Here is a 144179-nt window from a genome sequence, read left to right as displayed (position 1 = left end):
GAATGGAATGGAATAGAATATAATGGAATGGAATAGAATATAATGGAATAGAATAGAATAGAATAGAATGGAATATAATGGAATGGAATGGAATAGAATGGAATAGAATATAATGGAATGGAATATAATGGAATATAATGGAATATAATGGAATGGAATAGAATAGAATGGAATGGAATGGAATGGAATAGAATGGAATGGAATGGAATGGAATATAATATAATGTAATTGAATAGAATATAATGGAATGGAATATAATAGAATGGAATATAATAGAATGGAAAGGAATGGAATTGAATGGAATGGAATATAATGGAATGGAATGGAATGGAATAGAATAGAATGGAATGGAATGGAATGGAATATAATAGAATGGAATAGAATCAACAACAAGTGGGACACAATCATGAAGTGGAACAACATTTTTTGGATATTTTAAACTTTTTTAACAAAATCAAAAACGGAAAAATTGGGCGTGCAAAATTATTCAGCCCCTTTACTTTCAGTGCAGCAAACTCTCTCCAGAAGTTCAGTGAGGATCTCTGAATGATCCAATGTTGACCTAAATGACTAATGATGATAAATACAATCCACCTGTGTGTAATCAAGTCTCCGTATAAATGCACCTGCACTGTGATAGTCTCAGAGGTCCGTTAAAAGCGCAGAGAGCATCATGAAGAACAAGGAACACACCAGGCAGGTCTGAGATACTGTTGTGAAAAAGTTTAAAGTCGGATTTGGATACAAAAAGATTTCCCAAGCTTTAAACATCCCAAGGGGCACTGTGCAAGCGATAATATTGAAATGGAAGGAGTATCAGACCACTGCAAATCTACCAAGACCTGGCCGTCCCTCTAAACTTTCAGCTCATACAAGGAGAAGACTGATCAGAGATGCAGCCAAGAGGCCCATGATCACTCTGGATGAACTGCAGTGATCTACAGCTGAGGTGGGACACTCTGTCCATAGGACAACAATCAGTCGTATATTGCACAAATCTGGCCTTTATGGAAGAGTGGCAAGAAGAAAGCCATTTCTTAAAGATATCCATAAAAAGTGTTGTTTAAAGTTTGCCACAAGCCACCTGGGAGACACATCAAACATGTGGAAGAAGGTGCTCTGGTCAGATGAAACCAAAATTGAACTTTTTGGCAACAATGCAAAATGCTATGTTTGGCGTAAAAGCAACACTGCGCATCACCCTGAACACACCATCCCCACTGTCAAACATGGTGGTGGCAGCATCATGGTTTTGGCCTGCTTTTCTTCAGCAGGGACAGGGAAGATGGTTAAAATTGATGGGAAGATGGATGGAGCCAAATACAGGACCATTCTGGAAGAAAACATGATGGAGTCTGCAAAAGACCTGAGACTGGGACGGAGATTTGTCTTCCAACAAGACAATGATCCAAAACATAAAGCAAAATCTACAATGGAATGGTTCAAAAATAAACATATCCAGGTGTTAGAATGGCCAAGTCAAAGTCCAGACCTGAATCGAATGGAGAATCTGTGGAAAGAACTGAAAACTGCTGTTCACAAATGCTCTACATCCAACCTCACTGAGCTCGAGCTGTTTTGCAAGGAGGAATGGGAAAAAATGTCAGTCTCTCGATGTGCAAAACTGATAGAGACATACCCCAAGCGACTTACAGCTGTAATCGCAGCAAAAGGTGGCGCTACAAAGTATTAACTTAAGGGGCTGAATCATTTTGCACGCCCAATTTTTCAGTTTTTGATTTGTTAAAAAAGTTTGAAATATCCAATAAATGTCGTTCCACTTCATGATTGTGTCCCACTTGTTGTCGATTCTTCACAAAAAAATACAGTTTTATATAGGTCTACTTCCACCCAACCTATAGGTCTACTTCCACCCAACCTATAGGTCTACTTCTACCCAACCTATAGGTCTACTTCTGACTCAACCTATAGGTCTACTTCCACCCAACCTATAGGTCTACTTCTCCCCAACCTATAGGTCTACTTCCACCCAACATATAGGTCTACTTCTACCCAACCTATAGGTCTCTACCCAACCTATAGGTCTACTTCCACCCAACCTATAGGGTACCCAACCTACTTCCACCCAACCTATAGGTCTACTTCTACCCAACCTATAGGTCTACTTCTACCCAACCTATAGGTCTACTTCCACCCAACCTATAGGTCTACTTCTACCTATAGGTCTACTTCCACCCAACCTATAGGTCTATAGGTCTACTTCCACCCAACCTATAGGTCTACTTCCACCCAACCTATAGGTCTACTTCTACCCAACCAGGTCTACTTCTACCCAACCTATAGGTCTCTACCCAACCTATAGGTCTACTTCCACCCAACCTATAGGTCTACTTCTACCTATAGGTCTACTTCCACCCAACCAAAAGGTCTACTTCCACCCAACCTATAGGTCTACTTCTGACCCCCAGTAATAAAACATTGGGGATTACCTGTACTCGAAGTAGCAGTCACTTTCAATAAACAAGGGTAGTCTTTCTTTTAGGATCCACTCCACTCCCTGTTCTCTGTCCAAGCACTGTTCAGACAATGATTATTATTCTCATTTAGATGATGTCACACACACAGGTGTCTGATTTCATAAAACTCCATAGCATTAAATCAACCAACTAATCTGATGAGAAACTTGAAAATACTTTATTTTTTCAAAGCAATCCTCTTTAGTTTGATGAGAACTTATGAGTGCAATGTAGTGGTTGGCAAATCAAAGTTGATTTGTCAATTGAACAATATACAATAGGTGTTAAAACAGTACAGTGAAATACTCACCTGAAAGCCCCCCACCCCCCAACCCCCACAATGCAGTATTCTATATCAAGATGACATTCTATAAAGGAACAGGAGAATGTGGACTGACCAGAACAGTGTAGTGGTTGTCCACCACTGGTCTAGCAGTCAGCTCTGTTGGGTCAGTGAGAGGTTGTGATTTAAAGTACTGCAGGGCTGACCTGATCCTCCTAGACAGAGCCACCGCTGCATCACTGACCACCTCAAACACACCAGTCTCCTGGTTGTACTGTACACACTCAGGGAACGACTGGGTCGGAAGGAAACCAGGACATTTGGGACATTATTTTCTCAGAATCTGACAGAATAGATGCAGAGAAAGAGTAGCTCATGTAACTAGTAAAGTATCTTAAAATCTGATCAACCGTTTGAGGAAAGCTGAAATCAAGCAAATCCACATTTATAACCATTTCCAACCACGTTGTGCTTGACAAAAGTTCTGGCATTCATCCCACAGTGAAAATAACACTTTTTGTTACTGAATAAATTAAATAATATGGCAAAAGTAGAAATGTGACCGGATGTTTACAGGCAGACTGAGGAAGTCGTTAAAGAAGTGCACCAGAACATCATCAGAAGACAGACAGTCCTCCTGTGGACATCGAACAGAAGACATGGGTTAATTAGTTTTCAATGTGTTGATATGGGGGGGGGCTACAGCGTTCACTTTAAATCCCTTACCAGAATCATAAAGTCATATTAAAAGTTGTTCAACTAACAGTACAGTAGTCTATAATGTGACATGTTGAAACGATTTGAAAAAGGTATTCGTTTTTTAAAATATATATTTTTATAAATTGGTTACTCACGAAATTATCGATGGTAAGGTAAGGTGGATCTATGGAAGAATTTTTTAAATTAAATTTAAGACAACTGATGCCACCTTCAGATAAACTGGGAACTCGGAAATCCCCGAATTCCAAAGCGTCTAAGACAACCGAAAACTCAGGAAACGAGCTCAAATCATGACGTCGGGGATCTTGAACTCGGCGCTCTAGAAAGAGACCCGACTTGAAAGACCGTTCAAAACGATTTTCCCCAGTCGCCAAAGCGTTCACCCCAGTTCTTAGTTGTCTTGAACGCATTGAAAGTTCCTAGTTGTTTTTAACGTTGAAAGTTCTCTCACCGCAGAGTTTTAATTCAGTTTTTTCTAGAATTCCCGGAACTCACCTGTTGTAATCTTCCCCAACATACTTCAGTTGTCCTTAGTTATAATTCACCCCAGAAACCTCAGCCAGGGGTCTCTATATCTAACCCTGAACACCTCTGACCCGCCGTCACCAGACCGTTCAGTGTGTAATTACCGACAGAGGGGTTGCTATGGAAGTGAACTCAATCACATTGCAGAAGAGGGGAGCAGTAGTCGTGACGCTGAGGAAACAATAACTGGAGTGCCAGCTTTTAAAACTACTAATTATATTGCATTTTATTCAGTCGTCTCATTGTAAAGTATAGATGATTAAACATAGCACGCTACTATGCACACCGACATGTATTCTATTTCAGAGAGGAAATAGACCGTAGTACTTTCCCAGTGAGTGCGACAGTCAAGTGAACGACAACCAGTAGAGGGCGGCATAACCGCAAAAATAAATATTTCGACACAGCGGTGTTGTACAAAACACATTGTCAAATCAAATCAAAGTTTATTTGCCGAATACAACAGGTGTTACTCACAGGCTCTAACCAATAGTGCAAAAAGGTATTAGGTGAACAATAGATAAAGAAATAAAACTATAGTAAAAAGACAGGCTTTATACAGTAGAGAGGCTACATACAGTAGAGGGGCTACATACGGTAGAGAGGCTACATACGGTAGAGAGGCTACGGTAGAGGGGCTAGAGAGGGGCTACAAACGGTAGAGGGGCTACATACGGTAGAGGGCTACATACGGTAGAGGGCTACATACGGTAGAGGGGCTACATACAGTAGAGGGCTACATACAGTAGAGAGGCTACATACAGTAGAGAGGCTACATACATACAGTAGAGGGCTACACAGTAGAGAGGCAGTAGAGGGGCTATATACAGTAGAGGGCTACATACCGTAGAGGGGCTACATACAGTAGAGGGGCTACATACAGTAGAGGGGCTACATACAGTAGAGGGGCTACATACAGTAGAGGGGGCATACAGTAGAGAGGCTACATACAGTAGAGGGCTACATACAGTAGAGAGGCTACATACAGTAGAGGCTACATACAGTAGAGGCTACATAAAGACACCGGTTAGTCGGGCTGATTGAGGTAGTATGTAGATATGGTTAAAGTGACAGTGCGTATATAATGAACAGAGAGTAGCAGCAGCATCAGAATGGTTGGTGGCACACAGTGCAGATAGCCCGGTTAGCCAATGTGTGGGAGCACCGGGTGGTCGGGACAATTGAGGTAGTATGTACATGAATGTATAGTTAAAGTGACTATGCATATATGATAAACAGAGAGTAGCGACGTTGGGGGGGGCACACAATGCAAATAGTCCAGGTAGCCATTTGATTACCCATTGAGGAGTCTTATGTCTTGGGGGTAAAAACTGTTGAGAAGCCTTTTTGTCCTAGACTTGGCACTTTGGAAACCGCTTGCCATGCGGTAGTATAAAGAAACGTTCTATGACTGGGGTGGCTGGGCTCTATGACAATTTGAGGGGCCTTCCTCCGACACCTCCTGGTATAGAGGTCCTGGATGGCAGGAAGCTTTGCCCCAGTGATGTACTGGGCCGTACACACTACCCTCTGTAGCGCCTTGCGGTTGGAGGCCGAGCAGTTGCCATACCAGGTAGTGATGCAACCGGTCACGATGCTCTCGATGGTGCAGCTGTAGAACCTTTTGAGGATCTCAGGACCCATGTCAAATCTTTTCAGTCTCCTGAGGGGAAATAGGTTTTGTCGTGCCCTCTTCACGACTGTCTTCGTGTGTTTGGACCATTCTAGTTTGTTGGTGATGTGGACACCAAGGAACTTGAAGCTCTCAACCTGCTCCACTACAGCCCTGTCGATGAGAATGGGGACGTGCTCGGTGCTCCTTTTCCTGTAGTCCAGTACAGGAGGGGGCTGAGAACACACCCCTGAGGGGCCCCAGTGTTGAGGATCAGCGTGGCGGATGTGTTGTTTACCTACCCTTACGACCTAGGGGCGGCCCGTCAGGAAGTCCAGGATCCAGTTGCAGAGGGAGGTGTTTAGTCCCAGGATCCTTAGCTTATTAATGAGCTTTGAGGGCACTATGGTGTTGAATGCTGAGCTGTAGTCAATGAGCAGCATTCTCACATAGGTGTTCCTTTTGTTCAGGTGGGAAAGGGCAGTGTGGAGTGATATAGAGATTGCATCATCTGTGGATCTGCTTGGGCGGTAGCAAATTGGAGTAGGTCTAGAGTTTCTGGGAGGATGCTGTTGATGTGAGCCAAGACCAGCCTTTCAAAGCACTTCATGGCTACAGATGTGAGTGCTTACGGGTCTGTAGTCATCTAGGCAGGTTACATTAGTGTTCTTGGGCACAGGGACTATAGTGGTCTGCTTGAAGCGTGTTGGTATTACAGACTCAATCAGGGACATGTTGAAAATGTCAGCGAAGACACCTGCCAGTTGGTCAGCACACGTCCTGGTAATCCGTCTGGCCCAGCAGCCTTGTGAATGTTGACCTGTTTAAAAGGTCTTACTCACGTCGGCTACGGAGAGCGTGATCACACAGTCGTCCGGAACAGCTGGTGCTCTCATGCATGCCTCAGTGTTGCTTGCCTCGAAGCAGAGCATAGAAGTGATTTAGCTCGCCTGGTTTAGGCTCGTGTCACTGGGCAGCTCGCGGCTGGGTTTCCCTTTGTGGTCCGCAAGCCCTGCCACACAAGACGAGCGTCGGAGCCGGTGTAGTACGATTTGTCCCTGTTCAAAGAGCTCATGCGAGGATCAAACTGGGATCCATTCTGCAGGGTGATGGAGGCCTTCAGTGCATTCGGGAAAGTATTCAGACCCCTAGACGTTTTCCACATTCTGTTACATTACAGCGTCAAGTAAAATATGTAAAAAAGTACAACTTTATTAAAAATAAATGTGCAAATGTAGACAATGTACAGAAACATTCATATAAAACCAATTCAGTCGAGACGAGAAAACAACATTCAGTCAATGGAGGAGCCCAGCATTCAGCAGCCATTTCATCTCTGATTGGTTCTCCTATCTCGGCTCCTCTCCGACCCATAATTAAAAACATATCCGAGCTAAACAAATGTTTTAAAAGAGGGGACAGGAAGTACAAAGAATTGCAAAACAACATAATAAATGTTTTTCTTTTAAAACCACACATTCACAGTCTCCTGACATTGCGTTTGCTCCGAGCGCTCCCGGGAAGAACGTCCGTCCTGCTCCGTCTCTTGGCCGACAGGCTAGCGCATTCTCTGGATCCGTGGAAGGCACAAAGGCAGCCGGTACAGAACCGGAATCCACAGTCAACGCTGCTACACACGGCCTCCATCTTCACCGAGTGACACCGAGCAGGGTGCCGGCACCGAGGGCAGGGCTTCAGACATTCGTCAGTGAAGAGGGTTTTGGCCACCTAGGAGGACAGAAAACACAATATAAAACAGAGATTAGAGCTAGTGTCCTTGTCTACAGGGAGGGATCCACTACCTAACAGAGCTAGTGTCCTTGTCTACAGGGAAGGATCCACTACAACAGAGCTAGTGTCCTTGTCTACAGGGAGGGATCCACTACAACAGAGCTAGTGTCCTTGTCTACAGGGAAGGATCCACTACCTAACAGAGCTAGTGTCCTTGTCTACAGGGAGGGATCCACAACCTAACAGAGCTAGTGTCCTTGTCTACAGGGAGGGATCCACTACAACAGAGCTAGTGTCCTTGTCTACAGGGAAGGATCCATTACAACAGAGCTAGTGTCCTTGTCTACAGGGAGGGATCCACAACCTAACAGAGCTAGTGTCCTTGTCTACAGGGAGGGATCCACTACCTAACAGAGCTAGTGTCCTTGTCTACAGGGAAGGATCCACATTTGGCTGATTTGATAAACTTACAGCAACGAGACATCATTAAAATAGCAACGTTAGTTGGATGTGCGTTTTAATTAATAACGGCCATAAACTAATGTCTTATTTTTTATGAAATATACCTGAAACTTAGGGCCACATAACATGACACAGGGGACTCACCTGTATGAACAGGTCCTGCTTGCTGGCTGAGTTGTGCTGGACGGGGGTTGAAGTGCCCGTTCCTGACTGGGGGGTACCACGGATGCTGGTACTGGGGGTCCTGGACTGGGCCTGGACTGACTTCAGGACAGACCGGCTCGGCAGGGTCAACCTGGTCTCTGCATCAGGGACATGGACTGCACTGCCAAGCTGCACACACACACACACACACACACACACACACACACACACACACACACACACACACACGGAATGAACAGTGTTGGTGAAAGTAACCCTGTATTCATAAAGAGAATCAGTAGGAGTGAATGAACAGTGTTTGTCCTTTAACCCCTACTGAAAGACAATCAGTAGGACCTGATCCTAGGATCAGTTTGTCCTTTGATCCTAGACCTACTGACAACACGGACCTGATCCTAGACCCGACACGGACCCCTAGACCCTACTGGCAACACGGACCTGATCCTAGACCCTACTGGCAACACGGACCTGATCCTAGACCCTACTGGCAACACGGACCTGATCCTAGACCCTACTGGCAACACGGACCTGATCCTAGACCCTACTGGCAACACGGACCTGATCCTAGACCCTACTGGCAACACGGACCTGATCCTAGACCCTACTGGCAACACGGACCTGATCCTAGACCCTACTGGCAACACGGACCTGATCCTAGACCCTACTGGCAACACGGACCTGATCCTACTGGCAACCCTGACTGGCAACACGGACCTGATCCTAGACCCTACTGGCAACACGGACCTGATCCTAGACCCTACTGGCAACACGGACCTGATCCTAGACCCTACTGGCAACACGGACCGCAACACGGACCTGATCCTAGACCCCTGGCAACACGGACCTGATCCTAGACCCTACTGGCAACACGGGATCCAACACGGACACGGACCTGATCCTAGACCCTACTGGCAACACGGACCTGATCCTAGACCCTGGCAACACGGACCTGATCCTAGACCCTACTGGCAACACGGACCTGATCCTAGACCCTACTGGCAACACGGACCTGATCCTAGACCCTACTGGCAACACGGACCTGATCCTAGACCCTACTGGCAACACGGACCTGATCCTAGACCCTACTGGCAACACGGACCTAATCCTAGACCCTACTGGCAACACGGACCTGATCCTAGACCCTACTGGCAACACGGACCTGATCCCAGAACCTACTGGCAACACGGACCTGATCCCAGAACCTACGCGGACCTGATCCATAAGACTATATGGACAGATGGGACCTGATCCTAGATCCTAATGAATAAGACTACATGGACCTGATCCTAGATCCTAATGAATACGACTACATGGACCTGATCCTAGATCCTAATGAATAAGACTATATGGACAGATGGGACCTGATCCTAGATCCTAATGAATAAGACTACATAGACAGATGGGACCTGATCCTAGATTCTAATGAATAAGACTACATAGACAGATGGGACCTGATCCTAGATCCTAATGAATAAGACTACATGGGCAGATGGGACCTGATCCTAGATCAGCACTCCTACTGAGACGCTAATAATAGTGGCCCCAGACAAAGTGCTTTTCTAGATCGATGCTGACACACGGTTACAGGAGACAACCTCACCTCCAGAGAGGCCTTGACGTCCGTCAGGTAGCGTCTCCTCCTGCGGCTGGACATCTTGTTCTGAACTATGATCTCATCCCAGCTCCGGGACACCTGACCGACCCTGTAGACCAGGAGAACACACGCAACAATGTGATGACAATGACGTGGTAATAGAATGTTCTAGCAAGCGTTTTTGACACACACACACACACACACACACACACACACACACCTTTCAGAGAGTATTCATATAGCCCTGGTCTTATTCCACATGTTTTGATTACACACACACACACACACACACACACACACACACACACACACACACACACACACACACAGCCCTGGTCACACACACACACACACACACACACACACACACACACACACACACACACACACACACCTTTCAGAGAGTATTCATATAGCCCTGGTCTTATTCCACATGTTTTGTTGTGGTCACAGCGCTGAATTCCAAAATGGTTTTGTTTCTCACCCATTTGCACACAAAACACCCCTCAACAAAATGACAAAGTTGAAAACATGTTTTGAATCCGTCCACACATTTTATCAAAATGAAATACAGAAATCTTATTTAGTTAAATATTTCAGAGCCCTTTTGTTATGACACTGGTGCATCCCCGACCTTCTTCGATCATCCGCGAGACGTCGCTACAACCCGATTGGTGTCCACCTGTATTCAATTCAATAGTTTGGACATTGATTTAGAGAGAAACACACCCGTCTATATGAGGGTCCCAGAGTTGACAGGTTGTATCTGAACTACCCAGACTCTGTCTAGAGCTGGCCGTCCCGACCAAACTGAGCTACCCAGACTGTCTAGAGCTGGCCTTCCCGACCAAACTGAGCTACCCAGACTCTGTCTAGAGCTGGCCGTCCCGACCAAACTGAGCTACCCAGACTGTCTAGAGCTGCTACCCAGACTCTGTCTAGAGCTGGCCCTGACCAAACTGAGCTACCCAGACTGTCTAGAGCTGGCCGTCCCGACCAAACTGAGCTACCCAGACTGTCTAGAGCTGGCCTTCCCGACCAAACTGAGCTACCCAGACTCTGTCTAGAGCTGGCCTAGGACCAAACTGAGCTACCCAGACTGTCTAGAGCTGGCCTTCCCGACCAAACTGAGCTACCCAGACTGTCTAGAGCTGGCCGTCTGACCAAACTGAGCTACCCAGACTGTCTAGAGCTGGCCGTCTGACCAAACTGAGCTACCCAGACTGTCTAGAGCTGGCCGTCTGACCAAACTGAGCTACCCAGACTGTCTAGAGCTGGCCGTCTGACCAAACTGAGCTACCCAGACTGTCTAGAGCTGGCCGTCTGACCAAACTGAGCTACCCAGACTGTCTAGAGCTGGCCGTCCGACCAAAATTCTCAATAAATTTGCTACAATTTCTATAAAAAAAAACATCATTATGGTGTATTGTAAGGGAACAAAAACATACATTTAATCCATTTTTTAATTCAGGCTGTAACAAGAACAAAATGTGGAATAAGTGAAGGGGTATGAGGACTTTCTGGAGGTACTGTATTAAAATCCTCACCTATAGACATCTTCAGAGGACAGCTGATTGAGGATCTTAGCCAGGATGTGTCTGAGATTCTTCTTCTTCAGCTCGGTAAGGATGTCTACCTTCCCCAGGCCCATCTTCCTGCCGATCAGCCCAGCCAGGGGCATGGTGGTCCTGGAGGCCTCCTTCTCAGAGACCCTCAGCAGTTCCTCCAGACTGGTGCGCTCCAACAACATCCTGGATGACAGGGCCCGGACCATCTGCAGGGCCGGTGTGAAGGACAGGTCCTCTAGCTTAGCGGCGGCGGTTGTTGTTGTTGTTGTTTTCGGCGGCGTCACATCCGGGAAGACGTCACTGTCGTCGTCCTCCTTGAAGAAGCTGAGCTCCAGATGGTCCTGGGATACGAGGTTCTTCTTCTCTCTGCGATGAGTTCTGTGGGCTGCCAGGTTCCTCACGTCCCGGTCCCCCTCAGACTGGGAACCCCCCTCTCGGAGAGTGGAGAGGCGACGCTGGCGCTCCAGTCTGGACCTGATGATCATAATTTTTGATGATCATAAATAACTTCACAAAAAAAACCAAACAGAAGCAAACAAACTGAATTACACCAAGTACAACTAAAATTATTAAATATTACAATTATTAGCTACAAAAACACCATAAACATACAACACTGAAACGTTCTACAGCAATGTTTCACAACGCAACCTTCTCAACATTTGTATATACTGTTGAGGGTACTCAAGGATTGGTGATGAGAAACACTGTTCTAGGGCGTTCAATGAAAGTCAAAAAGCTATCTAGCCTACCTCCTCTTCATCATCATCATCTCAGTCAGTCTGCTGGGGGTCTCCTTGCACCTGGAGCTACCCGACGACAACAGCAGCAGCTCCTGGAAAGAACCATCATTGTCTACCTCCTGGGATTTATCCAGAGCCAAGGAGCTGAAGCCACTGTCCTCAGACATAGAGCGGTCGTAGAGTTTACGAGTAGGGGTGGAGGAAGGGGTGTCAAAGTGATATTTAGGAGTAGGGGTGCTCAGGACACTCAGGCTGTCCGAGAGGTTAGCCGCTACGTCGTTGTTGACCGGAGTCTGGAAGTTGTCTTTGGCCGAGGGCGTTAATCTGCTATAGCGTGGGGTCTCCAGCATCTCCGTGGTAAGGTCTGAGGGACCGACGCTCTCTTCCAGGTCTACATCTGAGAGCGACGTAGCAGACGCCTTTCTCTCAAAGACGTTGGTCATGTTGCATTCACCATCTTCGAGCGTCGACGTTTTTACAAGAGAGAAGAGGAGGCGCAGTTTCCTGCCGGACAGAAGCGCGTCTTCTGGTTTTAAAGCGCTCGAAGCCAAAGCTCCGATAGTAAAGGCATCCGGCGAGTCAAAGACCACATTTGAGCCGTGTTCGGTTCTCCCGTTGGATGACCAGTCAGTCCTTTTAGTGCGTGGCGTTTCTGTATCGTCTGCGGTTTTGGACACGAGGAGACGTCTTCTCAGCAACGGCTCTCTCCTGGATACTTTGGGAGTTTCGCACCAGCCGTTCCTCAGCGGCTGCTCCTTCAGGATGTCTCTCTGCGGACTTCTGACGCCCGCTTGTCGTCTGTTCTTTCTGGGTGACAGAGGTTCGCCCGTCCGTGAAACGTTCTCTTTAGGCGTTTCGTGAAAACCGTCGGAAGATAAAAAACACTTTGAGAGGTCAAAGGTCTCTCCACTCTCAATCTTAGAGCTGTAGCCGCTGTCCAGGTATCCGCTGTCATGACAAGCTCCATATTGCAGGTCTTTGAGGTTGTGGAAAGTGCCATCTGGTCTGAGACAGTGCTCCATACTGCCTTTCAGATGTAGAAACACAAATATTTCACCGGGTGACTGACGGGTCTGGTGTTTCAAACTGATCTGTGAGAAGACATTGGAAAAACAGTGCAGTTAGACAAAAAAAGGTCACTTTTGTTGTAAACAAGCTAACTAGCTAACGTTAGCTCTAAGTCAATTAATGTAGCTAGCTAGTTAGCTCAAATTAAACAAACATGTAAACTGTACTCAATTTTGGTAAATACAAATATATCTAGCTGACTTCAGCTATCATTTATTTTTAAATCAAATTAAAAAGTGGTCAATAGTTAACAGGTTATGAGAGTAGTTACTTTTAACTTTCCAAGTGGATAAAAACAAACAACCAGAAGCTAACTAGCAGTCGACGACTGTGACAACAACTCCGTAGTTGTTATGTTGTTGTTGATAAACGGCATTTAAATCCCGTTTTGGGGGTTTTAAACTGTTCCGGGTCGATATCTCCATGGCTCCCAGTCGCCCGCTCAAAACTGAACTGCGACCGCCAAAAACACCCTCTACTGAGGCTGGGGACACTGGCTCCTTCCCTCCCTCTTCCCTCTCCTTCCCCCTCCTTCCCTCTCCTTCCCTCTCCTTCCCCTCCTTCCCCTCCTTCCCTCTCCTTCCCCTCCTTCCCTCTCCTTCCCCTCCTTCCCCTCCTTCCCTCTCCTTCCCCTCCTTCCCTCTTCCTTCCCTCTCCTTCCCCTCCTTCCCCTCCTTCCCCTCCTTCCCCTCCTTCCCCCTCTCCTTCCCTCTCCTTCCCTCTCCTTCCCTCTCCTTCCCTCTCCTTCCCCTCCTTCCCCCTCCTTCCCTCCCTCCTTCCCTCTCCTTCCCCTCCTTCCCTCTCCTTCCCTCTCCCTAGAGACCCATTAACTGACTGGCTGACTGGCTGGCTGGCTGGCTAGCTAAAAAAGACTGGTTGGCTGACTGGCTGGCTGGCTGGCTGGCTGGCTAGCTAAAAGACTGACTTGGCTGACTGGCTGGCTGGCGTCAAAAACAAAAATGTTAAAAAGCAGTTGCAATTTCAGAATGTCATTGCAATGTAGAGTCCATTGTTTGTTCTATTATTACTAGTTAGCTTTGCTTGTTAAACAATTGGATTACTAGCTTAAAGTTAATATGCTAAATGTTAGCAACTCACATACTAAAATGTAATATATATATATATATACATACACAAGCCTGAGACAGACGTTAACGTTGCGTAGACAACTAGTTAACGTTACTTACCTAGTTATTGTTTCAGAAAGAAAGTTAATCCTTTTTGTCGAAGTGTTGTTTACTAAACTTCTAGCCAAAAGGCAAAATGTCGGACATTGCAACGAGCTATATCGTGTTGTACCCGTTTACAGACGACAGTCTCCTCCTATAATGAACTGTGTGTTCAGAGGACTGAGATGTTTTCAAATCTGGTGCGTCTCTCACTCCACATCTCGCTCCACTTCTCGCGATACTTTGCATTCCCAAACACACGCACTGTCGTCTGGGAGGAAATTCTCCTTCCTTCATTCAACTACCGGGACAAGTGTAGATTGCTTTTGCGTTTAGCGAAACTCTCCGGTTGATGTCAAACACAAGATTGTAATCACTCGTTCTTGCATGTGATACCCTCGTTTAGGTTGGCTAGTAACATCTAAACTGCAGACATGGTGGCCACTAAGAAAACTGTGAGTTTGAGATTGGAAAAATCGTTCATTTATTATAGAAATGTTTGCGCGCATCCTTTAAACTTAATCGGTGATGGGGGTAAATGTTATTTTCAAATCATTTATCCCAGTGTTGAGTGACCAAGCAGGGTCCGCTTTCGGGTTAGCGAAGGAACTTTAGGCTTACGAGTGTCTACGATGCATCTTTCCTAGGTCGGTAGATGTAACATGCGTTTCCCGAAACACCGCGACAACGTTTGGTATGTGCGTCTTTGCGGCATGTGTAATAAAGGCAGCGTTCATCTCGGGTAAGCTTTCTCCGTTCAAATACATTTGACCAAGTAGTAAAATGAAACCCCATTGAAATGAACATTAAATTGATTTCAGGGAAATATGTAGGCCTGTGTAGCATATACCGTATTCACTTTAATGCAGTCATCGCGGTTTTCATGTTAAGCATATTTTCTAACCTTGCTTGTAACAATTATTAAGACATTGGCAACTGTGTATTTGTAGTCAACTTCGTTGTGAATTTATCGGTGGTCACACAAGAGACAGATCCACATCTGGATTCTATGTTTAGCGACATCTTCTGTGTATAAAGTGACGCAGTAGGGGGAAAAAACGCAGGCAACGACGCACTTAGCTTTTTCTACGAGTGGTCTGCGGCAGTCGATAAATAACTCGCGTTTAAGTACAACGTTAGTAGTGCTGGTTTTAGGGAAACGGCTCGGAGGTTTTAACATTGCTCATACGAAGGTTCTAACGATGAAGTTAGTCGTAAGATGCTTTTGTGAAACCGGGCCCTCGCCTGGTCTACATTGACATGCCATGATGGATGTGAAATGGCTAGCAAGTTAGTGGTGGTGCGCGCTAATAGCGTTTCAATCAGTGACGTCACTCGCTTTGAAGTAGTTGTAGCTCAAGGGAAACAAGAGCTGCAGCTTTTGTGGCGCGATGGGTAACGATGCTTCGAGAGTGACTGTGGTTGATGTGTGCAGAGGATCTCTGGTTGGTGCGAGGAGAGGGACGGAAGCTATACTGTTACACATGGACTGCCTTGTGTTCTGACGCCTTTATGCATTCCTGGGCTAAAAGCAGCCCGACTGTCAGAAGGCCGACTTCCCCGACTGTCAGAAGGCCGACTTCCCCGACCGTCAGAAGGCCCACTTCCCCGACCGTCAGAAGGCCCACTTCCCCGACCGTCAGAAGGCCCACTTCCCGACCGTCAGAAGGCCCACTTCCCCGACCGTCAGAAGGCCCACTTCCCCGACCGTCAGAAGGCCCACTTCCCCGACCGTCAGAAGGCCCACTTCCCGACCGTCAGAAGGCCCACTTCCCCGACCGTCAGAAGGCCCACTTCCGACCGTCAGAAGGCCCACTTCCCCGACCGTCAGAAGGCCCACTTCCCCGACCGTCAGAAGGCCCACTTCCCCGACCGTCAGAAGGCCCACTTCCCCGACCGTCAGAAGGCCCACTTCCCCGACCGTCAGAAGGCCCACTTCCCCGACCGTCAGAAGGCCCACTTCCCCGACCGTCAGAAGGCCCACTTCCCCGACCGTCAGAAGGCCCACTTCCCGACCGTCAGAAGGCCCACTTCCCCGACCGTCAGAAGGCCCACTTCCCGACCGTCAGAAGGCCCACTTCCCCCGACCGTCAGAAGGCCCACTTCCCCGACCGTCAGAAGGCCCACTTCCCGACCGTCCAGAAGGCCCACTTCCCGACCGTCAGAAGGCCGACTTCCCCGACCGTCAGAAGGCCGACTTCCCCGACCGTCAGAAGGCCGACTGTCAGAAGGCCGACTTCCCCGACCGTCAGAAGGCCGACTTCCCCGACCGTCAGAAGGCCGACTGTCAGAAGGCCGACTTCCCCGACCGTCAGAAGGCCCACTTCCCCGTCAGAAGGCCCACAGAAAAGCCGACTTGGGCCCGACCGTCAGGGCAAAGCCAAGCTGGTCATCCGACCGTCAGGACAGGGGCCCTGGTCACTTCCCCGACCGTCAGAAGGCCCACTTCCCCGACCGTCAGAAGGCCCACTTGGCCCCGACCGTCAGAAGGCCCACTTCCCGACCGTCAGAAGGCCCACTTCCCCAACACCGTCAGGAAGGCCCACCGTCAAAGGCCCACTTCCCCGACCGTCAAAGCCAAGCTGGCCACTGGCCAACAACCCCGACCGTCAGAAGGCCGACTGGCCCCGACCGTCAGAAGGCCCACTTCCCGACCGTCAGGTAAGGCCGACTTCCAAAACCGTCAGAAGGCCGACTTCACCGTCAGAAGGCCGACTTCCCGACCGTCATCAAGCCGACTTCCCGACCGTCAGAAGGCCCACGACCGACCACTGAAGGCCAAAACCGACGTCAGAAGGATGACTTCCCCACCGGCACGTGTAAAGCCAAGCTGGACCCTTCCCAACAACGTCAGACCAGGTAACTTCCCCGACCGTCAGAAGGCCGACGACCACCCAGGCCCAACAACCGACCAGGTCAGAACGTGTGACCAGGCCACTGTCAGAAGGCCGACACTTCCCGACCTGTCACCAGGTAACTCCCCGACTGTCAGAAGGCCAACTGGTCGAAGGCCGTCACCAGGCTGCCCACCCCCGACCGTCAGGAAGGCCCACTGGTCAGGCCCAACCGTCAGAAGGCCCACTTCCCCGACCGTGAAGGCCCAACTTCCCCCGTGGACCAGGCCCACTTCCCGACCGTCAGAAGGCCCACTTCCCCACCGTCAGGTCACCAGGAAGGCCCACTGTCCCAGGACCGTCAGAAGGCCCACTTCCCGACCTGGTCAGAAGGCCCACTTCCCCGTGACCAGGTCAAGAAGGCCCACTTCCCCGACCGTCAGAAGGCCAACTGTCAGAAGGCCAACTGTCAGAAGGCCAACTGTCACGTGCTCCAGGCCAACTGTCAGGAGGCCAACTGTCAGAAGGCCAACTTCCCTGACAGTTGGTCTCTAAATCAGTTTCTCTCCCCAGAAAAAGTCCCTGGAGTCCATCAACCTCGCTTCAGCTGGTGATGAAGAGTGGGAAATACGTACTGGGCTACAAACAGACTCAGAGGATGATCCGCCAGGGCAAAGCCAAGCTGGTCATCCTGGCCAACAACACACCTGCTCTCAGGTAACTACAGGGCAAAGCCAAGCTGGTCATTCTGGCCAACAACACACCTGCTCTCAGGTAACTACAGGGCAAAGCCAAGCTGGTCATTCTGGCCAACAACACACCTGCTCTCAGGTAACTACAGGGCAAAGCCAAGCTGGTCATTCTGGCCAACAACACACCTGCTCTCAGGTAACTACAGGGCAAAGCCAAGCTGGTCACCTGGCCAACAACACACCTGCTCTCAGGTAACTACAGGGCAAAGCCAAGCTGGTCATCCTGGCCAACAACACACCTGCTCTCAGGTAACTACAGGGCAAAGCCAAGCTGGTCATCCTGGCCAACAACACACCTGTAACCAGGTAACTACCACGTGTAACCAGGCCCAACGACCAGGGCAAAGCCAAGCTGGTCATCCTGGCCAACAACACACCTGCTGTAACCAGGTAACTACAGGGCAAAGCCAAGCTGGTCATCCAGGCCCAACCGAACACACCTGCTCTGACCAGGTAACGACCAGGGTGACCAGGCCCAACAACCACGTGCTCTCAGGTAACCGACACGGGCAAAGCCAAGACCACGGTCATTCAGGCCCAACCACCACTGTGACCAGGTAACTACAGGTAACCAACCAACCGACCACGTGGCCACCACGTGTAACCACCGCCCAGGTAACCAGGCCCAAACCACGTAACCTGGTCAACCAGGCCAACCACACCTGCCAACCGACCAGGTAACCAGGCCCAACCGACCAAGTGACCTGGTCAACCAGGCCAACGACCACGTGTGACCAGGCCTGACCACGTGTAACCAGGTAACGACCACGGGACCAGGCCAAGCTGGTAACCAGGCCCAACGACCACACCAGGCCTCAGGTAACAACCGACCACGGGCAACCAGCCCAACCGACCACTGGTAACCAGGCCAACCAACAACCTGCTCCCAGGTAACTGACCAGGGCAACCAGCCAACCGACCACTGGTCATAACCAGGCCCAACAACACACCTGCAACCGACCCAGGTAACCAGGCCCAACCGACCACGTGTGACCAGGCCATGAACTAAAAGACTGACCAGGCCCAATTTTCCGCCCAAAAATACGTGTAACCAGGCCCAACCGACCACGTGTAACCAGGCCCAACCGACCACGTGTAACCAGGCCCAACCGACCACGTGTAACCAGGCCCAACCGACCACGTGTAACCAGGCCCAACCGACCACGTGACCAGGCCCAACCGACCACGCCCAACCGACCACGTGTGACCACGCCCAGCCGACCACGTGTAACCACGCCCAACCGACCACGTGTAACCAGGCCCAACCGACCACGTGTAACCACGCCCAACCGACCACGTGTGACCAGGCCCAACCAGGCCCAACCGACCACGTGTAACCAGGCCCAACCGACCACGTGTAACCAGGCCCAGCCGACCACGTGTGACCAGGCCCAACCGACCACGTGTAACCAGGCCCAACCGACCACGTGTAACCACGCCCAACCGACCACGTGTAACCAGGCCCAACCGACCACGTGTAACCACGCCCAACCGACCACGTGTAACCACGCCCAACCGACCACGTGTAACCACGCCCAACCGACCACGTGTAACCAGGCCCAACCGACCACGTGTAACCAGGTCCAACCGACCACGTGTAACCAGGCCCAACCGACCACGTGTAACCAGGTCCAACCGACCACGTGTAACCAGGCCCAACCGACCACGTGTAACCAGGTCCAACCGACCACGTGTAACCACGCCCAACCGACCACGTGTAACCACGCCCAACCGACCACGTGTAACCACGCCCAACCGACCACGTGTAACCACGCCCAACCGACCACGTGTAACCACGCGGTCCCATTGTAACCAGGCCAACCCCAACCGACGATGAATGGCGGCCCCATGTCGCAAGAAATCTGTACACACGTGTTCCCGGAAGGCTGGAAATGTCCGTTCTTCTTCCATGGCCTGCATACGGTCCTCCACTCTGGTTCTTCTTCTCTGGTTCTTCTTCCATGGCCTGCGTACGGTCCTCCACTCTGGTTCTTCTTCCATGGCCTGCGTACGGTCCTCCACTCTGGTTCTTCTTCTCTGGTTCTTCTTCCATGGCCTGCGAATACGCTCCTCCGCTGTACCTCCACTCTGGTTCTTCTTCCATGGCCTGCATACGCTCCTCCTCCACTCTGGTTCTTCCATGGCCTTCCTCCACTCTGGTTCTTCTTCCATGGCCTGCGTACGGTCCTCCACTCTGGTTCTGGTTCTTCCATGGCCTGCGTACGTCCTCCTCCACTCTGGTTCTTTCTTCTCTGGTTCTTCTTCCATGGCCTGCGTACAGGCCTCCGCTCCTCCACTCTGGTTCTTCTTCTCTGGTTCTTCTTCCATGGCCTGCATACGCTCCTCCACTCTGGTTCTTCTTCTCTGGTTCTTCCATGGCCTGCGTACGCTCCTCCACTCTGGTTCTTCTTCTCTGGTTCTTCTTCCATGGCCTGCATACGGTCCTCCACTCTGGATCGACTGTGTCCCAGTTCCCGACAAAATATCGAGCAACTTCAACACAGCCATTTGAATTAAGAGTGGGGACAAAATTCCACAGGCCACAATCAACAGCCTGATTAACTCTTATGTGAAGGAGATATGTCACACGGCATGAGGTAAATGGTTTGTCACATCAGATACGGACTGGTTTTCTGATCCATGCCCTTACCTTTTTGTTGATAAGGTGTCTGTGACCAACCGATTCATATCTCTGTATTCACAGTTGTGTGAAATCTATAGATTAGGGCTTGATGAATTTATTTAAATTGACTGATTATTTGAAATCGGGTGTGCTACTACTTGGCTGGCGCAGAAACCTCTTTCCCTCAGGGAAGATTAAAGTGAACCCACCCTAAAAGTCCTGCTCAGCACTGATATTGAACTAAAGTGAACCCACCCTAAAAGTGACTGTGCTCAGCACTGATATTGAACTAAAGTGAACCCACCCTAAAAGTGACTGGGCTCAGCACTGATATTGAACTCCAGTGAACCCACCCTAAAAGTGACTGGGCTCAGCACTGATATTGAACTCCAGTGAACCCACCCTAAAAGTGACTGGGCTCAGCACTGATATTGAACTAAAGTGAACCCACCCTAAACGTGATTTGAACTCTTCTCCCGGTTAGGAAATCAGAGATTGAGTACTATGCGATGCTGGCTAAGACTGGGGTCCACCACTACAGTGGGAACAACATAGAGCTTGGCACGGCCTGTGGGAAGTACTTCAGAGTCTGTACCCTGGCCATCATTGACCCTGGTGAGTTTGTTTTAAATCTTCCATGAAAATGGGACAAATGTAATTTTTAAACGTCAACGTGCTGTCACGTGTGTGTGTGTGTGTGTGTGTGTGTGTGTGTGTGTGTGTGTGTGTGTGTGTGTGTGTGTGTGTGTGTGTGTGTGTGTGTGTGTGTGTGTGTGTGTGTGAACTGTTATTCTCTCGCGACTGGTTTCTTGAACGCAACTTGTAATTATTTTCTAATCATCCACAGGGGATTCTGACATCATCAGGAGTATGCCTGACCAGCCACAGGGGGAGAAGTAGTCTAGTCACTTCCGTTTCTCTATAGATGTATTTTGGTATAAATAAATCGACTTCAAGATGACCCAGTTGTTGTTGTCATATGTTTAGTCATTGACATGTGATTGTATTACAATGGAAGACATCGTGGAAGAGACTAAGAAATGTGGGCACTTGTGTTTTTTGTTTTTTTCTACATCAAGCTTGTATTGTAATGAAGAGGGTCGCCCCCCTGGCGTTGGGTCGCCCCCCTGGCGTTGGGTCGCCCCCCTGGCGTTGGGTCGCCCCCCTGGCGTTGGGTCGCCCCCTGGCGTTGGGTCGCCCTGGCGTTGGGTCGCCCCCCCCTGGCGTTGGGCTGGAGTTGGGTCGCCCCCCTGGAGTTGGCGTTGTCGTCGCCCCCTGGCCCCTGGCGTTGGGTCGCCCTGGCCCCTGGAGTTGGGCGCCTGGCGTTGGGTGGCGTTGGGTCGCCCCTGAGTTGGGTCGCCCCCTGGCCCCCGTTGGGTCGCCCCTGGCGTTGGGTCGCCCCCTGTCCCCCTGGCGTTGGGTCGCGGAGTTGGGTCGCCCCCTGGGTCGTCGCCCCTGGCGTTGGGTCGCCCCCTGGCGTTGGGTCGCCTGGCGTTGGGTCGCCCCCCGGCGTTGGTCGCCCCCCCTGGCGTTGGGTCGCCCCCGGCGTTGGGTCGTCCCCCTGGCGTTGGGTGGCGTTAGACCCACAAGGTCCCTGGCGTTGGGTCGCTCCCCCCCCTGGCGTTGGGTCGCCATCACCACAACCCCTGGCGTTGGGTCACCCCGGTGTTAATGGACTGTAGTAGAGCCACAAAGGTCAAAAGGCACAATACCATCACCACAACTACTGTATCAGACTCTCCATATAATTGTCCCCTTTTAAAAGGACATGGGCCCATATAATTGTCCCCTTTTAAAAGGACATGGGCCCATATAATTGTCCCCTTTTAAAAGGACATGGGCCCATATAATTGTCCCCTTTTAAAAGGACATGGGCCCATATAATTGTCCCAACAGTCGACAACAATTCCTTCACTGAAATAATTGATTGTTAGTGGTCACTCACAACACAGCAATATAAATCTGTCATTGGGTCAAACTCCCAGAGCACAGTCCAGGGATATATTCATTCTGTCTAATGGGTTCAAAACATTTCCCAACTAAAACTATTGTACAAGTAGGATTCGTTTGCTTTTGTTTTTAAGAAGAATTGTCAGAATGAATACACTAGTTCAGTGTGTTCTGGTTGAGTTCAGACCCTCCTACAGCCCATCCTCGTGTTCCAGTTCAGTCTCAGTGTGGGTTGGTTCACGACTTCCACTCCAGACGTTCTAGGTTTCTCCAGAACATTAGGACGAGACTACAATGTAATCGCAAGATTAGTTAATTCACTTGTGTTTGGCCTTAGTGGCCAGAGCCTGTAGGTTAGCCGGTCCTCCCCACACTGTCCCGAACACGTCCCTCTCAGTCCTCAGGGCCACCTCCAGGGGGAGCTCTCTCCCAGACACCACCACGCTCTTTATGGCTCTGATGACCGGGGCTGGACCCGTGGTGTAGCATTCCAACCACTGCTCTGCCTCCAGGAGGGCGTTGGCTCCAGACCCAGCCAGGGAACCTTCCAGGACCCCGTCCGCAAGCCCAATCTGAAGCCCCATCTCTGGGTCTATTTTCAAAGCGCCACCCAGCATCTTCAGGGCGTTCTGGCCGCCTACGATGCGTACCAATCTAGCTGCACCGCCCCAACCAGGGACCAGACCCATGTGTTTATGGACAAACTGGATCACACTGCCCGGCGCCATCAACCTAGCAGGGAGAGACCGGGACGTTGGTTTTTTAGAGATTGGAAACTTGGTGGATTAGTTTTTAAAAATATTTCTAGAAAAGGCCTTTTATTGTGAACTCTACTTTTCTCCACTATCTGGATGTAGGTCAAAGGTTAATAAACACAATGGTGATATCTATGGACAATGAGTCACGTTACTGTACCTAAAGTCACAGGCAGTAGTGAGTTCAGCTCCTCCCCCAGTGCGTTCCCTCCACCAGAGCTACAGACAACAGGGTAGCCTTCAACAGAGAACACGTGGGTTAGTGTGGCACAGAGCATCTGGAGTGACACGCCGATCTTAGAACCATCTACCACAGAGGCTAGTGAGTAACTACCTCAGTAGTCTGGTCAGGGCATTCTGCATGAACGTACACATCTTCATCCCATCCTGAAAGACAAGACGCATCGTTAGTAGACCAGGAGGTCCAACTCATCCCATGGAGGGCCTGGAAGTGTCTGCTGGTTTTGGGGGAGTTTTCTCTTTCAATTAAGACCTAGACAACCAGGTGAGGGGACTTCCTGACTAATTAGTGACCTTAATTCATCAACCAAGGAAGGAAAGAAGCACACTCAGACACTCGGCCCTCCGTGGAATGAGTTTGACACGTGGTTTAGGAAGGGTTGGATATATCTCTGACAACATTGAGGACTGACCTGAGGGTTGGATATACCTCTGACAACATTGAGGACTGACCTGAGGGTTGGATATATCTCTGACAACATTGAGGACTGACCTGAGGGTTGGATATATCTCTGATATCTCTGATAACATTGAGGACTGACCTGAGGGTTGGATATATCTCTGATAACATTGAGGACTGACCTGAGGGTTGGATATATCTCTGATAACATTGAGGACTGACCTGAGGGTTGGATATATCTCTGACAACATTGAGGACTGACCTGATTGGGTTGAGGGGATATATCTCTGACAACATTGAGGACTGACCTGAGGGTTGGATATATCTCTGACAACATTGAGGACTGACCTGAGGTTGGATATATCTCTGACAACATTGAGGACTGACCTGAGGGTTGGATATATCTCTGATAACATTGAGGACTGACCTGAGGGTTGGATATATCTCTGACAACATTGAGGACTGACCTGAGGGTTGGATATAGCCCTGACTGCGTTGAGGTCTGACCCAGAGCAGAATGTCCCAGCAGCCCCCTGGATGATGAGACCTTTGCCCTCCGTCCACTCCTCTAGCTGGGACACCCTCTCCTCCAGCTCCACCATCATAGAACCTGGAGAAAACAACAGGGTAGTGTTCAGTAGGGATAAAACGTTTTGAACCTGAGTGAAACACGGAGGTACAACCTGAACATGTTCAATATGACCTTTATTTTATTTTTAAACAGATGAAACAACATCTCATGGAAAGACGGCGACTGTTTTGTTTTATTGTTAAATGGTTTGTTAAAGTCCTTGTCCATCAGTGTATCAGTGTTCTGTTACTTGTCATGTTTTGTCTTTTTCTTTTGCTGCTAATGGAGATCCAAAATAAACACGTTTTTTTATTGGTCATCTGTTGCTAAACGTTTTGCTACAGTGTGCCCTACTCAACACAACCCAGTTCATCTGTTGCTAAACGTTTTGCTACAGTGTGCCCTACTCAACACAACCCAGTTCATCTGTTGCTAAACGTTTTGCTACAGTGTGCCCTACTCAACACAACCCAGTTCATCTGTTGCTAAACGTTTTGCTACAGTGTGCCCTACTCAACACAACCCAGTTCATCTGTTGCTAAACGTTTTGCTACAGTGTGCCCTACTCAACACAACCCAGTTCATCGATGCTAAACGTTTTGCTACAGTGTGCCCTACTCAACACAACCCAGTTCATCTGTTGCTAAACGTTTTGCTACAGTGTGCCCTACTCAACACAACCCAGTTCATCGATGCTAAACGTTTTGCTACAGTGTGCCCTACTCAACACAACCCAGTTCATCTGTTGCTAAACGTTTGCTACAGTGTGCCCTACTCAACACAACCCAGTTCATCGATGCTAAACGTTTTGCTACAGTGTGCCCTACTCAACACAACCCAGTTCATCGATGCTAAACGTTTTGCTACAGTGTGCCCTACTCAACACAACCCAGTTCATCTGTTGCTAAACGTTTTGCTACAGTGTGCCCTACTCAACACAACCCAGTTCATCGATGCTAAACGTTTTGCTACAGTGTGCCCTACTCAACACAACCCAGTTCATCTGTTGCTAAACGTTTTGCTACAGTGTGCCCTACTCAACACAACCCAGTTCATCTGTTGCTAAACGTTTTGCTACAGTGTGCCCTACTCAACACAACCCAGTTCATCGCTAATGCCCTACTCAACACAAAACGTTGCTTTGCTACAGTGTGCCCTACTCAACACAACCCAGTTCATCTGTTGCTAAACGTTTTGCTACAGTGTGCCCTACTCAACACAACCCAGTTCATCTGTTGCTAAAACAGTGTTTCAACACAACCCAGTTCATCTGTTGCTAAACGTTTTGCTACAGTGTGCCCTACTCAACACAACCCAGTTCATCTGTTGCTAAACGTTTTGCTACAGTGTGCCCTACTCAACACAACCCAGTTCATCTGTTGCTAAACGTTTTGCTACAGTGTGCCCTACTCAACACAACCCAGTTCATCTGTTGCTAAACGTTTTGCTACAGTGTGCCCTACTCAACACAACCCAGTTCATCTGTTGCTAAACGTTTTGCTACAGTGTGCCCTACTCAACACAACCCAGTTCATCTGTTGCTAAACGTTTTGCTACAGTGTGCCCTACTCAACACAACCCAGTTCATCTGTTGCTAAACGTTTTGCTACAGTGTGCCCTACTCAACACAACCCAGTTCATCTGTTGCTAAACGTTTTGCTACAGTGTGCCCTACTCAACACAACCCAGTTCATCTGTTGCTAAACGTTTTGCTACAGTGTGCCCTACTCAACACAACCCAGTTCATCTGTTGCTAAACGTTTTGCTACAGTGTGCCCTACTCAACACAACCCAGTTCATCTGTTGCTAAACGTTTTGCTACAGTGTGCCCTACTCAACACAACCCAGTTCATCTGTTGCTAAACGTTTTGCTACAGTGTGCCCTACTCAACACAACCCAGTTCATCTGTTGCTAAACGTTTTGCTACAGTGTGCCCTACTCAACACAACCCAGTTCATCTGTTGCTAACGTTTTGCTACAGTGTGCCCTACTCAACACAACCCAGTTCATCTGTTGCTAAACGTTTTGCTACAGTGTGCCCTACTCAACACAGTGTGCCCTACTCAACACAACCCAGTTCATCTGTTGCTAAACGTTTTTTTCATACAGTGTGCCCTACTCAACACAACCCAGTTCATCTGTTGCTAAACGTTTTGCTACAGTGTGCCCTACTCAACACAACCCAGTTCATCTGTTGCTAAACGTTTTGCTACAGTGTGCCCTACTCAACACAACCCAGTTCATCTGTTGCTAAACGTTTTGCTACAGTGTGCCCTACTCAACACAACCCAGTTCATCTGTTGCTAAACGTTTTGCTACAGTGTGCCCTACTCAACACAACCCAGTTCATCTGTTGCTAAACGTTTTGCTACAGTGTGCCCTACTCAACACAACCCAGTTCATCTGTTGCTAAACGTTTTGCTACAGTGTGCCCTACTCAACACAACCCAGTTCATCTGTTGCTAAACGTTTTGCTACAGTGTGCCCTACTCAACACAACCCAGTTCATCTGTTGCTAAACGTTTTGCTACAGTGTGCCCTACTCAACACAACCCAGTTCATCTGATGCTAAACGTTTTGCTACAGTGTGCCCTACTCAACACAACCCAGTTCATCGATGCTAAACGTTTTGCTACAGTGTGCCCTACTCAACACAACCCAGTTCATCTGTTGCTAAACGTTTTGCTACAGTGTGCCCTACTCAACACAACCCAGTTCATCTGTTGCTAAACGTTTTGCTACAGTGTGCCCTACTCAACACAACCCAGTTCATCTGTTGCTAAACGTTTTGCTACAGTGTGCCCTACTCAACACAACCCAGTTCATCTGTTGCTAAACGTTTTGCTACAGTGTGCCCTACTCAACACAACCCAGTTCATCTGTTGCTAAACGTTTTGCTACAGTGTGCCCTACTCAACACAACCCAGTTCATCTGTTGCTAAACGTTTTGCTACAGTGTGCCCTACTCAACACAACCCAGTTCATCTGTTGCTAAACGTTTTGCTACAGTGTGCCCTACTCAACACAACCCAGTTCATCTGTTGCTAAACGTTTTTGCTACAGTGTGCCCTACTCAACACAACCCAGTTCATCGATGCTAAACGTTTTGCTACAGTGTGCCCTACTCAACACAACCCAGTTCATCGATGCTAAACGTTTTGCTACAGTGTGCCCTACTCAACACAACCCAGTTCATCTGTTGCTAAATTCATCTTTGCTACAGTGTGCCCTACTCAACACAACCCAGTTCATCTGTTGCTAAACGTTTTGCTACAGTGTGCCCTACTCAACACAACACAGTTCATCTGTTGCTAAACGTTTTGCTACAGTGTGCCCTACTCAACACAACCCAGTTCATCTGTTGCTAAACGTTTTGCTACAGTGTGCCCTTCTCAACACAACCCAGTTCATCTGTTGCTAAACGTTTTGCTACAGTGTGCCCTACTCAACACAACCCAGTTCATCTGTTGCTAAATGTTTTGCTACAGTGTGCCCTACTCAACACAACCCAGTTCATCTGTTGCTAAACGTTTTGCTACAGTGTGCCCTACTCAACACAACCCAGTTCATCTGTTGCTAAACGTTTTGCTACAGTGTGCCCTACTCAACACAACCCAGTTCATCTGTTGCTAAACGTTTTGCTACAGTGTGCCCTACTCAACACAACCCAGTTCATCTGTTGCTAAACGTTTTGCTACAGTGTGCCCTACTCAACACAACCCAGTTCATCTGTTGCTAAACGTTTTGCTACAGTGTGCCCTACTCAACACAACACAGTTCATCTGTTGCTAAACGTTTTGCTACAGTGTGCCCTACTCAACACAACCCAGTTCATCGAGCACCAGCCCCCTTAGTTCCACTGTCATTCTCAGGAGAAACAAAGAGTCCGAAATAGGGGTTCTGTAGCTCAGTTGGTAGAGCATGGCGCTTGAAACGCCAGGGTAGTGGGTTCGATCCCCGGGACCACCCATACGTAGAATGTATGCACACATGACTGTAAGTCGCTTTGGATAAAAGCGTCTGCTAAATGGCATATATTATTATTATATATTAAATATCAACTGAAATATATTTCGCTCCGTTTGGTGAAGAGAAAACCAAAGAGAACCGGAGTGATATTTAGTCTGAATTGCAGGTTAGCAAAGAGCAACACTCGGATCAATTAATAAAATATAACATTAGGCAGTGCTTCCATACCAGAGAAAGCGTTCATGCGGGCAGGGTTGTTGACGGTCAGTACCGCGATGCCCGACTCCTGTTTGACAAGGTCTATAGATCCCCCAGGGAAAGCTTGGAGTTTCTCTCTGATCTCCTTCTCCTGGAACCCCTCGGCATCGGTGTGAACTGATCCACTGCCCCTGAGGAGGTGCTGCCCCCAGGCACCAGGCCGACTGCCCCTGAGGAGGTGCTGCCCCCAGGCACCAAGCCGAATGCCCCTGAGGAGGTGCTGCCCCCAGGCACCAAGCCGACTTCCCCCGAGGAGGTGCTGCCTGGCTGCAGACAGAACCATGCTGCTACCAGGGAAAGGTAGGAGAGAAGGATGGAGGGATAGAAACAGACAGGAGAGGGACTGAGGAAGAGGAGGAGAGAGAAAAACAAAAAGGAGAGGAAGAGCAAGAGAGGGTAACAGAGAGGAATCAGCACTGTTATTGAACTGTAAAACAGTTGGCCAGAGTTGGTTGCTAGGCCGTATGTGTGCAGTTACCAGTCCATAATAGTCCTCTGTCTGTGCTAACTGAGGCAGATAGACAGTAGCTCAGGTCCCAACTAAGAGATCTACGCATGCGCATCTGACCCATGCAGAGGCACCTTATTGTTGTTGCCTTCGTGCGATGGGCAGGAGCTAGCTGCCTAACCATATCCTTCAGTTATATCCTCTTTATAAAAATGTGGATTTCTAAAAGCGTAGACTTTAACATCCCCAAAAGCACTGTGGAAAAAACGTCCCTAACAGCCTGATAATTAGGTGATATAACATAAGAAGCGACATCTTAAAATATTTCACAAACCTGTGCTGTCTGATTGCTCAATGTTGTGGTGTAACATTGAAACCTCTCCCCCCCCGGAAACATGAACCAGTGAACAAGGAACCCCGGCCAGCTGCACTTCACTGGATCCGACACACGAGGGCAAGCGAACACTCCCGTCATTCAGAATGATTGATTCTATCTAGCTTTACCAAAGAGAATTATGGTATACACTCATTTTTCGGTTCACCGTTCTGTCGAGTAATTATATATGTCGTTCAAAAATGATTCAAACATGCCGTGCTATCAGTTCACCCCCTTTTTTCTCGGCATTTATTTTTATTTTTATTTAACCTTTATTTAATTAGGCAAGTCAGTTAAGAACAACATTTTATTTACAATGACAGCCTACCAACAGCCAGAAGGCCTTCTGTGGGGACATGGGCTGACAAAAATTAAATAAATAAAAAATACATTTTTAAAAATCCCCACCTTTCCTCTCTCCCTCCTCCTGATATCCCCACCTTTCCTCTCTCCCTCCTCCTGATATCACCTCCTTTCCTCTCTCCCTCCTCCTGATATCACCTCCTTTCCTCTCTCCCTCCTCCTGATATCACCTCCTTTCCTCTCTCCCTCCTCCTGATATCCCCTTTCCTCTCTCCCTCCTCCTGATATCCACACCTTTCCTCTCTCCCTCCTCCTGATATCCCCACCTTTCCTCTCCTTCCTCCTGATATCCCCACCTCTCTCCCTCCTCCTGATATCCCCACCTTTCCTCTCTCCCTCCTCCTGATATCACCTCCTTTCCTCTCTCCCTCCTCCTGATATCCTCTCCTTTCCTCTCTCCCTCCTCCTGATATCCCCTCCTTTCCTCTCTCCCTCCTCCTGATATCCCCACCTCTCTCCCTCCTCCTGATATCCACACCTTTCCTCTCAACCTCCTGATATCCCCACCTCTCTCCCTCCTCCTGATATCCCCACCTCTCTCCCTCCTCCTGATATCCCCACCTCTCTCCCTCCTCCTGATATCACCTCCTTTCCTCTCTCCCTCCTCCTGATATCCCCACCTTTCCTCTCTCCCTCCTCCTGATATCACCACCTTTCCTCTCTCCCTCCTCCTGATATCACCACCTTTCCTCTCTCCCTCCTCCTGATATCCACACCTTTCCTCTCTCCCTCCTCCTGATATCCCCACCTTTCTCCCTCCTGATATCACCTCCTTTCCTCTCTCCCTCCTCCTGATATCCCCACCTTTCCTCTCTCCCTCCTCCTGATATCCCATCCTTTCCGCTCTACCTCCTCCTGATATCCCCACCTTTCCCCTCTCCCCTCCTCCTTTCCTCTCTCCCTCCTCCTGATATCCCCACCTTTCCTCTCTCCCTCCTCCTGATATCACCTCCTTTCCTCTCTCCCTCCTCCTGATATCCACACCTTTCCTCTCTCCTTCCTCCTGATATCACCTCCTTTCCTCTCTCCCTCCTCCTGATATCCCCACCTTTCCTCTCTCCCTCCTCCTGATATCCCCACCTTTCCTCTCTCCCTCCTCCTGATATCCCCACCTTTCCTCTCTCCCTCCTCCTGATATCACCTCCTTTCCCCTCTCCCCTCCCTCCTCCTGATATCCCCACTTCTCTCCCTCCTCCTGATATCCCCACCTTTCCCCTCTCCCTCCTCCTGATATCCCCACCTCTCTACCTCCTCCTGATATCATCTCCTTTCCTCTCTCCCTCCTCCCGATATCACCTCCTTTCTCTCTCTCTCCTCCTGATATCCCCACCTCTCTCCCTCCTCCTGATATCCCCACCTTTCCTCTCTCCCTCCTGATATCCACACCTTTCCTCTCTCCCTCCTCCTGATATCCCCACCTTTCCTCTCTCCCTCCTCCTGATATCACCTCCTTTCCTCTCTCCCTCCTCCTGATATCCACACCTTTCCTCTCTCCTTCCTCCTGATATCACCTCCTTTCCTCTCTCCCTCCTCCTGATATCCCCACCTTTCTCTCTCCCTCCTCCTGATATCCCCACCTTTCCTCTCTCCCTCCTCCTGATATCCCCACCTCTCTACCTCCTCCTGATATCCCCTCCTTTCCTCTCTCCCTCCTCCTGATATCACCTCCTTTCCTCTCTCCCTCCTCCTGATATCCCCACCTTTCCTCTCTCCCTCCTCCTGATATCACCTCCTTTCCTCTCTCCCTCCTCCTGATATCACCTCCTTTCCTCTCTACCTCCTCCTGATATCACCTCCTTTCCTCTCTCCCTCCTCCTGATATCCCCACATTTCCTCTCTCCCTCCTCCTGATATCACCTATTTTCCTCTCTCCCTCCTCCTGATATCACCTCCTTTCCTCTCTCCCTCCTCCTGATATCACCTCCTTTCCTCTCTCCCTCCTCCTGATATCCACACCTTTCCTCTCTCCCTCCTCCTGATATCCCACCTTTCCTCTCTCCCTCCTCCCGATATCACCTACTTTCCTCTCTACCTCCTCCTGATATCACCTCCTTTCCTCTCTCCTTCCTCCTGATATCACCTCCTTTCCTCTCTCCCTCCTCCTGATATCCCCACCTTTCCTCTCTCCCTCCCTCCTGATATCCCCACCTTTCCTCTCTCCCTCCTCCTGATATCCCCACCTTTCCTCTCTCCCTCCTCCTGATATCCCCACCTCTCTCCCTCCTCCTGATATCCCCACCTTTCCTCTCTCCCTCCTCCTGATCAAATCAAATCAAATCAAATTTATTTATATAGCCCTTCGTACATCAGCTGATATCTCAAAGTGCTGTACAGAAACCCAGCCTAAAACCCCAAACAGCAAACAATGCAGGTGTAAAAGCACGGTGGCTAGGAAAACTCCCTAGAAAGGCCAAAACCTAGGAAGAAACCTAGAGAGGAACCGGGCTATGTGGGGTGGCCAGTCCTCTTCTGGCTGTGCCGGGTAGAGATTATAACAGAACATGACCAAGATGTTCAAATGTTCATAAATGACCAGCATGGTCAAATAATAATAAGGCAGAACAGTTGAAACTGGAGCAGCAGCACAGTCAGATGGACTGGGGACAGCAAGGAGCCATCATGTCAGGTAGTCCTGGGGCACGGTCCTAGGGCTCAGGTCCTCCGAGAGAGAGAAAGAAAGAGAGAATTAGAGAGAGCATATGTGGGGTGGCCAGTCCTCTTCTGGCTGTGCCAGGTGGAGATTATAACAGAACGTGGCCAAGATGTTCAAATGTTCATAAATGACCAGCATGGTTGAATAATAGTAAGGCAGAACAGTTGAAACTGGAGCAGGAGCATGGCCAGGTGGACTGGGGACAGCAAGGAGTCCTCATGTCAGGTAGTCCTGGGACATGGTCCTAGGGCCCAGGCCAGTTGAAACTGGAGCAGCAGCATGGCCAGGTGGACTGGGGACAGCAAGGAGTCATCATGTCAGGTAGTCCTGGGGCATGGTTCTAGGGCTCAGGTCCTCCGAGAGAGAGAAAGAAAGAGAGAAGGAGAGAATTAGAGAACGCACACTTAGATTTACACAGGACACCGAATAGGACAGGAGAAGTACTCCAGATAAACAAACTGACCCTAGCCCCCCGACACATAAACTACTGCAGCATAAATACTGGAGGCTGAGACAGGAGGGGTCAGGAGACACTGTGGCCCCATCCGAGGACACCCCCGGACAGGGCCAAACAGGAAGGATATAACCCCACCCACTTTGCCAAAGCACAGCCCCCACACCACTAGAGGGAAATCTTCAACCACCAACTTACCATCCTGAGACAAGGCCGAGTATAGCCCACAAAGATCTCCGACACGGTACAACCCAAGGGGTGGGGGAACCCAGACAGGCCGACCACAACAGTGAATCAACCCACCCAGGTGACGCATCCCCCCAGGGACGGCACGAGAGAGCCCCAGCAAGCCAGTGACTCAGCCCCGTAACAGGGTTAGAGGCAGAGAATCCCAGTGGAAAAAGGGGAACCGGCCAGGCAGAGACAGCAAGGGCGGTTCGTTGCTCCAGAGCCTTTCCGTTCACCTTCCCACTCCTGGGCCAGACTACACTCAATCATATGACCCACTGAAGAGATGAGTCTTCAGTAAAGACTTAAAGGTTGAGACCGAGTTTGCGTCTCTGACATGGTATCCTGATATCCCCACCTCTCTCCCTCCTCCTGATATCCCCACCTTTCCTCTCTCCCTCCTCCTGATATCACCTCCTTTCCTCTCTCCCTCCTCCTGATATCCCCACCTTTTCCCTCTCCCTCCTCCTGATATCCCCACCTCTCTCCCTCCTCCTGATATCCCCACCTCTCTCCCTCCTCCTGATATCCCCACCTTTCCTCTCTCCCTCCTCCTGATATCACCTCCTTTCCTCTCTCCCTCCTCCTGATATCCCCACCTCTCTCCCTCCTCCTGATATCCCCACCTTTCCTCTCTCCCTCCTCCTGATATCACCTCCTTTCCTCTCTCCCTCCTCCTGATATCCCCACCTTTCCTCTCTCCCTCCTCCTGATATCCCCACCTTTCCTCTCTCCCTCCTCCTGATATCCCCACCTCTCTCCCTCCTCCTGATATCCCCACCTTTCCTCTCTCCCTCCTCCTGATATCCCCACCTCTCTCCTTCCTCCTGATATCACCTCCTTTCCTCTCTCCCTCCTCCTGATATCCCCACCTTTCCTCTCTCCCTCCTCCTGATATCCCCACCTTTCCTCTCTCCCTCCTCCTGATATCCCCACCTCTCTCCCTCCTCCTGATATCCCCACCTTTCCTCTCTACCTCCTCCTGATATCCCCTCCTTTCCTCTCTCCCTCCTCCTGATATCCCCTCCTTTCCTCTCTCCCTCCTCCTGATATCACCTCCTTTCCTCTCTCCCTCCTCCTGATATCCCCACCTTTCCTCTCTCCCTCCTCCTGATATCACCTCCTTTCCTCTCTCCCTCCTCCTGATATCACCTCCTTTCCTCTCTCCCTCCTCCTGATATCCCCACATTTCCTCTCTCCCTCCTCCTGATATCACCTATTTTCCTCTCTCCCTCCTCCTGATATCACCTCCTTTCCTCTCTCCCTCCTCCTGATATCACCTCCTTTCCTCTCTCCCTCCTCCTGATATCCCCACCTTTCCTCTCTCCCTCCTCCTGATATCCCCACCTTTCCTCTCTCCCTCCTCCTGATATCACCTCCTTTCCTCTCTCCCTCCTCCTGATATCCCCACCTCTCTACCTCCTCCTGATATCCCCTCCTTTCCTCTCTCCCTCCTCCTGATATCACCTCCTTTCCTCTCTCCCTCCTCCTGATATCCCCACCTTTCCTCTCTCCCTCCTCCTGATATCACCTCCTTTCCTCTCTCCCTCCTCCTGATATCACCTCCTTTCCTCTCTACCTCCTCCTGATATCACCTCCTTTCCTCTCTCCCTCCTCCTGATATCCCCACATTTCCTCTCTCCTTCCTCCTGATATCCCCACCTCTCTCCCTCCTCCTGATATCCCCTCCTTTCCTCTCTCCCTCCTCCTGATATCACCTCCTTTCCTCTCTCCCTCCTCCTGATATCCCCACCTCTCTCCCTCCTCCTGATATCCCCTCCTTTCCTCTCTCCCTCCTCCTGATATCCCCACCTCTCTACCTCCTCCTGATATCCCCACCTCTCTCCCTCCTCCTGATATCCCCTCCTTTCCTCTCTCCTTCCTCCTGATATCCCCACCTCTCTCCCTCCTCCTGATATCCACACCTTTCCTCTCTCCTTCCTCCTGATATCCACACCTTTCCTCTCTCCTTCCTCCTGATATCCTCACCTTTCCTCTCTCCCTCCTCCTGATATCCACACCTTTCCTCTCTCCTTCCTCCTGATATCCACACCTTTCCTCTCTCCCTCCTCCTGATATCCCCACCTTTCCTCTCTCCCTCCTCCTGATATCCACACCTTTCCTCTCTCCTTCCTCCTGATATCCTCACCTTTCCTCTCTCCCTCCTCCTGATATCCACACCTTTCCTCTCTCCCTCCTCCTGATATCACCTCCTTTCCTCTCTCCCTCCTCCTGATATCACCTCCTTTCCTCTCTCCCTCCTCCTGATATCCCCACCTTTCCTCTCTCCCTCCTCCTGATATCACCTCCTTTCCTCTCTCCCTCCTCCTGATATCACCTCCTTTCCTCTCTCCCTCCTCCTGATATCCCCACCTCTCTCCCTCCTCCTGATATCCCCACCTTTCTTCTCTCCCTCCTCCCGATATCACCTCCTTTCCTCTCTCCCTCCTCCTGATATCACCTCCTTTCCTCTCTCCCTCCTCCTGATATCACCTCCTTTCCTCTCTCCCTCCTCCTGATATCCCCACCTTTCCTCTCTCCCTCCTCCTGATATCACCTCCTTTCCTCTCTCCCTCCTCCTGATATCACCTCCTTTCCTCTCTCCCTCCTCCTGATATCCCCACCTCTCTCCCTCCTCCTGATATCCCCACCTTTCTTCTCTCCCTCCTCCCGATATCACCTCCTTTCCTCTCTCCCTCCTCCTGATATCCCCACCTCTCTCCCTCCTCCTGATATCCCCACCTTTCCTCTCTCCCTCCTCCTGATATCCCCACATTTCCTCTCTCCCTCCTCCTGATATCACCTCCTTTCCTCTCTCCCTCCTCCTGATATCCCCTCCTTTCCTCTCTCCCTCCTCCTGATATCACCTCCTTTCCTCTCTCCCTCCTCCTGATATCCCCTCCTTTCCTCTCTCCCTCCTCCTGATATCACCTCCTTTCCTCTCTCCCTCCTCCTGATATCCCCACCTTTCCTCTCTCCCTCCTCCTGATATCCACACCTTTCCTCTCTCCCTCCTCCTGATATCCACACCTTTCCTCTCTCCCTCCTCCTGATATCCACACCTTTCCTCTCTCCCTCCTCCTGATATCCCCACCTTTCCTCTCTCCCTCCTCCTGATATCCCCACCTCTCTCCATCCTCCTGATATCCCCACCTCTCTCCCTCCTCCTGATATCACCTCCTTTCCTCTCTCCCTCCTCCTGATATCACCTCCTTTCCTCTCTCCCTCCTCCTGATATCTCCTTAGTTTAGCAGATTAGATGTTTGATATAAAACACACACCAACCATAATTCTGCCATAGCGTCTCCACACAGTGTGTAAGATCACATGGCAGTAGGAACAGAGCTTCCCTCTGCCTGCCTCCATTCATTCCCCTGTTATAAACAAAGCATTCTGTCTGAGGAACACATTCAGCTTGCAGGTCCTTATTCAGTCAGGAGAGGAGGCTTTTGTAATAACACATAGTTGCCCCCCCCCCAGCAGAGAGGTTGGATTCAGAACTCAGATTACAGTAAATCAACTTCTCTCAAGTGATATGGGATTGGTCCCATATCAACCCAAACCCAATCTGACTGATCCCGAGAGAAGGCCAGGCTTATTCTACAATCACACATACTGATAGTGCTTCTGAAGTACAGCTCTTTCATCTATGGTTCGGCCGATATCTGTAGAATGCCCTGTTTGTTGTTTCGTCACTCTGGGCTCTGGTCAAACTGTGTCCCGAAGGGCCCTGGTCAAACTGTGTCCCAATGGGCTCTGGTCAAACTGTGTGCCGAAGGGCCCTGATCAAACTGTGTCCCAATGGGCCCTGTTCAAACTGTGTCCCGAAGGGCCCTGGTCAAACTGTGTCCCGAAGGGCCCTGGTCAAACTGTGTCCCGAAGGGCCCTGGTCAAACTGTGTCCCGAAGGGCCCTGGTCAAACTGTGTCCCGTAGGGCCCTGGTCAAACTGTGTCCCGAAGGGCCCTGGTCAAACTGTGTCCCGAAGGGCCCTGGTCAAACTGTGTCCCGAAGGGCTCTGGTCAAACTGTGTCCCGAAGGGCCCTGTTCAAACTGTGTCCCGAAGGGCCCTGGTCAAAGGTGGTGCATTAAATAGGACATACTGCATTCCAATGGGCCCTGTGATGTCACCTCTCCAGGGTAGTTACATGTGTGATGTCACCTCTCCAGGGTAGTTACATGTGTGATGTCATCTCTCCAGGGTAGTTACATGTGTGATGTCATCTCTCCAGGGTAGTTACATGTGTGATGTCATCTCTCCAGGGTAGTTACATGTGTGATGTCATCTCTCCAAGGTGGTTACATGTGTGATGTCACCTCTCCAGGGTATTTACACGTGTGATGTCATCTCTCCAGGGTAGTCACATGTGTCTAACTCAGGTGATGTTTATACTGTATCTAACTCAGGTGATGTTTATACTGTGTCTAACTCAGGTGATGTTTATTCTGTGTCTAACTCAGGTGATGTTTATTCTGTATCTAACTCAGGTGATGTTTATTATGTATCTAACAGGTGATGTTTATACTGTATCTAACTCAGGTGATGTTTATACTGTATCTAACTCAGGTGATGTTTATACTGTATCTAACTCAGGTGATATTTATACTGTATCTAACTCAGGTGATGTTTATACTGTATCTAACTCAGGTGATGTTTATACTGTATCTAACTCAGGTGATGTTTATACTGTATCTAACTCAGGTGATGTTTATACTGTATCTAACTCAGGTGATGTTTATACTGTGTCTAACTCAGGTGATGTTTATACTGTGTCTAACTAGTTAGACTGTTCTGTGTAAGACATAAAGAGAGGGAGACGAGGAGCCACTGAGCTGAACGACCTGATAGCCAATAGCAGCCCTGTAACGGTAAGGAGCCACTGAGCTGACCAACCTGATAGCCAATAGCAGCCCTGTAACGGTAAGGAGCCACTGAGCTGAACGACCTGATAGCCAATAGCAGCCCTGTAACGGTAAGAAGGTAAGAATAGCAAGACAAACATACAGACATATTGTAGATGTATGACTCTGGTCACATAAGGGATGACTGTCTCTACTGGTAGGATAGTATCGTCATGGAGACCGCAAGTTATAAGTCCATAGACTGATGGGGAGAGAGGGAGACGGGACGCCCCTAGGTGGTGAAGGTAGGCAACAACACCTCCACTACGCTAATCCTCAACACCGGGGGGCCCCACAAGGGTGCGTGCTCAGCCCCCCCCCCCCCCTGTACTCTCTGTTCACCCATGACTGGTTTGCAGACGACACAACAGTGTCTGATTACCAACAACGACGAGACGGCCTACAGGGAGGAGGAGAGGGCCCTGGAGGGAGTGGTGCTAGAAAAATAACCTCTCCCTCAACGTCAACACAACTACAGGATGCAGCAGAGAGAGCACGCCCCCGTCCACATCACTGACAACCTGATATGGTCCACCCACACAGACAGTGTGGTGAAGAAGTCGCAACAGAGCCTCTTCAACCTCAGGAGGCTGAAGAAATTTGTCTTGGTCCCTAAGACCCTCACAAACTTCTACAGATGCACCATTGAGAGTGAATACCAGACCTGTGAATACCAGACCTGTGAATACCAGACCTGTGAATAGCAGACCTGTGAATTGCAGACCTGTGAATACCAGACCTGTGAATACCAGACCTGTGAATACCAGACCTGTGAATAGCAGACCTGTGAATACCAGACCTGTGAATACCAGACCTGTGAATAGCAGACCTGTGAATAGCAGACCTGTGAATACCAGACCTGTGAATACCAGACCTGTGAATACCAGACCTGTGCATATCAGACCTGTGAATATCAGATCTGTGAATACCAGACCTGTGAATACCAGACCTGTGAATACCAGACCTGTGAATACCAGACCTGTGAATACCAGACCTGTGAATACCAGTCCTGTGAATACCAGACCTGTGAATACCAGACCTGTGAATACCAGACCTGTGAATACGGTTTCAACTGTATCAGGCAGATGGCAGACAACGTATATCAGTATATCTCAGTGTCTGCCATCTTCCCGGTACAGTTGAAACTGGGATTCATCTGTGAAGAGCACATTTTTCCACCGTACCAGTGGCCATCGAAGTTGAGCATTTGCCCACTGAAGTCGGTTACGACACCAAGCTGCAGTCAGGTCAAGACCCTGGTGAGGACGACGAGCCTGCAGATGAGCTTCCCTGAGACATGCATTGCATTGTGTGGGCTAGCAATTAGCTGATGTCATCGTGTGCCCCATGGTGGGGTTATGGTATGGGGCAGGCATAAGCTACGGACAATGAACACAATTGCATTTTATCAATGGCAATTTGAATGCACAGAGATACCGTGACGATATCCTGAGGCCCCATTGTCGTGCCATTCATCCGCCACCATCACCTCATGTTTAATTCCAGACTCTGGGACTCTGCCCTACCCCAGTCGTTCCAGACTCTGGGACTCTGCCCTACCCCAGTCATTCCAGACTCTGCCCTACCCCAGTCATTCCATACTCTGCCCTATCCCAGTCATTCCAGACTCTGGGACTCTGCCCTACCCCAGTCATTCCAGACTCTGCCCTATCCCAGTCATTCCAGACTCTGGGACTCTGCCCTACCCCAGTCGTTCCAGACTCTGTGACTCTGCCCTATCCCAGTCGTTCCAGACTCTGCCCTACCCCAGTCGTTCCAGACTCTAGGACTCTGCCCTACCCCAGTCGTTCCAGACTCTAGGACTCTGCCCTATCCCAGTCATTCCAGACTCTGGGACTCTGCCCTATCCCAGTCATTCCAGACTCTGGGACTCTGGTCTATCCCAGTCATTCCAGACTCTGGGACTCTGCCCTATCCCAGTCATTCCAGACTCTGGGACTCTGCCCTATCCCAGTCATTCCAGACTCTGGGACTCTGCCCTATCCCAGTCATTCCAGACTCTGGGACTCTGCCCTATCCCAGTCATTCCAGACTCTGGGACTTTGCCCTACCCCAGTCATTCCAGACTCTGGGACTCTGCCCTATCCCAGTCATTCCAGACTCTGGGACTCTGGTCTGTCCCAGTCATTCCAGACTCTGGGACTCTGCCCTATCCCAGTCATTCCAGACTCTGGGACTCTGCCCTACCCCAGTCATTACAGACTCTGAGACTCTGCCCTACCCCAGTCATTCCAGACTCTGGGACTCTGCCCTATCCTAATCAGTCCAGACTCTGGGACTCTGCCCTATCCCAGTCATTCCAGACTCTGGGACTCTGCCCTATCCCAGTCATTCCAGACTCTGGGACTCTGGTCTATCCCAGTCATTCCAGACTCTGGGACTCTGCCCTATCCTAATCAGTCCAGACTCTGGGACTCTGCCCTATCTTAATCAGTCCAGACTCTGGGACTCTGCCCTATCCCAGTCATTCCAGACTCTGGGACTCTGCCCTATCCCAGTCATTCCAGACTCTGGGACTCTGCCCTATCCCAGTCATTCCAGACTCTGGGACTCTGCCCTCCCAGTCTATCCCAGTCATTCCAGACTCTGGGACTCTGGTCTAACTCCTACTGTACGGTACAGGAAATCACCAGGGTCAACAACCACCTGGATACTGAGTGACAGGACAGCCTTGTGGTCTCCTCGGGCAGGCAGTGGCAATTTAGTTCAACCAATTGGCATGGAGTGAGTGATGACACTATGTCGTCTGCTTGTCTGATAGGTCAGTTCTATACATATTGTGTGTACAGCACATCTCCATATATGGATGTTAATAATGAACCAAGCCTTTTGATCAAAGAGGGACAGGTTGAATGGGTTTCGGCTTGATCATCTATCCCGCTGAGGAGGATGTTACCATGCAGTTTACGTTAGAGGATGGAGTACGTCTGAAATTACAGTCAGGCTAATGGAGAGAGGAGCGCGTGGCTCTGAGAGAGAGAGAGAAACAGAGAGAGAGAGGGAGGGAGGGAGGGGGGATGGAGGGAGGGAGGGAGGGGGATGGAGGGAGGAGCGCGTGGCTCTGAGAGGTTGAGAGAGAAACACAGAGGGAGGGAGGGAGGAGCGCGTGGCTCTGAGAGGCTGAGAGCGAAACACAGAGGGAGGGAGGGAGGAGCGCGTGGCTCTGAGAGGCTGAGAGAGAAACACAGAGGGAGGGAGGGAGGGAGGAGCGCGTGGCTCTGAGAGGCTGAGAGAGAAACACAGAGGGAGGGAGGGAGGGAGGAGCGCGTGGCTCTGAGAGGCTGAGAGAGAAACACAGAGGGAGGGAGGGAGGGAGGGAGGGGGGAGGAGCGCGTGGCTCTGAGAGGCTGAGAGAGAAACACAGAGGGAGGGAGGAGAGCGCGTGGCTCTGAGAGGCTGAGAGAGAAACACAGAGGGAGGGAGGGAGGGATGGAGGGAGGGATGGAGGGAGACGGAAGAGGACAGGCCACTAAGTGATGCATCACCAGGTTGATACTCAGCTGTCTGCTGCAACACAGGAAGTCTGGGAATGTGCTCGAGTCAGCATGGTACTAAAACCTTCCTGAGATAAGACCCAGGACACACACACACACACACACACACACACACACACACACACACACACACACACACACACACACACACACACACACACACACACACACACACACACACACACACACACACACACACACACACACACACACACACACACAGTTGAGTTGAATATCAACGTGTCTGTTCAGTAGAATGTCTATTTCAGGATGGATGGCAGGTTGGCAGATGCCACAGCCCTCAGTGGAACCCAAACCGCTGGGGCCCTAGGACTCCTAGAGAGAAGGGTCGGAGGTCAGGGTTCGGATGTCGGAGGGAGGTGGGACACACACACACATGCGCTCGGGAACTTGTGGAGAGGACCTGTGGACCAGAGAACAGCTGTTTGAGAGGAAGGGAGTGCACTAAACACCATAAAGATGCTGTCACAGCTGCTACAGTACAAGGTGTGTCTGTTCTTCGTGTGTGTGTGTGTGTGTGTGTGTGTGCTCTCCCCTGGGTCCATGTCTGTCTGCAGGGAAGGAGAGGTCAGGACTGGGCTTCTATCACCAGACCCAGACACAGAAACAGGAACCACTCCTAGGGAAGGAGAGGTCAGGACTGGGCTTCTATCACCAGACCCAGACACAGGAACCACTCCTAGGGAAGGAGAGGTCAGGACTGGGCTTCTATCACCAGACCCAGAAACAGGAACCACTCCTAGGGAAGGAGAGGTCAGGACTGGACTTCTATCACCAGACCCAGACACAGAAACACATCCCAGGGAAGGAGAGGTCAGGACTGGGCTTCTATCACCAGACCTAGTGGAGGGGTAGGATTTCAGGCACCGAGACATCGTGGCTAAACGCATGCTATTTCTATCAGCGCAGGGTGCCAAGTTTAGATAGCCTGGGCTCAGGTGTCTGTCCACCACCTGGGTTCAACTACTATTTGAAATAATTTCATTCAGCTTGCCTGGCTTAACAGACCGATAGGAAAAGGTCCCAAAACGATGAACCCCACACAGCTGGCACTCTAGGAAGGATAGAGAAAACACTCAAAAGGTATTTGAAAGACCCCCCCCCCCAGGGAGCCAGGTCTGGCCCGACAGCCGACCGGCTTGCTGCCGTCGATACTAAAACTTCCTGGGACATGTATTATAATGTGACAGGCTGATAGACTGGTTGAAGGAGGAGGGAGGGGAGGGAGGGAGGGGAGGGAGGGAGGGGGGAGGGAGGTAGGGAGGGAGGGAGAGAGGGAATAGGGAATCTAGGGCTGCGTCCCAAATGGGTCCCTATTTCCTAAACGGCTCCCTATTTCCTATATAGTGCACTACTTGGCTCCCTATTTCCTATATAGTGCACTACTTGGCTCCCTATTTCCTATATAGTGCACTACTTGGCTCCCTATTTCCTATATAGTGCACTACTTGGCTCCCTATTTCCTATATAGTGCACTACTTTTGACCAGGGCCCTGGAGTCCAAAGTCTTGTTTCAAAGTAGTGCACTTCATAGGGAATAAGGTATATGCTATTTGTGACGTAAATCAGCCCAGAATGATGGATCAGCCAGCAACTGTGGGATAGTTGTCATCGCCATGGTAATCGCTCAAACAGGAAGGAAGCAGATGATTGGCTGGGTGTCAAAGTGGATCAAATCAAATCTATATTGGTCACATATTTATCAGATGTTATGGTGGGTGGAGTAGACTAAATACCCTGACGATACAAAACATATTTATCAGATGTTATGGTGGGTGGAGTAGACTAAATACCCTGACAATACAAAACATATTTATCAGATGTTATGGTGGGTGGAGTAGACTAAATACCTGACAATACAAAACACGCAAATCCCCCCCCCAATTTTCTTTTAAAAACAGGATTTTCAAATATGAGAAGAATAAACATTATTTTACTATAAATTGTAATCCAGACATATTAAGAAGTAGACAGTAAATATGTAGCTACATTTATTACACAAATTAAAAACAGCAAAGGCATCACGCCACATCGATTCCACATTCTGTAGTGTTAGTCAATAGGGCCGGGTAGGTAACCATCGGTTACAGAGACCACGAGGTCACGAGGTCACCACCACATCGATTCAACAGACTGTAGTATTAGTCAATAGGGCCGCGTAGGTAACCATCGGTTACAGAGACCACGAGGTCACGAGGTCACCACCACATCGGTTCAACAGACTGTGGGCCGAGTAGGTAACCATCGGTTACAGAGACCACGAGGTCACGAGGTCACCACCACATCGATTCAACAGACTGTAGTTTTAGTCAATAGGGCCGGGTAGGTAACCATCGGTTACAGAGACCACGAGGTCACGAGGTCACCACCACATCGATTCAACAGACTGTGGGCCGGGTAGGTAACCATCGGTTACAGAGACCACGAGGTCACGAGGTCACCACCACATCGATTCAACAGACTGTAGTATTAGTCAATAGGGCCGGGTAGGTAACCATCGGTTACAGAGACCACGAGGTCACGAGGTCACCACACATCGATTCAACAGACTGTGGGCCGGGTAGGTAACCATCGGTTACAGAGACCACGAGGTCACGAGGTCACCACCACATCGATTCAACAGACTGTAGTTTTAGGGCCGGGTAGGTAACCATCGGTTACAGAGACCACGAGGTCACGAGGTCACCACCACATCGACTCAACAGACTGTAGTATTAGTCAATAGGGCCGGGTAGGTAACCATCGGTTACAGACCACGAGGTCACGAGGTCACCACCACATCGGTTCAACAGAAGGTGGGCCGGGTAGGTAACCATCGGTTACAGAGACCACCAGTAGAAAGGGTTTGTTGTCCATTTCATCATGTTAAACAAACAGGAAGCGCTAACACACAAGGAGCTAGTCAGCTATCCTGCCCGACAACAGCCGGCGATGTCCAATCAAATAAAAGACAGAGAGAGAGAAGAGAAGCTGTAGAAGACACCTTTGGTAAATATGAAGAAACAGTTTAATGTAATCCCATCTGATATCAGAAAGGTAAAGAAGAACATTTATTCTGTAATACTGTCATCATTATGCAACATGTCAAGTTAAAAAGAGTACGTGAAATGAATGCCGTTGAATATATTAGCCTCCTAAACGGCACCCTATTCCCTATTTAGTGCACTACTTTTGACCAAAAAGCACCCTATGGCACTATGGGCTCTGGTCTAAAATAGTGCGCACTATATAGGGAATAGGGTGCCATTTGGGATGCACATTAAGCCACAGAGGTACAGTCAGCATTGGGGATCCTGGAGTTGCTATAGTAGAATACATGAAACGCCTCGTCCACTAGTCGATGAGATTACATTCTGAAGATGATTGGTCCACAGCTGAAGCTCTTGGATCGTCTGATTGGTTGTAGAAATAACAGTCTTGGTACGTATAGAGGCGATGGAGGAAAAGGCGGTTTGAGTCCGGTTCTATCTCAGTTCAGCGTCACGTTCTTCACAACCATATTGGAGGAGAAGGTCGTCGTCCCCACCCCACCACCCGACTCGGACCTTCGATGTGAAGGAATCAAGGAAGGAATCAAGGAAGGAATCAAGGAAGGAAATGTCAGAGTACGTATAGTAACGAAATGCATCTTATTGGTTGAGACACAGGGTCAGCTAAGGGGTCAGATGATGACTGTCTCTGTGTGATAGGCTGAGTAGGAGAATGATGTGTGTTTGTGGGCGGAGCCGGAAGAGGGCTGGTTTATAGGGGTGGAGGAGGAGGAGGAGGAGGAAGAGGTGGAGGGGGAACAACTAGCCCAGCGTGACGGGGGGCGGCGGTTGGCTGGACAGGCCGGACGAGAGAAATTCTTCTGGACTGATGAGGAGCTGGAAGATACTTTACACTCCTGAGGGAAGAGAGACAGAGAGAGAGAGAGAGAGAGAGAGAGAGAGAGAGAGAGAGAGAGAGAGAGAGAGAGAGAGAGAGAGAGAGAGAGAGGGAGAGAGAGAGAGGGAAAGACAGAGCGAGAGAGACAGAGGGAGAGACAGAAGGGGAGAGACAAAAGAGAGAGAGAAGGGGAGAGAGAGAGAGAGATAGAGAGGGAGACAGAGAGGGAGAGAGTGAGAGACAGAGGGAAAGACAGAGGGAGACAGAGACAGAGAGGGAGACAGAGGGGGAGAGAGAGACAGAGAGGGAGAGAGGGAGAGGGAGACAGAGAGGGAGAGACAGAGAGGGAGAGGGAGAGGGGGAGAGAGAGAGAGGGGGAAAGACAGAAAGAGAGAGGAGAGAGAGAGAGAGAGGGGAGAGAAAGAGAGAGAGGGAGAGACAGAGAGAGGGGGAGAGTATGAAAGAGAGAGAGGAGAGAGAGAGGGGGAGAAAGAGAGAGAGGGATAGAGGGGAGAAAGAGAGAGAGAGATATGGAGAGAAAGAGAGAGAGGGGGAGACAGAGAGAGAGAATTAACAAACATTCCTCACTCCAATCAGCCATAAAAACATTATTTGAGCAGGAACAGGCGGCTACATTTCTCCAGGTCATCTGCAGCCCTCGGCCATCGACTCTATTTCACTTCAGAACAACATTTGAGTTGGAATACTTTCCATATGATCTCCTACCTTCCTCCTCTGTAGCCCCCTTGAGGACCTAACTCTACTTCTTGGCTACTGTCTGTTGGATAGAGACGGGATACTGAGAAAGTGATACTTTAAAAAAAAACAATAATAATAATGATGTAACCTTTATATATCTAGGGAAAGTCAGTTTAAGAATTAAATCTTTATTTACATTGACGGCCTTCACCGGGGCCAAAACCCGGACGACTCTGGGCCAATTGTGCTCCGCCCTACGGGACTCCCAATCACAGCCGGTTGTGATACAGCCTGGCATTCGAACCAGGGTCTGTAGTGATCCCTCTAGCACTGAGATGCAGTGTCTTAGACCACTGAACCAGGGTCTGTAGTGACGCCTCTAGCACTGAGATGCAGTGCCTTAGACCGCTGAACCAGGGTCTGTTGTGACCCCTGAACCCCTGAGCCTTAGACCGCTGAACCAGGGTCTGTTGTGACCCCTCTAGCACTGAGATGCAGTGACCTCTGAACCAGGGTCTGTTGTGACCCCTGACCCACTCCGGGAGCCCAGCATTTAATGCAAGGTGTCTTTTTGAAAAACATTTTCCCAGATGCATCGCAGGGAGATCACATACAGAACATGGTAAACACTGAGATCACATACAGTACATGGTTAACACTGAGATCACATACAGTACATGGTAAACACTGAGATCACATACAGTACATGGTAAACACTGAGATCACATACAGAACATGGTAAACACTGAGATCACATACAGAACATGGTAAACACTGAGATGCATCGCAGGGAGATCACATACAGAACATGGTAAACACTGAGATCACATACAGTACATGGTTAACACTGAGATCACATACAGTACATGGTAAACACTGAGATCACATACACTATAGTCCCCCCCCTGACCTTAACCAGGGCATTCTGTGTTATAGTCCCCCCTGACCTTAACCAGGGCATTCTATGTTATAGTCCCCCCTGACCTTAACCAGGGCATTCTGTGTTATAGTCCCACCCCCTGACCTTAACCAGGGCATTCTGTGTTATAGTCCCCCCCCTGACCTTAACCAGGGCATTCTGTGTTATAGTCCCCCCCCTGACCTTAACCAGGGCATTCTGTGTTATAGTCCCCCCTGACCTTAACCAGGGCATTCTATGTTATAGTCCCCCCCGACCTTAACCAGGGCATTCTATGTTATAGTCCCCCCCGACCTTAACCAGGGCATTCTATGTTATAGTCCCCCCCCCCCCTGACCTTAACCAGGGCATTCTATGTTATAGTCCCCCCGACCTTAACCAGGACATTCTATGTTATAGTCCCCCCCCTGACCTTAACCAGGGCATTCTGTGTTATAGTCCCCCCTGACCTTAACCAGGGCATTCTGTGTTATAGTCCCCCCCGACCTTAACCAGGGCATTCTATGTTATAGTCCCCCCCGACCTTAACCAGGGCATTCTATGTTATAGTCCCCCCCCCCCTGACCTTAACCAGGGCATTCTATGTTATAATCCCACCCCCCTGACCTTAACCAGGGCATTCTATGTTATAGTCCCCCCCGACCTTAACCAGGGCATTCTATGTTATAGTCCCACCCCCCGACCTTAACCAGGGCATTCTATGTTATAGTCCCCCCCCGACCTTAACCAGGGCATTCTATGTTATAGTCCCCCCCCGACCTTAACCAGGGCATTCTATGTTATAGTCCCCCCCCCCCCCTGACCTTAACCAGGGCATTCTGTGTTATAGTCCCCCCCTGACCTTAACCAGGGCATTCTGTGTTATAGTCCCCCCCCGACCTTAACCAGGGCATTCTATGTTATAGTCCCCCCCGACCTTAACCAGGGCATTCTATGTTATAGTCCCCCCCCTGACCTTAACCAGGGCATTCTATGTTATAGTCCCCCCCCCCCGACCTTAACCAGGGCATTCTATGTTATAGTCCCACCCCCCGACCTTAACCAGGGCATTCTATGTTATAGTCCCCCCCGACCTTAACCAGGGCATTCTATGTTATAGTCCCCCCCGACCTTAACCAGGGCATTCTATGTTATAGTCCCCCCCGACCTTAACCAGGGCATTCTATGTTATAGTCCCCCCGACCTTAACCAGGGCATTCTATGTTATAGTCCCCCCCCCCGACCTTAGAGAGACGGTTTATTTCTCTATTTGGTCGGGGTGTGATGTGGGGGGGGGATTCTATGTTTATTTATTTCTATGTTTTGGCCGGGTCTGGTTCTCAATCAGGGACAGTTGTCTATCGTTGTCTCTGATTGGGAACCATACTTAGGTGTAACAGTATAACTTTAGACCGTCCCCTCGCCCATACCCGGGCGCGAACCAGGGACCCTCTGCACACATCAACAACAGTCACCCTCGAAGCATCGTTACCCATCGCTCCTTGCAGAGCAAGGGGAACCACTACTTCAAGGTCTCAGAGCGAGTGACGTCACCGATTGAAACGCTATTTAGCGCGCACCGCTAACTAAGCTAGCCGTTTCACATCCGTTACACCAGCACCACCGCTAACTAAGCTAGCCGTTTCACACCCGTTACACCAGCACCACCGCTAACTAAGCTAGCCGTTTCACATCCGTTACACCAGCACCACCGCTAACTAAGCTAGCCGTTTCACAACCGTTACACCAGCACCACCGCTAACTAAGCTAGCCGTTTCACATCCGTTACACCAGCACCACCGCTAACTAAGCTAGCCGTTTCACATCCGTTACACCAGCACCACCGTGGTTATGGGTTTAAATAAAGAAGGCACCGCTACTGTGTCCGATTGCATCCCAATATTACACTTTATATAACAATTATATTTAAAATTGATATTTTATTGACATGACGTAACAATGTACATATTGTCAAAGCTTAACGTTGGATATTTACATTAAGATAATAAGAATCAAAATGTCAACAACAACAACAACAACCAAGGGTCAAAACAACAACACATTCAACAATAACAACAAGGATACAGTAGAGGACATGTGCAGGTTGATACAGTAGAGGACATGTGTAATTCGAGTAATTGTCTCTGGCCCCCTCCCAGTTAGGGGGAGTGATGAGCTCTACAGCAGAGTCTCACAACTCAATCGCTGGTTGAAAACTGTTTTCTGCCCCTCCCAAAAGATAGAATTTGTAGATAATTGGCCCTCTTTCTGGGACTCGCCCACAAACAGGACCAAGCCTGACCTGCTGAGGAGTGACGGACTCCATCCTAGCTGGAGGGGTGCTCTCATCTTATCTGCCAACATAGACAGGGCTCTAACTCCTCTAGCTCCACAATGAAATAGGGTGCAGGCCAGGCAGCAGGCTATTAGCCAGCCTGCCAGCATAGTGGAGTCTGCCACTAGCATAGTTAGTGTAGTCAGCTTAGCTATCACCATTGAGACCGTGTCTGTGCCTCGACCTGGGTTGGGCAAAACTAAACATGGCGGTGTTTGCCTTAGCAATCTCACTAGGATAAAGACCACCTCCATTCCTGTCATTACTGAAAGAGATCATGATACCTCACATCTCAAAATAGGGCTACTTAATGTTAGATCCCTTACTTCAAAGGCAATTATAGTCAATGAACTAATCACTGATCATAATCTTGATGTGATTGGCCTGACTGAAACATGGCTTAAGCCTGATGAATTTACTGTGTTAAATGAGGCCTCACCTCCTGGCTACACTAGTGACCATATCCCCGTGCATCCCCAAAGGCGGAGGTGTTGCTAACATTTATGATAGCAAATTTCAATTTACAAAAAAGAAAATGACGTTTTCGTCTTTTGAGCTTCTAGTCATGAAATCTATGCAGCCTACTCAATCACTTTTTATAGCTACTGTTTACAGGCCTCCTGGGCCATATACAGCGTTTCTCACTGAGTTCCCTGAATTCCTATCAGACCTTGTAGTCATTGCAGATAATATTCTAATCTTTGGTGACTTTAATATTCACATGGAAAAGTCCACAGACCCACTCCAAAAGGCTTTTGGAGCCATCATCGACTCAGTGGGTTTTGTCCATACTGGGCCACATGTCTCTGGACCCACTCACTCTCACAGTCATACGCTGGACCTAGTTTTGTCCCATGGAATAAATGTTGTGGATCTTAATGTTTTTCCTCATAATCCTGGACTATCAGACCACCATTTTATTACGTTTGCAATTGCAACAAATAATCTGCTCAGACCCCAACCAAGGAACATCAAAAGTCGTGCTATAAATTCACAGACAACACAAAGATTCCTTGATGCCCTCCCAGACTCCCTCTGCCTACCCAAGGACGCCAGAGGACAAAAATCCGTTAACCACCTAACTGAGGATCTCAATTTAACCTTGGCAATACCCTAGATGCAGTTGCACCCCTAAAAACTAAAAAAATGTCTCATAAGAAACTAGCTCCATGGTACACAGAAAATACCCGAGCTCTGAAGCAAGCTTCCAGAAAATTGGAACGGAAATGGCGCCACACCAAACTGGAAGTCTTCCGACTAGCTTGGAAGGATGGTACCGTGCAGTACCGAAGAGCCCTTACTGCTGCTCGATCGTCCTATTTTTCTAACTTAATTGAGGAAAATAAGAACAATCCGAAATTCCTTTTTGATACTGTGGCAAAGCTAACTAAAAAGCAGCATTCCCCAAGAGAGGATGACTTGCACTTTAGCAGTGATAAATTCATGAACTTCTTTGAGGAAAAGATTATGATTATTAGAAAGCAAATTACGGACTCCTCTTTAAACCTGCGTATTCCTCCAAACCTCAGTTGTCCTGAGTCTGCACAACTCTGCCAGGACCTAGGATCAAGAGAGACGCTCAAGTGTTTTAGTACTATATCTCTTGACACAATGATGAAAATAATCATGGCCTCTAAACCTTCAAGCTGTATACTGGACCCTATTCCAACTAAACTACTGAAAGAGCTGCTTCCTGTGCTTGGCCCTCCTATGTTGAACATAATAAACGGCTCTCTATCCACTGGATGTGTACCAAACTCACTAAAAGTGGCAGTAATAAAGCCTCTCTTGAAAAAGCCAAACCTTGACCCAGAAAATATAAAAAACTATCGGCCTATATCAAATCTTCCATTCCTCTCAAAGATTTTAGAGAAGGCTGTTGCGCAGCAACTCACTGCCTTCCTGAAGACAAACAATGAATCGAAATGCTTCAGTCTGGTTTTAGACCCCATCATAGCACTGAGACGGCACTTGTGAAGGTGGTAAATGACATTTTGATGGCATCGGACCGAGGCTCTGCATCTGTCCTCGTGCTCCTAGACCTTAGTGCTGCTTTTGATACCATCGATCACCACATTCTTTTGGAGAGATTGGAAACCCAAATTGGTCTACACGGACATGTTCTGGCCTGGTTTAGGTCTTATCTGTCGGAAAGATATCAGTTTGTCGCTGTGAATGGTTTGTCCTCTGACAAATCAACTGTACATTTCGGTGTTCCTCAAGGTTCTGTTTTAGGACCACTATTGTTTTCACTATATATTTTACCTCTTGGGGATGTTATTCGAAAACATAATGTAAACTTTCACTGCTATGCGGATGACACACAGCTGTACATTTCAATGAAACACGGTGAAGCACCAAAATTGCCCTCGCTAGAAGCATGTGTTTCAGACATAAGGAAGTGGATGGCTGCAAACTTTCTACTATTAAACTCGGACAAAACAGAGATGCTTGTTCTAGGTCCCAAGAAACAAAGAGATCTTCTGTTGAATCTGACAATTAATCTTAATGGTTGTACAGTCGTCTCAAATAAAACTGTGAAGGACCTCGGGTTACTCTGGACCCTGATCTCTCTTTTGAAGAACATATCAAGACCATTTCGAGGACAGCTTTTTTCCATCTACGTAACATTGCAAAAATCAGAAACTTTCTGTCCAAAAATGATGCAGAAAAATTAATCCATGCTTTTGTCACTTCTAGGTTAGACTACTGCAATGCTCTATTTTCCGGCTACCCGGATAAAGCACTAAATAAACTTCAGTTAGTGCTAAATACGGCTGCTAGAATCCTGACTAGAACCAAAAAATTTGATCATATTACTCCAGTGCTAGCCTCTCTACACTGGCTTCCTGTCAAAGCAAGGGCTGATTTCAAGGTTTTACTGCTAACCTACAAAGCATTACATGGGCTTGCTCCTACCTACCTCTCTGATTTGGTCCTGCCGTACATACCTATACGTACGCTACGGTCACAAGACGCAGGCCTCCTAATTGTCCCTAGAATTTCTAAGCAAACAGCTGGAGGCAGGGCTTTCTCCTATAGAGCTCCATTTTTATGGAACGGTCTGCCTACCCATGTCAGAGACGCAAACTCGGTCTCAACCTTTAAGTCTTTACTGAAGACTCATCTCTTCAGTGGGTCATATGATTGAGTGTAGTCTGGCCCAGGAGTGGGAAGGTGCGGAAAGGCTCTGGAGCAACGAACCGCCCTTGCTGTCTCTGCCTGGCCGGTTCCCCTTTTTCCACTGGGATTCTCTGCCTCTAACCCTGTTACGGGGCTGAGTCACTGGCTTGCTGGGGCTCTCTCGTGCCGTCCCTGGGGGGTGCGTCACCTGGGTGGGTTGATTCACTGTTGTGGTCGGCCTGTCTGGGTTTCCCCCCCTTTGGGTTGTACCGTGTCGGAGATCTTTGTGGGCTATACTCGGCCTTGTCTCAGGATGGTAAGTTGGTGGTTGTAGATTTCCCTCTAGTGGTGTGGGGGCTGTGCTTTGGCAAAGTGGGTGGGGTTATATCCTTCCTGTTTGGCCCTGTCCGGGGGTGTCCTCGGATGGGGCCACAGTGTCTCCTGACCCCTCCTGTCTCAGCCTCCAGTATTTATGCTGCAGTAGTTTATGTGTCGGGGGGCTAGGGTCAGTTTGTTTATCTGGAGTACTTCTCCTGTCCTATTCGGTGTCCTGTGTAAATCTAAGTGTGCGTTCTCTAATTCTCTCCTTCTCTCCTTCTTTCTCTCTCTCGGAGGACCTGAGCCCTAGAACCATGCCCCAGGACTACCTGACATGATGACTCCTTGCTGTCCCCAGTCCACCTGGCCATGCTGCTGCTCCAGTTTCAACTGGCCTGGGCCCTAGGACCATGTCCCAGGACTACCTGACATGAGGACTCCTTGCTGTCCCCAGTCCACCTGGCCATGCTCCTGCTCCAGTTTCAACTGTTCTGCCTTGCTATTATTCAACCATGCTGGTCATTTATGAACATTTGAACATCTTGGCCACGTTCTGTTATAATCTCCACCCGGCACAGCCAGAAGAGGACTGGCCACCCCACATATGCTCTCTCTAATTCTCTCTTTCTTTCTCTCTCTCGGAGGACCTGAGCCCTAGGACCGTGCCCCAGGACTACCTGACATGATGGCTCCTTGCTGTCCCCAGTCCACCTGACTGTGCTGCTGCTCCAGTTTCAACTGTTCTGCCTTATTATTATTTGACCATGCTGGTCATTTATGAACATTTGAACATCTTGGTCATTTTCTGTTATAATCTCTACCCGGCACAGCCAGAAGAGGACTGGCCACCCCACATAGCCCGGTTCCTCTCTAGGTTTCTTCCTAGGTTTTGGCCTTTCTAGGGAGTTTTTCCTAGCCACCGTGCTTTTACACCTGCATTGTTTGCTGTTTGGGGTTTTAGGCTGGGTTTCTGTACAGCACTTTGAGATATCAGCTGATGTACGAAGGGCTATATAAATAAATTTGATTTGATTTGATTTGATGTGCAGGTTGATACAGTAGAGGACATGTGCAGGTTGATACAGTAGAGGACATGTGCAGGTTGATACAGTAGAGGACATGTGCAGGTTGATACAGTAGAGGACATGTGCAGGTTGATACAGTAGAGGACATGTGCAGGTTGATACAGTAGAGGACATGTGCAGGTTGATACAGTAGAGGACATGTGCAGGTTGATACAGTAGAGGACATGTGCAGGTTGATACAGTAGAGGACATGTGCAGGTTGATACAGTAGAGGACATGTGCAGGTTGATACAGTAGAGGACATGTGCAGGTTGATACAGTAGAGGACATGTGCAGGTTGATACAGTAGAGGACATGTGCAGGTTGATACAGTAGAGGACATGTGCAGGTTGATACAGTAGAGGACATGTGCAGGTTGATATAGTAGAGGACATGTGCAGGTTGATACAGTAGAGGACATGTGCAGGTTGATACAGTAGAGGACATGTGCAGGTTGATACAGTAGAGGACATGTGCAGGTTGATACAGTAGAGGACATGTGCAGGTTGATACAGTAGAGGACATGTGCAGGTTGATACAGTAGAGGACATGTGCAGGTTGATACAGTAGAGGACATGTGCAGGTTGATACAGTAGAGGACATGTGCAGGTTGATACAGTAGAGGACATGTGCAGGTTGATACAGTAGAGGACATGTGCAGGTTGATACAGTAGAGGACATGTGCAGGTTGATACAGTAGAGGACATGTGCAGGTTGATACAGTAGAGGACATGTGCAGGTTGATATAGTAGAGGACATGTGCAGGTTGATACAATAGAGGACATGTGCAGGTTGATACAGTAGAGGACATGTGCAGGTTGATACAGTAGAGGACATGTGCAGGTTGATACAGTAGAGGACATGTGCAGGTTGATATAGTAGAGGACATGTGCAGGTTGATACAGTAGAGGACATGTGCAGGTTGATTGGTCTGTCAGACACTGTCCCCCATCATATAGCAGGCTGCAATGTAGTGGTCTGCCAACCCACAGCTCTCTCATCATATAGCAGGCAGTAATCTCTCTCATCTCTCTCATCTCTCTCATCTCTCTCTCATCTCCCTCATCTCTCTCATCTCCCTCATCTCTCTCTCATCTCTCTCATCTCTCTCTCATCTCTCTCATATCTCTCATCTCTCCCTCATCTCTCTCATCTCTCTCATCTCCCTCATCTCTCTCATCTCCCTCATCTCTCTCTCATCTCCCTCATCTCTCATCTCCCTCATCTCTCTCTCATCTCCCTCATCTCTCTCATCTCTCCCTCATCTCTCATCTCCCTCATCTCTCTCTCATCTCCCTCATCTCCCTCATCTCTCTCATCTCTCCCTCATCTCCCTCATCTCTCTCATCTCCCTCATCTCCCTCATCTCTCATCTCCCTCATCTCTCTCATCTCCCTCATCTCCCTCATATCTCTCATCTCTCATCTCTCATCTCTCTCATCTCCCTCATCTCTCTCTCATCTCTCCCTCATCTCTCTCATCTCCCTCATCTCTCATCTCATCTCTCTCTCATCCCTCATCTCCCTCTTCATCTCTCTCATCTCTCTCATATCTCCCTCATCTCTCATCTCATCTCCCTCATCTCTCTCATCATCCCTCATCTCTCTCATCTCCATCTCATCTCTCTCATCTCCCTCATCTCCCTCTTATCTCTCTCATCTCTCTCATATCTCCCTCATCTCTCTCTCATCTCTCCCTCATCTCCCTCATCTCTCATCTCCCTCATCTCCTCTCATCTCTCTCTCATCTCCTCATCTCTCTCTCATCTCTCTCATCTCCCTCATCTCTCTCTCATCATCTCTCTCATCTCCCTCATCTCTCTCATATCTCCTCATCTCTCTCATCTCCCTCATCTCTCTCTCATCTCCCTCATCTCTCTCATCTCTCTCATCTCTCTCTCATCTCTCTCTCATCTCCCTCATCTCTCTCATCTCTCTCATCTCTCATCTCTCTCTCATCTCCCTCATCTCTCTCATCTCTCTCATCTCTCTCAATGTTGTTTATACATCACAGAAGACTGAAATATAACAAACAACTGTTTGACATAGAAACACCAGATTTTCATCAAGTAAAAAATGTTTATGAAATTATGAAAAATATGAAAAATATAAATAACATTCCACCCATGAGTCATTGACTGCAGGACAGCGCCTCATACAGACCCAGAGATAATCTGTCCTCGATCAAGATGACATGAGCCAATATTACAGCCAGAGCGATCTCATTCTGAGCTTCTAGTTCCACTACACTCTCTCTCTCTCTCTCTCTCTCTCTCTCTCTCTCTCTCTCTCTCTCTCTCTCTCTCTCTCTCTCCTCTCTGATGACCATCTCATTCTGAGCTTCTAGTTCCACTACATTCTCTCTCTCTGATGACCATCTCATTCTGAGCTTCTAGTTCCACTACATTCTCTCTCTCTGATGACCATCTCATTCTGAGCTTCTAGTTCCACTACATTCTCTCTCTCTGATGACCATCTCATTCTGAGCTTCTAGTTCCACTACATTCTCTCTCTCTGATGACCATCTCATTCTGAGCTTCTAGTTCTACATTCTCTCTCTCTGATGACCATCTCATTCTGAGCTTCTAGTTCCACTCATTCTCTCATCTCTCTCTCTCATCTCTCTCTCTCTCTCTCATCTCTCTCAATGTTGTTTATCATCACTCTCTCTCTCTATAACAATCAACTGTTTGCTTCTAGTTCCACTACATTTTCATCTGATGACCATTCTGAAATTCTGAAAATATAGTTCCACCACATTCTCTCTCTCTGATGACCATCTCATTCTCTGAGATCTCATTCTGAGCTCTAGTTCCACTAGTCATTCCAGGACAGCTCATCTCAGACCCAGAGATAATCTGTCCTCGATCAAGATGACATGAGCCTCTATTACTCTCTCTGATGACCATCTCATTCTGAGCTTCTAGTTCCACTACATTCTCTCTCTCTGATGACCATCTCATTCTGAGCTTCTAGTTCCACTACATTCTCTCTCTCTGATGACCATCTCATTCTGAGCTTCTAGTTCCACTACATTCTCTCTCTCTGATGACCATCTCATTCTGAGCTTCTAGTTCCACTACATTCTCTCTCTCTGATGACCATCTCATTCTGAGCTTCTAGTTCCACTACATTCTCTCTCTCTGATGACCATCTCATTCTGAGCTTCTAGTTCCACTACATTCTCTCTCTCTGATGACCATCTCATTCTGAGCTTCTAGTTCCACTACATTCTCTCTCTCTGATGACCATCTCATTCTGAGCTTCTAGTTCCACTACATTCTCTCTCTCTGATGACCATCTCATTCTGAGCTTCTAGTTCCACTACATTCTCTCTCTCTCTCTCTCTCTCTCTCTCTCTCTCTGATGGCCAATCTAATAGGTCTGCTAATCACTGACTGACTCTCATGCTTTCAGAAACATTTGCATTACATTACAGCAGTTTCATCTAAAGGGAGGTTTTCATTCCTGTGGTCTGGGGGGGGGGGGGGGGGCTCAGAGGCAGCTGGCTGGCTGGAGATATTTCTGTAATTACACAACACAGGACCAGAAACCTTTCACTTCCAACTGAGAGTTAGGGTGAGAGAGAAGGGGGGAGCAAGAGAGAGAGAGAGAGAGAGAGGGGGGCAAGAGAGTGAGAGAGGGGGAGCAAGAGAGTGAGAGAGGAGGAGCAAGAGAGAGAGAGATAGAGGGGGGTGAGAGAGGGAGGGGGAGCAAGAGAGAGAGAGAGGAGGAGCAAGAGAGAGAGAGAGATAGAGGGGGGGGGTGAGAGAGGGAGGGGGAGCAAGAGAGTGAGAGAGGAGGAGCAAGAGAGAGAGAGATAGAGGGGGGTGAGAGAGGGAGGGGGAGCAAGAGAGAGAGAGGGGGTGAGAGAAAGAGCGAGAGGAGGGGTGAGAGTGAGAGAGACAGGGGGGTGAGAGTGAGAGAGAGAGAGGGGGGGGGTGAGAGTGAGGGGGTGAGAGAGAGTGAGGGGGTGAGAGTGAGAGGGGGTGAGAGTGAGAGGGGGTGAGAGTGAGAGAGCTAGAGAGAGGGGGGTGAGAGCGAGAGAGAGGGGGGGGGGAGTGAGAGTGAGGGGGTGAGAGTGAGAGTGAGAGATTTAAGATGAAACGGTTGGATTTGGAGGTTAGAGTGTCTTCCTGCCAAGTTAACTTCTTGGTTCCTTTGTTACAAGGCTGTTAAAAGTGAAATGGGTTCACATTGCAGCCAACCAGGAGGCTTTGGCCTCTGTCCTTCTGCACATTGCCGAAATAAACACCATTCCCATCGGTGTTGTCCTCAGACAATCAGGGAGGATTTCACAACGGAATGTGTGTGAGGTCCCCTTTTACCTGGAGTGTACTACCGTCAACCAGGACCCATAGGAACTAGGGGACCATTAATAGAACCCTGGATGGTATTACTGTCAACCAGGACTCATAGGGACTAGGGGACCATTAATAGAACCCTGGATGGTATTACTGTCAACCAGGACTCATAGGGACTAGGGGACCATTAATAGAACCCTGGATGGTATTACTGTCAACCAGGACACATTGGGACTAGGGGACCATTAATAGAACCCTGGATGGTATTACTGTCAACCAGGACACATAGGAACTAGGGGACCATTAACCAGGACCCATAGGAACTAGGGGACCATTAACCAGGACCCATAGGAACTAGGGGACCATTAATCAGGACCCATAGGAACTAGGGGACCATTAACCAGGACACATAGGAACTAGGGGACAATCAACCAGGACCCATAGGAACTAGGGGACCATTAACCAGGACCCATAGGAACTAGGGGACCATTAACCAGGACCCATATGAACTAGGGGACCATTAACCAGGACCCATAGGAACTAGGAGACCATTAACCAGGACCCATAGGAACTAGGGGACCATTAACCAGGACCCATAGGAACTAGGGGACCATTAACCAGGACCCATATGAACTAGGGGACCATTAACCAGGACCCATAGGAACTAGGGGACCATTAACCAGGACCCATATGAACTAGGGGACCATCAACCAGGACCCATAGGAACTAGGGGACCATTAACCAGGACCCATAGGAACTAGGGGACCATTAACCAGGACCCATATGAACTAGGGGACCATTAACCAGGACCCATAGGAACTAGGGGACCGTCAACCAGGACCCATAGGAACTAGGGGACCATTAACCAGGACCCATAGGAACTCAACCAGGACCCATAGGAACTAGGGGACCATTAACCAGGACCCATAGGAACTAGGGGACCGTCAACCAGGACCCATAGGAACTAGGGGACCATTAACCAGGACCCATATGAACTAGGGGACCATTAACCAGGACCCATAGGAACGAGGGGACCATTAACCAGGACCCATAGGAACTAGGGGACCATTAACCAGGACCCATATGAACTAGGGGACCATCAACCAGGACCCATATGAACTAGGGGACCATTAACCAGGACCCATAGGAACTAGGGGACCATTCACCAGGACCCATAGGAACTAGGGGACCATTAACCAGGACCCATAGGAACTAGGGGACCATTAACCAGGACCCATAGGAACTAGGGGACCATTAACCAGGACCCATAGGAACTAGGGGACCATTAACCAGGACCCATAGGGACCATTAACCAGGACCCATAGGAACTAGGGGACCATTAACCAGGACCCATAGGAACTAGGGGACCATTAACCAGGACCCATAGGAACTAGGGGACCATTAACCAGGACCCATAGGAACCATTAACCAGGACACATAGGGACTAGGGGACCATTAATAGAACCCTGGATGGTATTACTGTCAACCAGGACACATAGGGACTAGGGGACCATTAATAGAACCCTGGATGGTATTACTGTCAACCAGGACACATAGGGACCATTAATAGAACCCTGGATGGCATTACTGTCAACCAGGACACATAGGGACCATTAATAGAACCCTGGATGGTATTACTGTCAACCAGGACACATAGGGACCATTAATAGAACCCTGGATGGTATTACTGTCAACCAGGACCCATAGGGACCATTAATAGAACCCTGGATGGTATTACTGTCAACCAGGACACATAGGGACCATTAATAGAACCCTGGATGGTATTACTGTCAACCAGGACACATAGGGACCATTAATAGAACCCTGGATGGTATTACTGTCAACCAGGACACATAGGGACCATTAATAGAACCCTGGATGGTATTACTGTCAACCAGGACCCATAGGGACCATTAATAGAACCCTGGATGGTATTACTGTCAACCAGGACACATAGGGACCATTAATAGAACCCTGGATGGTATTACTGTCAACCAGGACCCATAGGGACCATTAATAGAACCCTGGATGGTATTACTGTCAACCAGGACCCATAGGGACCATTAATAGAACCCTGGATGGTATTACTCTCAACCAGGACCCATAGGGACCATTAATAGAACCCTGGATGGTATTACTGTCAACCAGGACCCATAGGGACCATTAATAGAACCCTGGGTGGTATTACTGTCAACCAGGACACATAGGGACCATTAATAGAACCCTGGATGGTATTACTGTCAACCAGGACCCATAGGGACTAGGGGACCATTAATAGAACCCTGGATGGTATTACTCTCAACCAGGACCCATAGGGACTAGGGGACCATTAATAGAACCCTGGATGGTATTACTCTCAACCAGAACCCATAGGGACCATTAATAGAACCCTGGATGGTATTACTGTCAACCAGGACACATAGGGACTAGGGGACCATTAATAGAACCCTGGATGGTATTACTGTCAACCAGGACACATAGGGACCATTAATAGAACCCTGGATGGTATTACTGTCAACCAGGACCCATAGGGACCATTAATAGAACCCTGGATGGTATTACTGTCAACCAGGACCCATAGGGACCATTAATAGAACCCTGGATGGTATTACTGTCAACCAGGACACATAGGGACCATTAATAGAACCCTGGATGGTATTACTCTCAACCAGAACCCATAGGGACCATTAATAGAACCCTGGATGGTATTACTGTCAACCAGGACACATAGGGACTAGGGGACCATTAATAGAACCCTGGATGGTATTACTGTCAACCAGGACCCATAGGGACCATTAATAGAACCCTGGATGGTATTACTGTCAACCAGGACCCATAGGGACCATTAACCAGGACCCATAGGGTACATTAATAGAACCCTGGATGGTATTACTGTCAACCAGGACACATAGGGACCATTAATAGAACCCTGGATGGTATTACTGTCAACCAGGACACATAGGAACCATTAATAGGACCCTAGATGGTATTACTGTCAACCAGGACCCATAGGGACCATTAATAGAACCCTGGATGGTATTACTGTCAACCAGGACACATAGGGACTAGGGGACCATTAATAGAACCCTGGATGGTATTACTGTCAACCAGGACCCATAGGAACTAGGGGACCATTAACCAGGACCCATAGGAACTAGGGGACCATTAACCAGGACCCATAGGAACTAGGGGACCATTAACCAGGACCCATAGGAACTAGGGGACCATTAACCAGGACCCATAGGAACTAGGGGACCATTAACCAGGACCCATAGGAACTAGGGGACCATTAACCAGGACCCATAGGAACTAGGGGACCATTAATAGAACCCTGGATGGTATTACTGTCAACCAGGACCCATAGGGACCATTCTGGGATGCAGATTTTGCCATTTAAATGTGTTAGAGAGCCTGAAGAAGTTTGATCAACAAGTCAAACTATTCTACAGAATAAACACAATGGTGTGTGTGTGTGTGTGTGTGTGTGTGTGTGTGTGTGTGTGTGTGTGTGTGTGTGTGTGTGTGTGTGTGTGTGTGTGTGTGTGTGTGTGTGTGTGTGTGTGTGTGTGTGTGTGTGTGTGTGTGTGTGTGTATTCATGCGTTTAAACACTGTACCCACCTGCATGGTTAGCCTCGTCTCTCTGTGGGAGCTGGTCAGCTGGCTGTGGTGAGAGTGTGTGTGGGAGGAGTGTCCAGAGGCAGGGCCTGACTGATCCCAGTAATCCTTACTGGGATCAGGACCATGGGTTTCCACTGGGGCTGGGACCAGGGTTAGCACTGGGGCTGGGACCAGGGTTAGCACTGGGGCTGGGACCAGGGTTAGCACTGGGGCTGGGACCAGGGTTAGCACTGGGGCTGGGACCAGGGTTAGCACTGGGGCTGAGACCAGGGTTAGGACTGGGGCTGAGACCAGGGTTAGGACTGGGGCTGAGACCAGGGTTAGGACTGGGGCTGAGACCAGGGTTAGGACTGGGGCTGAGACCAGGGTTAGGGCTGGGGCTGAGACCAGGGTTAGGGCTGGGGCTGAGACCAGGGTTAGGGCTGAGGTTGGGACCAGGGTTAGGACTGGGGCTGAGACCAGGGTCAGGGCTGAGGTCGGGACCAGGGTCAGGGCTGGACTCAGTGGGTTGGGTATGGTTCTGGTACCGCTGGCTCCAGGCAGTGTTCTCGTAGCTCTTCAGGATCCTCTCCACAGCTCCGTAATTAGACCTGGAGTCAGATGGACGTAACGCAGCCAGAGTCAGGGGCTTCCAGGGCTGGTCGCTCATTACACCACGGAGTCCTGACCCCCCAGGCACACTGAGTCCTGACCCCCCAGGCACACGGAGTCCTGACCCCCCAGGCACACTGAGTCCTGACCTCCCAGGCACACTGAGTCCTGACCCCCCAGGCACACTGAGTCCTGACCCCCTAGGCACACTGAGTCCTGACCCCCCAGGCACACTGAGTCCTGACCCCCCAGGCACACTGAGTCCTGACCCCCCAGGCACACTGAGTCCTGACCCCACAGATCCAGCTTTACGGATGTCCTGCGTTGTGGTTGGGCGACTCCCAGGTTGCCCAACCTGCCTCGGCCTGAGGTTTGTAGGAGGCTGGGGCGCTGGGCCTGACTTAACGGAATGAGGCCTCCCTCCTTGGGCCTTGATGTCCCTCTTCGGACTGGCACTCACCTCTGGTCCTGGAGCCGTGTGTGTAGTCTGGGCAGGCTGCTTGTATTCACTAGAGATGGACCTGTGCAGTGTGGGCTTAGACAGGCTGTTGGGGTGAAAGGTCAGAGGGCAGGGGGGTCCAAGGTCCTGACGGTGACCCCTGGATGAGGGCTTAGACAGGCTGTTGGGGGGTCCAGCTTTGTGTTTGACCTCAGGGCAACGCGTTGCCGGGTTAGAAGGCATGTTCCTAAACGCAACTTCTGGGCGTTGGGGTGAAAGGTCAGAGGTGGCAGGGGGGTCCAAGGTCCTGACGGTGACCCCTGGATGAGGGTCAGATGGGGGCAGGGCCTGGCTCAGTTTGATCCCTGAACTCAGCTTCTGAGCTGTGATGTCACAGCTCACCTCTGTGGCGTGCCGTGGCGGGAGGTCAAAGTTCGTCTCCCTGGTGACCCCGTGTGTGACCTCGCCACATACCGTCGTACTGTCCGGTATGCCCCTGTTAGAGACACCCGCTGATGTAAAACTGTCCTCTACATCATCGTCCTCCATCCCTCGACCCATCTCAGCCTGGAAGAGAGTCCTGTTAAACTCAGCAGTGGCATGTTCCAGCATCGTATTCCTACTGTGGCCTGGAGGGTTGGAGCCTGGAGGGTTGGAGCCTGGAGGGTTGGAGTCTGGAGGGTTGGAGCCTGGAGGGTTGGAGCCTGGAGGGTTGGAGACTGGAGGGTTGGAGCCTGGAGGGTTGGAGTCTGGAGGGTTGGAGTCTGGAGGGTTGGAGCCTGGAGGGTTGGAGCCTGGAGGGTTGGAGACTGGAGGGTTGGAGCCTGGAGTGTTGGAGCCTGGAGGGGGTAGCTCTAAGGTAAGGTCAAGACAGATGTGTGAAACTGCTAGGTCTTTGTTTTCAGGTTGTATATGACTCTCTCTCACGGGGCTTCTAGGACTTGTAGGTTTCTCAACGGGCCTGTAGTCGTGGATCAAGTCCCTCCCAGCAGCACTCACTATGTTGACTTCAGACAGGCTCTTCTGGACAGGCACGTAGGTGGACGACTTGCTGCTGCCGAAGCGGCTCCCGTCGCAGGACCAGCGGTTGTGGCAACAGCCCACGTTGCAATGGGAGTTAACGGGAACAGCGCAGGTGGTAAACCCGGCCTTCGTCAGAACTTTCCCCTCGTTCTCCTGCAGCATCGCCTCGAACTTCCTCACTATCGATGGGCTGCTGCTGCACTTCCTGTCTAAAAGGAGACAGGGGCTGTGGCACTTCCTGCCTGAGCCACTGAGGGATTCTGGGATGTGTAGTTGTAGTTCAGGGGAGGGGCTGGCGAGGTACCATGATGTTGTCCGAGGAGGGATAGGAGGAGGAACCAGCAGAGGGGGGAGCGGAGGTGCTTCTCTCTCCCTCTCAGAGGGCTTGGATGTGGGGTCCTTGAGGTGACTGGGGCCCCTGGCGGGGTCCTTGAGGTGACTGAGGCCCCTGACGGGCTCCTTGAGGTGACTGGGGCCCCTGGTGGGCTCCTTGAGGTGACTGGGGCCCCTGGTGGGCTCCTTGAGGTGACTGGGGCCCCTGGTGGGCTCCTTGAGGTGACTGGGGCCCCTGGCAGGCTCCTTGAGGTGACTGGGGCCCCTGGCGGGGTCCTTCCTGATGGACAGCCAGTTCTCCTCTTCCAGGGCCCTGAGGTCAGCTACCAGCTGCGTCAGGTTGAAGGCAGGGTCCTCTATTCTCTCTCTGGTCGTAACATGATCCACCTCGGAGAAATACGAGGACTCGGTTCGACCCCTTAAGGCAGAGAGAATCAAAACACAGAGAGAAAGCAAAAGGTCATTGACATTACTAAAACACAGAGAGCATCTAAGCTATTTCAAACAATTCAACTCTAGGAGAGATCAAGCAGAATGGGCTCACAAAGCCCGGCAAGCAGACCAGGTATTTGACTCCTAGAGCAGAGGACGGAACAGAGAGAGAGAGGAAGTCCATACTGTTACAAAGCCCAGCAAACAGCCCAGGTATTTGAAACAGTGACTCCTAGAGCAGAGGACGGAACAGAGAGAGAGGAAGTCCATACTGTTACGAAGCAAAGCCAGCATCCCAGGATTCTCAGGTATTTCATATAATGACTGGTGGCTGCTAAGGCCTAATGGAGCAGACCAAGCATGCCTGGTATTTGAACCAGTGGTTCGTAATGCAACATTTAGTTCTGGATGCAGGGTTTAAAAAGCACAGGGTGTATCCCAGGTATTTAACACAGAGAAGGGGTTAGATCCAGTCAAGTGCCATGGGGCTCCCAGCCGAGTACTGGTTAGATCCAGTCAAGTGCCATGGGGCTCCCAGCCGAGTACTGGTTAGATCCGGCCAAGTGCCATGGTGTTCCCAGCCGAGGACTGGTTAGATCCAGCCATGTGCCATGGGGCTCCCAGCCGAGTACTGGTTAGATCCAGCCATGTGCCATGGGGCTCCCAGCCGAGTACTGGTTAGATCCAGCCATGTGCCATGGGGCTCCCAGCCGAGGACTGGTTAGATCCAGCCATGTGCCATGGGGCTCCCAGCCGAGTACTGGTTAGATCCAGCCATGTGCCATGGGGCTCCCAGCAGAGGACTGGTTAAATCCAGCCATCGGTAGACAGTGATTGTATCCCAAACAGAACCCTATTCCCTATATAGAGCCCTATGGCACTTGGCTGGATCTAACCAGTACTCGGCCCTATGGGCCATGGTCAAAAGTAGTGCACTATACAGGGAACAGTTTGTTGATATAGTCTTACCTCTTGTCCCCTCCGGACTTCCTGCTGATCTCATCCTGGTAGCTACACAGCTCTTCACTCACACAGGCTATCTCCTTCAGGGCCTAGAGAGAGGAGAGAGGGAGACGGAAGGAGAGAGAGGAGGGAGAGAGAGAGAAGGAGAGAGAGAGAGGAGAGAGGGAGACAGAAGGAGAGAGAGGAGGGAGAGAGAGAGAAGGAGAGAGAGGAGAGGGAGACAGATGGAGAGAGAGGAGGAAGAGAGAGAGATGGAGAGAGAGAGAAGGAGAGAGGGAGACAGAAGGAGAGAGAGGAGGGAGGGAGAGAGGAGGGAGGGTGAGAGCGAGGATGGAGGGAGGGAGGGCGAGAGCAAGGATGGAGGGAGGGAGGGAGAGAGAGGAGGACGGAGAGAGAAGGAGAGAGAGAGTAGAGAAGGGAGGGAGAGAAGGAGAGAGAGAGTAGAGGAGGGTGGGAGAGAGAGAGAAGGAGAGAGAGTAGAGAAGGGAGGGAGAGAAGGAGAAAGAGAGTAGAGGAGGGAGGGAGAGAGAAGGAGAGAGAGAGTAGAGGAGGGAGGGAGAGAGAAGGAGAGAGAGAGAGAGGAGAGAGGGAGACAGAAGGAGAGAGAGGAGAGAGAGGAGGGAGGGAGAGAGGAGGGAGTGCGAGCGCGAGGATGGAGGGAGGGAGGGTAAGAGCGAGGATGGAGGGAGGGAGGGAGGGAGGGGAGGAGGAGGGAGGGAGAGAGCGGGAAGGGAGAGAAAAGGAGAGAAAGAGTAGAGAAGGGAGGGAGGGAGAGAAGGAGAGAGAGAGTAGAGGAGGGAGAGAGAGAGAAGGAGAGAGAGTAGAGGAGGGAGGGAGAGAGAAGGAGAGAGAGAGTAGAGGAGGGAGGGAGAAGGTGAGAGAGAATAGAGGAGGGAGGGAGAGAGAAGGAGATAGGGAGAGAGAAGGAGAGAGGGAGAGAGTAGAGGAGGGAGGGAGAGAGAATGAGAGTGGGAGAGAGTAGAGGAGGGAGGGAGAGAGAAGGGGAGAAGGAGAGAGAAGGAGAGAGAGAGTAGAGGAGGGAGGGAGGGAGAGAGAAGGAGAGAGGGAGTAGAGGAGGGAGGAGGGAGGGAGGGAGAGAGAGAGTAGAGGAGGGAGAGAGAGAGAGAGAGTAGAGGAGGGAGAGAGAGAGAAGGAGAGAGAGAGAGAAGGAGAGAGAGAGAGAAGGAGAGAGAGAGGAGAGGAGGGAGGGAGAGAGAAGGAGAGAGAGAGAGAAGGAGAGAGAGAGTAGAGGAGGGAGGGAGAGATGTACATTACTAAAGATCAAAATAGACTTCAGAGGGTGGAGCCATAGACGACAGAACGTTGTGGTGACTCACGGCATTGAGGGCTGTAGTATTCTCCATCTTGTCACTCCATGTCCCGGAGCTCATCTCTGTGTTGTGGGTCACTCCTACACTAGATCCACCGTGGGAGGAGCGACAGACATTAACCATACCCCCTTTAGAGGGAGAGTCTCTGTCAACCCCTCGCAGGATGGCCTCCAGTTCCGCCATGTCCACTTCCTGGTTACCGACACAGTCGTCATAGTTACGGGGGTTTCCTCTGTCGCCACGGTGATCCGCCCGGTTTCTGTGGGCGGCGAAGTCGTCGTTGCCGTGACGACGGGGGTAGGAGCCGCGTTGGTTGGTGGGCTCTGATTGGCTGCTGCTGCTGCTCTGGGGGTCGGAAGTCGAGTTGTCGCTAAGCATGCTGGATCCTGTGCTGGTGGTATGTACGCTGACATGCAGGGTGACTTCCTCTGTAATCTCTCCGACAGGTTCTCTCATCTCCCCAGATACCTCACGCCTCACCTTCACCTCCTTGTACATCTAGGAAGAGAGAGTCATATCATTTAAATGATGTGGAAACAACGTGGATTCAACCAGTGTGTGGACAGTGGGAAATGACGACTAGAAACAAACGTGGATTCAACCAGTGTGTGGACAGTGGGAAATGATGTAGAAACAACGTGGATTCAACCAGTGTGTGGACAGTGAGAAATGACGTAGAAACAACGTGGATTCAACCAGTGTGTGGACAGTGAGAAATGATGTAGAAACAACATGGATTCAACCAGTGTGTGGACAGTGAGAAATGATATAGAAACAACATGGATTCAACCAGTGTGTGGACAGTGAGAAATGACGAATAGAAACAACGTGGATTCAACCAGTGTGTGGACAGTGAGAAATGATATAGAAACAACATGGATTCAACCAGTGTGTGGACAGTGAGAAATGACGACTAGAAACAACTCACTCCTTAGGATACACACCCAGAGAAACACACAACTCACTCCTTAGGATACACACCCAGAGAAACACACAACTCACTCCTTAGGATACACACCCAGAGAAACACACAACTCACTCCTTAGGATACACACCCAGAGAAACACACAACTCACTCCTTAGGATACACACCCAGAGAAACACACAACTCACTCCTTAGGATACACACCCAGAGAAACACACAACTCACTCCTTAGGATACACACCCAGAGAAACACACAACTCACTCCTTAGGATACACACCCAGAGAAACACACAACTCACTCCTTAGGATACACACCCAGAGAAACACACAACTCACTCCTTAGGATACACACCCAGAGAAACACACAACTCACTCCTTAGGATACACACCCAGAGAAACACACAACTCACTCCTTAGGATACACACCCAGAGAAACACACAACTCACTCCTTAGGATACACACCCAGAGAAACACACAACTCACTCCTTAGGATACACACCCAGAGAAACACACAACTCACTCCTTAGGATACACACCCAGAGAAACACACAACTGACCACAGACTCAGAGTGCTAAACTGAACGAATGACCTTTCCCCTCCTACCACCCCCCAATCTGGAGAAATATTTCAGAATGAATGCCAAATGGCACGCTGTTCCCTATATAGGTCTCTCTGTCTCTCTCTCTGTCTCTCTCTCTCTCTCTCTCTCTCTCTGTCTCTCTGTGTCTCTGTCTCTCTGTGTCTCTGCCTCTCTGTCTCTCTGTGTCTCTGTCTCTCTGTGTCTCTGCCTCTCTGTCTCTCTGCCTCTCTGTCTCTCTGTCTCTCTGCCTCTCTGTGTCTCTGTCTCTCTGTCTCTCTGTCTCTCTGTCTCTCTGTCTCTCTGTCTCTCTGCCTCTCTGTGTCTCTGCCTCTCTGTCTCTCTGTCTCTCTGTCTCTCTGTCTCTGCCTCTCTGTCTCTCTGCCTCTCTGTCTCTCTGCCTCTCTGTCTCTCTGTGAGGTGAGGACTCTGTCTCTCTGTCTCATGTCTCTGTAGTGTCTCTCTGCCTCTCTGTGTCTCTGTCTGACTCTGCTGTCTCTGTCTCTCTGTGTCTGAGGACTATGCTCTCTAAACTGTCTCTCTGTCTCTCTGTAGTGAGGTGAGGACTATGCTGTGGTCATGTCTCTCTGTAGTGATGCCTCTCTGTGCCTCTCTGGACTATGCTGTCCTGGTAAACATGTCTCTCTGTCTCTCTGTAGTGAGGTCAGGACTATGCTGTGGTAAACATGTCTCTCTGTAGTGAGGTGAGGACTATGCCGTGGTAAACATGTCTCTCTGTAGTGAGGTGAGGACTATGCTGTGGTAAACATGTCTCTCTGTAGTGAGGTGAGGACTATGCTGTGGTAAACATGTCTCTCTGTAGTGAGGTGAGGACTATGCTGTGGTAAACATGTCTCTCTGTCTCTCTGTAGTGAGGTGAGGACTATGCTGTGGTAAACATGTCTCTCTGTAGTGAGGTGAGGACTATGCTGTGGTAAACATGTCTCTCTGTCTCTCTGTAGTGAGGTGAGGACTATGCTGTGGTAAACATGTCTCTCTGTCTCTCTGTAGTGAGGTGAGGACTATGCTGTGGTAAACATGTCTCTCTGTCTCTCTGTAGTGAGGTGAGGACTATGCTGTGGTAAACATGTCTCTCTGTAGTGAGGTGAGGACTATGCTGTGGTAAACATGTCTCTCTGTAGTGAGGTGAGGACTATGCTGTGGTAAACATGTCTCTCTGTAGTGAGGTCAGGACTATGCTGTGGTAAACATGTCTCTCTGTAGTGAGGTCAGGACTATGCTGTGGTAAACATGTCTCTCTGTAGTGAGGTGAGGACTATGCTGTGGTAAACATGTCTCTCTGTAGTGAGGTGAGGACTATGCTGTGGTAAACATGTCTCTCTGTAGTGAGGTGAGGACTATGCTGTGGTAAACATGTCTCTCTGTAGTGAGGTGAGGACTATGCTGTGGTAAACATGTCTCTCTGTAGTGAGGTCAGGACTATGCTGTGGTAAACATGTCTCTCTGTAGTGAGGTGAGGACTATGCTCTGGTAAACATGTCTCTCTGTCTCTCTGTAGTGAGGTGAGGACTATGCTGTGGTAAACATGTCTCTCTGTAGTGAGGTGAGGACTATGCTGTGGTAAACATGTCTCTCTGTCTCTCTGTAGTGAGGTGAGGACTATGCTGTGATAAACATGTCTCTCTGTAGTGAGGTGAGGACTATGCTGTGGTAAACATGTCTCTCTGTAGTGAGGTGAGGACTATGCTGTGATAAACATGTCTCTCTGTAGTGAGGTGAGGACTATGCTCTGGTAAACATGTCTCTCTGTCTCTCTGTAGTGAGGTGAGGACTATGCTGTGGTAAACATGTCTCTCTGTAGTGAGGTGAGGACTATGCTGTGGTAAACATGTCTCTCTGTCTCTCTGTAGTGAGGTGAGGACTATGCTGTGGTAAACATGTCTCTCTGTAGTGAGGTGAGGACTATGCTGTGGTAAACATGTCTCTCTGTAGTGAGGTGAGGACTATGCTGTGGTAAACATGTCTCTCTGTCTCTCTGTTTTTCCTCTGTGTTTCTGTTTTCCTTATAAATGTTTGTTCTCAGGAGGCCAAATGAGAGCCACATGTTGGTTCAAAGCAGATGGTTCCTTTTGTATTTCTCTTCTCATTAGGAAGCTGATCTCCTAGCCTCTCCTAGCCTCCCCAAGCCTCCCCTAGCCTCTCCTAGCCTCCTCTAGCCTCTCCTAGCCTCCCCTACTCTCTCCTAGCATCCCCTAGCCTCTCCTAGCCTCCCCTCTCCTAGCCTCCTCTAGCCTCTCCTAGCCTCCCCTAGCCTCTCCTAGCCTCCCCTAGCCTCCCCTAGCCTCTCCTAGTCTCCCCTAGCCTCCCCTAGCCTCTCCTAGCCTCCCCTCTCCTAGCCTCCCCTAGCCTCCCTAGCCTCCCCTAGCCTCTCCTAGCCTCCCCTAGCCTCTCCTAGCCTCCCCTAGCCTCCCCTAGCCTCTCCTAGCCTCCCTAGCCTCCCCTAGCCTCCCCTAGCCTCTCCTAGCCTCCCTAGCCTCCCCTAGCCTCTCCTAGCCTCCCCTAGCCTCCCCTAGCCTCTCCTAGCCTCCCTAGCCTCCCCTAGCCTCTCCTAGCCGGAGTGTTTCAGATTTAAAGCCTTTTGTTTTGGATGTCCCCAGGGGCTCCTCCATCACTAGCTGCCCACTGCCTTCTCATCTCCTTCCCTTTCTCCACCTCTCCTCCCCCTCTCACTCTCCTCCCCCTCTCACTCTCCTCTCACTCTCCTCCCCTTCTCACTCTCCTCCCCCTCTCACTCTCCTCTCACTCTCCTCCCACCTCTCACTCTCCTCCCACCTCTCACTCTCCTCCCACTCTCCTCCCACTCTCCTCCCCCTCTCACTCTCCTCCCACTCTCTCTCCTCCCCCTCTCACTCTCCTTCCACCTCTCTCCTCCCCCTCTCACTCTCCTCCCCCTCTCACTCTCCTCCCACCTCTCACTCTCCTCCCCCTCCCACCTCTCCTCCCCCTCTCACTATCTTCCCACCTCTCACTCTCCACCCCCTCTCACTCTCCTCCCCCTCTCACTCTCCTCCCACCTCACTCTCCTCCCCCTCTCACTCTCCTCCCCCTCTCACTCTCCTCCCACCTCTCACTCCTCCCCCTCTCTCACTATCCTCCCACCTCTCACTCTCCTCCCCCTCTTACTATCCTCCCACCTCTCACTCTCCTCCCACCTCTCACTCTCCTCCTCCTCTCACTATCCCCCCACCTCTCACTCTCCTCCCCCTCTCACTCTCCTCCCACCTCTCACTCTCCTCCCCCTCTCGCTCTCCTCCTCCTCTCGCTCTCCACCCACCTCTCTCACTCTCCTCCCACCTCTCACTCTCCTCCCACCTCTCACTCTCCTCCCACCTCTCTCCTCCCCCTCTCACTCTCCTCCCACCTCTCACTCTCCTCCCACCTCTCACTCTCCTCCACCTCCACCTCTCACTCTCCTCCCACCTCTCACTCTCCTCCCCCTCTCACTCCTCCCACCTCCCCTCTCACTCTCCTCCCACCTCTCACTCTCCTCCCCCTCCCACTCTCCTCCCCCTCTCACTCTCCTCCCACCTCTCACTCTCCTCCCCCTCTCACTCTCCTCCCACCTCCCACTCTCCTCCCCCTCTCACTCTTCTCCCACCTCTCACTCTCCTCCCCCTCTCACTCTCCTCCCACCTCTCACTCTCCTCCCCCTCTCACTCTCCTCCAAGGTAGAGACAACAGCAAGAAGGTAGAGACAACAGCAAGAAGGTAGAGACAACAGCAAGAAGGTAGAGACAACAGCAAGAAGGTAGAGACAACAGCAAGAAGGGCAAGAAGCTAGAGACAACAGCAAGAAGGTAGAGACAACAGCAAGAAGATAGAGACAACAGCAAGAAGGTAGAGACAACAGCAAGAAGGTAGAGACACCAGCAAGAAGGTAGAGACAACAGCAAGAAGGTAGAGACAACAGCAAGAAGGTAGAGACAACAGCAAGAAGGTAGAGACAACAGCAAGAAGGTAGAGACAACAGCAAGAAGGTAGAGACAACAGCAAGAAGGTAGAGACAACAGCAAGAAGGTAGAGACAACAGCAAGAAGGTAGAGACAACTGCAAGAAGGTAGAGACAACAGCAAGAAGGTAGAGACAACAGCAAGAAGGTAGAGACAACAGCAAGAAGGTAGAGACAACAGCAAGAAGGTAGAGACAACAGCAAGAAGGTAGAGACAACAGCACACCACACAAAGCAGCCACAACTGTCAGTAAGAGTGTCCATGATTGAGTCTTTGAATGAAGAGAGATTGAGATAAAACTGTCCATTTTGAGTGTTTGTTGCAGCTCGTTCCAGTCGCTAGCTGCAGTGAACTGAAAACAGGAGCAACCCAGGGATGTGTGTGCTTTGGGGACCTTTAACAGAATGTGACTGGCAGAACGGGTGTTGTATGAGGAGGATGAGGGCTACAGTAGATATCTCAGATAGGGGGAAGTGAACAGGTGTTGTATGTGGAGGATGAGGGCTGCTGTAGATATCTCAGATAGGGGGGAGTGAGGCCTAAGAGGGTTTTATAAATAAGCATCAACCAGTGGGTCTTGTGACAGATATACAGAGATGACCAGTTTACAGAGGAGTACAGAGTGCAGTGATGTGTCCTATAAGGAGCGTTGGAGGCAAATCTGATGGCCGAATGGTAAAGCATCCTGTCGGGCTGTATCGGGCTGTATCGGGCTGTATCGGGTTGTATCGGGCTGTATCGGGCTGTATCGGGCTGTATCGGGTTGTATCGGGTTGTATCGGGCTGTATCGGGTTGTATCGGGCTGTATCGGGCTGTATCGGGCTGTATCGGGTTGTATCGGGCTGTATCGGGCTGTATCGGGCTGTATCGGGTTGTATCGGGCTGTATCGGGTTGTATCGGGCTGTATCGGGTTGTATCGGGCTGTATCGGGTTGTATCGGGCTGTATCGGGCTGTATCGGGTTGTATCGGGTTGTATCGGGCTCGGGTATCTGTATCGGCTGTCGGGCTGTATCGGGTTGTATCGGGCTGTATCGGGCTGTATCGGGCTGTATCGGGCTGTATCGGGCTGTATCGGGTTCTATCGGGCTGTATCGGGCTGTATCGGGCTGTATCGGGCTGTATCGGGCTGTATCGGGCTGTATCGGGCTGTATCGGGCTGTATCGGGCTGTATCGGGTTGTATCGGGTTGTATCGGGCTGTATCGGGCTGTATCGGGATGTATCGGGTTGTATCGGGCTGTATCGGGCTGTATCGGGCTGTATCGGGCTGTATCGGGCTGTCGGGCTGTATCGGGCTGTATCGGGCTGTCGGCTGTATCGGGCTGTCGGGCTGTATCGGGCTGTATCGGGCTGTATCGGGCTGTCGGGTTGTATCGGGCTGTATCGGGCTGTATCGGGCTGTCGGGCTGTATCGGGTTGTATCGGGCTGTATCGGGTTGTATCGGGCTGTATCGGGCTGTATCGGGTTGTATCGGGTTGTATCGGGCTGTATCGGGTTGTATCGGGCTGTATCGGGCTGTATCGGGCTGTATCGGGCTGTATCGGGCTGTATCGGGCTGTATCGGGCTGTATCGGGCTGTATCGGGCTGTCGGGCTGTATCGGGCTGTATCGGGCTGTATCGGGCTGTATCGGGTTGTATCGGGCTGTATCGGGTTGTATCGGGCTGTATCGGGCTGTATCGGGCTGTATCGGGCTGTCGGGTTGTATCGGGCTGTATCGGGCTGTATCGGGCTGTATCGGGTTGTATCGGGCTGTATCGGGCTGTATCGGGTTGTATCGGGCTGTATCGGGCTGTCGGGCTGTATCGGGTTGTATCGGGCTGTATCGGGCTGTATCGGGCTGTATCGGGTTGTATCGGGTTGTATCGGGCTGTATCGGGCTGTATCGGGCTGTATCGGGCTGTATCGGGCTGTATCGGGTTGTATCGGGCTGTATCGGGCTGTATCGGGCTGTCGGCTGTATCGGGCTGTATCGGGCTGTATCGGGCTGTATCGGGCTGTATCGGGCTGTATCGGGCTGTCGGGCTGTATCGGGCTGTATCGGGCTGTCGGCTGTATCGGGCTGTATCGGGCTGTCGGCTGTATCGGGCTGTATCGGGCTGTATCGGGCTGTCGGGCTGTATCGGGCTGTCGGCTGTATCGGGCTGTATCGGGCTGTATCGGGCTGTCGGGCTGTATCACCGCCTGGTATGGCAACCAATCTACAGCTCAGCCAACCTAGCCTGGTCCCAGACCTGTTCTGTCTTTCCAACTGCTATGGTTATTGGCATGACAAAAACTCCAATGTTCAATGACCATATGAGTTGGGCAAGACCAGGCTACAGGCTTCAAAGACCAGGCTACAGGCTTCAAAGACCAGGCTACAGGCTTCAAAGACCAGGCTACAGGCTTCAAAGACCAGGCTACAGGCTTCAAAGACCAGGCTACAGGCTTCAAAGACCAGGCTACAGGCTTCAAAGACCAGGCTACAGGCTTCAAATACCATGCTACAGGCTTCAAAGACCAGGCTACAGGCTTCAAAGACCAGGCTACAGGCTTCAAATACCAGGCTACAGGCTTCAAATACCAGGCTACAGGCTTCAAAGACCAGGCTACAGGCTTCAAAGACCAGGCTACAGGCTTCAAAGACCAGGCTACAGGCTTCAAATACCAGGCTACAGGCTTCAAAGACCAGGCTACAGGCTTCAAAGACCAGGCTACAGGCTTCAAAGACCAGGCTACAGGCTTCAAATACCAGGCTACAGGCTTCAAAGACCAGGCTACAGGCTTCAAATACCAGGCTACAGGTCCGGTGTCAGGATTCAAAGACCAGGCTACAGGCTTCAAATACCAGGCTACAGGCTTCAAAGACCAGGCTACAGGCTTCAAAGACCAGGCTACAGGCTTCAAATACCAGGCTACAGGCTTCAAAGACCAGGCTACAGGCTTCAAATACCAGGCTACAGGTCCGGTGTCAGGATTCAAAGACCAGGCTACAGGCTTCAAATACCAGGCTACAGGCTTCAAAGACCAGGCTACAGGCTTCAAAGACCAGGCTACAGGCTTCAAATACCAGGCTACAGGCTTCAAAGACCAGGCTACAGGCTTCAAATACCAGGCTACAGGCTTCAAATACCAGGCTACAGGTCCAGTGTCAGGAGATTGGTTTAACAAAAACACAATGCTGTAAAACAAAACAACTCCCCAGTGTCATGGCTCACCTCCTCCCCTCACCTCCTCCTCTCACCTCCTCCTCTCACCTCCTCCCCTCACCTCCTCCCCTCACCTCCTCCCCTCACCTCCTCCTCCTCTCACCTCCTCCCCTCACCTCCTCCTCCTCTCACCTCCTCCTCTCACCTCCTCCTCCTCTCACCCATCTTTCCCCTCCTCCTCTCACCCATCTTTCCCCTCCTCCTCTCACCTCCCCTCACCTCCTCTCCCCTCCTCTCACCACCTCCTCTCCTCTCCCCTACTCTCCCCTCCCCTCCTCTCCCCCCTCCCCTCCTCTCCTCTATTTTCCTCTGCATGTCTCCCAGCGGGCTCTCCCCTCCTTTCACCTCCCCTCCTCTCACCTCCTCTATTTTCCTCTGCATGTCTCCCAGCTGGCTCTCCCCTCCTCTCACCTCCTCTATTTTCCTCTGCATGTCTCCCAGCTGGCTCTCCCCTCCCCTCCTCTCCCCTCCTCTCACCTCCTCTATTTTCCTCTGCATGTCTCCCAGCTGGCTCTCCCCTCCCCTCCTCCCCTCCCCTCCTCTCACCTCCTCTATTTTCCTCTGCATGTCTCCCAGCTGGCTCTCCCCTCCCCTCCTCCCCTCCCCTCCTCTCACCTCCTCTATTTTCCTCTGCATGTCTCCCAGCTGGCTCTCCCCCCCCTCCCCTCCTCTCACCTCCTCTATTTTCCTCTGCATGTCTCCCAGCTGGCTCTCCTCCCCTCCCCTCCTCCCCTCCCCTCCTCTCACCTCCTCTATTTTCCTCTGCATGTCTCCCAGCTGGCTCTCCCCTCCCTCCCCTCCCCTCCTCTCACCTCCTCTATTTTCCTCTGCATGTCTCCCAGCTGGCTCTCCCCTCCCCTCCTCCCTCCCCCCCCTCCCTCCCCCCCCCCTCCTCTCACCTCCCTCTATTTTCCTCTGCATGTCTCCCAGCTGGCTCTCCCATTCCTTCCTCCCCTCCCTCCCCTCCTCTCTGCATGTCTCCCCCTCCCCCTCCCTCCCTCCCCCTCCCCCTCCCCTCCTCTCACCTCCTCTATTTTCCTCTGCATGTCTCCTAGCTGGCTCTCCCATTCCTTCCTCTTCCCTCCCCTCCTCTTCCCTCCCCCTCCTCTTCCCTCCCCTCCTCTCACCTCCTCTATTTTCCTCTGCATGTCTCCCAGCTGGCTCTCCCACTCCTTCCTCTCGGAGTTGAATCTCTCCATCAGTTCAGACTTCTCTCGGACCCAGCCCTTCTCGCTGAGCTCCAGCCGACAGCGCAGGTCCATGGCGGCCGTGTGGGTGTCGACCAGCAGCCTCCTCTGCTGCTCTCTGTCCCCCCGCTGTAGAGGACTCTCCCTGGGCTCTGGACTCTGAGTTCTCAGCCCCAGCTCAACGACAGGACCTCCTCTAGCCTCCAACTGGACAGGAAGAGAGAGATGGAGGGGGAGATGGAGACGGAGGAGTAGAGAGAGAGGCAGGCAGGCAGGGAGAGAGGGAGATGGAGAAGGAGGAGTAGAGAGAAAGAGGCAGGGAGAGAGGGAGATGGAGAAGGAGGAGTAGAGAGAGAGAGGCAAGGAGAGAGGGAGATGGAGAAAGGGGAGTAGAGAGAGAGGCAGGCAGGGAGAGAGAGAAGGAGATGGAGAAGGGGGTGTAGAGAGAGAGAGGCAAGGAGAGAGGGAGATGGAGAATGGGGAGAAGAGAGAGAGGCAGGAAGGGAGAGAGGGAGATGGAGAAGGAGGAGTAGAGAGAGAGGCAGGTAGGGAGAGAGGGAGATGGAGAACGAGGTGTAGAGAGAGAGAGAGAGAGAGGCAGGGAGAGATGGAGAAGGAGGAGTAGAGAGAGAGGCAGGGAGAGAGGCAGATGGAGAACGAGGTGTAGAGAGAGAGAGGCAGGGAGAGATGGAGAAGGAGGAGTAGAGAGAGAGAGGCAGGGAGAGAGGGAGATGGAGAAGGATTAGTAGAGAGAGAGGGGCAGGGAGAGAGGGAGATGGAGAAGGATTAGTAGAGAGAGAGGCAGGGAGAGAGGGAGATGGAGAGTAGAGAGAGAGAGGCAGGGAGAGAGGGAGATGGAGAATGGGGAGTAGAGAGAGAGAGGCAGGGAGAGATGGAGTAGGAGGAGTAGAGAGAGTGAGGCAGGGAGAGATGGCAGGAAAGAGAATTAGGTGGGAGAGAATGTCAGGGAGTGTCAGGAAGAGGGGCGGAGGGAGAGAAGGACCAGAGGGAGGAGAGGAAAAGGGAGAATTTAGAGAACGGATAGAAGGGATTAAAAGATCATAACTCAGAGCAGTTCACGGTCAACCTCTCCTCCCTCTGTCTCCCTCTCTCATCATCTGACAGGATATCACAGTTCATGGTCAACCTCTCCTCCCTCTGTCTCCCTCTCTCATCATCTGACAGGATATCACAGTTCATGGTCAACCTCTCCTCCCTCTGTCTCCCTCTCTCATCATCTGACAGGATATCACAGTTCATGGTCAACCTCTCCTCCCTCTGTCTCCCTCTCTCATCATCTGACAGGATATCACAGTTCATAGTCAACCTCTCCTCCCTCTGTCTCCCTCTCTCATCATCTGACAGGATATCACAGTTCATGGTCAACCTCTCCTCCCTCTGTCTCCCTCTCTCATCATCTGACAGGATATCACAGTTCATGGTCAACCTCTCCTCCCTCTGTCTCCCTCTCTCATCATCTGACAGGATATCACAGTTCATGGTCAACCTCTCCTCCCTCTGTCTCCCTCTCTCATCATCTGACAGGATATCACAGTTCATAGTCAACCTCTCCTCCCTCTGTCTCCCTCTCTCATCATCTGACAGGATATCACAGTTCATGGTCAACCTCTCCTCCCTCTGTCTCCCTCTCTCGTCATCTGACAGGATATCACAGGTCATGGTCAACCTCTCCTCCCTCTGTCTCCCTCTCTCGTCATCTGACAGGATATCACAGTTCATGGTCAACCTCTCCTCCCTCTGTCTCCCTCTCTCATCATCTGACAGGATATCACAGCTGCCTCTACACAGTTCCTTTCCTGTCTGTGGTCCTGCCTCCCTGTCTGTCTCTGGACCCATCTGCAGCTATCTCCCTGTCTGTCTCTGGACCTATCTACAGCTATCTCCCTGTCTGTCTCTGGACCCATCTGCAGCTATCTCCCTATCTGTCTCTGGGACCATCTGCAGCTATCTCCCTATCTATCTCCCTGTCTGTCTCTGGACCCATCTGCAGCTATCTCCCTGTCTCTGGACCCATCTACAGCTATCTCCCTGTCTGTCTCTGGACCCATCTGCAGCTATCTCCATGTCTGTCTCTGGACCCATCTGCAGCTATCTCCCTGTCTGTCTCTGAGCTATCTCCCTGCCTGTCCCTGGACCCATCTACAGCTATCTATCTGTCTGTCCCTGGACCCATCTACAGCTATCTCCCTGCCTGTCTCTGGGCCCATCTACAGCTATCTCCCTGCCTGTCTATGGGCCCATTTACAGCTATCTCCCTGTCTCTGGACAGATGCAGCTATCTCCCTGTCTGTCTCTGGACTCTTCTGCAGCTATCTCCCTGTCTGTCTCTGGACCCATCTACAGCTATCTCCCTGTCTGTCTCTGGACCCATCTGCAGCTATCTCCCTGTCTGTCTCTGGACCCATCTGCAGCTATCTCCCTGCCTGTCTATGGGCCCATTTACAGCTATCTCCCTGTCTGTCTCTGGACCCATCTGCAGCTATCTCCCTGTCTGTCTCTGGACCCATCTGCAGCTATCTCCCTGTCTGTCTCTGGACCCATCTGCAGCTATCTCCCTGCCTGTCTATGGGCCCATTTACAGCTATCTCCCTGTCTGTCTCTGGACCCATCTGCAGCGATCTCCCTGTCTGTCTCTGGACCCATCTGCAGCTATCTCCCTGCCTGTCTATGGGCCCATTTACAGCTATCTCCCTGTCTCTGGACTCATCTACAGAGTAGTAAAAAAAAATTAAACTAGGCAAGTCAGTTAAGAACAAATTGGTCCTTCTGTAGCTCAGTTGGTAGAGCATGGCGCTTGTAACGCCAGGGTAGTGGGTTCGATCCCCGGGACCACCCATACGTAGAATGTATGCACACATGACTGTAAGTCGCTTTGGATAAAAGCGTCTGCTAAATGGCATATATTTATATTATTTTTGGTCAATATATCCCTTAGAGAAACTACTCTGTCTGGTCATTATACCCCTTAGAGAAACTACTCTGTCTGGTCATTATATCCCTTAGAGAAACTACTCTGGTCAATATATCCCTTAGAGAAACTACTCTGTCTGGTCAATATATCCCTTAGAGAAACTACTCTGTCTGGTCAATATATCCCTTAGAGAAACTACTCTGTCTGGTCAATATATCCCATAGAGAAACTACTCTGTCTGGTCAATATATCCCTTAGAGAAACTACTCTGTCTGGTCAATATACCCCTTAGAGAAACTACTCTGTCTGTGGAGCTGTAATGAGACCAGGACAATGCCTCTCTCTGTAGTAAGTAGACATAGACTACCATCCAAAATGGCATCCTATTCAATATATAGTGAACTACTTTTGACCAGGGCCCATAGTGCACCATATAGGGACTAGTGTCCCATTTGGGAAGCGTCCTCTGTCTGTCTGAGGTCTTTGAACGCTCGGTGTAATTGCAGTGGCAGAATGGGACTGGCGCTGTCCAGTTTATTCCTGACCCAAACATGAACAGGAACACACAGAGAGAGAGAGAGAGACAGAGAGAGAGAGACAGAGAGAGAGAGAGAGAGAGAGAGAGAGAGAGAGAGAGAGAGAGAGAGAGAGAGAGAGAGAGAGAGAGAGAGAGAGAGAGAGAGAGAGAGAGAGAGAGAGAGAGAGAGACAGAGAGAGACAGAGAGAGACAGAGAGAGACAGAGAGAGAGAGAGAGCTGCTACCCCTGTAACTCAGAGGTTAAACTGAGACGGAGGCTGATGCTCTTCTTGGCAGTGAGGGATGAATATTCCAGAAGGACCTGTATCAACAAGAGACTAGAGGCTTACAGTTCTCCAGACAGGCTGGCAGACAGACAGTACGACACAGAGGAGACAGGCAGGCAGACAGACAGTAAAAGACAGAGGAGAAAGGCTGGCAGACAGACAGACAGTAAAAGACAGAGGAGACAGGCTGGCAGACAGACAGACAGTAAAAGACAGAGGCAGGCTGGTAGACAGACAGACAGTAAAAGACAGAGGAGACAGGCTGGCAGACAGACAGACAGTAAAAGACAGAGGAGACAGGCTGGCAGACAGACAGACAGTAAAAGACAGAGGCAGGCTGGTAGACAGACAGTAAAAGACAGAGGCAGGCTGGTAGACAGACAGACAGTAAAAGACAGAGGAGAAAGGCTGGCAGACAGACAGACAGTAAAAGACAGAGGAGAAAGGCTGGCAGACAGACAGACAGTAAAAGACAGAGACAGGCTGGCAGACAGACAGACAGTAAAAGACAGAGGAGACAGGCTGGCAGACAGACAGACAGTAAAAGACAGAGGAGACAGGCTGGTAGACAGACAGTAAAAGACAGAGGAGAAAGGCTGGCAGACAGACAGACAGTAAAAGACAGAGACAGGCTGGCAGACAGACAGACAGTAAAAGACAGAGGAGACAGGCTGGTAGACAGACAGTAAAAGACAGAGGAGACAGGCTGGTAGACAGACAGTAAAAGACAGAGGAGACAGGCTGGCAGACAGACAGACAGTAAAAGACAGAGGCAGGCTGGCAGACAGACAGACAGTAAAAGACAGAGGAGACAGGCTGGCAGACAGACAGACAGTAAAAGACAGAGGCAGGCTGGCAGACAGACAGACAGTAAAAGACAGAGGAGACAGGCTGGCAGACAGACAGACAGTAAAAGACAGAGGAGACAGGCTGGCAGACAGACAGTAAAAGACAGAGGAGACAGGCTGGCAGACAGACAGTAAAAGACAGAGGAGACAGGCTGGCAGACAGACAGTAAAAGACAGAGGAGACAGGCTGGTAGACAGACAGTAAAAGACAGAGGAGAAAGGCTGGCAGACAGACAGACAGTAAAAGACAGAGGAGACAGGCTGACAGACAGACAGACAGACAGACAGACAGACAGACAGACAGACAGACAGACAGTAAAAGACAGAGGAGAAAGGCTGGCAGACAGACAGACAGTAAAAGACAGAGGAGACAGGCTGGCAGACAGACAGACAGTAAAAGACAGAGAAAGGCTGGCAGACAGACAGACAGTAAATGACAGAGAAAGGCTGGCAGACAGACAGTAAAAGACAGAGGCAGGCTGGTAGACAGACAGTAAAAGACAGAGGAGACAGGCTGGTAGACAGACAGTAAAAGACAGAGGCAGGCTGGTAGACAGACAGACAGTAAAAGACAGAGGAGACAGGCTGGCAGACAGACAGACAGACAGACAGACAGACAGACAGACAGTAAAAGACAGAGGCAGGCTGGTAGACAGACAGACAGTAAAAGACAGAGGAGACAGGCTGGTAGACAGACAGTAAAAGACAGAGGCAGGCTGGCAGACAGACAGACAGTAAAAGACAGAGGAGACAGGCTGGCAGACAGACAGACAGTAAAAGACAGAGGCAGGCTGGCAGACAGACAGACAGTAAAAGACAGAGGAGACAGGCTGGCAGACAGACAGTAAAAGACAGAGGAGACAGGCTGGCAGACAGACAGTAAAAGACAGAGGAGACAGGCTGGTAGACAGACAGTAAAAGACAGAGGAGAAAGGCTGGCAGACAGACAGACAGTAAAAGACAGAGGAGACAGGCTGACAGACAGACAGACAGACAGACAGACAGACAGACAGACAGACAGACAGACAGACAGACAGACAGACAGACAGACAGTAAAAGACAGAGGAGAAAGGCTGGCAGACAGACAGACAGTAAAAGACAGAGACAGGCTGGCAGACAGACAGACAGTAAATGACAGAGAAAGGCTGGCAGACAGACAGTAAAAGACAGAGGCAGGCTGGTAGACAGACAGTAAAAGACAGAGGAGACAGGCTGGTAGACAGACAGTAAAAGACAGAGGACAGGCTGGTAGACAGACAGACAGTAAAAGACAGAGGAGACAGGCTGGTAGACAGACAGTAAAAGACAGAGGCAGGCTGGTAGACAGACAGACAGTAAAAGACAGAGGAGACAGGCTGGTAGACAGACAGTAAAAGACAGAGGCAGGCTGGTAGACAGACAGACAGTAAAAGACAGAGGCAGGCTGGTAGACAGACAGTAAAAGACAGAGGCAGGCTGGTAGACAGACAGTAAAAGACAGAGGAGACAGGCTGGTAGACAGACAGTAAAAGACAGACAGGCTGGTAACAGACAGAGGCAGGCTGGTAGACAGACAGACAGTAAAAGACAGAGGCAGGCTGGTAGACAGACAGACAGTAAAAGACAGAGGCAGGCTGGTAGACAGACAGTAAAAGACAGAGGCAGGCTGGTAGACAGACAGTAAAAGACAGAGGAGACAGGCTGGCAGACAGACAGACAGTAAAAGACAGAGAAAGGCTGGCAGACAGACAGTAAAAGACAGAGGCAGGCTGGTAGACAGACAGACAGTAAAAGACAGAGGCAGGCTGGTAGACAGACAGACAGTAAAAGACAGAGGCAGGCTGGTAGACAGACAGTAAAAGACAGAGGCAGGCTGGTAGACAGACAGTAAAAGACAGAGGCAGGCTGGTAGACAGACAGTAAAAGACAGAGGCAGGCTGGTAGACAGACAGTAAAAGACAGAGGAGACAGGCTGGCAGACAGACAGACAGTAAAAGACAGAGGCAGGCATGTTTAGTATGAGTCTATATCATGTTTAGTATGAGTCTATATCATGTTTAGTATGAGTCTATATCATGTTTAGTATGAGTCTATATCATGTTGGTAGACATATAATAAACACACAGTAGCAGCCATCTCCTGCTACTGAAGGACTGGACAGTGTGTGTGTGTGTGTCTGTGTGTGTGTCTCCCTGTGTCTCTGTGTGTGCGTGTGTGTGTGTCTGTGTGTGTGTCTCTCTCTGTGTCTCTGCGTGCGTGCGTGCGTGTGTCTCTGTGTGTGTGTGCGTGTGTCTCTGTGTGTGTATGTGTAAAGGTGACAGTGTCATGGTGGTCTCTCTCTATTAATAGGAGACTCAACCAACCAACCAACGCTGTACAGAGGTACGATGTCACGTACATTCCTCAGGGAGGGGCTGGAAGGACGACGGAGATGTTTCTGTGTGTGTGTGTGTGTGTGTGTGTGTGTGTGTGTGTGTGTGTGTGTGTGTGTGTGTGTGTGTGTGTGTGTGTGTGTGTGTGTGTGTGTGTGTGTGTGTGTGTGTGTGTGTGTGTGTGTGTGTGTGTGTGTGTGTGTGTGTGTGTTTCTGCTCGACAAACATCTAAAGTATGTTGACAAATATGCCTGCAAATATCCGGCTGGGCCCCAGGATGCTTAGTGGCAAACCCTGGTAGCCTGAAGACCCAGGATGCTTGTTGGTAACTCCTGGTAGCGCGAAGACACAGGATGCTTGATGGTAAACCCTGGTAGCCCGAAGACACAGGATGCTTGGTGGTAAACCCTGGTAGCTCGAAGACACAGGATGCTTGGTGGTAACTCCTGGTAGCTCGAAGACCCAGGATGCTTGGTGGTAAACCCTGGTAGCTCGAAGTCACAGGATGCTTGGTGGCAACTCCTGGTAGCCTGAAGACACAGGATGCTTGGTGGTAGGCCCTGGTAGCCCGAAGACCCAGGATGCTTGGTGGTAACTCCTGGTAGCTCGAAGACCCAGGATGCTTGGTGGTAAACCCTGGTAGCTCGAAGACACAGGATGCTTAGTAGCAAACCCTGGTAGCCCGAAGACACAGGATGCTTGGTGGTAAACCCTGGTAGCTCGAAGACCCAGGATGCTTGGTGGTAACTCTTGGTAGCTCGAAGACCCAGGATGCTTGGTGGTAACTCCTGGTAGCTCGAAGACACAGGATGCTTGGTGGTAACCCCTGGTAGCTCGAAGACACAGGATGCTTGGTGGTAACTCCTGGTAGCTCGAAGACACAGGATGCTTGGCACCCTATCCCCTACAAACAGCAGTGCACTACTTTTGACCAGGGTCCATAGGAAATAGGGAGCCTTTTGAGACAACCACAGGCTTTGTATAACTGTCTATAAACTCAACTGTGGCAGCAGGATGTGGCTGAGAGGAGAAAACAGATTTTACAATGGAGCTAACCCCTCCCTGCACATCGCCAGACTATGTCAGAACAACATTCCAGTCATTCATATAGAACACTGGACTCACACAGAACCATCAGAACTCTGGTGGAACAACAAGTGAATTCTAGAAGCTGATGTGGTCTGACTATCATTAATATAGAACACTGTGGACTCACACAGAACCATCAGAACTCTGGTGGAACAACAAGTGAATTCTAGAAGCTGATGTGATCTGACTATCATTCATATAGAACACTGGACTCACACAGAACCATCAGAACTCTGGTGAACAACAAGTGAATTCTAGAAGCTGGGAGGGTTTTGATCATGGAATAGTTTTAACATTGGGCATCGGTCTTCTTCATAAATAGTTAGTGAACAGACTGTACTGTTTATATTCCTAGTACTGGTCCAACATGGAATCCTGACAGATGACTACAGTACAGGGGCCTACAGTAGATGCTTCACCCACAATCACACACACACACACACACACACACACACACACACACACACACACACACACACACACACACACACACACACACACACACACACACACACACACACACACACACACACACACACACACACACACACACACACACACACACACACACACACACACATTCAGTTTCTATGCTTCAGTCATGCTTTAAATCCAGACCTATGTAAGGTGATGTTGTGTTACTCTGTTAAGTGAAAGGTCTGTTTAGTATGAGTCTGTAGCTATCCCCTGTTTACATGTTTAGTATGAGTCTATATCATGTTTAGTATGAGTCTATATCATGTTTAGTATGAGTCTATATCATGTTTAGTATGAGTCTATATCATGTTTAGTATGAGTCTATATCATGTTTAGTATGAGTCTATATCATGTTTAGTATGAGTATGAGTCTATATCATGTTTAGTATGAGTCTATATCATGTTTAGTATGAGTCTATATCATGTTTAGTATGAGTCTATATCATGTTTAGTATGAGTCTATATCATGTTTAGTATGAGTCTATATGAGTCTATATCATGTTTAGTATGAGTCTATATCATGTTTAGTATGAGTCTATATCATGTTTAGTATGATGTTTAGTATGAGTCTATATCATGTTTAGTATGAGTCTATATGAGTCTATATCATGTTTAGTATGAGTCTATATCATGTTTAGTATGAGTCTATATGAGTCTATATCATGTTTAGTATGAGTCTATATCATGTTTTATAGTCTATATGAGTTATATCATGTTTAGTATGAGTCTATATCATGTTTAGTATGAGTCTATATCATGTTTAGTATGAGTCTATATCATGTTTAGTATGAGTCTATATCATGTTTAGTATGAGTCTATATCATGTTTAGTATGAGTCTATATCATGTTTAGTATGAGTCTATATGTTTAGTGAGTCTATATCATGTTTAGTATGAGTCTATATCATGTTTAGTATGAGTCTATATCATGTTTAGTATGAGTCTATATCATGTTTAGTATGAGTCTATATCATGTTTAGTATGAGTCTATATCATGTTTAGTATGAGTCTATATCATGTTTAGTATGAGTCTATATCATGTTTAGTATGAGTCTATATCATGTTTAGTATGAGTCTATATCATGTTTAGTATGAGTCTATATCATGTTTAGTATGAGTCTATATCATGTTTAGTATGAGTCTATATCATGTTTAGTATGAGTCTATATCATGTTTAGTATGAGTCTATATCAGTCTATATCATGTTTAGTATGAGTCTATATCATGTTTAGTATGAGTCTATATCATGTTTAGTATGAGTCTATATCATGTTTAGTATGAGTCTATATCATGTTTAGTATGAGTCTATATCATGTTTAGTATGAGTCTATATCATGTTTAGTATGAGTCTATATGAGTCTATATCATGTTTAGTATGAGTCTATATCATGTTTAGTATGAGTCTATATCATGTTTAGTATATCTATATCATGTTTAGTATGAGTCTATATCATGTTTAGTATGAGTCTATATCATGTTTAGTATGAGTCATGTTTATATGAGTCTATATCATGTTTAGTATGAGTCTATATCATGTTTAGTATGAGTCTATATCATGTTTAGTATGAGTCTATATCATGTTTAGTATGAGAGTCTATATCATGTTTAGTATGAGTCTATATCATGTTTAGTATGAGTCTATATCATGTTTAGTATGAGTCTATATCATGTTTAGTATGAGTCTATATCATGTTTAGTATGAGTCTATATCATGTTTAGTATGAGTCTATATCATGAGTTTATATGAGTCTATATCATGTTTAGTATGAGTCTATATCATGTTTAGTATGAGTCTATATCATGTTTAGTATGAGTCTATATCATGTTTAGTATGAGTCTATATCATGTTTAGTATGAGTCTATATCATGTTTAGTATGAGTCTATATCATGTTTAGTATGAGTCTATATCATGTTTAGTATGAGTCTATATCATGTTTAGTATGAGTCTATATCATGTTTAGTATGAGTCTATATCATGTTTAGTATGAGTCTATATCAGTCTATATCATGTTTAGTATGAGTCTATATCATGTTTAGTATGAGTCTATATCATGTTTAGTATGAGTCTATATCATGTTTAGTATGAGTCTATATCATGTTTAGTATGAGTCTATATCATGTTTAGTATGAGTCTATATCATGTTTAGTATGAGTCTATATCATGTTTAGTATGAGTCTATATCATGTTTAGTATGAGTCTATATCATGTTTAGTATGAGTCTATATCATGTTTAGTATGAGTCTATATCATGTTTAGTATGAGTCTATATCATGTTTAGTATGAGTCTATATCATGTTTAGTATGAGTCTATATCATGTTTAGTATGAGTCTATATGAGTCTATATCATGTTTAGTATGAGTCTATATCATGTTTAGTATGAGTCTATATCATGTTTAGTATGAGTCTATATGAGTCTATATCATGTTTAGTATGAGTCTATATCATGTTTAGTATGAGTCTATATCAGTCTATATCATGTTTAGTATGAGTCTATATGAGTCTATATCATGTTTAGTATGAGTCTATATATATCAGTCTATATCATGTTTAGTATGAGTCTATATCATGTTTAGTATGAGTCTATATCATGTTTAGTATGAGTCTATATCATGTTTAGTATGAGTCTATATCATGTTTAGTATGAGTCTATATCATGTTTAGTATGAGTCTATATCATGTTTAGTATGAATCTATATGAGTCTATATCATGTTTAGTATGAGTCTATATCATGTTTAGTATGAGTCTATATCATGTTTAGTATGAGTCATGTTTATATGAGTCTATATCATGTTTAGTATGAGTCTATATCATGTTTAGTATGAGTCTATATGAGTCTATATCATGTTTAGTATGAGTCTATATCATGTTTAGTATGAGTCTATATCATGTTTAGTATGAGTCTATATCATGTTTAGTATGAGTCTATATCATGTTTAGTATGAGTCTATATCATGTTTAGTATGAGTCTATATCATGTTTAGTATGAGTCTATATCATGTTTAGTATGAGTCTATATCATGTTTAGTATGAGTCTATATCATGTTTAGTATGAGTCTATATCAGTCTATATCATGTTTAGTATGAGTCTATATCATGTTATAGTTTAGTATGAGTCTATATCATGTTTAGTATGAGTCTATATCATGTTTAGTATGAGTCTATATCATGTTTAGTTTAGCTATGAGTCTATATCATGTTTAGTATGAGTCTATATATGAGTCTATATCATGTTTAGTATGAGTCTATGATATCATGTTTAGTATGAGTCTATATCATGTTTTTAGTATGAGTCTATATCATGTTTAGTATGAGTCTGTTTAGTATGAGTCTATATCATGTTTAGTATGAGTCTATATCATGTTTAGTATGAGTCTATATCATGTTTAGTATGAGTCTATATCATGTTTAGTATGAGTCTATGTTTATGAGTCTATATCATGTTTAGTATGAGTCTATATCATGTTTAGTATGAGTCTATATCATGTTTAGTATGAGTCATGTTTATATGAGTCTATATCATGTTTAGTATGAGTCTATATCATGTTTAGTATGAGTCATGTTTAGTATGAGTCTATCATGTTTAGTATGAGTCTATATCATGTTTAGTATGAGTCTATATCATGTTTAGTATGAGTCTATATCATGTTTAGTATGAGTCTATATCATGTTTAGTATGAGTCTATATCATGTTTAGTATGAGTCTATATCATGTTTAGTATGAGTCTATATGAGTCTATATCATGTTTAGTATGAGTCTATATGAGTCTATATCATGTTTAGTATGAGTCTATATCAGTCTATATCATGTTTAGTATGAGTCTATATCATGTTTAGTATGAGTCTGAGTCTATATCATGTTTAGTATGAGTCTATATCATGTTTAGTATGAGTCTATATCATGTTTAGTATGAGTCATGTTTAGTATGAGTCTATATCATGTTTAGTATGAGTCTATATCATGTTTAGTATGAGTCTATATCATGTTTAGTATGAGTCTATATCATGTTTAGTATGAGTCTATATCATGTTTAGTATGAGTCTATATCATGTTTAGTATGAGTCATGTTTATATGAGTCTATATCATGTTTAGTATGAGTCTATATCATGTTTAGTATGAGTCTATATCATGTTTATATCATGTTTAGTATGAGTCTATATCATGTTTAGTATGAGTCTATATCATGTTTAGTATGAGTCTATATCATGTTTAGTATGAGTCTATATGAGTCTATATCATGTTTAGTATGAGTCTATATCATGTTTAGTATGAGTCTATATCATGTTTAGTATGAGTCTATATCATGTTTAGTATGAGTCTATATGAGTCTATATCATGTTTAGTATGAGTCTATATCATGTTTAGTATGAGTCTATATCAGTCTATATCATGTTTAGTATGAGTCTATATCATGTTTAGTATGAGTCTATATCAGTCTATATCATGTTTAGTATGAGTCTATATCATGTTTAGTATGAGTCTATATCATGTTTAGTATGAGTCTATATATGAGTCTATATCATGTTTAGTATGAGTCTATATCATGTTTAGTATGAGTCTATATCATGTTTAGTTGAGTATGAGTCTATATCATGTTTAGTATGAGTCTATATCATGTTTAGTATGAGTCTATATCATGTATATATCATGTTTAGTATGAGTCTATATCATGTTTTATGATATGAGTCTATATCATGTTTAGTATGAGTCTATATCATGTTTAGTATGAGTCTATATCATGTTTAGTATGAGTCTATATGAGTCTATATCATGTTTAGTATGAGTCTATATCATGTTTAGTATGAGTCTATATCATGTTTAGTATGAGTCTATATCATGTTTAGTATGAGTCTATATCATGTTTAGTATGAGTCTATATGAGTCTATATCATGTTTAGTATGAGTCTATATCATGTTTAGTATGAGTCTATATCATGTTTAGTATGAGTCTATATCATGTTTAGTATGAGTCTATATCATGTTTAGTATGAGTCTATATCATGTTTAGTATGAGTCTATATCAGTCTATATCATGTTTAGTATGAGTCTATATCATGTTTAGTATGAGTCTATATCATGTTTAGTATGAGTCTATATCATGTTTAGTATGAGTCTATATCATGTTTAGTATGAGTCTATATCAGTTATATCAGTCTGTATTTAGTATGAGTCTATATCATGTTTAGTATGAGTCTATATCAGTCTATATCATGTTTAGTATGAGTCTATATCATGTTTAGTATCATGTTTAGTATGAGTCTATATCATGTTTAGTATGAGTCTATATCATGTTTAGTATGAGTCTATATCATGTTTAGTATGAGTCTATATGAGTCTATATCATGTTTAGTATGAGTCTATATCATGTTTAGTATGAGTCTATATCATGTTTAGTATGAGTCTATATCATGTTTATATGAGTCTATATCATGTTTAGTATGAGTCTATATCATGTTTAGTATGAGTCTATATCATGTTTAGTATGAGTCTATATCATGTTTAGTATGAGTCTATATCATGTTTAGTATGAGTCTATATCATGTTTAGTATGAGTCTATATGAGTCTATATCATGTTTAGTATGAGTCTATATGAGTCTATATCATGTTTAGTATGAGTCTATATATATCAGTCTATATCATGTTTAGTATGAGTCTATATCATGTTTAGTATGAGTCTATATCATGTTTAGTATGAGTCTATATCATGTTTAGTATGAGTCTATATCATGTTTAGTATGAGTCTATATCATGTTTAGTATGAGTCTATATCATGTTTAGTATGAGTCTATATCATGTTTAGTATGATGTTTAGTATGAGTCTATATCATGTTTAGTATGAGTCTATATCATGTTTAGTATGAGTCTATATCATGTTTAGTATGAGTCTATATGAGTCTATATCATGTTTAGTATGAGTCTATATGAGTCTATATCATGTTTAGTATGAGTCTATATCATGTTTAGTATGAGTCTATATCATGTTTAGTATGAGTCTATATCATGTTTAGTATGAGTCTATATCATGTTTAGTATGAGTCTATATATATCAGTCTATATCATGTTTAGTATGAGTCTATATCATGTTTAGTATGAGTCTATATCATGTTTAGTATGAGTCTATATCATGTTTAGTATGAGTCTATATATCAGTCTATATCATGTTTAGTATGAGTCTATATCATGTTTAGTATGAGTCTATATATATCAGTCTATATCATGTTTAGTATGAGTCTATATCATGTTTAGTATGAGTCTATATCATGTTTATATGAGTCTATATCATGTTTAGTATGAGTCTATATCATGTTTAGTATGAGTCTATATCATGTTTAGTATGAGTCTATATGAGTCTATATCATGTTTAGTATGAGTCTATATCATGTTTAGTATGAGTCTATATCATGTTTAGTATGAGTCTATATCATGTTTAGTATGAGTCTATATCATGTTTAGTATGATATCATGTTTAGTATGAGTCTATATCATGTTTAGTATGAGTCTATATCATGTTTAGTATGAGTCTATATCAGTCTATATCATGTTTAGTATGAGTCTATATCATGTTTAGTATGAGTCTATATCATGTTTAGTATGAGTCTATATCATGTTTAGTATGAGTCTATATCATGTTTAGTATGAGTCTATATCATGTTTAGTATGAGTCTATATCATGTTTAGTATGAGTCTATATCATGTTTAGTATGAGTCTATATCATGTTTAGTATGAGTCTATATGAGTCTATATCATGTTTAGTATGAGTCTATATGAGTCTATATCATGTTTAGTATGAGTCTATATGAGTCTATATCAGTCTATATCATGTTTAGTATGAGTCTGTATCATGTTTAGTATGAGTCTATATCATGTTTAGTATGAGTCTATATCATGTTTAGTATGAGTCTATATCAGTCTATATCATGTTTAGTATGAGTCTATGAGTCTATATCATGTTTAGTATGAGTCTATATCATGTTTAGTATGAGTCTATATCATGTTTAGTATGAGTCTATATCATGTTTAGTATGAGTCTATATCATGTTTAGTATGAGTCTATATGAGTCTATATCATGTTTAGTATGAGTCTATATCATGTTTAGTATGAGTCTATATCATGTTTAGTATGAGTCTATATATCAGTCTATATCATGTTTAGTATGAGTCTATATCATGTTTAGTATGAGTCTATATCATGTTTAGTATGAGTCTATATCATGTTTAGTATGAGTATATATCATAATATGTTTATATGAGTCTATATATATATGTCTATATCATGTTTAGTATGAGTCTATATCATGTTTAGTATGAGTCTATATCATGTTTAGTATGAGTCTATATCATGTTTAGTATGAGTCTATATCATGTTTAGTATGAGTCTATATCATGTTTAGTATGAGTCTATATCATGTTTAGTATGAGTCTATATCATGTTTAGTATGAGTCTATATCATGTTTAGTATGAGTCTATATCATGTTTAGTATGAGTCTATATCATGTTTAGTATGAGTCTATATCAGTCTATATCATGTTTAGTATGAGTCTATATCATGTTTAGTATGAGTCTATATCATGTTTAGTATGAGTCTATATCATGTTTAGTATGAGTCTATATCATGTTTAGTATGAGTCTATATATATCAGTCTATATCATGTTTAGTATGAGTCTATATCATGTTTAGTATGAGTCTATATCATGTTTAGTATGAGTCTATATCATGTTTAGTATGAGTCTATATCATGTTTAGTATGAGTCTATATCATATCAGTCTATATCATGTTTAGTATGAGTCTATATCATGTTTAGTATATATCATGTTTAGTATGAGTCTATATGAGTCTATATCATGTTTAGTATGAGTCTATATCATGTTTAGTATGAGTCTATATCATGTTTAGTATGAGTCTATATCATGTTTAGTATGAGTCTATATCATGTTTAGTATGAGTCTATATCATGTTTAGTATGAGTCTATATCATGTTTAGTATGAGTCTATATCAGTCTATATCATGTTTAGTATGAGTCTATATCATGTTTAGTATGAGTCTATATCATGTTTAGTATGAGTCTATATCATGTTTAGTATGAGTCTATATCATGTTTAGTATGAGTCTATATCATGTTTAGTATGAGTCTATATGAGTCTATATCATGTTTAGTATGAGTCTATATCATGTTTAGTATGAGTCTATATCATGTTTAGTATGAGTCTATATGAGTCTATATCATGTTTAGTATGAGTCTATATCATGTTTAGTATGAGTCTATATCATGTTTAGTATGAGTCTATATATATCAGTCTATATCATGTTTAGTATGAGTCTATATCATGTTTAGTATGAGTCTATATCATGTTTAGTATGAGTCTATATCATGTTTAGTATGAGTCTATATCATGTTTAGTATGAGTCTATATCATGTTTAGTATGAGTCTATATGAGTCTATATCATGTTTAGTATGAGTCTATATGAGTCTATATCATGTTTAGTATGAGTCTATATGAGTCTATATCAGTCTATATCATGTTTAGTATGAGTCTATATCATGTTTAGTATGAGTCTATATCATGTTTAGTATGAGTCTATATCATGTTTAGTATGAGAGTCTATATCATGTTTAGTATGAGAGTCTATATCATGTTTAGTATGAGTCTATATCATGTTTAGTATGAGTCTATATCATGTTTAGTATGAGTCTATATCATGTTTAGTATGAGTCTATATCATGTTTTGAGTCTATATCAGTCTATATGAGTCTATATCATGTTTAGTATGAGTCTATATCATGTTTAGTATGAGTCTATATCATGTTTAGTATGAGAGTCTATATCATGTTTAGTATGAGTCTATATCATGTTTATATGAGTCTATATCATGTTTAGTATGAGTCTATATCATGTTTAGTATGAGTCTATATCATGTTTAGTATGAGTCTATATCATGTTTAGCATGAGTCTATATCATGTTTAGTATGAGTCTATATCATGTTTAGTATGAGTCTATATCATGTTTAGTATGATATCATGTTTAGTATGAGTCTATATCATGTTTAGTATGAGTCTATATCATGTTTAGTATGAGTCTTAGTATGAGTCTATATGAGTCTATATCATGTTTAGTATGAGTCTATATCATGTTTAGTATGAGTATATATCATGTTTAGTATGAGTCTATATCATGTTTATATGAGTCTATATCATGTTTAGTATGAGTCTATATCATGTTTAGTATGAGTCTATATCATGTTTAGTATGAGTCTATATCATGTTTAGTATGAGTCTATATCATGTTTAGTATGAGTCTATATGAGTCTATATCATGTTTAGTATGAGTCTATATCATGTTTAGTATGAGTCTATATCATGTTTAGTATGAGTCTATATCATGTTTAGTATGAGTCTATATCATGTTTAGTATGAGTCTATATCATGTTTAGTATGAGTCTATATCATGTTTAGTATGAGTCTATATATATCAGTCTATATCATGTTTAGTATGAGTCTATATCATGTTTAGTATGAGTCTATATCATGTTTAGTATGAGTCTATATCATGTTTAGTATGAGTCTATATCAGTCTATATCATGTTTAGTATGAGTCTATATCATGTTTAGTATGAGTCTATATCAGTCTATATCATGTTTAGTATGAGTCTATATCATGTTTAGTATGAGTCTATATGAGTCTATATGAGTCTATATGAGTCTATATCATGTTTAGTATGAGTCTATATCATGTTTAGTATGAGTCTATATCATGTTTAGTATGAGTCTATATCATGTTTATATGAGTCTATATCATGTTTAGTATGAGTCTATATATGTTTATCATGAGTTTAGTATGAGTCTATATCATGTTTAGTATGAGTCTATATCATGTTTAGTATGAGTCTATATCATGTTTAGTATGAGTCTATATCATGTTTAGTATGAGTCTATATCATGTTTAGTATGAGTCTATATCATGTTTAGTATGAGTCTATATCATGTTTAGTATGAGTCTATATCATGTTTAGTATGAGTCTATATCATGTTTAGTATGAGTCTATATCATGTTTAGTATGAGTCTATATCATGTTTAGTATGAGTCTATATCATGTTTAGTATGAGTCTATATCATGTTTAGTATGAGTCTATATGAGTCTATATCATGTTTTTGAGTATGAGTCTATATCATGTTTAGTATGAGTCAGTCTATATCATGTTTAGTAGTATGAGTCTATATCATGTTTAGTATGAGTCTATATCATGTTTAGTATGAGTCTATATATGTTTATATGAGTCTATATCATGTTTAGTATGAGTCTATATCTATATATATCATGTTTAGTATGAGTCTATATCATGTTTAGTATGAGTCTATATCATGTTTAGTATGAGTCTATATCATGTTTAGTATGAGTCTATATCATGTTTAGTATGAGTCTATATGAGTCTATATCATGTTTAGTATGAGTCTATATGAGTCTATATCATGTTTAGTATGAGTCTATATATATCAGTCTATATCATGTTTAGTATGAGTCTATATCATGTTTAGTATGAGTCTATATCATGTTTAGTATGAGTCTATATCAGTCTATATCATGTTTAGTATGAGTCTATATCATGTTTAGTATGAGTCTATATCATGTTTAGTATGAGTCTATATATATCATGTTTAGTATGAGTCTATATCATGTTTAGTATGAGTCTATATCATGTTTAGTATGAGTCTATATCATGTTTAGTATGAGTCTATATCATGTTTATATCATGTTTAGTATGAGTCTATATCATGTTTAGTATGAGTCATGTTTAGTATGAGTCTATATCATGTTTAGTATGAGTCTATATCATGTTTAGTATGAGTCTATATCAGTTTATATCATGTTTAGTATGAGTCTATATCATGTTTAGTATGAGTCTATATCATGTTTAGTATGAGTCTATATCATGTTTAGTATGAGTCTATATGAGTCTATATCAGTCTATATCATGTTTAGTATGAGTCTATATCATGTTTAGTATGAGTCTATATCATGTTTAGTATGAGTCTATATCATGTTTAGTATGAGTCTATATATATCAGTCTATATCATGTTTAGTATGAGTCTATATCATGTTTAGTATGAGTCTATATCATGTTTAGTATGAGTCTATATCATGTTTAGTATGAGTCTATATCATGTTTAGTATGAGTCTATATCATGTTTAGTATGAGTCTATATGAGTCTATATCATGTTTAGTATGAGTCTATATGAGTCTATATCATGTTTAGTATGAGTCTATATATATCAGTCTATATCATGTTTAGTATGAGTCTATATCATGTTTAGTATGAGTCTATATCATGTTTAGTATGAGTCTATATCATGTTTAGTATGAGTCTATATCATGTTTAGTATGAGTCTATATCAGTCTATATCATGTTTAGTATGAGTCTATATCATGTTTAGTATGAGTCTATATCATGTTTAGTATGAGTCTATATCATGTTTAGTATGAGTCTATATCATGTTTAGTATGAGTCTATATCATGTTTAGTATGAGTCTAGTATGAGTCTATATCATGTTTAGTATGAGTCTATATCATGTTTAGTATGAGTCTATATCATGTTTATGAGTCTATATCATGTTTAGTATGAGTCTATATCATGTTTAGTATGAGTCTATATCATGTTTAGTATGAGAGTCTATATCATGTTTAGTATGAGAGTCTATATCATGTTTAGTATGAGTCTATATCATGTTTAGTATGAGTCTATATCATGTTTAGTATAGTCTATATGAGTCTATATCAGTCTATATCATGTTTTATAGTATGAGTCTATATCATGTTTAGTATGAGTCTATATCATGTTTAGTATGAGTCTATATCATGTTTAGTATGAGTCTATATCATGTTTAGTATGAGTCTATATCATGTTTAGTATGAGTCTATATCATGTTTATATGAGTCTATATCATGTTTAGTATGAGTCTATATCATGTTTAGTATGAGTCTATATCATGTTTAGTATGAGTCTATATCATGTTTAGTATGAGTCTATATATGAGTCTATATCATGTTTAGTATGAGTCTATATCATGTTTATATGAGTCTATATCATGTTTAGTATGAGTCATGTTTAGTATGAGTATCATGTTTAGTATGAGTCTATATCATGTTTATATGAGTCTATATCATGTTTAGTATGAGTCTATATCATGTTTAGTATGAGTCTATATCATGTTTAGTATGAGTCTATATCATGTTTAGTATGAGTCTATATCATGTTTAGTATGAGTCTATATCATGTTTAGTATGAGTCTATATCATGTTTAGTATGAGTCTATATCATGTTTAGTATGAGTCTATATCATGTTTAGTATGAGTCTATATCAGTCTATATCTATATCATGTTTAGTATGAGTCTATATCATGTTTAGTATGAGTCTATATCATGTTTAGTATGAGTCTATATCATGTTTAGTATGAGTCTATATCATGTTTAGTATGAGTCTATATCAGTCTATATCATGTTTAGTATGAGTCTATATCATGTTTAGTATGAGTCTATATCATGTTTAGTATGAGTCTATATCATGTTTAGTATATCATGTTTAGTATGAGTCTATATCATGTTTAGTATGAGTCTATATCATGTTTAGTATGAGTCTATATCATGTTTAGTATGAGTCTATATCATGTTTAGTATGAGTCTATATCATGTTTAGTATGAGTCTATATCATGTTTAGTATGAGTCTATATCATGTTTAGTATGAGTCTATATATATCATGTTTAGTATGAGTCTATATCATGTTTAGTATGAGTCTATATCATGTTTAGTATGAGTCTATATCATGTTTAGTATGAGTCTATATCATGTTTAGTATGAGTCTATATCATGTTTAGTATGAGTCTATATCATATATGAGTCTATGAGTCTATGTTTAGTATGAGTCTATATCATGTTTAGTATGAGTCTATATCATGTTTAGTATGAGTCTATATGAGTCTATATCATGTTTAGTATGAGTCTATATCATGTTTAGTATGAGTCTATATCATGTTTAGTATGAGTCTATATCATGTTTAGTATGAGTCTATATCATGTTTAGTATCGGTCGGTTGTCTGTAGGCCTCTGTCTGTCTGTCTGTAGGCCTCTGTCTGTCTGTCTGTAGGCCTCTGTCTGTCTGTCTGTCTGTAGGCCTCTGTCTGTCTGTCTGTAGGCCTCTGTCTGTCGGTCTGTCTGTAGGCCTCTGTCTGTCGGTCTGTCTGTAGGCCTCTGTCTGTCGGTCTGTCTGTAGGCCTCTGTCTGTAGGCCTCTGTCTGTAGGCCTCTGTCTGTCTGTCTGTAGGCCTCTGTCTGTCTGTCTGTCTGTAGGCCTCTGTCTGTCGGTCTGTCTGTAGGCCTCTGTCTGTCGGTCTGTCTGTAGGCCTCTGTCTGTAGGTCTCTGTCTGTAGGCCTCTGTCTGTCGGTCTGTAGGCCTCTGTCTGTCTGTCTGTAGGCCTCTGTCTGTCTGTCTGTAGGCCTCTGTCTGTCTGTCTGTAGGCCTCTGTCTGTCTGTCTGTCTGTCGTAGGCCTCTGTCTGTCTGTCTGTCTGTAGGCCTCTGTCTGTCGGTCTGTCTGTAGGCCTCTGTCTGTCGGTCTGTCTGTAGGCCTCTGTCTGTAGGCCTGTCTGTCTGTAGGCCTCTGTCTGTAGGCCTCTGTCTGTAGGCCTCTGTCTGTCTATCTTCAGACCCTGAATCCCCTCATCCAATTGATTGGTCACACATTCACAGATCCCAGTCTGTGTAGCCACTGATTCTCTCTGGCATCATGTGATGCCAGCATGACTCTTCTAACCACATCACAGGCCTCTGAAAGATGGCTGACTGTGTCCTACAGTACTGACACAGAGATATTATAGAGGGAGATGGCTGACTGTGTCCTACAGTACTGACACAGAGATAGATATAGAGGGAGATGGCTGACTGTGTCCTACAGTACTGACACAGAGATATTATAGAGGGAGATGGCTGACTGTGTCCTACAGTACTGAGACAGAGAGAGATATAGAGGGAGATGGCTGGCTGTGTCCTACAGTACTGACACAGAGATATTATAGAGGGAGATGGCTGACTGTGTCCTACAGTAGTGACACAGAGAGAGATATAGAGGGAGATGGCTGGCTGTGTCCTACAGTACTGACACAGAGATATTATAGAGGGAGATGGCTGGCTGTGTCCTACAGTACTGACACAGAGAGAGATATAGAGGGAGATGGCTGACTGTGTCCTACAGTACTGACACAGAGAGAGATATAGAGAGAGATGGCTGACTGTGTCCTACAGTACTGACACAGAGAGAGATATAGAGGGAGATGGCTGACTGTGTCCTACAGTACTGACACAGAGAGAGATATAGAGGGAGATGGCTGACTGTGTCCTACAGTACTGACACAGAGAGAGATATAGAGGGAGATGGCTGACTGTGTCCTATAGTATCATATAGTATCATATAGTATAGTGTAGTGTTGTATCATATAGTATCATATAGTATAGTATAGTGTTGTATAGTGTTGTATCATATAGTGTTGTATCATATAGTGTTGTATCATATAGTGTAGTGTTGTATCATATAGTGTTGTATCATATAGTGTTGTATCATATAGTGTTGTATCATATAGTGTTGTATCATATAGTGTTGTATCATATAGTGTTGTATCATATAGTGTTGTATCATATAGTGTTGTATCATATAGTGTTGTATCATATAGTGTTGTATCATATAGTGTTGTATCATATAGTGTAGTGTTGTATCATATAGTATAGTGTTGTATAGTGTTGTATCATATAGTATCATATAGTGTTGTATCATATAGTGTTGTATCATATAGTATCATATAGTATAGTGTTGTATCATATAGTGTTGTATCATATAGTATCATATAGTATAGTGTTGTATCATATAGTATAGTGTTGTATCATATAGTATCATATAGTATAGTGTTGTATCATATAGTATAGTGTTGTATATAGTGTTGTATCATATAGTTGTATCATATAGTATCATATAGTATAGTGTTGTATCATATAGTATCATATAGTATAGTGTTGTATCATATAGTATCATATAGTATAGTGTTGTATCATATAGTATCATATAGTATAGTGTTGTATCATATAGTATAGTGTTGTATCATATAGTATCATATAGTATAGTGTTGTATCATATAGTGTAGTGTAGTATCATATAGTATAGTGTTGTATCATATAGTATCATATAGTATAGTATAGTGTTGTATAGTATAGTGTTGTATCATATAGTGTTGTATCATATAGTATCATATAGTATAGTATAGTGTTGTATAGTATAGTGTTGTATCATATAGTATAGTGTAGTGTAGTGTTGTATCATATAGTATAGTGTTGTATAGTGTAGTATCATATAGTATAGTGTTGTATAGTGTAGTGTAGTGTTGTATCATATAGTATAGTGTTGTATCATATAGTGTTGTATCATATAGTATCATATAGTATAGTGTTGTATCATATAGTATCATATAGTATAGTGTTGTATCATATAGTGTTGTATCATATAGTATCATATAGTATAGTGTTGTATCATATAGTATCATATAGTATAGTGTAGTGTTGTATCATATAGTATCATATAGTATAGTGTAGTGTAGTGTTGTATCATATAGTGTTGTATCATATAGTATAGTGTTGTATAGTGTAGTGTTGTATCATATAGTGTTGTATAGTGTAGTGTTGTATCATATAGTATAGTGTTGTATCATATAGTATCATATAGTATAGTGTTGTGTAGTGTTGTATCATATAGTATCATATAGTATCATATAGTATAGTGTAGTGTAGTATCATATAGTATCATATAGTATCATATAGTATAGTGTTGTGTAGTGTTGTATCATATAGTATCATATAGTATAGTGTTGTATCATATAGTATCATATAGTATAGTGTTGTATCATATAGTATAGTGTAGTGTTGTATCATATAGTATAGTGTAGTATCATATAGTATAGTGTAGTGTTGTATCATATAGTATAGTGTTGTATCATATAGTATCATATAGTATAGTGTAGTGTTGTATCATATAGTATCATATAGTATAGTGTTGTATCATATAGTATAGTGTAGTGTTGTATCATATAGTATCATATAGTATAGTGTAGTATCATATAGTATCATATAGTATAGTGTTGTATCATATAGTATCATATAGTATAGTGTTGTATAGTGTAGTGTTGTATCAGATAGTATAGTGTTGTATAGTGTAGTGTTGTATCATATAGTATAGTGTAGTATCATATAGTATCATATAGTATAGTGTTGTATCATATAGTATCATATAGTATAGTGTTGTATAGTGTAGTGTTGTATCATATAGTATAGTGTTGTATCATATAGTGTTGTATCATATAGTATCATATAGTATAGTGTTGTGTAGTGTTGTATCATATAGTATCATATAGTATAGTGTAGTGTAGTATCATATAGTATCATATAGTATAGTGTTGTGTAGTGTTGTATCATATAGTATCATATAGTATAGTGTTGTATCATATAGTATCATATAGTATAGTGTTGTATCATATAGTATAGTGTTGTATCATATAGTATCAGTGTAGTGTTGTATCATATAGTATAGTGTAGTATCATATAGTATAGTGTAGTGTTGTATCATATAGTATCATATAGTATAGTGTAGTGTAGTGTTGTATCATATAGTGTTGTATCATATATATATAGTGTTGTATCAGTGTAGTGTTGTATCATATAGTAGTGTTGTATCATATAGTATAGTGTTGTATAGTGTTGTATCATATAGTATTGTATCAGTATAGTGTATAGTGTTGTATCATATAGTGTTGTATAGTGTTGTATAGTATCATATAGTATAGTGTAGTGTAGTATTGTATCATATAGTGTTGTATCATATAGTGTATAGTGTAGTGTTGTATAGTAGTAGTGTTGTATCATATAGTATAGTGTTGTATCATATAGTGTTGTATAGTGTCATACTAGTGTTAGTATATAGTGTTGTATCAGTAGTATCATATAGTATAGTGTATAGTGTTGTATCATATAGTATCATATAGTATAGTATAGTGTTGTATCATATAGTATCATATAGTATAGTGTTGTATCATATAGTATAGTATCATATAGTATAGTGTAGTATCATATAGTATCATATAGTATAGTGTAGTGTTGTATCATATAGTATCATATAGTATAGTGTTGTATCATATAGTATCATATAGTATAGTGTTGTATCATATAGTATAGTGTAGTGTTGTATCATATAGTATAGTGTAGTATCATATAGTATAGTGTAGTGTTGTATCATATAGTATAGTGTTGTATCATATAGTATCATATAGTGTAGTGTTGTATCATATAGTATAGTGTTGTATCATATAGTATCATATAGTGTAGTGTAGTATCATATAGTATAGTGTTGTATCATATAGTATCATATAGTGTAGTGTAGTATCATATAGTATAGTGTTGTATCATATAGTATCATATAGTGTAGTGTTGTATCATATAGTATAGTGTTGTATCATATAGTATCATATAGTGTAGTGTTGTATCATATAGTATAGTGTTGTATCATATAGTATCATATAGTGTAGTGTTGTATCATATAGTATCATATAGTATAGTGTTGTATAGTGTAGTGTTGTATCATATAGTGTTGTATCATATAGTATCATATAGTATAGTGTTGTATCATATAGTATCATATAGTATAGTGTTGTATCATATAGTATCATATAGTATAGTGTTGTATCATATAGTGTAGTGTTGTATCATATAGTATCATATAGTATAGTGTTGTATCATATAGTGTAGTGTAGTATCATATAGTATAGTGTTGTATCATATAGTATCATATAGTATAGTATAGTGTTGTATAGTATAGTGTTGTATCATATAGTGTTGTATCATATAGTATCATATAGTATAGTATAGTGTTGTATAGTATAGTGTTGTATCATATAGTATAGTGTAGTGTAGTGTTGTATCATATAGTATAGTGTTGTATAGTGTAGTATCATATAGTATAGTGTTGTATAGTGTAGTGTAGTGTTGTATCATATAGTATAGTGTTGTATCATATAGTGTTGTATCATATAGTATCATATAGTATAGTGTTGTATCATATAGTATCATATAGTATAGTGTTGTATCATATAGTGTTGTATCATATAGTATATGTAGTGTAGTGTTGTATCATATAGTATCATATAGTATAGTGTAGTGTTGTATCATATAGTATCATATAGTATAGTGTAGTGTAGTGTTGTATCATATAGTGTTGTATCATATAGTATAGTGTTGTATAGTGTAGTGTTGTATCATATAGTATAGTGTTGTATCATATAGTGTTGTATAGTGTAGTGTTGTATCATATAGTATAGTGTTGTATCATATAGTATCATATAGTATAGTGTTGTGTAGTGTTGTATCATATAGTATCATATAGTATCATATAGTATAGTGTAGTGTAGTATCATATAGTATCATATAGTATAGTGTTGTGTAGTGTTGTATCATATAGTATCATATAGTATAGTGTTGTATCATATAGTATCATATAGTATAGTGTTGTATCATATAGTATAGTGTAGTGTTGTATCATATAGTATAGTGTAGTATCATATAGTATAGTGTAGTGTTGTATCATATAGTATAGTGTTGTATCATATAGTATCATATAGTATAGTGTAGTGTTGTATCATATAGTATCATATAGTATAGTGTTGTATCATATAGTATAGTGTAGTGTTGTATCATATAGTATCATATAGTATAGTGTGTATCATATAGTATCATATAGTATAGTGTTGTATCATATAGTATCATATAGTATAGTGTTGTATAGTGTAGTGTTGTATCATATAGTATATGTATAGTGTAGTGTTGTATCATATAGTATAGTGTAGTATCATATAGTATCATATAGTATAGTATCATATAGTATAGTGTTGTATCATATAGTATCATATAGTATAGTGTTGTATCAGTATAGTGTTGTATCATATAGTATAGTGTTGTATCATATAGTATAGTGTTGTATCATATAGTGTTGTATCATATAGTATCATATAGTATAGTGTTGTGTAGTGTTGTATCATATAGTATCATATAGTATAGTGTAGTGTAGTATCATATAGTATCATATAGTATAGTGTTGTGTAGTGTTGTATCATATAGTATCATATAGTATAGTGTTGTATCATATAGTATCATATAGTATAGTGTTGTATCATATAGTATAGTGTAGTGTTGTATCATATAGTATAGTGTAGTATCATATAGTATAGTGTAGTGTTGTATCATATAGTATCATATAGTATAGTGTAGTGTAGTGTTGTATCATATAGTGTTGTATCATATAGTATAGTGTTGTATAGTGTAGTGTTGTATCATATAGTATAGTGTTGTATCATATAGTGTTGTATAGTGTTGTATCATATAGTATCATATAGTATAGTGTAGTGTAGTGTTGTATCATATAGTGTTGTATCATATAGTATAGTGTTGTATAGTGTAGTGTTGTATCATATAGTATAGTGTTGTATCATATAGTGTTGTATAGTGTAGTGTTGTATCATATAGTATAGTGTTGTATCATATAGTGTTGTATAGTGTAGTGTTATACTAGTGTTACACTATACTAGTGTTGTATCATATAGTATCATATAGTATAGTATAGTGTTGTATCATATAGTATCATATAGTATAGTGTAGTGTTGTATCATATAGTATCATATAGTATAGTGTTGTATCATATAGTATAGTGTAGTGTAGTATCATATAGTATCATATAGTATAGTGTTGTGTAGTGTTGTATCATATAGTATCATATAGTATAGTGTTGTATCATATAGTATCATATAGTATAGTGTTGTATCATATAGTATGGTGTAGTGTTGTATCATATAGTATAGTGTAGTATCATATAGTATAGTGTAGTGTTGTATCATGTAGTATAGTGTTGTATCATATAGTATCATATAGTATAGTGTAGTGTTGTATCATATAGTATCATATAGTATAGTGTTGTATCATATAGTATAGTGTAGTGTTGTATCATATAGTATCATATAGTATAGTGTAGTGTTGTATCATATAGTATCATATAGTATAGTGTAGTGTTGTATCATATAGTATCATATAGTATAGTGTAGTGTTGTATCATATAGTATCATATAGTATAGTGTTGTATAGTATAGTGTTGTATCATATAGTATCATATAGTGTTGTATCATATAGTATAGTGTTGTATCATATAGTATCATATAGTATAGTGTTGTATCATATAGTGTTGTATCATATAGTATCATATAGTATAGTGTTGTATAGTATAGTGTTGTATCATATAGTATCATATAGTGTAGTGTTGTATCATATAGTATAGTGTTGTATCATATAGTATCATATAGTATAGTGTTGTATAGTGTAGTGTTGTATCATATAGTATCATATAGTATAGTGTTGTATAGTGTAGTGTTGTATCATATAGTATCATATAGTATAGTGTTAGTATCATATAGTATAGTGTTGTATCATATAGTGTTGTATCATATAGTATCATATAGTATAGTATAGTGTTGTATCATATAGTATCATATAGTGTAGTGTTGTATCATATAGTATAGTGTTGTATCATATAGTATCATATAGTATAGTGTTGTATAGTGTAGTGTTGTATCATATAGTATCATATAGTATAGTGTTGTATAGTGTAGTGTTGTATCATATAGTATCATATAGTATAGTGTTGTATCATATAGTATAGTGTTGTATCATATAGTGTTGTATCATATAGTATCATATAGTGTTGTATCATATAGTATCATATAGTGTAGTGTTGTATCATATAGTATCATATAGTGTAGTGTTGTATCATATAGTAAAAAATCAAATCAAATTTTATTTGTCACATACACATGGTTAGCAGATGTTAATGCGAGTGTAGCGAAATGCTAGTATCATATAGTATAGTGTAGTGTTGTATCATATAGTATAGTATCATATAGTATCATATAGTATAGTGTTGTATCATATAGTATCATATAGTGTTGTATCATATAGTATCATATAGTGTTGTATCATATAGTATCATATAGTGTAGTGTTGTATCATATAGTATCATATAGTATAGTGTTGTATCATATAGTATAGTATTTTATAGTATAGTATCATATAGTATAGTGTAGTGTTGTATCATATAGTGTTGTATCATATAGTATAGTGTTGTATAGTATAGTGTTGTATCATATAGTGTTGTGTAGTGTTGTATCATATAGTATAGTGTTGTATAGTATATTCTTACCTGTGCGATTCTGCATTTCAGCTCAGCTCTCTCCAGTTCCCAGGCACATCTGTCCTTAGTGTACTGCAGCTGTAGCTCGCACCTCTTCGACTCCTCTCTCTTCACCTCTAGCTGCACCTCCTCCACTACAGTCTTCAGATCCAACCAAATCCTTCTGTTCTCCCCACCCTGAGAATCAACACAGCGAAACAGAGTTAGCTGTAGTTGGTGACCCACAATACATACATTCAGAAACACTCCGAAACAAAGTTACAACAAGTAGTGAACCAGATGTATCATCTAAAACTTAGAATAAAATATCTCCCTGTGCTGAAGTGTGAAATTATTTCCATTAGGCCTACTTGTATCTCAGCAACTTGTCTTAAAAGTATCTCCTTTCTCGTATCCATTCTTCCTTGTCCTGTCCGTGGCGCTTCTCTCGTATCCATTCTTCCTTGTCCTGTCGGTGGCGTTTCTTTAAGTGTTCAAACTTCTTTTTCAGGCGGGAGTGATGAGTCCCTGGCTCTTGCGCCCGAACTTGTCCCCGAGGAAGCTCCGGTGACGTTCCAACCGTTCCAGGATGAGACTGTTCGTAGAACTGGGTGACTGTTGGCGGGGAGGTGAACGTCCTGAACGGGCTGCGACTCTTCCCTCTGCCCCTCTCTCTTTCTCTTTCCAGGCGCGAGCAGGGAACGAATTCCCAGTCCTGCGCTGGCACGTACCCGCCGCCGCAGCCGCCGCCTCCTCCACTACGCAAATCTGATTCATTTCCGAACGCAGCATTCCACATTTCTCAACGTGCAGAGACAAACAAACACAAACTGATGACAGCCTTCGGTTGACCGGTGCCTTCGGTTGTAGTTGCAGCAGCAGCATAATTATCCGAAGGCGGCGATTTCCCCGGCGGTGTCCGTGGCTCTCAACGCTGAACCAGCAGCAGTTCCAGCCCATGCAGCGATGTGCGTATTTGTCCCTTCCATGTCACCGCGCCGTGCCAAGGTCAACAATCGGTCATTATGCTGCGGAACTCTACTGATGCTATCTGGATTTATTATCCAAACTTATGTAGGCTGTTCATTATTCCTACATTGAAAAGTATAGTAAAACGCTACGGCTTTCGCCTCGGCTAGTGCCCTGTCCAGTGCACCGTGTGGGTGAAGAACACCCAGTAGGTTGTTGTTACGTGGACAGGACGAGTACCCAATAATACACATAGCCCACTGATGTAAGAGCTGAGGACTATTTTTACACCCTGTAACCACGCATATCCTTTTACTCAATAACCCCACTGTGTAGCGTAGACTACTAAGTAACGGAGCCGGGAGTAGGTCGCGCGGAAGCCACCGGTTGAAGAGGTATTAATCACGTCTGTTTACTACCGGGACCACTGTGTCGCGTGCTCTAAAGAAGTTGTGACTGCGGAATGTGGATCAAGTGGTAGACTAAGGCTATACAAACGGGTTGTGACCGGGACCATAGCGATAAATGTGTTCAGCTCGCTGGTTATAGCCTAAAGGTTGTTTATTACCGGGACCATAGCGATAAATGTGTTCAGCTCGCTGGTTATAGCCTAACGGTTGTTTATTACCGGGACCATAGCGATAAATGTGTTCAGCTCGCTGGTTATAGCCTAACGGTTGTTTATTACCGGGACCATAGCGATAAATATGTTCAGCTCGCTGGTTATAGCCTAACGGTTGTTTATTGGCTTCACACGCAGAATCAGAAGCCAAATGTTGCACAGCCTGTCAATGTGCGCGCGCACACACACACACACACACACACACACACACACACACACACACACACACACACACACACACACACACACACACACACACACACACACACACACACACACACACACACACACACACACACAGTAGCCAAGCCAAACACTGGAACCACGTTTTTGTTTTCACAGTTAGTTTGCATCCTATTTTGATATGAGGCTGTGCTCCGTTATTTCACAAGACCTTTCATTGCCTTCAAATCTCTGAATAGATTCAGGACATCTGAAAACATCTTACCTGTTATGCAATGTCCAGCTGTGTAATATCTTATTAAAGATCTCCAAAAAACAAAAACACCAAAATAAGCTATCCAGAAAAACTGGTCTTTCTGGTCAATTGCTAGTGAAAATCAGAGTGGTCCCTAAATCCAACGGAAATAACCGTCTTGGTCAGAGCTCTCTATATCTTTTCCTGATGCCTTTTTTTTTCATTGGACAACTCGACCAGACGAGCCACGAAAGCCCCGCTTTACTTCTCCCTCACAGCTGGTCTTAATACCGTTTATGACGTCATATCCCCACCGCCGGATGAGAATCGCCGTGTGTTCCCAGCCCCGCCCCCGCCCCGCCCCCCGTCTCAGTAACCAGTAGAATTTACGGGATAAACAATTCCATATCCAGCACAAATCAAATGTTATTGGTCATGTGCACATATTTGAGCAGATGTTATCGCAGTTGTAGAGAAATGCCTATGTTTTCTAGGTCCAACAGTGCAGTAACACCTAACAAAAACACAACAATAAACCCAAAAATATCAGAACGAGCAGTGGCATGTATGTATATGATGGTGTGTATATATATACATTATGACAGGACAGGAATAGAAAATGAGTCTTCAGCAGTAGTTATACAGGATGAGCCTTGACTAGAATATATACATATATATATACATACCGGGACCACTGTGTCGCGGCCTCTAAAGAAGTTGTGACTGCGGAATGTGGATCAGGTGGTAGACTAAGGCTATACAAACAGGTTGTGACCGGGACCATAGCGATAAATGTGTTCAGCTCGCTGGTTATAGCCTAACGGTTGTTTATTGGCTTCACACGCAGAATCAGAAGCCAAATGTTGCACAGCCTGTCAATATATATATATTTATATATATGTAACAGTATAACTTAAGACCGTCCCCTCGCCCATACCTGGGCGCGAACCAGGGACCCTCTGCACACATCAACAACAGTCACCCCTCGAAGCATCGTTACCCATCGCTCCACAAAAGCCGCGGCCCTTGCAGAGCAAGGGGAACCACTACTTCAAGGTCTCAGAGCAAGTGACGTCACCGATCGAAACGCTATTTAGCGCGCACCACCGCTAACTAAGCCAGCCGTTTCAAATCCGTTACATATATATATATATGAAGTGGGTAAAACAGTATATAAACATTATTAAAGTGACCAATGTTCAATGACTATGTACATGGAGCAGCATTTACTATTTTTCATTTAGGTTATTTAGCAAATGTTTATTATTTACTTATTTAAAACTCTGCATTGTTGGTTAAGGACTCATAAGTAAGTATTTCACAGTACTCCAGGTCCTGTTGATGGATTAGGTGTCCTTAACACTGCTATACTCCAGGCTCTGTGGATGGATTAGGTGTCCCTAACACTGCTATACTCCAGGCTCTGTGGATGGATTAGGTGTCCCTAACACTGCTATACTCCAGGTCCTGTTGATGGATTAGGTGTCCTTAACACTGCTATACTCCAGGCTCTGTGGATGGATTAGGTGTCCCTAACACTGCTATACTCCAGGCTCTGTGGATGGATTAGGTGTCCCTAACACTGCTATACTCCAGGTCCTGTTGATGGATTAGGTGTCCTTAACACTGCTATACTCCAGGTTCTGTTGATGGTTTGGTGTCCCTAACACTGCTATACTCCAGGTGAATGCTCTGTGGATGGATTAGGTGTCCCTAACACTGCTATACTCCAGGTTCTGTTGATGGTTTGGTGTCCTTAACACTGCTATACTCCAGGTTCTGTTGGTTTGGTGTCCATAACACTGCTATACTCCAGGTTCTGTTGATGGTTTGGTGTCCCTAACACTGCTATACTCCAGGTTCTGTTGGTTTGGTGTCCATAACACTGCTATACTCCAGGTTCTGTTGGTTTGGTGTCCCTAACACTGCTATACTCCAGGTTAATGCTCTGTGGATGGATTAGGTGTCCCTAACACTGCTATACTCCAGGTTAATGTTCTGTTGATGGATTAGGTGTCCCTAACACTGCTATACTCCAGGTTAATGTTCTGTGGATGGATTAGGTGTCCCTAACACTGCTATACTGTACATGCATGGACACTATACATAGGTAGGTACTGTGTGGGTTTACAGACTGGTTACTAGTCCAACGCTCTAGCCACTAGGCTACCCTGCCGCCCCAGACTGGGACTCCTATACACCCACAGCACTCTGTTGTTCCTTCCTGCCTTTTGCATCAGAGTTCTGGAGGACCTCTAAAATAAGGTTAGATGAGAGACCATTCACCGTTAACCTTGTCTACTCACCTAATAATATACGGTGTCCCAGAGGTGTCTACTCACCTAATAATATACGGTGTCTCAGCCTCAGAGGTGTCTACTCACCTAATAATATACGGTGTCTCAGAGGTGTCTACTCACCTAATAATATACGGTGTCCCAGAGGTGTCTACTCACCTAATAATATACGGTGTCTCAGCCTCAGAGGTGTCTACTCACCTAATAATATACGGTGTCCCAGAGGTGTCTACTCACCTAATAATATACGGTGTCTCAGAGGTGTCTACTCACCTAATAATATACGGTGTCCCAGAGGTGTCTACTCACCTAATAATATACGGTGTCTCAGAGGTGTCTACTCACCTAATAATATACGGTGTCCCAGAGGTGTCTACTCACCTAATAATATACGGTGTCCCAGAGGTGTCTACTCACCTAATAATATACGGTGTCCCAGCCCCAGAGGTGTCTACTCACCTAATAATATACAGTGTCCCAGCCTCAGAGGTGTCTACTCACCTAATAATATACGGTGTCCCAGAGGTGTCTACTCACCTAATAATATACGGTGTCTCAGAGGTGTCTACTCACCTAATAATATACGGTGTCCCAGCCCCAGAGGTGTCTACTCACCTAATAATATACGGTGTCCCAGCCCCAGAGGTGTCTACTCACCTAATAATATACGGTGCCCCAGAGGTGTCTACTCACCTAATAATATACGGTGTCCCAGAGGTGTCTACTCACCTAATAATATACGGTGTCCCAGAGGTGTCTACTCACCTAATAATATACGGTGTCCCAGCCCCAGAGGTGTGGTGTCTTCTCCAGTGTCTCAGCCCCAGAGGTGTGTGGTCTTCTCCAGTGTCTCAGCCCCAGAGGTGTGTGGTCTTCTCCAGTGTCTCAGCCCCAGAGGTGTGGTGTGTTCTCCAGTGTCTCAGCCCCAGAGGTGTGGTGTGTTCTCCAGTGTCTCAGCCCCAGAGGTGTGTGGTCTTCTCCAGTGTCTCAGCCCCAGAGGTGTGTGGTCTTCTCCAGTGTCTCAGCCCCAGAGGTGTGTGGTCTTCTCCAGTGTGTCAGCCCCAGAGGTGTGTGGTCTTCTCCAGTGTCTCAGCCCCAGAGGTGTGGTGTGTTCTCCAGTGTCTCAGCCCCAGAGGTGTGTGGTCTTCTCCAGTGTCTCAGCCCCAGAGGTGTGTGGTCTTCTCCAGTGTCTCAGCCCCAGAGGTGTGTGGTCTTCTCCAGTGTCTCAGCCCCAGAGGTGTGGTGTGTTCTCCAGTGTCTCAGCCCCAGAGGTGTGTGGTCTTCTCCAGTGTCTCAGCCCCAGAGGTGTGTGGTCTTCTCCAGTGTCTCAGCCCCAGAGGTGTGTGGTCTTCTCCAGTGTGTGTTGAAAGCTTGTAAATAGTAACTGCTGAAACGTGGAATAGTGTCCCGTATCACCTGTGACCTTAGATGGGAATATTCCAAAATAAAAAATACAAAAAACAAATAAAAAATATGACTAAACAAAAATATGTGTCTATGTCAAAGTGAGACGGACGTTACAGGACGAAGAAGAGAGTGAAGAGGAAGACGAGTTTGAAGATGGTGGTGTAGGAGAGTGAAGAGAACAGGACGAGGATGAGGATGAGCAGAATGATGGGCTGAAACATCTAGGTGGGATTAATAAGGACGAATCAGGACCAGGACGAGTCAGGACGAGGCGAAGGAGGACGAGTCAGGACCAGGACGAGTCAGGACGAGGCGAAGGAGGACGAGTCAGGACCAGGACGAGTCAGGACGAGGCGAAGGAGGACGAGTCAGGACCAGAACGAGGCGAAGGAGGACGAGTCAGGACCAGGACGAGTCAGGACCAGGACGAGTCAGGACCAGGACGAGTCAGGACGAGGCGAAGGAGGACGAGTCAGGAAAACAGAATGGTAGAAGGACAGGAAGAGAGAACAGATTAAAAGCATTGACATTCAGACCAAATAGAGGCCTGTCCTACAGTAGATGTAATACTGACATTCAGACCAAATAGAGACCTGTCCTACAGTAGATGTAATACTGAGCATTCAGACCAAATAGAGGCCTGTCCTACAGTAGATGTAATACTGACATTCAGACCAAATAGAGGCCTGTCCTACAGTAGATGTAATACTAAAGTCGACTATTACCGGCCAACGGAAACCCTGGTGTGCTTCTAACTCTGTTCAACTTACAGACGGTGGTTCCTCCTCCTCTTTGTCCTCTGGCTTGGGGACATCCAGTCTGTCTATAAAACCCTGCAGCTCCTTCCTGAAGGCCTTCATCTGAGCGGTGATCCTGTACAACAACTCGTGCTCCCTGACGGTGCTCCCTTCCTCCTCGTAAAGCTCCCCGTTGGAGACCATATAGACCCGGGCCTCAGCCATGATGGTGCCGGTGTCTGCTATCAGCCTGTCGACGGTCCGGCCCAGCCGCTCTGCTTCTATACGGATGTCTACCATCTGCTGCCGGTCCTTCAGGCTGCGAGGGAGGAAACGGCCCTCGGGGGAGTAGAGGGTGCGGGTTGGGGTCAGGCACCGGATGTTACGCACCTGGATAGGGAGACGGGGATAACCTTAGCTTCAGCGTGTCAGCTTCACCGTATTTTAATACACAAAGCATTATGGGTCAACTGTGGTGGTGCACGATGCTGTATCACCTCGTCCGAGTCGCTCTCCCCTCCGATGGGGCCTTCTCGTTTACGGTGGGGTGGGAAGCGCGATGAGGTGGAGGCGTCATCTCCTCCGTCACTCTCTGCGTCACTTTCCCGGGGGCTGGCCCTGATGCCCAGGTGTGACGCCAGGTCATAGCGCTGCATGTTGGACAGCAGGACCCGGTTCTCATACTGCATCTGCATCACCTGTAGAGGAAAGGAGACAGGATAGCATTATGTTAGCGTCAGAGACAGGATAGCATTATGTTAGCATCAGAGACGGGATAGCATTATGTTAGCATCAGAGACGGGATAGCATTATGTTAGCATCAGAGACAGGATAGCATTATGTTAGCATCAGAGACGGGATAGCATTATGTTAGCATCAGAGACGGGATAGCATTATGTTAGCATCAGAGACAGGATAGCATTATGTTAGCATCAGAGATGATAAGCATTATGTTAGCATCAGAGATGATTAGCATTATGTTAGCATCAGAGATGATTAGCATTATGTTAGCATCAGAGATGGATAGCATTATGTTAGCGTCAGAGATGGATAGCATTATGTTAGCGTCAGAGATGATTAGCATTATGTTAGCATCAGAGACTGGATAGCATTATGTTAGCTTCAGAGATGGAAACCATTATGTTAGTGTCAGAGATGATTAGCATTATGTTAGCATCAGAGACAGGATAGCATTATGTTAGCTTCAGAGATGGAAACCATTATGTTAGTGTCAGAGATGATTAGCATTATGTTAGCATCAGAGATGGATAGCATTATGTTAGCTTCAGAGATGGAAACCATTATGTTAGTGTCAGAGATGATTAGCATTATGTTAGCATCAGAGATGGATAGCATTATGTTAGCTTCAGAGATGGAAACCATTATGTCAGAGATTATTAGCATTATGTTAGCGTCAAAGATGGATAGCATTATGTTAGCATCAGAGATGATTAGCATTATGTTAGCATCAGAGACTGGATAGCATTATGTTAGCTTCAGAGATGGAAACCATTATGTTAGTGTCAGAGATGATTAGCATTATGTTAGCGTCAGAGATGTTAGCATCAGAGATGGATAGCATTATGTTAGCGTCAGAGATGATTAGCATTATATTAGCATCAGAGATGATTAGCATTATGTTAGCATCAGAGATGGATAGCATTATGTTAGCTTCAGAGATGGAAACCATTATGTTAGTGTCAGAGATTATTAGCATTATGTTAGCGTCAGAGATGTTAGCATCAGAGATGGATAGCATTATGTTAGCTTCAACTGTCAGCTTCATTTCATGTCAATCAATTCAGGAAAGTAAACTGAAATTCCACTTCCAATGTGTTCTAAGAGAACTTCCAATGTGTTCTAAGAGAACTTCCAATGTGTTCTAAGAGAACTTCCAATGTGTTCTAAGAGAACTTCCAATGTGTTCTCACAGAGAAGCATGGAGGGAAATTGGAATTGGAATTCCAGGTAACGACATGAATTGAAGGAATTAAAATTGAAGTGACCCCTAGAAACCCCCACAGAGTATTGTGGGTAGTGTAGTCCATCACGCTGCCTCACCTTGCCACTCAGCTCGTTGATCTGCAGCCTGGCAGCCTTTAGCTCCTCCTGCAGGACCTCCACCTTGGCCCGGTCTGCAGCCGCCCCGGCGCCACCCCCTCCACCCCCGGCGCCGTGCCTGGAGCCCTCCTTGTACTTCAGCTTGTTCAGCTCCCCCGTCACCTAAAAGACAGATTCAGTAGTGGGGGGATTGAAACAGGATGTACTTTAAATTATAAAACTACCTTCTGTCAAAAAAAGAGCGGACCTAATGGGAACACAGCCCCCTGCAAACTTTCTTAACTCAAGTTCTGCCCTCAACTACGCTGAGTAAAACTACCTTAGCTTAAATCAGGCCTTCCCCCAAGAGGTACATGGTAAACCTTATGAGACCAGGTGTCCTTCCCCCAGGCGATACATGGTAAACCTTATGAGACCAGGTGTCCTTCCCCCAGGAGATACATGGTAAACCTTATGAGACCAGGTGTCCTTCCCCCAGGAGATACATGGTAAACCTTGAGACCAGGTGTCCTTCCCCCAGGAGACCATGGTAAACCTTATGAGACCAGGTTCCTTCCCCAGGAGATACATGGTAAACCTTATGAGACCAGGTGTCCTTCCCCCAAGAGATACATGGTAAACCTTATGAGACCAGGTGTCCTTCCCCCAGGAGATACATGGTAAACCTTATGAGACCAGGTGTCCTTCCCCCAGGAGATACATGGTAAACCTTATGAGACCAGGTGTCCTTCCCCCAGGAGATACATGGTAAACCTTATGAGACCAGGTGTCCTTCCCCCAGGAGATACATGGTAAACCTTATGAGACCAGGTGTCCTTCCCCCAGGAGATACATGGTAAACCTTATGAGACCAGGTGTCCTTCCCCAGGAGATAGGAGTAAATATGAGACCAGGTGTCCTTCCCCAGGAGATACATGGTAAACCTTATGAGACCAGGTGTCCTTCCCCCAGGAGATACATGGTAAACCTTATGAGACCAGGTGTCCTTCCCCCTGGAGATACATGGTAAACCTTATGAGACCAGGTGTCCTTCCCCCAGGAGATACATGGTAAACCTTATGAGACCAGGTGTCCTTCCCCCAGGAGATACATGGTAAACCTTATGAGTGGCCATTTGACCTGATGATACGTTGCTAGGAGGGGGTGTTGAGAGAGAGAGAGCTAAATGTGATCAGTAATGACAAATACTCTACTATATGACTCACACGTAGAATGTAAACAGCTGCCTTCCAAATGGCACCCTATTCCCTATATAGCACACTAGTTTCAACCAGAGCCCTTTGGTCCCTGGTCTAAAGTAGTGCACTAAATAGGGAATATGGTGCCATTTGGGACTAACACTGTTGTTCTCCTCTACATCCTGCAGTAGTAAGTAGTGCACTATATAGGGAATAGGGTGCCATTTGGGACTAACTCTGTTGTTTTCCTCTACATCCTGCAGTAGTAAGTAGTGCACTATATAGGGAATAGGGTGCCATTTGGGAGTCACCTTGTTGTTGTCCTCCTCTGCGTCCTGTAGGTTCCTCCTAAGTAGCTCTGCCTCGTCCTCCACCAGCTGTAGCTGCTGTCTCAGCTCCCTGAGTTCCTCTCCCTGCTCCCTGCTGCAGCCATGCTCAGCCGAGCCTCCTGCCACCTCATCCCTGGCAATGCATCAATCAACACGTCAATCAACACATCAATAAATAAATCAATGCATCAATCAATCAATACATAAATCAATAAATCAATCAATACATAAATCAATCAACACGTAAACCAATCAATCAATACATCAATCAATCAATGCATCAATCAATCAATACATCAATCAACACATCAATCAACACATAAATCAATCAACACATAAATCAATCAATCAATACATCAATCAATACATCAATCAACACAGAAATCAATCAATCAATACATCAATCAATACATCAATCAACACAGAAATCAATACATCAATCAATACATCAATCAACACATAAATCAATAATCAATACATCAATCAATACATCAATCAATACATCAATCAATACATCAATCAACACATAAATCAATCAATCAATACATCAATCAACACAGAAATCAATACATCAATCAATACATCAATCAATACATCAATCAATACATAAATCAATCAATCAATACATCAATCAACACAGAAATCAATCAATCAATACATCAATCAATACATCAATCAACACAGAAATCAATACATCAATCAACACATAAATCAATCAATCAATACATCAATCAATACATCAATCAATACATCAATCAATACATCAATCAACACATAAATCAATCAATACATCAATCAACACAGAAATCAATACATGAATCAGTCAATATGCATCAATCAATCAAATGTATCCTGTTTATTTACAAAGCCCTGAGAGGATTTGATTGGTATAAGCAATATGGTGAAACTTCTATCTAGCCTATCAGAGAGCAGGGTGGAGCTACTACCATATTGCTGACACCTCTCAAATCTTCTCAGATCTCCACAAGTGCATCAAGTCTATAGGGCGTAGGGTTTAGGGTTTAGGGGTCCATTGGGCCTACCTGTCTCTCATGTCCTCCAGTTCAGCCTTCAGTCCTCTATTCTCCACTTCCAGCTCTACGATCTTCCTCCCCAGGATGTTGGCTTCCTCCTCCACCAGTCTCAGTCTCAGTTTCAGCTCTGACTCCCGGGTGGTGGCTGGTCCTCCAGCCTCTCCCTTGGGCCCAGGGCTGTCCACATCCCCGTAGAAAGAGCGGTACTTCTGCAGCTCGTGTTCCAGCCGGTCCTTCTCCTTGTCAATTTTAGCCATTTTTTTCCTCATTAAAATGGCTTCCTCCTTGATGAAGGCTAGCTGGCATTTCAGATCTTCGTTGTCCTCCTGAGGAGAGAAGAAGAATGAAGAAGATGTGGTTTGGTCTTGTCTCTCATCATTATAGTTTGACGAATAACGACGATGCCGTACCTCTATTGGAGTCTGTGGAATCCTTTTCTCCTTCTGAACATCCCTGCCTCCTCTCCTCTTCAGTGACAGCTGCAGAGGATAAAGAGGACATCACACCGTCAGCCCACCTGTTACCTGTTGTACGTGACTGGTGGAATCTGCTGTGGACAGTTAAATGTGCTTTACAGACAGACTGTCAATCATTAAAACACAACTCTTAGAACCTCTAAACTAACAAGCTTGTGATGAGTAACCAGGACCCTGTGTTAACTCCCTGAGCTATAACGTCTTCGGCTTTAGCTCGGCAGGCTAACACAGTGTTGTGGCACACAGGAGACCTGGGTTTGAACACAGACGGTCACATGACACTGCAGAACCTTGCCCTCCTTAACAGCAGGTGTCCTCATCACCTCCTTCTCCAGCTGGTTGTGCAGGGCCTGCTCGGTCACCTCCACCTAGCCCAGCACCCAAACCCTCCCCTGTCTACCCCTAACCCTCCCTGTCCTCCCCACCTCACCCCTTCCCTCCCCCTCATCACCTCCTTGGCCTTCTCCAGTTGGTTTTGCAGGGCCTGTTTGGTCACCTCCACCTCTATCAGCTTTTGCCTTAGTTTCTCGTTCTCCTCCTCCGTCTTCGTCCTTTTCTCCTCCACATTCTCCAACTCATGGTGCAGACGCACTGACACGTCCTTCGCTACCTACGGGGGGAGTGATAGGGAGGGGCAGAGAGACAGGGAGGGAGAGGGAGAGAGACAGGGAGGGAGGGGGAGCGAGCCAGGGAGGGAGGGGGAGAGAGACAGGGAGGAAGAGGGAGGGAGAGGGAGAAAGACAGTGAGGGAGGGGGAGAGGGAAAGGAAAGGGAAGGGGAGAGGGGGAGGGAGAGAGACAGGGAGGGGAGAGGGACAGTGAGAGAGATGGGCCATGGTCTATTAGTCTACAGTCCATTCTGAAAGGTCGGAACCTTATTCTAAAATGGATTCAAATGTTTTTTACCCTCACCAATCTACACACAATAACCCATAATGACATCACAATAATCCATAATGACATCACAATACCCCATAATGACATCACAATACCCCATAATGACAAAGCAAAAACAAGTTTTTAAAAACCCAGAAATATCACATTTACATAAGTATTCAGACCATTTACTCAGTTCTTTGTTGAAGCACCTTTGGCAACGTTTACAGCCTTGCGTCTTCTTGGGTATGACGCTACAAGCTTAGCACACCTGTATCTGGGGAGTTTCTCACATTCCTCTCTGCCGATCGGGTTGGATGGGGAGCGTCGCTGCACAGCTATTGTCAGGTCTCTCCAGAGATATTCAATTGGGTTCAAGTCCAGGCTCTGGCTGGGCCACTCAAGGACATTCAGAGACTTGTCCCGAAGCCACTCCTGCATTGTCTTATCTGTGTGCTTAGGGTTGTTGTCCTGTTGGAAGTTGAACCTTCACCCGTCTGAGGTCCTGAGTGCTCTGGAGCAGATTGTCATCAATGATCTCTTTGTACTTTGCTCCGTTCATCTTTCCCTCGATCCTGACGAGTCTCCCAGTTCCTGCCGCTGAAAAACATCCCCACAGCATGATGCTGCCACCACCATGATTCACCGTAGGGATGACGCCAGGTTTCCTCCAGACGTGACACTTGGCATCCAGGCCAAGGAGTTCAATCTTCGTTTCATCAGACCAGAGAATCTTTTTTCACATGGTCTCAGAGTCCTTTAGGTGCCTTTTGGCAAAACTCCAAGATGGCTGTCATGTGCCTTTTACTGAGGAGTGGCTTCCGTCTGGCCTCTCTACCATAAAGGCCTGATTGGTGGAGTGCTGAAGAGATGATTGTCCTTCTTGATGGTCCTCCCATCTCCACAGAGGAACTCTGGAGCTCTGTCAGACTGACCATCAGTTTCTTGTTCACTTCCCTGACCAAGGCCCTTCTCCCCAGAATGATCAGTTTGGCCAGGCGGCCAGCTCTAGGAAGAGTCTTTGTGGCTCTAAATGTCTTCCATTTAAGAATGATGGAGGCCACTGTGTTCTTGGAGACCTTCAATGCTGCAGAAATGTTTAGGTACCCTTCCCCAAGATTTGTGTCTCAACACAATCCTGTCTCGGAGCTATATAGACAATTCCTTCGACCTCATAGCTTGGTTTTTACTCTGACATGCACTGTCAACTGTGGGACCTTATATAGACAGGTTTGTGCCTTTCCAAATGATGTCCAGTCAATTGAATTTACCACAGGTGGACTCCAATCAAGTTGTAGAAACACCTCAAGGATGATCAATGGAAACAGGATGCGCCTGAGCTCAATTTAGAGTCTCACAGGAAAGGGTCTGAATACTTATGTAAATAAGATATTTCTGTTTTAATTTTTTATAAATTTGACAGGATTTCGTAAAACCTGTTTTCGCTTTGTCATTATGAGGTATTGTGATGTCATTATGGGGTATTGTGATGTCATTATGGGGTATTGTGATGTCATTATGGGGTATTGTGATGTCATTATGAGGTATTGTGATGTCATTATGGGGTATTGTGATGTCATTATGGGTTATTGTGATGTCATTATGGGTTATTGTGATGTCATTATGGGGTATTGTGTGTAGATTGATGAGGATTTGTTTTTATTTAATCCGTTTTAGAATAAGGTTGTAACGTAACAAAATGTGGAAAAGGTCAAGGGGTCTGAATACTTTCCGAATGCAATGCAGATGTAACTGTACAGACACAATGCAGATGTAACTGTACAGACACGAGCCTTATGGGAATAGAATGGCATTTGGATCGCATCCAACTGCATTCATAACGTCCACAGTTTACAGCAGACACAGTCCAGACACCCTATAACATATAGAGTCTAGACAACATTACCTTCAGGTCACACCCTATGACATATAGAGTCTAGACAACATTACCTTATGACATATAGAGTCTAGACAACATTACCTTATAACATATAGAGTCTAGACAACATTACCTTCAGGTCACACCCTATGACATATAGAGTCTAGACAACATTACCTTCAGGTCACACCCTATGACATATAGAGTCTAGACAACATTACCTTCAGGTCACACCCTATGACATATAGAGTCTAGACAACATTACCTTATGACATATAGAGTCTAGACAACATTACCTTCAGGTCACACCCTATGACATATAGAGTAAACAACATTACTTTATGACAAATAGAGTCTAGACAACATTACCTTATGACATATAGAGTCTAAACAACATTACCTTCAGGTCACACCCTATGACATATAGAGTAAACAACATTACCTTATGACATATAGAGTCTAGACAACATTACCTTATGACATATAGAGTCTAGACAACATTACCTTCAGGTCACACCCTATGACATATAGAGTCTAGACAACATTACCTTATGACATATAGAGTCTAGACAACATTACCTTCAGGTCACACCCTATGACATATAGAGTAAACAACATTACTTTATGACAAATAGAGTCTAGACAACATTACCTTATGACATATAGAGTCTAAACAACATTACCTTCAGGTCACACCCTATGACATATAGAGTAAACAACATTACCTTATGACATTTAGAGTCTAGACAACATTACCTTATGACATATAGAGTCTAGACAACATTACCTTCAGGTCACACCCTATGACATATAGAGTAAACAACATTACCTTATGACATATAGAGTCTAGACAACATTACCCTATGACATATAGAGTCTAGACAACATTACCTTCAGTGACATATAGACAACATTACCTTATGACATATAGAGTCTAGACAACATTACCCTATAACATATAGAGTCTAGACAACATTACCCTATAAGGTCACACCCTATGACATATAGAGTCTAGACAACATTACCTTATGACATATAGAGTCTAGACAACATTACCTTCAGGTCACACCCTATGACATATAGAGTCTAGACAACATTACCCTATAACATATAGAGTCTAGACAACATTACCTTATGACATATAGAGTCTAGACAACATTACATTCAGGTCACACCCTATGACATATAGAGTAAACAACATTACCTTATGACATTTAGAGTCTAGACAACATTACCTTCAGGTCACACCCTATGACATATAGAGTCTAGACAACATTACCTTCAGGTCACACCCTATGACATATAGAGTCTAGACAACATTACCTTATGACATATAGAGTCTAGACAACATTACCTTCAGGTCACACCCTATGACATATAGAGTCTAGACAACATTACCTTCAGGTCACACCCTATGACATATAGAGTCTAGACAACATTACCCTATAACATATAGAGTCTAGACAACATTACCTTCAGGTCACACCCTATGACATATAGAGTCTAGACAACATTACCTTCAGGTCACACCCTATGACATATAGAGTCTAGACAACATTACCTTCAGGTCACACCCTATGACATATAGAGTCTAGACAACATTACCTTCAGGTCACACCCTATGACATATAGAGTCTAGACAACATTACCTTCAGGTCACACCCTATGGCATATAGAGTCTAGACAACATTACCTTCAGGTCACACCCTATGACATATAGAGTCTAGACAACATTACCTTATGACATATAGAGTCTAGACAACATTACCTTCAGGTCACACCCTATGACATATAGAGTCTAGACAACATTACCTTATGACATATAGAGTTTAGACAACATTACCCTATGACATATAGAGTCTAGACAACATTACCTTCAGGTCACACCCTATGACATATAGAGTCTAGACAACATTACCTTATGAGATATAGAGTCTAGACAACATTACCTTCAGGTCACACCCTATGACATATAGAGTCTAGACAACATTACCTTCAAGTCACACCCTATGACATATAGAGTCTAGACAACATTACCTTCAGGTCACACCCTATGACATATAGAGTCTAGACAACATTACCTTCAGGTCACACCCTATGACATATAGAGTCTAGACAACATTACCTTATGACATATAGAGTCTAAACAACATTACCTTCAGGTCACACCCTATGACATATAGAGTAAACAACATTACCTTATGACATATAGAGTCTAGACAACATTACCTTATGACATATAGAGTCTAGACAACATTACCTTCAGGTCACACCCTATGACATATAGAGTCTAGACAACATTACCTTATGACATATAGAGTCTAGACAACATTACCTTCAGGTCACACCCTATGACATATAGAGTAAACAACATTACTTTATGACAAATAGAGTCTAGACAACATTACCTTATGACATATAGAGTCTAAACAACATTACCTTCAGGTCACACCCTATGACATATAGAGTAAACAACATTACCTTATGACATTTAGAGTCTAGACAACATTACCTTATGACATATAGAGTCTAGACAACATTACCTTCAGGTCACACCCTATGACATATAGAGTAAACAACATTACCTTATGACATTTAGAGTCTAGACAACATTACCTTATGACATATAGAGTCTAGACAACATTACCTTCAGGTCACACCCTATGACATATAGAGTAAACAACATTACCTTATGACATATAGAGTTTAGACAACATTACCTTATGACATATAGAGTCTAGACAACATTACCCTATAACATATAGAGTCTAGACAACATTACCTTCAGGTCACACCCTATGACATATAGAGTCTAGACAACATTACCTTATGACATATAGAGTTTAGACAACATTACCTTATGACATATAGAGTCTAGACAACATTACCCTATAACATATAGAGTCTAGACAACATTACCTTATGACATATAGAGTCTAGACAACATTACCCTATAACATATAGAGTCTAGACAACATTACCTTATGACATATAGAGTCTAGACAACATTACCCTATAACATATAGAGTCTAGACAACATTACCTTCAGGTCACACCCTATGACATATAGAGTCTAGACAACATTACCTTATGACATATAGAGTCTAGACAACATTACCTTCAGGTCACACCCTATGACATATAGAGTCTAGACAACATTACCCTATAACATATAGAGTCTAGACAACATTACCTTATGACATATAGAGTCTAGACAACATTACCTTCAGGTCACACCCTATGAGATATAGAGTCCAGACAACCTATGACATATAGAGTCTAGACAACATTACCTTCAGGTCACACCCTATGACATATAGAGTCTAGACAACATTACCTTATGACATATAGAGTTTAGACAACATTACCCTATGACATATAGAGTCTAGACAACATTACCTTCAGGTCACACCCTATGACATATAGAGTCTAGACAACATTACCTTATGAGATATAGAGTCTAGACAACATTACCTTCAGGTCACACCCTATGACATATAGAGTCTAGACAACATTACCTTCAAGTCACACCCTATGACATATAGAGTCTAGACAACATTACCTTCAGGTCACACCCTATGACATATAGAGTCTAGACAACATTACCTTCAGGTCACACCCTATGACATATAGAGTCTAGACAACATTACCTTATGACATATAGAGTCTAGACAACATTACCTTCAGGTCACACCCTATGACATATAGAGTCTAGACAACATTACCTTATGACATATAGAGTCTAGACAACATTACCTTATGACATATAGAGTCTAGACAACATTACCTTCAGGTCACACCCTATGACATATAGAGTCTAGACAACATTACCTTATGACATATAGAGTCTAGACAACATTACCTTCAGGTCACACCCTATGACATATAGAGTAAACAACATTACTTTATGACAAATAGAGTCTAGACAACATTACCTTATGACATATAGAGTCTAAACAACATTACCTTCAGGTCACACCCTATGACATATAGAGTCTAAACAACATTACCTTATGACATTTAGAGTCTAGACAACATTACCTTATGACATATAGAGTCTAGACAACATTACCTTCAGGTCACACCCTATGACATATAGAGTAAACAACATTACCTTATGACATTTAGAGTCTAGACAACATTACCTTATGACATATAGAGTCTAGACAACATTACCTTCAGGTCACACCCTATGACATATAGAGTAAACAACATTACCTTATGACATATAGAGTCTAGACAACATTACCCTATAACATATAGAGTCTAGACAACATTACCCTATAACATATAGAGTCTAGACAACATTACCTTCAGGTCACACCCTATGACATATAGAGTCTAGACAACATTACCTTATGACATATAGAGTCTAGACAACATTACCTTCAGGTCACACCCTATGACATATAGAGTCTAGACAACATTACCCTATAACATATAGAGTCTAGACAACATTACCTTATGACATATAGAGTCTAGACAACATTACCTTCAGGTCACACCCATATAGAGATTACCTTATAGAGTCAGACAACCTATGACATATAGAGTCTAGACAACATTACCTTCAGGTCACACCCTATGACATATAGAGTCTAGACAACATTACCTTATGACATATAGAGTCTAGACAACATTACCTTCAGGTCACACCCTATGACATATAGAGTCTAGACAACATTACCTTCAGGTCACACCCTATGACATATAGAGTCTAGACAACATTACCTTATGACATATAGAGTTTAGACAACATTACCTTATGACATATAGAGTCTAGACAACATTACCTTCAGGTCAACACCCTATGACATATAGAGTCTAGACAACATTACCCTATAACATATAGAGTCTAGACAACATTACCTTCAGGTCACACCCTATGACATATAGAGTCTAGACAACATTACCTTATGACATATAGAGTCTAGACAACATTACCTTCAGGTCACACCCTATGACATATAGAGTCTAGACAACATTACCTTATGACATATAGAGTCTAGACAACATTACCTTATGACATATAGAGTCTAGACAACATTACCTTCAGGTCACACCCTATGACATATAGAGTCTAGACAACATTACCCTATAACATATAGAGTCTAGACAACATTACCTTATGACATATAGAGTCTAGACAACATTACCTTCAGGTCACACCCTATGACATATAGAGTCTAGACAACATTACCCTATAACATATAGAGTCTAGACAACATTACCTTCAGGTCACACCCTATGACATATAGAGTCTAGACAACATTACCTTCAGGTCACACCTTATGACATATAGAGTCTAGACAACATTACCTTCAGGTCACACCCTATGACATATAGAGTCTAGACAACATTACCTTCAGGTCACACCTATGACATATAGAGTCTAGACAACATTACCTTCAGGTCACACCCTATGACATATAGAGTCTAGACAACATTACCTTCAGGTCACACCCTATGACATATAGAGTCTAGACAACATTACCTTATGACATATAGAGTCTAGACAACATTACCTTCAGGTCACACCCTATGACATATAGAGTCTAGACAACATTACCTTTATGACATATAGAGTCTAGACAACATTACCTTTATGACATATAGAGTCTAGACAACATTACCTTCAGGTCACACCCTATGACATATAGAGTCTAGACAACATTACCTTATGACATATAGAGTCTAGACAACATTACCTTCAGGTCACACCCTATGACATATAGAGTCTAGACAACATTACCTTATGACATATAGAGTCTAGACAACATTACCTTATGACATATAGAGTCTAGACAACATTACCTTATGACATATAGAGTTTAGACAACATTACCCTATGACATATAGAGTCTAGACAACATTACCTTCAGGTCACACCCTATGACATATAGAGTCTAGACAACATTACCTTATGAGATATAGAGTCTAGACAACATTACCTTCAGGTCACACCCTATGACATATAGAGTCTAGACAACATTACCTTCAAGTCACACCCTATGACATTTAGAGTCTAGACAACATTACCTTATGACATATAGAGTCTAGACAACATTACCTTCAGGTCACACCCTATGACATATAGAGTAAACAACATTACCTTATAACATTTAGAGTCTAGACAACATTACCTTATGACATATAGAGTCTAGACAACATTACCTTCAGGTCACACCCTATGACATATAGAGTAAACAACATTACCTTATGACATTTAGAGTCTAGACAACATTACCTTATGACATATAGAGTCTAGACAACATTACCTTCAGGTCACACCCTATGACATATAGAGTCTAGACAACATTACCTTCAGGTCACACCCTATGACATATAGAGTCTAGACAACATTACCTTATGACATATAGAGTCTAGACAACATTACCTTCAGGTCACACCCTATGACATATAGAGTCTAGACAACATTACCTTCAGGTCACACCCTATGACATATAGAGTCTAGACAACATTACCTTATGACATATAGAGTTTAGACAACATTACCTTATGACATATAGAGTCTAGACAACATTACCCTATAACATATAGAGTCTAGACAACATTACCTTATGACATATAGAGTCTAGACAACATTACCCTATAACATATAGAGTCTAGACAACATTACCTTCAGGTCACACCCTATGACATATAGAGTCTAGACAACATTACCTTATGACATATAGAGTCTAGACAACATTACCTTCAGGTCACACCCTATGACATATAGAGTCTAGACAACATTACCCTATAACATATAGAGTCTAGACAACATTACCTTATGACATATAGAGTCTAGACAACATTACCTTCAGGTCACACCCTATGACATATAGAGTCTAGACAACATTACCCTATAACATATAGAGTCTAGACAACATTACCTTATGACATATAGAGTCTAGACAACATTACATTCAGGTCACACCCTATGACATATAGAGTCTAGACAACATTACCCTATAACATATAGAGTCTAGACAACATTACCTTCAGGTCACACCCTATGACATATAGAGTCTAGACAACATTACCTTCAGGTCACACCCTATGACATATAGAGTCTAGACAACATTACCTTCAGGTCACACCCTATGACATATAGAGTCTAGACAACATTACCTTCAGGTCACACCCTATGACATATGGAGTCTAGACAACATTACCTTCAGGTCACACCCTATGACATATAGAGTCTAGACAACATTACCTTCAGGTCACACCCTATGACATATAGAGTCTAGACAACATTACCTTATGACATATAGAGTCTAGACAACATTACCTTCAGGTCACACCCTATGACATATAGAGTCTAGACAACATTACCTTCAGGTCACACCCTATGACATATAGAGTCTAGACAACATTACCTTCAGGTCACACCCTATGGCATATAGAGTCTAGACAACATTACCTTCAGGTCACACCCTATGACATATAGAGTCTAGACAACATTACCTTATGACATATAGAGTCTAGACAACATTACCTTCAGGTCACACCCTATGACATATAGAGTCTAGACAACATTACCTTATGACATATAGAGTCTAGACAACATTACCTTATGACATATAGAGTCTAGACAACATTACCTTATGACATATAGAGTTTAGACAACATTACCCTATGACATATAGAGTCTAGACAACATTACCTTCAGGTCACACCCTATGACATATAGAGTCTAGACAACATTACCTTATGAGATATAGAGTCTAGACAACATTACCTTCAGGTCACACCCTATGACATATAGAGTCTAGACAACATTACCTTCAAGTCACACCCTATGACATATAGAGTCTAGACAACATTACCTTCAGGTCACACCCTATGACATATAGAGTCTAGACAACATTACCTTATGACATATAGAGTCTAGACAACATTACCTTATGAGATATAGAGTCTAGACAACATTACCTTATGACATATAGAGTCTAGACAACATTACCTTCAGGTCACACCCTATGACATATAGAGTCTAGACAACATTACCTTATGACATATAGAGTCTAGACAACATTACCTTATGAGATATAGAGTCTAGACAACATTACCTTATGACATATAGAGTCTAGACAACATTACCTTCAGGTCACACCCTATGACATATAGAGTCTAGACAACATTACCTTATGACATATAGAGTCTAGACAACATTACCTTATGACATATAGAGTCTAGACAACATTACCTTATGACATATAGAGTCTAGACAACATTACCTTCAGGTCACACCCTATGACATATAGAGTCTAGACAACATTACCTTCAGGTCACACCCTATGACATATAGAGTCTAGACAACATTACCTTCAAGTCACACCCTATGACATATAGAGTCTAGACAACATTACCTTATGACATATAGAGTCTAGACAACATTACCTTCAGGTCACACCCTATGACATATAGAGTAAACAACATTACTTTATGACAAATAGAGTCTAGACAACATTACCTTATGACATATAGAGTCTAAACAACATTACCTTCAGGTCACACCCTATGACATATAGAGTAAACAACATTACCTTATGACATATAGAGTCTAGACAACATTACCTTATGACATATAGAGTCTAGACAACATTACCTTCAGGTCACACCCTATGACATATAGAGTCTAGACAACATTACCTTATGACATATAGAGTCTAGACAACATTACCTTCAGGTCACACCCTATGACATATAGAGTAAACAACATTACTTTATGACAAATAGAGTCTAGACAACATTACCTTATGACATATAGAGTCTAAACAACATTACCTTCAGGTCACACCCTATGACATATAGAGTAAACAACATTACCTTATGACATTTAGAGTCTAGACAACATTACCTTATGACATATAGAGTCTAGACAACATTACCTTCAGGTCACACCCTATGACATATAGAGTAAACAACATTACCTTATGACATTTAGAGTCTAGACAACATTACCTTATGACATATAGAGTCTAGACAACATTACCTTCAGGTCACACCCTATGACATATAGAGTAAACAACATTACCTTATGACATTTAGAGTCTAGACAACATTACCTTATGACATATAGAGTCTAGACAACATTACCTTCAGGTCACACCCTATGACATATAGAGTCTAGACAACATTACCTTCAAGTCACACCCTATGACATTTAGAGTCTAGACAACATTACCTTATGACATATAGAGTCTAGACAACATTACCTTCAGGTCACACCCTATGACATATAGAGTCTAAACAACATTACCTATAACATTTAGAGTCTAGACAACATTACCTTATGACATATAGAGTCTAGACAACATTACCTTCAGGTCACACCCTATGACATAGAGTACAACATTACCTTATGACATTTAGAGTCTAGACAACATTACCTTATGACATATAGAGTCTAGACAACATTACCTTCAGGTCACACCCTATGACATATAGAGTCTAGACAACATTACCTTCAGGTCACACCCTATGACATATAGAGTCTAGACAACATTACCTTATGACATATAGAGTCTAGACAACATTACCTTCAGGTCACACCCTATGACATATAGAGTCTAGACAACATTACCTTCAGGTCACACCCTATGACATATAGAGTCTAGACAACATTACCTTATGACATATAGAGTCTAGACAACATTACCTTCAGGTCACACCCTATGACATATAGAGTCTAGACAACATTACCTTATGACATATAGAGTCTAGACAACATTACCCTATGACATATAGAGTCTAGACAACATTACCTTCAGGTCACACCCTATGACATATAGAGTCTAGACAACATTACCTTATGACATATAGAGTCTAGACAACATTACCTTCAGGTCACACCCTATGACATATAGAGTCTAGACAACATTACCCTATAACATATAGAGTCTAGACAACATTACCTTATGACATATAGAGTCTAGACAACATTACCTTCAGGTCACACCCTATGACATATAGAGTCTAGACAACATTACCCTATAACATATAGAGTCTAGACAACATTACCTTATGACATATAGAGTCTAGACAACATTACCTTCAGGTCACACCCTATGACATATAGAGTCTAGACAACATTACCTTATGACATATAGAGTCTAGACAACATTACCTTCAGGTCACACCCTATGACATATAGAGTCTAGACAACATTACCTTCAGGTCACACCCTATGACATATAGAGTCTAGACAACATTACCTTCAGGTCACACCCTATGACATATAGAGTCTAGACAACATTACCTTATGACATATAGAGTCTAGACAACATTACCTTCAGGTCACACCCTATGACATATAGAGTAAACAACATTACCTTATGACATTTAGAGTCTAGACAACATTACCTTATGACATATAGAGTCTAGACAACATTACCTTCAGGTCACACCCTATGACATATAGAGTAAACAACATTACCTTATGACATTTAGAGTCTAGACAACATTACCTTATGACATATAGAGTCTAGACAACATTACCTTCAGGTCACACCCTATGACATATAGAGTCTAGACAACATTACCTTATGACATATAGAGTCTAGACAACATTACCTTCAGGTATGACATATAGAGTCTAGACAACATTACCTTGACAGGTCACACCCTATGACATATAGAGTCTAGACAACATTACCTTCAGGTCACACCCTATGACATATAGAGTCTAGACAACATTACCTTATGACATATAGAGTCTAGACAACATTACCTTATGACATATAGAGTCTAGACAACATTACCCTATAACATATAGAGTCTAGACAACATTACCTTATGACATATAGAGTCTAGACAACATTACCCTATAACATATAGAGTCTAGACAACATTACCTTCAGGTCACACCCTATGACATATAGAGTCTAGACAACATTACCTTATGACATATAGAGTCTAGACAACATTACCTTCAGGTATGACATATAGAGTCTAGACAACATTACCCTATAACATATAGAGTCTAGACAACATTACCTTATGACATATAGAGTCTAGACAACATTACCTTCAGAGTCACACCCTATGACATATAGAGTCTAGACAACATTACCCTATAACATATAGAGTCTAGACAACATTACCTTATGACATATAGAGTCTAGACAACATTACCTTAACAGGTCACACCCTATGACATATAGAGTCTAGACAACATTACCCTATAACATATAGAGTCTAGACAACATTACCTTCAGGTCACACCCTATGACATATAGAGTCTAGACAACATTACCTTCAGGTCACACCCTATGACATATAGAGTCTAGACAACATTACCTTATGACATATAGAGTCTAGACAACATTACCTTCAGGTCACACCCTATGACATATAGAGTCTAGACAACATTACCTTAACAGGTCACACCCTATGACATATAGAGTCTAGACAACATTACCTTCAGGTCACACCCTATGACATATAGAGTCTAGACAACATTACTATGACATATAGAGTCTAGACAACATTACCTTCAGGTCACACCCTATGACATATAGAGTCTAGACAACATTACCTTCAGGTCACACCCTATGACATATAGAGTCTAGACAACATTACCTTCAGGTCACACCCTATGACATATAGAGTCTAGACAACATTACCTTCAGGTCACACCCTATGACATATAGAGTCTAGACAACATTACCTTATGACATATAGAGTCTAGACAACATTACCTTCAGGTCACACCCTATGACATATAGAGTCTAGACAACATTACCTTCAGGTCACACCCTATGACATATAGAGTCTAGACAACATTACCTTCAGGTCACACCCTATGACATATAGAGTCTAGACAACATTACCTTCAGGTCACACCCTATGACATATAGAGTCTAGACAACATTACCTTCAGGTCACACCCTATGACATATAGAGTCTAGACAACATTACCTTATGACATATAGAGTCTAGACAACATTACCTTCAGGTCACACCCTATGACATATAGAGTCTAGACAACATTACCTTCAAGTCACACCCTATGACATATAGAGTCTAGACAACATTACCTTCAGGTCACACCCTATGACATATAGAGTCTAGACAACATTACCAGGTCACACCCTATGACATATAGAGTCTAGACAACATTACCTTATGAGATATAGAGTCTAGACAACATTACCTTATGACATATAGAGTCTAGACAACATTACCTTCAGGTCACACCCTATGACATATAGAGTCTAGACAACATTACCTTATGACATATAGAGTCTAGACAACATTACCTTATGAGATATAGAGTCTAGACAACATTACCTTATGACATATAGAGTCTAGACAACATTACCTTCAGGTCACACCCTATGACATATAGAGTCTAGACAACATTACCTTATGACATATAGAGTCTAGACAACATTACCTTATGACATATAGAGTCTAGACAACATTACCTTATGACATATAGAGTCTAGACAACATTACCTTCAGGTCACACCCTATGACATATAGAGTCTAGACAACATTACCTTCAGGTCACACCCTATGACATATAGAGTCTAGACAACATTACCTTCAAGTCACACCCTATGACATTTAGAGTCTAGACAACATTACCTTATGACATATAGAGTCTAGACAACATTACCTTCAGGTCACACCCTATGACATATAGAGTAAACAACATTACTTTATGACAAATAGAGTCTAGACAACATTACCTTATGACATATAGAGTCTAAACAACATTACCTTCAGGTCACACCCTATGACATATAGAGTAAACAACATTACCTTATGACATATAGAGTCTAGACAACATTACCTTATGACATATAGAGTCTAGACAACATTACCTTCAGGTCACACCCTATGACATATAGAGTCTAGACAACATTACCTTATGACATATAGAGTCTAGACAACATTACCTTCAGGTCACACCCTATGACATATAGAGTAAACAACATTACTTTATGACAAATAGAGTCTAGACAACATTACCTTATGACATATAGAGTCTAAACAACATTACCTTCAGGTCACACCCTATGACATATAGAGTAAACAACATTACCTTATGACATTTAGAGTCTAGACAACATTACCTTATGACATATAGAGTCTAGACAACATTACCTTCAGGTCACACCCTATGACATATAGAGTAAACAACATTACCTTATGACATTTAGAGTCTAGACAACATTACCTTATGACATATAGAGTCTAGACAACATTACCTTCAGGTCACACCCTATGACATATAGAGTAAACAACATTACCTTATGACATTTAGAGTCTAGACAACATTACCTTATGACATATAGAGTCTAGACAACATTACCTTCAGGTCACACCCTATGACATATAGAGTCTAGACAACATTACCTTATGACATATAGAGTTTAGACAACATTACCTTATGACATATAGAGTCTAGGCAACATTACCCTATAACATATAGAGTCTAGACAACATTACCTTATGACATATAGAGTCTAGACAACATTACCCTATAACATATAGAGTCTAGACAACATTACCTTCAGGTCACACCCTATGACATATAGAGTCTAGACAACATTACCTTATGACATATAGAGTCTAGACAACATTACCTTCAGGTCACACCCTATGACATATAGAGTCTAGACAACATTACCCTATAACATATAGAGTCTAGACAACATTACCTTATGACATATAGAGTCTAGACAACATTACCTTCAGGTCACACCCTATGACATATAGAGTCTAGACAACATTACCTTCAAGTCACACCCTATGACATATAGAGTCTAGACAACATTACCTTCAGGTCACACCCTATGACATATAGAGTCTAGACAACATTACCTTGTGACATATAGAGTCTAGACAACATTACCTTCAGGTACCACCCTATGACATAAGAGTCTAGACAACTTCAGGTATTTTAACAAACCTAATGCATTGGTAAATCTAAGCGCAGGCAGTAGGTTCATTGGTGTGTTAGAGATATTTTTGCTATTCTCACGATCTCAATTATTGGCGCACTTGCTGGCTTTGGCGCGAAAGAGCTTGGTTTTGATGAATAAACAAGTTGTGGGTGTCTGGAGGCTTGGCCCCTCACTGAAATGCAATGGTTCATTGGATCAGTGTAAAACTTTCCACATACACTGCTGCCATCTAGTGACAAAAATCTAAATTGTGCCTGTGCTGGAATAATACATTATGGTCTTTCTCTTGCATTTCAAAGATGATGGTACAAAAAAATATAAAATAACATTAGTTTTTTTCTTTTAATTTTCTTTTACCAAATCTAATGTGTTATATTTTCCTACATTCATTTCACATTTCCACAAACTTCAAAGTGTTTCCTTTCAAATGGTAGCAATAATATGCATATCCTTGCTTCAGGTCCTGAGCTACAGGAAGTTAGTTATCCTAGAGTCTAAACAGCGTTTTACCTTCAAGTCCTGCTCCAGGGCCCTCAGTAGCTCTCCATCTACCTCTCCGGTCTGAGCGAACCTCATCCTCTTCCTCTCCGCCTTCCTCAGACGGTACTGGAGAATCCGGCAGTTCTTATTGGCTCGCTCCAGCTCGCGACGCATGTCCTGCAGCTGGCAGGCGTCCTCTTCGTAGAACGTGTCTCTCATCTCGTCCATCTCCGCTCTCATCTCCTCTATCTCAGTCTAATGGGAACGAATGAGAGAGAGAGAAAGATGGAGAGGGACACAGCAATTAGAGGAATCAATTCAACATTATAGAGGCAACGGCTTTATGTCCTATAGGGGCACAGGGACACAGGGACACAGGGGCACAGGGACACAGGGACACAGGGGCACAGGGACACAGGGACACAGGGGCACAGGGACACAGGGGCACAGGGACACAGGGGCACAGGGACACAGGGACACAGGGGCACAGGGGCACAGGGGCACAGGGACACAGGGACACAGGGACACAGTGCCCCTCAGATTTTTGCTGTTTAAATTTGATTTTTTAAAGTGTTAATACAAATTTGTACACATTTTTGTTCATGTTTTTCTGTAATACAACTAGCAAGTTTTATGAAGCAATTGTATGTATTATTATTATTATTTATTTATCTATTTGATTTATTATTATTTATTTATCTATTTTATTTATCTATTTTATTTAGTTAGCCCAGATCTCCCAACCTCATAACTACCAAGTAGCTAGCTTGTCTAACTATCTTAGCTGGCATGCCTGCTGGTAAAGGTTGGTAGACTTTAGAAAATCGAGCAATAACTAAATGTCCTGAATAAGACTCATATTCCTTTCAATCTTCTACCAAGATTTGAGCAAAGATGCAGAAAAGCATATTTAGTTTCTTTGAAAAAAGAACCATAATAATAATATAATAATATATGCCATTTAGCAGACGCTTTTATCCAAAGCGACTTACAGTCATGTGTGCATACATTCTACGTATGGGTGGTACCGGGGATCGAACCCACTACCCTGGCGTTACAAGCGCCATGCTCTACCAACTGAGCTACAGAAGGACCACCAGTCAGGAGGATACAGACGTCTCAAGAGGTATAAAAGATATGCAGAAAAAAGACACATTTTGGACATAGAATGAAGCATAATGATTATGGCTCTAGATTGCCGGAAAAAGCTGTTTCAGGTGTTTGAAAAATGCTAAATTCTCCAATTTATGGACAGGGGCAAAGCCCCTCTCCGGAACCCCCCCAAGCCATCCTCATGTACTTTCTGCCTGGTGCATGACGCCCCTGGGCAACAGTATAAAGCACAGGCTGCTAAAACATGCTGTTATTTAAACCCATACAGATGTGGCAGACATATAGACATACCTTTAGTTCATCGTTTTCATCCTCTAGTTTCTCGATCTCCTCCTGAAATAGCTGGTCGGGCTCAGGTACCGGTTCCGGCTCGTTAACGATGGCCTCAGGGGAGAGATCCTCTGGTTCCGCCGTTTCCGTGACCGGCTCCGGTGGAGACGGTGTCTTCGCCTTCATCTTTCCTCCTCCTTTCTTTAAGCTTTTATTCAGGTGAAACTGGATCAGCTCCGACTGCAAACATCCCTCTCTCCAGAAGCCAGGGCCGCAGCCCACACTGCTCTTGCCGGAGCTCTTTTTGTTTCCGGTCGCTGTGCTGCTAGCCTCGCCTTCTCCTCCCCCTCCTCTCGGGTTATTGTTCTTCAATTTAGGAGATTTGGATGAACAAGGCTGATCAGAAACAACCCGTGTTGTATCCCCCTTCAAACACGATATATCAGTACAACGCGAGTCTTCAGACGGACTACCGCGCTCCTCTGCCGTTCCTCTGCCGCTCCCAGCCGCCGCCGCCCTGGTCAACGTATGGATTTCAGCACCATCGGACTGGACAGGGGCCGCGCCTGCCGCGCCTTTAGAAGAAGAAGACAGTCTGTCTTTGCTGGTTGCCGTGGAGACCGGGGAGCTGCCGCGGTTGCCTCTCCCTCCTCCGCACTGCTTTGACGTGATGATCTTTGACGGAGTGCTGCTTTTCGGTGTCTCTTTAGATCCAATGTCTTTGCCGCCAGCCGGGGAGGAAGCGCGCTGTTGTTGCTGCAGCTTTCTGTTGCTATTGTCTAGCTGGCTGCGGGAGTCGGCAGCGCCGCCCGAGGCAGGGTTCATGGTGTCATACAGAGAGGACGGACGTTCAGTTCAGTAGCCTAGTCTACATCCACATCACCCAGACAGTCCCTCCCTGCGCTGTGTTCTTCTGGCTGAAAAATAATCCAGTCAACACATCGTTATTTTAAGTACAAATGCAAAAGAAAAAGAAACCGAGAAACCGGAGGGGATTTGCTTTCAGGCGTTTCTTGAAAGTAGCCTCAAGTAGACTTAAACGAGAGGCCACTCTATTTTGAGAGGTGTTTAAATATAGAGTATATTTGAAATTAATATTCTATGTAAAGCGCACCTTCATAACAACACTGGCCCAATCCACCCACAATGAGGTTGCAGTAGAGGCAAACCATTTAAATCCAGCATTTGCATCTCCCAACACCATCAGACGAGGCTACTAGCCGGGACGCACGCAGGGAATGGCTGCAGTAATTGGAAATCTCATCAGCCAATTAAATTTCACTAGGCTGAAGCGTGTGTCCAGCCATTCTACTGTAGATCTCTCTCTCTCTCTCTCTCTCTCTCTCTCTCTCTCTCTCTCTCTCTCTCTCTCTCTCTCTCTCTCTCTCTCTCTCTCTCTCTCTCTCTCTCTCTCTCTCTCTCTCTCTCTCATTCTTTTAAAGACAGGATTCTTCGGAGCCCTGACCTCTAGAAGTAAACATCGTCGAGAGGCTCGAGGGAAAGTGTTTTGAATATCTGTCCGGCTCGTGGCAGTCATTCCACTCCTGCCGTCCGACACGTCCGATGAGACTTACTTACTCAACCGGATGGAACGGATAAACCGGCAAATAGAGGAGCGAGCGACAGAAAAAAGGGTCAATCTACACGACGCGAGCGCTGTTGTCAGTCAATAGTTGAATACCGTGTAGAATGCGATGGTCAGCCTAGTGTGTAGTCTAAATAGAGGTGAGTTTCCGACGGAAACCACACACACGGGGTCTAACAATCATCAAGATTCAAATTGATCGACACAATTAAAAGCCTTTGTCCTCTCTCAGCACAAAAATATATTGATGTTAATCGTACAAATAGAGTTATTCTTAACCAATGAAAACAATGAATATCATGTAAAGGGCATCTTACCAGCAGTATCCCGGCGACAGTGATGGGGAGGAGGAGACTTCCCCTCTTCTGAATCTCTGAGCGCACGGCCCCAACCACCAATCAAACTGTTTCAATGTACAGTACATTACGTCACCTCGGGGAGGGGCGCACAAAGAGACTAACCGGAAGATGAAGTTGGAAGTGCTTAGTTGGCACCTGGCAGGACTCATGATGATATACACAAATAATTCATTCACTGAATGATGACCTGAAGATTTATGGCACCATAATTTGTGATAAAGCCACCAAAACTACCTTGTTGATTTAAAGATTGTCAGAGAGAGAGAGAGGCAGTCATATCAGAGGCTTTTGATGGTGGATAAACACAGGGGGTATCCCTCCTTGAACACGTGGTTCCTGTCTACAACCATAAAATTTGAAATCTATTGGTTTTGGTTTGGTGTACGTTTAAGCATAATTCTGTTGCCATGCAGTTGGAAGGAGGAATATTCTATCACTCAGCCTCTGTGTTTCAAAACAAGCTGAGTACCAAAGACATCCAGCCAACATGGTCACTTTCCATTTATTCCTGACTTGTCACTTAGACTCTCTGCCTTTCTCTCTCTCTCTCTTTATCTCTCACCCTCCTCACACTAACTGGGGTTATCTCTCACTGGGGTTATCTCTCACCCTCCCCACACTGACTGGGGTTATCTCTCACTGGGGTTATCTCTCACCCCCCTCACACTAACTGGGGTTATCTCTCACTGGGGTTATCTCTCACCCTCCTCACACTAACTGGGGTTATCTCTCACCCTCCTCACACTAACTGGGGTTATCTCTCACTGGGGTTATCTCTCACCCTCCCCACACTAACTGGGGTTATCTCTCACTGGGGTTATCTCTCACCCTCCCCACACTAACTGGGGTTATCTCTCACCCTCCTCACACTAACTGGGGTTATCTCTCACCCTCCCCACACTAACTGGGGTTATCTCTCACTGGGGTTATCTCTCACCCTCCTCACACTAACTGGGGTTATCTCTCACTGGGGTTATCTCTCACCCTCCTCACACTAACTGGGGTTATCTCTCACCCTCCTCACACTAACTGGGGTTATCTCTCACTGGGGTTATCTCTCACCCTCCTCACACTAACTGGGGTTATCTCTCACTGGGGTTATCTCTCACCCTCCCCACACTAACTGGGGTTATCTCTCACCCTCCGCACACTAACTGGGGTTATCTCTCAACCTCCTCACACTAACTGGGGTTATCTCTCACCCTCCTCACACTAACTGGGGTTATCTCTCACTGGGGTTATCTCTCACCCTCCTCACACTAACTGGGGTTATCTCTCACTGGGGTTATCTCCAACCCTCCTCACACTAACTGGGGTTATATCTCACTGGGGTTATCTCTCACCCTCCTCACACTAACTGGGGTTATCTCTCACCCTCCTCACACTAACTGGGGTTATCTCTCACTGCGGTTATCTCTCACCCTCCTCACACTAACTGGAGTTATCTCTCACCCTCCTCACACTAACTGGGGTTATCTCTCACTGGGGTTATCTATCCACCCAACTCTCCTCTTGTCCTCTTCACCTTACCCTGCTCTCCTCCCCATCCTCACCCCACCTCTCCCCCTCTCCACCTCCTCCTCTCCTCCCCCTCCTCTCCTCCTCTCCTCACCCCACCTTTTCACCCATCTCCCCTCTTCCTCTCCTTTCCACCCCAACCTCCTCCCCCAACTTTTCCTCCCCACCTCCTCCCCCTCCTCCTCTCCTCCCCCACCTCTCCACCCATCTTCCCCTCCTCCTCTCCTCCCCACCTCTCCACCCATCTCCCCCTCTTCCTCTCCTCCCCCCCTCCTCCTCTCCTCCCCCACCCATCTTCCCCTCTTCCTCTCCTCTCCCCCCTCCTCCTCTCCTCTCCCCCTCCTCCTCTCCTCCCCCACCCATCTTCCCCTCTTCCTCTCTCCTCTCCCCCTCCTCCTCCTCTCCTACCCCACCTCTCCTCCCCACCTCTCCACCCATCTTCCCCTCTTCCCTCTCCTCTCCCCCTCCTCCTCTCCCCCCCCTCCTCCTCTCCTCCCCACCTCTCTCCCCCCACCTCTCCACCCATCTTCCCCTCCTCCTCTCTTCCCCCTCCTCTCCCCCTCCCCACCTCTCCTCCCCACCTCTCCACCCATCTTCCCCTCCTCCTCTCCTCCCCCACCCATCTTCCCCCCTTCCTGTCCTCTCCCCCTCCTCCTCTCCTCCCCCACCTCTCCACCCATCTTCCCCCCCCCTTCCTGTCCTCTCCCCAACCTCCTCCCCCTCCTCCTCTCCACCCATCTTCCCCCTTCCTGTCCTCCCCCTCCTCCTCCCCCTACCCCCATACCCTCCCTGTCAACTGTGAGGACCTTACTATGACAGATGTCTACATCCCTGCAGGGGCCCATTTTCCCCTCAAATGAAATCCACTCAACATTAAATGAACCCTTGTTGATGAACATGTCTTCTGTCTCTTCCTGTTATCCAATCAACCCTGTTCAGCCTCTATAGTGAAGTGTTGATTACATGTTATCCAATCCACCCTGTTCAGCCTCTATAGTGAAGTGTTGATTACATGTTATCCAATCAACCCTGTTCAGCCTCTATAGTGAAGTGTTGATTACATGTTATCCAATCAACCCTGTTCAGGCTCTATAGTGAAGTGTTGATTACATGTTATCCAATCAACCCTGTTCAGCCTCTATAGTGAAGTGTTGATTACATGTTATCCAATCAACCCTGTTCAGCCTCTATTGTTATGCAGGTGAATGAGGACCCAAAAGCGACTTGGCGAAAACAGAGTCTTTAATCCAGTTTAAGGAAATAGCAATACTCCTAGACAAATCGGAGCGGTAAATAAAGCATCAAAAACAATTCCACTCGTAATCACGAGAACTGACTGGAGACTCGATAATAAACTGCAGGTTGCCTCGGGAAGGCACTTGACCGTAGCAGACTCAGACACCTGCTCACCACGCAGCATCTGAGGGAAACACGACACGACAGGGCGATACAAAGACACAGCACGGTGAACAATATACAAGGATCCGACAGGACAGAAACGGAAAACAAGGGGAGAAATAGGGACTCTAATCAGGGGAAAAGATAGGGAACAGGTGTGGGAAGACTAAATGATTGATTAGGGGAATAGGAACAGCTGGGAGCAGGAACAGAATGATAGAGAGAAGAGAGAGAGGAAGGGAGAGAGAAAAAGGGGAACGAACCTAAAAAGACCAGCAGGGGGAAAACGAACAGAAGGAAAAGCAAAATGACAAGACAATATAAGACAAAACATGACAGTACCCCCCCACTCACCGAGCGCCTCCTGGCGCACTCGAGGAGGAATCCTGGCGGCAACGGAGGAAATCATCAATCAGTGAACGGTCCAGCACGTCCCGAGACGGAACCCAACTCCTCTCCTCAGGACCGTAACCCTCCCAATCCACTAAGTATTGGTGACCCCGTCCCCGAGAACGCATGTCCATGATCCTACGTACCTTGTAAATAGGTGCGCTATCGACAAGGACGGGAGGGGGAGGGAAGACGAACGGGGGTGCGAAGAAAGGGCTTGACACAGGAGACATGGAAGACAGGATGGACGCGACGAAGATGTCGCGGAAGAAGCAGTCGCACAGCGACAGGATTGACGACCTGGGAGACACGGAACGGACCAATGAACCGCGGAGTCAACTTACGAGAAGCTGTCGTAAGAGGAAGGTTGCGAGTGGAAAGCCACACTCTCTGGCCGCAACAATACCTAGGACTCTTAATCCTACGTTTATTGGCGGCTCTCACAGTCTGTGCCCTGTAACGGCAAAGTGCAGACCTCACCCTCCTCCAGGTGCGCTCACAACGTTGGACAAACGCTTGAGCGGAGGGAACACTGGACTCGGCAAGCTGGGACGAGAACAGAGGAGGCTGGTACCCCAGACTACTCTGAAACGGAGATAACCTGGTAGCAGACGAAGGAAGCGAGTTGTGAGCGTATTCTGCCCAGGGGAGCTGTTCTGCCCAAGACGCAGGGTTTCTGAAAGAAAGGCTGCGTAGTATGCGACCAATCGTCAGATTGGCCCTCTCTGCTTGACCGTTAGACTGGGGATGAAACCCGGAAGAGAGACTGACGGACGCACCAATCAAACGACAGAACTCCCTCCAAAACTGTGACGTGAATTGCGGACCTCTGTCTGAAACGGCGTCTAACGGGAGGCCATGAATTCTGAACACATTCTCGATGATGATTTGTGCCGTCTCCTTAGCGGAAGGAAGTTTAGCGAGAGGAATGAAATGTGCCGCCTTAGAGAACCTATCGACAACCGTAAGAATCACAGTCTTCCCCGCAGACAAAGGCAGACCGGTAATGAAGTCTAGGGCGATGTGAGACCATGGTCGAGAAGGAATGGGGAGCGGTCTGAGACGACCGGCAGGAGGAGAGTTACCTGACTTAGTCTGCGCGCAGTCCGAACAAGCAGCCACGAAACGGCGCGTGTCACGCTCCTGAGTCGGCCACCAAAAGCGCTGGCGAATAGAAGCAAGAGTGCCTCGAACACCGGGATGACCAGCTAACTTGGCAGAGTGAGCCCACTGAAGAACAGCCAGACGAGTGGAAACAGGAACGAAAAGAAGGTTACTAGGACAAGCGCGCGGCGACGCAGTGTGCGTGAGTGCTTGCTTAACCTGTCTTTCAATTCCCCAGACTGTCAACCCGACAACACGCCCATAAGGAAGAATCCCCTCGGGATCAGTAGAAGCCACAGAAGAACTAAAAAGACGGGATAAGGCATCAGGCTTGGTGTTCTTGCTACCCGGACGGTAAGAAATCACAAACTTGAAACGAGCGAAAAATAACGCCCAACGAGCTTGACGAGCATTAAGTCGTTTGGCAGAACGGATGTACTCAAGGTTCTTATGGTCTGTCCAAACGACAAAAGGAACGGTCGCCCCCTCCAACCACTGTCGCCATTCGCCTAGGGCTAAGCGGATGGCGAGCAGTTCGCGGTTACCCACATCATAGTTGCGTTCAGATGGCGACAGGCGATGAGAAAAATAAGCGCAAGGATGAACCTTATCGTCAGACTGGAAGCGCTGGGATAGAATGGCTCCCACGCCTACCTCTGAAGCGTCAACCTCGACAATGAATTGTCTAGTGACGTCAGGAGTAACGAGGATAGGAGCGGACGTAAAACGTTCTTTTAGAAGATCAAAAGCTCCCTGGGCGGAACCTGACCACTTAAAACACGTCTTGACAGAAGTAAGAGCTGTGAGAGGGGCAGCAACTTGACCGAAATTACGAATGAAACGCCGATAGAAATTAGCGAAACCTAGAAAGCGCTGCAACTCGACACGTGACCTTGGAACGGGCCACTCACTGACAGCTTGGACCTTAGCGGAATCCATCTGAATGCCTTCAGCGGAAATAACGGAACCGAGAAAAGTAACGGAGGAGACATGAAAAGAGCACTTCTCAGCCTTCACGTAGAGACAATTCTCTAAAAGGCGCTGGAGAACACGTCGAACGTGCTGAACATGAATCTCGAGTGACGGTGAAAAAATCAGGATATCGTCAAGGTAGACAAAAACAAAGATGTTCAGCATGTCTCTCAGAACATCATTAACTAATGCCTGAAAAACAGCTGGCGCATTGGCAAGACCAAACGGCAGAACCCGGTACTCAAAATGCCCTAACGGAGTGTTAAACGCCGTCTTCCACTCGTCCCCCTCTCTGATGCGCACGAGATGGTAAGCGTTACGAAGGTCCAACTTAGTAAAGCACCTGGCTCCCTGCAG

At 45.2% G+C, this 144179-nt stretch overlaps 4 protein-coding genes and 2 pseudogenes across 8 annotated transcripts in view; 1 reads left to right on the top strand and 5 right to left on the bottom strand.

Annotated features, from left to right (window-relative positions):
• Positions 1-4236, bottom strand: part of LOC124017622 (regulator of G-protein signaling 22-like) — a 43693-nt gene extending 39457 nt beyond the window's left edge. Inside the window, exons 1-5 of the mRNA XM_046332875.1 lie at positions 3976-4236; positions 3615-3643; positions 3335-3397; positions 2876-3055; positions 2451-2536 (exon numbers count right to left, since the gene is read on the bottom strand). Of these exons, the coding sequence (XP_046188831.1) occupies positions 2451-2536; positions 2876-3055; positions 3335-3397; positions 3615-3643; positions 3976-3997 (380 nt within the window). The 5' untranslated portion in view covers positions 3998-4236. The remainder of the gene's footprint in view (positions 1-2450; positions 2537-2875; positions 3056-3334; positions 3398-3614; positions 3644-3975) is intronic.
• A 2573-nt stretch (positions 4237-6809) lies between these two features.
• LOC124017647 (F-box only protein 43-like) lies at positions 6810-14335 on the bottom strand. 2 transcript variants are annotated; one of them, XM_046332907.1, is made up of 6 exons: positions 14136-14335; positions 11890-12971; positions 11117-11611; positions 9576-9678; positions 7955-8143; positions 6810-7345 (listed from the first exon to the last, which is right to left on the bottom strand). In XM_046332907.1, the coding sequence occupies exons 2-6, from the start codon at positions 12900-12902 to the stop codon at positions 7097-7099; spliced, it is 2049 nt and encodes a 682-aa protein (XP_046188863.1). In that variant the 5' UTR covers positions 12903-12971; positions 14136-14335; the 3' UTR covers positions 6810-7096. The 2 variants fall into 2 exon arrangements, with proteins under 2 accessions (XP_046188863.1, XP_046188864.1); XM_046332908.1 differs by lacking the exon at positions 14136-14335 and adding an exon at positions 13220-13380.
• A 55-nt stretch (positions 14336-14390) lies between these two features.
• Positions 14391-21287, top strand: LOC124017648 (annotated as a pseudogene).
• A 688-nt stretch (positions 21288-21975) lies between these two features.
• On the bottom strand, positions 21976-29333 carry LOC124017642 (annotated as a pseudogene).
• A 15084-nt stretch (positions 29334-44417) lies between these two features.
• On the bottom strand, positions 44418-108016 carry LOC124017630 (mucin-5AC-like). 4 transcript variants are annotated; one of them, XM_046332884.1, is made up of 8 exons: positions 106795-108016; positions 106454-106621; positions 76562-76828; positions 66773-67264; positions 65442-65524; positions 64287-64458; positions 61655-64256; positions 44418-45314 (listed from the first exon to the last, which is right to left on the bottom strand). In XM_046332884.1, the coding sequence occupies exons 1-7, from the start codon at positions 106879-106881 to the stop codon at positions 61770-61772; spliced, it is 3756 nt and encodes a 1251-aa protein (XP_046188840.1). In that variant the 5' UTR covers positions 106882-108016; the 3' UTR covers positions 44418-45314; positions 61655-61769. The 4 variants fall into 4 exon arrangements, with proteins under 4 accessions (XP_046188840.1, XP_046188839.1, XP_046188841.1 ...); XM_046332883.1 differs by having other exon boundaries at positions 61655-64458; positions 106795-108013; XM_046332885.1 differs by lacking the exons at positions 76562-76828; positions 106454-106621; positions 106795-108016 and adding an exon at positions 75846-75880 and having other exon boundaries at positions 61655-64458.
• A 3997-nt stretch (positions 108017-112013) lies between these two features.
• On the bottom strand, positions 112014-138473 carry LOC124017632 (protein SOGA3). The gene is made up of 11 exons (XM_046332887.1): positions 138399-138473; positions 136518-137413; positions 135144-135368; positions 118403-118561; positions 117886-117954; positions 117485-117801; positions 116424-116574; positions 114935-115096; positions 113371-113571; positions 112907-113263; positions 112014-112357 (listed from the first exon to the last, which is right to left on the bottom strand). Exons 2-11 carry the CDS (start codon positions 137319-137321, stop codon positions 112247-112249), a joined length of 2556 nt encoding a protein of 851 aa, XP_046188843.1. The 5' UTR covers positions 137322-137413; positions 138399-138473; the 3' UTR covers positions 112014-112246.
• Positions 138474-144179: the final 5706 nt, after the last annotated feature.

The sequence above is a fragment of the Oncorhynchus gorbuscha genome, unplaced genomic scaffold (assembly GCF_021184085.1).
Source record: "Oncorhynchus gorbuscha isolate QuinsamMale2020 ecotype Even-year unplaced genomic scaffold, OgorEven_v1.0 Un_scaffold_295, whole genome shotgun sequence".
NCBI lineage: Eukaryota > Metazoa > Chordata > Actinopteri > Salmoniformes > Salmonidae > Oncorhynchus > Oncorhynchus gorbuscha.
This window is presented reverse-complemented; position numbering and strand designations above follow the sequence as displayed.

Bases quoted from the DNA above. Each gene is read 5' to 3' on its own strand.
- LOC124017630 (XM_046332883.1), bottom strand. From the start codon at position 106,881: ATGGATACGAGAGAAGCGCCACGGACAGGACAAGGAAGAATGGATACG. The intron at 67,265-76,561 runs GTGAGAGGAGGG...CTCTCTTCCTAG, and splicing joins TGCAGAGGAAAATAGAGGAG to ATGTACAAGGAGGTGAAGGT. The intron at 64,459-65,441 runs GTAAGACTATAT...CTCTGCCTTAAG, and splicing joins AAGTCCGGAGGGGACAAGAG to GGGTCGAACCGAGTCCTCGT.
- LOC124017632 (XM_046332887.1), bottom strand. From the start codon at position 137,321: ATGAACCCTGCCTCGGGCGGCGCTGCCGACTCCCGCAGCCAGCTAGAC. The intron at 116,575-117,484 runs GTAGGCCCAATG...ATGCATTGCCAG, and splicing joins CTGGAGGACATGAGAGACAG to GGATGAGGTGGCAGGAGGCT. The intron at 112,358-112,906 runs GTAAGTTGAACA...AATCCCACCTAG, and splicing joins AGGAGGAGGAACCACCGTCT to ATGTTTCAGCCCATCATTCT.
- LOC124017647 (XM_046332907.1), bottom strand. From the start codon at position 12,902: ATGGAGCACTGTCTCAGACCAGATGGCACTTTCCACAACCTCAAAGAC. The intron at 9,679-11,116 runs GTGAGGATTTTA...CCTGGTCTACAG, and splicing joins TCCTCTGAAGATGTCTATAG to GGTCGGTCAGGTGTCCCGGA. The intron at 8,144-9,575 runs GTGAGGTTGTCT...GTGTGTGTGCAG, and splicing joins ACGTCAAGGCCTCTCTGGAG to CTTGGCAGTGCAGTCCATGT.